The following is a 144,179-nucleotide window of genomic DNA, read 5'->3' on the forward strand; positions in this document are numbered from 1 at the left end:
GGTGCCCCCGTGAGTTTTCTTTTAATTCTGAGATTGCGCCACGACATTCGTTTCGAACGGACGAACGCCATCGTGATTCATGCGACTTCCATCCTCGTTTTAAGAAGAGGATACGGATAAGCTCCCTCCATGGACGGTTCGTATAACGCGGGGAATCTCGCAACAGCGGGAGCAAAAGAACGCGATAACTCTCTTTCTCTGTTGTTTCGTTGTTTGAACGCTTAAAAAGCGAGCGTTTAACCGTTTTTACGTCTCGCGACGTTACGCGAAGCGGCCAGCGATAGTTTGCAAGGGCAACGAAAAATCCGCGACACGAGAGCTCGCTCCCCAAGGTAACTCTTTTGTTGCGCGAGCGAAACTCTTTCGTTACTCTCGCGTAACAGCTGCCCAGCCGCTAGTTTAATATTTAATCCGCTATCCAGTTCCAAGGCGCTTCTTCGGAACTCGTTACATCGCGTCAGTAACCGCGCCCCTCTACGATTACGTTTAATTAAACTTCTTCAACGCTCCCCCCCTGCTGCTCTGTTCCGATTTCATTTCCGTGTCGCGCTCGCGCGACGTGCTTCCAACCGCGAGAATAAAATAGCCGCGTGCCAATACCCGTGGAACGAACAGAGGAAGTCGTAATGACCAGGTCTATTTTTCCATTACAGAGTTCCTCGAGGGATTCCTCTGACACGCGTCTGAAGGTGATACACAGACGCCTCGTTCCTCGCGTGCACGGAAGACCAAGAGGCACCACGTCGCGCGTGGAACGCCCTCAAGGGTGAACGCGAACGCCAAAAGAAGAATGCCAGACGAAGGAAAAGAACTGCGACCAACGCGTCTCCAGATCTCGTGATTCGCGAACGGTGCACAGGGAACCAGTTGGCAATGGGGACGAAGACGAGCGACGAGTCGTTGGTCAGGTCCATCGTGAGGAACCTGACGTTGGACCACACGCGACAACCGCTCGAGCTGTTCGCCAGCGACGCGACCAAGGACACCGTGGCCGTCGACGAGGAGGCGATCCTGAACGACGCTTTCTCGAACAGCAAGGACGCGTCGACCAGTGGCATCGAGCTGGGTTGGTTCAACGACTCGACGACGATCGGATCGACATCCTCCGGTTCTCCGTTCACCGACCCCTCCCCGTCCTTCTCGTCATCGACCAGCCACGACAATTACACTGGCATATCGGACCTGTTCGTATTCGAGGATCTGAACGATTACATCAATCGACTGAACTACAGCGCTTTCGTTAATCTGACGGCCTACTACGACGACGGGGTTAACTTGAATTTGAACGGAAGCGTGAATTGTACGTCTTCGATAGTCGCAGGCACTGTGTCTGGTGTCGTCAGACCCGGAGAGTGCGGGACGACAAACGTCGACGAGAAAACGAACAGCTGGTGGGCTCTGATCCTGGTGATCGTGCCTTGTTTAACGCTGTTTGGAAATGTGCTGGTTATCCTAGCCGTGGTTCGAGAGAGGGCGCTGCAGACAGTCACGAACTACTTCATCGTGAGCTTGGCTGTCGCCGATCTGTTGGTCGCTGTGCTCGTCATGCCGTTTGCTGTTTACGTTTTGGTGAGTCTGCTTCCTGTCTTTTGTTCCTCGACAGAGTCGTCGTTAAACCAGTGAAACGATTCGATCGATTGTTAAAGGGTTTATTAACTCGACGATCGATTCTTTCTGTAGCGTGACAACGTGTCGCGCTTTTTAACATGGCTATCTTCCTTCGTCTTGGTCCTTTTTCGCTCTTCCGATCGTCAGAGGTCTCGCAATGTGAAAGCATACTTCATTTACCATTTAACTGTAGTATCGCGGACCACGCTCGTGCAGTACGTTCCTGTATTAATTACGCACCCTTTGTCGGGAGAAAAAGTACATTCCAGTGCCGACTAATTATCCAGACATGCTTAATGAAAACTAGTTTGAAATACGAATTTCATTCAGCTATTCGGAACTGTACTTCTGTCAGTGATTAAATGTTAGGCGGCGTTTTTAGACTCGCAGTTGGCCAGCTATACTTTCATCGCGATCTGTTACAGGGTATTTCGTAAAGTATGGATGTATTTCTGGTATCGTGGACGTATATGACTCGCGTCAACTTTTTCATGGGACGTTCGTTGCTTGAAAAATTCATTCGCACTTATGGCGGGACGAGACAGACGTACAAAGTAATTTGCCTGGAAATTGGCCACCGTCTCGATCCTCTTATCGAGAGGCTGGCAAATTGTTCGCGGCTCTCCAGGTGTCGAACGAACGATGATTTTGTTCAGGTCGCGACGTTTCATGCGCGAACACCAAGGATTAGTTAATTAAAGCAAGTTCGAGTTATTCTTCGAGTGATGGCTTCCCAATCCTCTGATAGCGGATGACCTACTTCCGCTTGAAACGCTACCGCGCTGGGTGTTATAGCGCGGATGTCGAATGGGCTCTACCAGCGCTGGCATTCTTTTACGCGTCCAGTATTTATTTAATAGCGCATTTTATTTACGCCTGGGAATATAAATTTCAATCGTACGCGCTGGAATTTATATCCGACGGATTTATCTCGCTTCATTGTAGAACAATGCCAATGCTTAACGCGCGTAACTGCTACGATCCCGCATTTGTACTTATCAATACACTCTCCGCTATAATGTCGGTTGGTAACAGGATCATTGAATCGCTTGCAAATTTACGGCTCCGTTAAGTAATTATCAAGGGGTTTCGTATATTTTTCTGCCTCTTCCAACGGCCACAATGCCAGCGAATTTGCGTTGCTTGTGTTATTCCGTCTCGATCAAACTACCGCGCGACGAAATTAATAATAGCCGGTAACAACAACAATGGCGCGGAATAATTACGCGGGCACAATTTTATGCGACTCTCCGTTTAGAACTTTCTAATTAGTTGCGACGATTAAAGAGCGCGCGCGCTGAAACATCGAGGGTGGGCGATTCGTCGAGATGAACGCGTATCGAGAACTTTTTTTCACGACGGAAGATAATAATTCTGCGAGCGTCGAGGTGGGGATAAGTTTTAGGGGAACGGGAAGAGGAAATTTCGAGTCGAGGGATCGTAAAAATGTAGCGAAGGTCGAATTTTCGGGCTACGGAGTTTATTCGTATTCCGCACGCCTCACCTACTTTCCCCGAAACTTTTATCCGAGCCATCCGAAAGCGATGGCTGGGTGAAAATTTTTGGTAACGTTTCGATTTATTCGCGCAACCACGGTCCTTCCTGGAATAGTCTCTGGATATTGCAATCTAGCCGTCGACAACTTCCTTTTCTTTCGTTAACGACTTTTAAATTAATCGTATAAATAGCATAAATGCGTTGGTACTCGATTTTTCTCACTCTGTTCGTCCCTTTCTTTGGACGATCCGTGAAATGGCACCTTTCAATTATCATGAGCCATCCGAAAGCGATGGCTGCGTGAAAATTTTTGGTATCGTTTCGATATATTTGCAATCTAGTCGTCGACAACTTCCTTTTTTTCATTGAGGATATTTCAATTAATCGTGTAAGTCGCATAAATGCGTTGGTACCCCATCTCTCTCTCTCTCTGTTGGTCCCTTTTTTTTGGACGATCTGTGAAATGACACCTCTTAATCATCAGGAGTCATTCGAAAGCGATGGCTGGGTGAAAATTTTTGGTAACGTTTCGATATATTTGCAATCTAGTCGTCAATATTTTCCTTTTTTTTCATTGACGACGTTTCAATTAATCGTGTAAGTCGCATAAATGCGTTGGTACCCGATCTCTCTTTCTCTCTCTCTCTCATTTTGTCCCTTTCTTTGGACGATCGGTGAAATGACACCCCCCAATTATCACGCGACGGCGATATAGTTTCGCGTGCGAGAAGGTCGCGCCGCGTGCGCATTATTCGAATCGTTTTGTAAGCGAAATGCATATGCAGATTGAAGTAGTAATTATACACGTACGGTTTCCCTTCGTTTATACTAATTAACCTTTCGTTAGAGCAATGGCGGCGTGTAGTTTATAGGGGGGGGGGGGGGGGGGGGGGAGCGAGCATAATTTATTCCACGCGACCGACATGAAACCTAATGGCCGTTAAAGATGTACCCCCTGAAATATGCATGAGTGCCTCTCTCGAATTGAACTGAAACGAAAGCAAGAGTCACGAGCTAATTGGCAACAAAATCGTTCCTGTTACAAGATTTTCATACACTCGAGTACACGATGAAAGCTTGTCAATCGGTAAAACGTAACTTTTCTTCTTACTCTGAGCACTAAAAACAATTCTGGATCAACGATTTCGAGTCTTCGTGGAAAACAAACGATTATGTCTCACATAATTTCGTCTCTACCTTATTCTTGTCGTTAAGTTCGCGGTTTCTTTTCGACGACGAGGCAACTGATATCGCGTAAGGGCACGGCACTTTCCATCCCCTATCGAGATGATAAAACCGAGACGTCCCGCGCTGGATATTAACACGACGCAGCATACTAAAATCCCTCGTCGACCGCTTAAACGATCGTTCGCGAGTTTCACATTAAACGGTTTAGCGACGCGTGTGTGCGCGCGCGCGAGCGCACGCTCTCGCCTGTAATGCGTCGCAACGATAATGTCGCGACGTGAGTGTCGTGCCACGATCGAAGCACTTTAGTCGGGCGTCACCGTGAACCCGCGTTCCGCAGTTCACCCCTTCGCCAAATATGGGAAACTGTTCACTGTTACGACGCGTCGTAACGCACAGCGTTCTCAAATTATCCAGTCGCCTAATTAGCGATATTCGTTCTGCTTCCATTTTCGTTCAAAGAGAAACTTCGAGGGTGGTGTAACTCGCGAGTAATCCGCGTCTAGCGGGCTTCCAACAGAATTGAGCACAGCGATTTCTTCAAACGATATTGTCGCCAGCAAGAATTCACATCTTCCTGAAAACGAATTAATTAATTAGTAACCAGATAAAACGTAGCATAAATAAGAAATGGAAATTTTTCTCAGACAATTTAGTTCGTTGTTGGTCATTTTCTATGCTGTCATCGTTTGCTTCGTCACTTCCTCCAACGATACTTTATATCCTCGCAATTTCTCGTTCAATTTCCTCGATCGTTAACGTTTATTTTTCATCGTTACGAACGTAACGTAGCAAGTGTAATTAATAAGCAGAATATCTTGTCAGCGGGACATTATGCAAGCATTCTCTTTTATTATTTCCACTCTGTGAACACGCTGGGGTGCAGTTTGATCGTTACAGTTTAGTGCGCCCTTATGTCACCGTGTAGGCGATAAACTTAGCCGCGTTCCACGGTTACGTTGACTCGCCACGCGAGATTTCCGGTCCGCGTCATCCTGTTATTATTGCATTTTTTCAAGATACGAAAGGAGCAGCTGCGCGGTACGATTCAACAGCCTGTATCTTCGCTGGCCACGCTCAGTAGCCGAGCCACCCTGCCGTAAATCTAGCCACGAATTTATGTAGGTCGACATTCGTTCGCTCTTAGCGATATATTTACAACCTGTGTCTCGTTTTTTGCCCAGTCACGACGCAGAGATACGCTCGACGCGCTGGACGTCGATTTTAATTGAAATCTAAATTAACCAATTTGGTTTACGACGCCCCCTCGCGCGTCCACTCTTATTCCAGCCGTGTTACGCGACGTTATCGATATTCCATTCGATTTTCAAGACGGAGACCATCTCCATTTGCCAGTAAAAAAGCGTAGAAAAAAGACCAGAGGACTTGGAGAACGAGGGAGACGATAAAACGACGCGTTGAAGAAAAATCGATCGGGCGTACGCTACGTTTGCAACCCCTTTCTCGTTGCGTCTGGTAGTCTCCCTCCCTCCTTCGAGGACTTCGCAGTCCTCGTTCGTCCTTCGTCAGCGCGATCGACGCGCCCGTGATCTACGAGAACGTTTCAGGTGCTCGATCAGCGACGATCGAGCGAGGAATCCGCGGCAAGTTATTACAGCGTGGAAGACCGCGTCGAATAGCGGCAAGAAAATTGTGAGGGATGACGACGGGGGCTGGCGAAGAGCAGGGGTGAGCAGAGATGAAATAGCCAGAGGTGGGTCTCCACCTTTAGAAGGGGGATGCTGGCGTGACCGCGAGCAATTTCAGCCCGTTTTCCACCGCGTGCCACCCTAATCCTTTCGAATCGAAGGTAACCTCACCACTCACCCGTTTTACGGAGTGGAATAACACGGTAGATCGCCAGTTAGGACAAGGTCTATGCTAATAACATAGATCGCTTCATCGCATGCATGCTTATTACTTAGCCAACTCGATCTGGCTCTGATTCGAGCCTGTGTCTACCGTTGCAAGGGTTAAACCTACTCGCGGTGCCTTCGATATGAATATTAATGCTCGTGCCGAAGGAACCAGCCACTTTTCTTCTTAGAATAGAACGCGAATATGCCGGGGTTACGTTCGTGAAATCGCTTTGGCCTTGTCGACTCTTCCAAACAGGAATTATCTCTTTCTCACGGTCGTTTTCTTCCGTCACATCCGCCTCTAAATTCTCCAACAGTCTATTCTCGTTGTCTCTCGAAGCTGACCAAGTCCTGGCTACAGACGCGAGCGATAAATGTTCGACAAAGCGAAGGCGACCGATGCGGACACGCGGACGCAAGAAACAAAAGAGAAAGAGCAAACAGTCGCCACGGACAAGCAGTCGTTTCGTTTATTCAATCGAACACCCTCCACGTGAAACACTGAACGTTAGGGAATGGCTCGATTCGAACGCGATCGTTTCGCGTTACCGCGTTCATAGCGATCTCGAGATCGACCGTGGGCGACGCGTACGCGCGATAAAACCGTGCACGGTGTTAGAGAATTCTACACAAGCGAGTACGAATCACCATCGAAACGCGAACAAGCGCCAGGGTGCATGGCGAATGGAATGAAATCGCCAAGGCAGTACGAATTTAGTTAGTTCGACGCGTAAAAAAATTTTGGCCACCAGAGTTTACGACGCGCACTTACTCGCGACTACAATTATTCACGAACGTAGTCTCATCAAGCCACGCAGTTACTACGCTGGTTAAAGGAATCTCAACCGAGGATCGTATCCTTGGGACATTAAAAAATTTCATAAAAACGCTCGCACTCATCGTAGCGAGTCTGTGACGTTCGAGGGAATTTAAAATTCCACAGTGCACGATAACGCGTCCGCGATAAATCACTGCGGCTCGTATATAAACCGTGTTCCGTAGGGCTAAACCCTCGACGTCGCGCGCAGTGTGTGCGCGTCGAGGCATTCACGGCCGCGAACTCGACGAGGCTCGCCACTCCTTTCAACGGTATTTTCAAGCCGCGCGAAATACGTCGACATCTTGCGCGACGTTCCACGTAACCGCCATAATTTTCGAGCACTCGCGGCCCATTCATAATTCCCTTTGCAGGCTTTATTTCGCGCTTTCGTCCGCGGGAGCGTGGCCGCCCGCTGAGAGGGCACGCGAAATGGGGGTGCACAGGCGACGACGACGCTTGTCGCGCGACGCGCACCCTAACGCGGCGTGTCCCGTCTTCCGTATGATAGTTCGCTCGAGCGTGAAACGCTTGATCCCCTGGCTGGAGTGAAACAACGGGGTTAAATACGGCTGCGAAACCGAGGAGGAGCCTTCGAAGCCCGTTTTCCGCTGAATTTCCCTTTCCTTCATTGTACGTTGTAACTTCAAATTAGCCGAAAATGAAGTTTCTCTATTGAGAATCGTTTGTAATTTGAGGAGACTCGTGAGAGAGAGAAATACGAATAAACGTTTAAAGAATATGTGTTTTGAAACGTTGCGCGAAACCGAGGAGGAGGCTTCGAAGCTCGTTTTTCGCTGAATTTCCCTTTCCTTCATTGTACGTTGTAACTTTAAATTAGCCGAAAATGAAGTTTCTCAATTGAGAATCGTTGATCGTATGTAATTGTTTGTAATTTAACACTTTGACGTAAATAACGTTGTTTTTTTTTCGCTTCGAAACATTTGAATATCTAGAGACAAATGATTGCTATAACAGTCGTACCAAAAGTTTGGTCCATTTCAGTTCACGCAGTCGAAAGATGATTCTGTGAAGACTAACCATTTATTCTGTAGTTTTTCATGAATTAAGTGAATACAATGAATTAGTAAAGCAAATGCCATATAGTCGTCACGACGGTTATAGCCGTCATTTGCTTCGAGAACAGAAAAAATGACATGCTGAGCAAATGACGGTTATAGTCGTCGAAAGTTTTTTGTGGGAAAAACTGTGGCAAAATGTGATAATTTTCGCTTCCAAACAATAATCGAAAAAAAAAATGTGTTTCTGAGAGCGATCGTATGGTCAGAAATGTGCGTCAAAGTGTTAAGGAATATGTGTTCTGAAACGTTGCTGAGGTATTGTCTGAAAATGTCATCATTGAAATAGTTGGCTGCTCTTGGATAAAGTGTACGCGTATAAATGTCCAATTGGCCCCGTGACATTTGCATTCTTATGGACCTCTTCGAATTCCAATGTGTCTATGTATCTGTCTCGTTGAATCGAGACATTGGTACTCGTTGTAAATTGTCCATCGAACGGAATGTGTCGCAACGATCGGTTGGTTTCAAACGAATGATTATGTCGAGTGGAGGATCGTTGGTGAAAATCGGATAAGTGATTAGAGGAAAAAACTTTGGCAGCGGGCGGATCGTAAATTTAGCATGTCGAAACTTCACTTTCCATACGCGACACCGCTGAAAGCCAATGGCAATATATAAAGCGAATGGATCGACGTTAGCTTGTTGGAGTGTTCATTTTTCATCTGCGTTTAGATGCGAACCGATAGATTCCCAATCGTTCCAGAGAACGTACGAAGGAAGGAAGAAACGTCGGGACACGGAGGAAGCTCTGGTCTTCCAGTGTCACCGGGCATATTCGTCAGGCTTTCGAGGTCAGCACTGAGAGACCAAGCTGAATAATGTCTTTCGTAATGCAATTATTTCACGTAGCCTTGACGTATCCTACGTTCGTTTTTACGATCGAGCTTTGCTGACGCGACAGTATATCTTCCTTGACTTTAATCAGCAATTTTTGTGTTCTCCATTCGTCGTCTCATTTGTCTCTCATTTTGGCTTATAAACTGAAGTCTGAAATAATCTTCCAGGGAAATTTAACCCATTATGGACCAAATTTTTGTTTCAAATCCAAGAAAATTGTAGGAACAAACAATCAGAAATTACAAACCTATATATGTAAATGAAAACAAATATTTTTAAACAATTTTATTGCCATATATTCACTTTGTGACTTTAAAATTACACAGGCCTATAAAGTTTCAATTATTTCGTAAAAATGTGGATAAATTAAAATGTGACCTGAAAGTTACATGGACCCATAAAGGGTTAAATTTCACGATGGGTCAGAAATGAAGAAACCCCTTAAAGAAATGGCCCCTGGTGTAAATAAATGTTCCCAAGGAAAAGCGATTACGACGAGGGCAGTCTACTCGACCAGAATTCTATCGATCATTCGCAAAAAAACCTACCCTTTTCCTGGACCATGTTTTTGGAACCGTGCGTAATGGAGGTACTTCTTTTTTTCACATGTTAAGTGGATAACGCTGTGCGCGCGCGCTGGTATTATTTTTCTTGGACGAAAGAGGAGTGCAAATAATCCGTCCTGATTGTGGCACGAAAATCGTATTCGCTCTAACGTGACCCAGAAAAGTGCTAATCGAGTGAAAAGTTCTATAAATCGTCGGGTATAGTGGGTACGCGACTTTTTAAATTAATACCCCCAGTTCGTTCCGATAAGTGATCGATTAATGCAATAAAGTAATCCCTCGTCTCGCCGCAGAATACCTCGGTCAGTGCGATCGAAGCGGCGTTTAATATCGAGTCTGGAATTCGAAAGTCCTCTGAATGGTGTCTAAAATTGCGGACGGAATATAAACTCGAACTGAATTTAATATCGAACGCGAACAATTGATTATCGAGGGTCGCGTTCAGTTTCGAAACAAGATTCTGATCAGATCCATGGGTTCGGATTCACGCGCGTACGTCCCTGTCGACGAAAAATGTTCGTATTTTAAGTGATTCGTGGTAGGCGGGTAAATAGCGTACTTCTTGGTGATTGGGTTGGAAGGCGGGGCTTAGAAAATTTGGTACCGCTGGAGGCGGATCAGGAAGGATTGGAAAATAATGAGAGATAGAAGGGGTGAAAAGGGTAACGAATGTCAGCTACTTACAGATTCGCGGGACTCCAATTCTTACTCTCGTGGAATCGACACAACGTTAAATCAAACTGTGGTTCATCCTCTAATCACGAGAAGCGTGAAATAATTTATCTAACGTTTAATTGGTTCGAAGATGACAGTATAGCAATTACAATGCATAGAAATATTTTATATGGAACGTTAGATGCACGAAAAGTGCGTAGAGACAATCTGAAAGGTGCCACGCGATTAACGTCTGATCAATGAGAAACGTTGCTACTGGCGAACCACTGTGACTCAGTGGCAGTAGTCGAAGTCAATGTATGGCGAAACGTTGCAACGCTGAACAATGTGACAGCGATCGCGTTTCCAACGATTCGCGACCAGGAAACTCCTGGTGATTTTTTTCACTTTGCCAAGTGTCATATACAACGGTTCAGTCCGTAAACTTTTTCGACGAAATAAATCAAGGCTTCGCACCCTGAGCGTTAACTGGAGAAATTTCAGTGCGACGGAATCGATGAAGGAAATAGTTGAATCTTTTTTTTATCAAATCGAGCGGATTTAATGGTAGTTAGTTAACTTTTATTTCACTATGAACGCGAATCTTGACGAGTTAATTAATAGAAAACTGCATTATTTTCTATAATCGCAGACATTGACTGTAATTAATTAAAAATTCGTATACCACGTGCGAGTAAACGCAATCAGTGGTAAATCATTGGCAGAATAAGGGCATCGAAGGCGCGTAGCGTGGGTTATTCGATGTCCAGAAGACCATCGGGTAATTAACGCAACAGGGAACGGACAAAGGACAGCGCGTAAAACGTTGAAATTGACAATCGCGCGCGGTGCACACGCGAAATGTAACGTCCACGATAAAGCGTTCATCGACGATAAAATATTTGCGTAGAACCGATACTCTCTGCAAAGAATGACGTTATCAAGGCTTTGTGTCGTTGGCGAGAGAGTCTGCTCGTGTCACTGTGCTTCGCTGCCCCGAGGCGTATCTGCGATCTGACATACGACTGTCGCGATCTGGTCTCGACGCGAAAATAATAAAGACTCGATTGAAAAACATTAGAATCGTCGTGCAAAGGAAGGTAACCGTTCGCAAGTTGGCGATCAAAGTTGGTCTCGTTTAAAGTTTCGTGTAGCGAGCAGCTCTTGGGAGGAAATAGAAGGAGCAGATGGTTGAACGGGGTCTGAACCTTTTCTACCCGAAGTATTTCTGCCCTCGCAATTACAGCACGTCCATTTGTCAATCTCCCCATGAACGATCTCACCGTCAATTGACGAGGCGTCTGCGGAGCGAGTAATTTCCCAGAAAATTTCCTCGTCACATTTAGAATCGCATTTACCTCCCTCGTCGAACGAAAGAGGTGTGTCTTATGCAAAAACTCCGCTCCGCCCCGGGAACGATCGCAGTGCTGTTAACGGTGCAATTTTGTTTCCGCGACTGGCACGATCAGAGGGCCCGGAAGCACGCTACAAATTGTAATCTTTCCCGTTCTGCGGATTAATTTCTATCCGTTTAGCCGCAGCAGCGTTTAAACGGCGGGTGCTCGTTGATTGGCGGCGACGAAGAAAGCTTACGCGAGAAGCTCGTCCCTAATCCGCGCCACGACGAACGTCCACTTTCTTCGTAACAATTTTCTGATTGGCATCGAGCTTTAAAGTGAAAAATATGATGAAATCGAAACGAGCAACACCGTGGAGACTCGATTAAGAAACGGTCGACGATAATGTTCAACGAAGTCGTTGGTGGCGATTTAAAACCCTCGACTTTCAACCACACTTGTAGCAACAGACTGCTTTACTAGTATTACAGTGCAGGCTTAATCGATTTTAGTCGGTTTCTCGATTTCTACGGTGTTATCGAGCGGAACTTTCGATCGAGGGGGATCGTTGGTAATGATCGAGCAACTAAACGTTCCCGTTATAAAATTGGCCAAGCAGAAACAATTTGCTGGTATTTGGTGCCAGCTGAATCCCTCGATCGATCGTAAATTATTTGAATCGATGCGTTGGGTGAGAGATTGCCAATCCCCATGACACGTTTCCTCCGAAATCGACTTCCATTGTCTATCCTTCTACCCTATAGCGGAGGCAAATGTTCCTTGGCCTCGAGCACCATTCAGATAGCAGTTTCTTAGTTGATAACTGGAAATTGTGTCCTCGCAGAGCACTGAATATCGTATCTACGAGCATTGCTAACACGAATTGCTGAAAAAATACAAGAATGCAATATTGTTATCCAGTAGTGACTAGTGACAGTCGATGGCAACAATAATTGAATATCGTATTTACAAGCATTAGTAATATAAACAGCTGAAAAAAATGTAAGAATACGATATTGTTATCGAGTCGATGCAACAATATTTTTAGATATAAAATGTGAGTCGATTGTACACCGATTTTTCGACGAGAACAGTCGAGATAGCGATTCAAGGCGAGAGAATGCGAGAGTTGAATGGCCATAGGAAGAGAGGTTTAGCATGAAGCGACCGAGGGCGTAATAAGGTAGCGGCAGTAATCAAAGCTGCTGGCGGGAATCTATTACCGGCGTTATAGGTCTCTCAGCGATCAATGATTACGAGCACATCTGCTAGCTGTTGTAATATCGATATTGTACCTGTGAATCATACAGGGTTAAGTAATTTAAGCGATACAGGTATATACGATCGTGCCATTTACAAGTTCGATTAAATTTGTTTCAGCCAAATTGATATTGTCGCGCTGCGAAATTTCGATCGCTAAAATCGCACGAATATTCGATCGATCCAGAGACGAGAGGATTCTTTCGCAATCGCATCATCCGCTATTCGAACAGCGACTATTCTTTCGTTTCAACAGCCAGGAAAACTTTCCGCGACGGGCCACGCGTTTTTACAGACGACGGTTATGGAAACAGATTTTTTTCTCTTCTCGAAACTTTACTATTTATGAACGACACTTGGATTTGCACTGTCTCGCACGCGTGATTTTCCACAGCTATTTATCCTTGTGCCAGCAGACTATTTTCCTCTTTTTCTCCCTCTTTCTCTCTGTTTTTCCACCCCTTCTGTCGAGGCATTCTTGGAAAAGTGCCTTTGGCACGCACTAGTAATCAGTGCACTCTTTTATCGCCCTGGTTCAAGTTTACACGTTTATCGCTCCAGCTTGAACACTCTTGGACTTTCCATACTTCTCTCACCGCGAGAGAACGTTTAATTCCGTCGTTGTTTATCCTTATCGTTACCCTTCTGTCCTTTTCATCCATAAAATGCATGTATATCTGTTATTAATCGTAAAAAACACCAAATATCTATATATTATATACGAATCGTCTGCCAAATGATCTAGTTTTACTCTCAGTCACAGAATCAAACTCGTTTCTTTCGGTTCAACTTGCATCAGACGTGACTTCTTGACCCTTTCAACTCGAAATCTCATACCACGTGAATTCTGGTTGACGCGTCGGTTTTTAGATGTTTTACTCTTAGCCTGGTTCTCTGACAACCTGTTCCGGGTACTTTGATGTTTATTCTGCGGCAGAAAGAATGTGGAAAGACTGTGGGCATTTCGCGTCGTCTGTTCGAGACTTCAATTTGCGGGGCGCGGCCAGTTTCACCACCGCTCGCGCAAACTTGCTCTTTGTCGCCGGTCGAGAAGCTCGATTTCTTCGAGCTCGACAAGTTTCCTCGATGGAGCGCCCCGTGCAACGTGTCTTCGAAACTTTGGGGTAAACACGCGTCAGGAACACGCGTCAGAAAATATTTCCTTTTGAAACTATGATTCTCGAGCCCTCGTGGCGCACCTCGAAACAACCCCTGCGCGGTCTTTCGATCGTTTCTTGGCTTATTAGGAAAATCAGCCGGATCGTCGATGCCTGGCGAAATATCGAGGCGCGTTTTGGCCGCTGCTCAAGTCAAACGAAACGATAACGATGTCCCCTGTGCTAGGTTGGATCGTGGGCAGCCGCGAAACTGGGTCAGAGCGGAGACTGAAATATCATCGTCGAGCCAGCTCTTTTTTCCCTGCTCGCTGGTGCTTATTAAGATAACTTTCGATTACGATTGTGTCGCACCGTCGATAGCCGTGAATGTAATCACGATCACGGCTGGAATATCCCCGTTCGCGTTAATCTATCCGCTCGCCCCGTTGTAATGCTCAGGTTACGCACTAGAAACGCGCGATCGAGGGGATTTAGCGTATTCAGCGATCCTGGCGCCATCGATCTCGACGTACGGAACCGTGTAATGGAAAGAGAAACGCGATTACCCGATACCATTGCCATTTCCTACCTCCCGCTGTCTGTTTCGGATATAAAGTACAACGATATTGGAAACGAAAATACTTGCGAACATTTTTTCACGCCGACCAGACACTGAAGAGCGCATGAAATTGGAAACGTTTATCGCCTGGGGTGTTATTTAGAGTTTTTGACAGCGAACCAGTTTCGAGGGAACCGGACATTTAGACGTCTCGTTCGAGCGCGTTTATTAAATTTATGTATCTGCTTTACTATTTATGTCCCTTCGTATTTTATTCATCCTTGCGACCCCGTGGCTGTCAGGACTCGCGAGGCAGTAAACCATCACTTATTCACGTTCGACGTTCCTTCGAAGAGTAAGTAAGTTAGCTTTTCTGCTTATTGTTAGTCGACGACACGTGGTGAAACGTGGTTTGGTAGTAAAACGAAGGGACCGCGCGCAGCTTAATCCGTGCCCGCTAAAAGGGATGCAAATGGCTCGGACACGGGATTTCCACTTTCCTTCGTATTGTTTGCGCCAAAACACATCCCCATTTCGCGTAACCCGATCAAGGACTGGTTCGAAGCAGAAAACAATGTCTTGACAAAAACAGGTGGCCTACTTCTAAACTGTTACTACTGGCTATTTCGTTATTGTCCCTCTCTCTCTCTGTCTCTGTCCACGTCATCCCCTTCTGGGTAGTTCGTTCTCGAGCACGTTAAAAATACGGCTGATTAGACGTGCTCACGATTTGCAAGGCTCACGATGATTTAATTATCGACCTCGTAGACGCAGAGGGAAAGTTGAATTTCGTACCTGAGGCAACTAATATTTTTCCACCCCCGAAAGTCGATAAACCGTCGCGCCGTCACGCTGAAAAATAGAAAATGAACGGTTATGCCTCGATATCGGGTGTGCGCGGGCACTGCCTCGTATTTAATGCTCGTATTTGTGTAAGCGACGCCAGATTTATACGGAATTCCGTTGCCCACTATCGTATCTATGACAATATCGTATTTTTTATTAACGTATCCGGAGGGAGGGGAAGCTCGCTTCGGTATTTTAATATGAATAATCTCAGGAATCTAGCCGGTTAACGAATTTTCATTCGTTTATTTTTTCAGCCTCGATAAAAATTTGCAATACGATCGCGATGCCTTCGTTTTTATCGAATTCACGTGGCCGTCTATCGATTTTGGTTAGAACGATGATGTAAGGCGAGGTTATGCACCCGACGTTCGCCACGATAATTGCGATAAATGGTAGCTGGCTAATGTGAATGTACATTAGTCTTTTCGACCGCGACCTGCCGCGGTATTGGATGGGCGGGACCGTGAAACCCGCAACTAAATGGCTTGACGATGAGGTCGGGGCAAACTTCGAAATGTGACAGATGGAAAACCGCAGGACACGGATTCTCTCGTTTACTTGGATGTACGGTGGATAAACGAACTCGATTATGTGGCACTCTAGACGATTCGATAGTTCATTTTCTATAAGAGACACATTATCGAAATTTTTCTGCACCAGAGTTGTCGTTGATTCACCCCAGCGTCGAAATGATGGGGTGGTTCTGAGGCTATGGCGTCTGTTAAAACCAGTGGTGATGCGTGTCGAAGACAGATGACAATTTTGTTTGAAAGGAAATGTCTTATTTTCATTCTAATTTAGCGTAGGTGTTTTATTTTTTTCGCAAGTTGGAACATCATCTTTCTCTGCACCTTTATTACAATTTTCTTTTATTCTCCAGTGTGAAATTTAATTCTCTCAGCTTCCCCCAATGGCGGTTATTAAATTTTCGGAAGAATGGAATTATCTTCCACCCCGATATACATACACAACGCGCTAATTGGACCCATAGATTTTCAATAGTATTTGTATCCGTGTATCCTGCTGGCTAAATGAAATAAAACTTTGGTGTCGTTCTAACGAAAATAATTTTCCACGATTCTCGCGTTATGCACGGTTGCATTGTCCCGTTGTAACATAAATTTCCGTCCACTTAACCATCTTGCACGCGTTCCTATTTCCTCGTTCGCGAGTTTCGTATAAATTGTACCTTAATTCTTCCATTTATGAACGCAGTGCGGTTTTTAAATAAAATTAATTTTATTTAAGGAAATTAATGTTCGTCCTTCAGAAGAGATGCGTTCTCCAGCGAACGTCGACCAGTTGTTAACCGTCAATCTGTTGCGAATTAAATTTAACAAGAGAGTACAGCCGTGTCTATTGAAAATGTGAACAATTATCGCGATGCAGATAATATCGAGCTTTCATCGTGGAGAAATATTTACATCTCTGGATGAAAATATTATTCAAAACGTGTAGAAGCAATTAACTTGTTATCTTCATCGAGGTGGAAAACAATTCTATTTTTTCGAAGAATTAAATTAAATATCGCGATAATACGACTGTATATAACACCTTTGTATTGTACGTACAATTGGCTGTGAGAAATATTAAAAATCCGACGATGCCCTATCATTTTATCGCGCAGCACAAGCAAACAATGAAACGTCGTTCGCTGGAAACGATAATGAGAAGAGAAGATCGCGAATCCATTGGAAATTTGTTCAAATCTAGTTACCTTCCCGTGGATGACGTATTTCGTAGAATTACTGGGAATCGATATCGAACGTTTCTGATCCTGGCGAGAACAAGAGAGCTGGCAGCATAAAAGAATGAAATATGAAAGATAACTACATGTATCACGGACGACACGATGTCCTTCGAGCTGCGACGCTCCGCATAAATCAACGCGTTTCGTAACCATCCCCTGTAGCTGTTTACTACGAGATCCGCGATCAAGTTTATCGACGATAAAGAGGATAAATATTTTTAACGCCAAGCGAAATACGCCGCGATGTTGGATAAAAAATTGCAGATATTAAGAGCGCCTTGATTAAAAATTTAAACGACATATACGAACGTGTTTTTATTAAAAAACGTATAAACGTTAAAGAAAAGAAGATTGAACTAATGACAGTTTAAAGAATGCATATAAAAATTAATTCTTCAATAACTAGAAATGAACTTCTGTGCAGGATCATAATACTCGATCAGAGAGATAATCGAATTCAGTAGATCGTGGAAGGCTGTTTTCATGCCTGGTGCGAGAAAATATTTGCTATAAAAATATCGCGCGACCCCGTCAGCTTCGAAGCGTCGAACGGGGTTAAAATGTGTATTTACCTCGCTGTAAACACTTCTCCTCTGTTACGTTTCGTATGTACCTCGGAAAAACTGATATCTCGCGTGGAATATCTTGGCGTAATCTTTGGCGAGCGATAACAGCCTGTAACTCGCTACGTTTCGAGAAATCATCCCCCTCGCGAGGAGTTGCTGGACGATCGAAGGAATAATCGTAGCTGGTGCTTATTTCGCAGAGTTTTCGGATCGCGTGGTTGGAGGCCAGGACGATTAGGGACCCCGTTCACCGTGAAATTGGCCAATCATTCGAAAGGCATTAGCGCGATTAGCGAAAGAAAGATCGAAGTGGCCGCGAGTGTCAGATGCGTGCGAGGGCAATCGAATGACGTGGGTGGTTTCAAGGCTGTCCCAGGGACACGTACGCCACTCACGTTTCGAAACGTTTTAGAGGAGAACCGCTTGTGTTTCATAAATCCCGGTTTGCCAGCCGCCGCTCGCGGGCTTAACCGAGGGTTCTTTGCCCAGGATAGTTGAAGATCTCGAGAGATCGTGAAATTCGAGTGACTTTCATACGGTGGTTCGTTACGTGCCGTGAAAGGCCAGCCTCTGCAACATTTTTTACGCGCCAGAAAAATTCTACCAGCCGAGGATCACGGAAATATGAACCGTGAAAATTGACGGCAGCGAGGAATTAATAACGCCCAATGGAATCGCGCGGGAATTGTTTGGAAACCGTGGAGCACTCGAATCGACGACTTCCATTGAACAATAATTTCACGAGCTGCAGCGTATAGCAATAAGCAACTAAACAATTTTTAACAGCTACATCGTTCTCCGCTTCTTTTTCCTCTTCTCTTTCCAATGAGTTCGTAAGCATACCCGTCTGGAGTAAAATGAATCGTTCGAGTCCTGATTGCATAGCTGGAACAGCAAGAGGTTCTAATTAATGCACGACCTTCTGGATTTTTAAACGATACTTAGATAGAGCTTACAGAGTTTGTAACGTAGGTGTACGGATCTAATTGAGAATAGTAACCACGATTGAAAGGTAGAAATTAAAACTGTTAGAGAGCATGTTAGAAATGCGTGCACTCTCTCAGACGCATCAAAAATAACAGCAACTATCGCGCAACTCTTTTCGCTTAAAAGGCTAGACAGCCTTTCTGTTACCAGGTTTATTCCATTCCCGTGAATTTGCCTATTCAACGAACGCGAATATATGTATCGCGTGGGTATCTGTTCGTCGACCAGAGCTCGTTCACCTGTTGATGGACGGTTCCGCCTACGGGATCAAAAGGATTTCGCGAGGGCTGCCTGGGAGGGATGTTCAGGCTTTCGTCAGGTATCTGTCGGAAGCGAGTAGCCGGCCTTCCCAAAGAGTGCCTTTCTTATTCAGGAATTTCAGAAACCCTGGGAATTTCGTTAGACCTCGAGAGTGCTGCTGCATTTCGCGAACGAGATCGAGAGAAAGAGGGTCGCGAGGGGGCGAGAAGACGCCGTGGAAACGGTCAGAGGTGCTTCCGTTCGAGGAAACACACGCGCTGGAAAACCCGTTAGCCTTTGGAAGACGCGTACATCAAACCACGTCCTCGTGTTTCGTTTCGACTCGAGCATTTGTCACCCTCGTTTTCCACCCCTATTAAATTAACCTCGTCTCCTCCCTGCGCCACTGCCACTGCACGATAATCTTCCGTTTAATCTCTGCGTTCGATTGTCGTTCATCGAATGTGAGAAATCTCGTCGCAGCGAGAAAAATCCTGACCGTTGCGAGGTCGATAAGAAAATCATGAGCCAAGGTGTACTTCGTTCTCTGTTCTCGAGACTCAGCGGGCAAGATTGTCCGAATAACCGAGTGTACGCGCACGTGCCAGCGATCTCGATGAGAACGCGAGGAACGAGAAAAATTAGAAGAGCAGAAACCGAAATCAGGCCATTTGTATTCCGTTGTTTCGATGCCCTTCGCGCGATATCGCGGTCGTCGAGGGAGGGAGGCCGTGATAGTGGAAATAGGCGAGGTAAAGAGAGATACCAACCCGAAAAAGCTTTTATTCGCTCGGCAGCTGGCTAAGAGGAACAATGGGAAGTTAATCAACTGCGATTCCACGGCTAAAGCTGGCCAGTGCCGGAGAGGTCGACGACGCTTTCGTTTTAAAGCGAGAGACGGCTCCGCGAACTTTTCGATGGGACCAGCCAGTTCCTCGAGTTCGCGTCAAGAGGTTCGCGATCGCAGCCTCACGATCCGCTCTCATTAAAAGCCTTCTTCGCGAGTAACTTCCCCGTTCGGTTCTCCGCGGCGAAAGTTAGCAACGCGCGGACGCCTCGCCTCGCTGCTGTAAGCAACGGTTAATTAATACCACCGTGAGCAAAATCCGTTTGCCACGCGCTGGCGAGTATCGATTGCATCCGTTGCATCGGGTGTCACGCACAACGTGCACGCGTTTCGTATCGGAAATTAGCTGAACGGCTGATAGACGCGGCCCAACGAAACCTGATGTCCGACGTCAGACTCGATGTATCAATTGACAGCGTTCTCGCGTCGATTCGATGGATTTTCCTGCACCCCTCGCTAATTTCAACGTGATTGCCTTGTCAGGAAATTAAATTCCACTCGAGTCGCTCTCGATGGAACGCTCTGTGTGCCACGGTTTAAGATGTTGGACGAGAGACGCATCCGTCTTGACGACGAATTGGAATTCTACGCAGCTAACGCATTCCAAATCATGCCAGGGGAACTTCTCGACCGTCCAGAGAGCTCGAATATCCTGTAATCCATCAGGCGAGACTAAGCGAGGCGGATTTCTACGGCAACATTCTGCGCTTTCAATTTTCGGCGTACCGTTGAATCTCGCGTTGGCCAGTGGACAACGATTTCGGCTATACGCAGGTATTAAACGAGCGATGAAAACACCGGTTCATGGGAACTGGGTCGATAGATTTTTCCGTTCTCTGCTCTGCTTTATTTTTACGTTCATATTCACATTCTTTCAGAGTTATACGCAGAGCGCTCGCGAACCTTTCGACGAAGCTACACCCGCTGAAATGCTAGCCAACGGCGTGTTCGAATTTCGCGAATTTCCGCGATAAATAGCCGTAATAACATCAGGCTGGATAGAGCGGAAACGCGATAGAACGTAGCTACGAGGCGAAGATAACATCGAACGTGCTAAAGCTGGCCATTGCCGCGGAAGAAAGTTGGGCTATTTCCGGTGGAATTGGATTGACGCGTGCCCAGTGAAATTTAACGCCGCCCTTCGATGCTCGCGTTCGATACCCGCTTCCGTGGCGATCGTTCCGCGAGTTCCAGATTCAGGGCGCGCCAGCAAAAATTTGTTTACCACCGGACGAGTCGACGATAGACGCGTTGTCGATCGAGTGTTCGATCGACGGTTCATCGTCCTTGGCTGGAATCGCGAAATGTCCACGAAATGTCCACGATCGCGCGCGATATCGTCGACGACGCAACGATAAAGGTCGCGAGGCGATAATTCGAACGCTTTGAAGTAGACGCGAGGAAATTCCCCTCGTCGCCGGCTGTTTTAACTCGCCCCTTTGCCTCGCGTCGCGGCGACGCCGAGAGCGAGTCGCGAGCTCTTGTAAAAGTCGCAATTGCCCCGCCCTCGTTTCCTCGCCCTTCGATAAGAGCCACTTTTATCAGGTGGCTTCTCGTAAAAGGTTTCACGGTGAAAAAAGGAGCCAGTCAATCGAGATGCGATAACGAAAGAAATGGAACGTATTGTTCCAGCTCCGTTGCCTCCTCCGCCTCGCCCTTCGTCGGTATTTCGATTGCCAGTCGGCTGCGGGGTAGTTGAAAATTTATTTGCGTCAAAGGACCGTCCTTTAAGGACGAGACGCGAGTAGAGAAAGGCAGAGAGGCGACGTAGTAAAGCGCTGTCTTCCAAGGATGGTTTACAATGTACACAGACATTTGCCAAGCGTGTGTATGCGCGCGTCAAAACGTGGGACGAGCGAGTTGTCAGGCCCCTTCCGGTTCTTCGCTCGACGCGTCGCCAAGTGTAGTTCGTTGGACGCGTATCGCTTGGATTTTCGAAATTACTATCGATATCCCTCGCCTCTCGCATTTTAGTTGAGAGTCGAACGCGATTACGTGCCTTTTCTCGCGAACACAGCATTTTCTTTCTTTCTATTTCTCTCTCAGCGTTTCTGTTCGTCCGTTCGATCGTGTTCGCGCGTAATCGCGAGAGTGAATTAACCACTTAAATTTATGATCGCCAGTTAGAGGTATTTCCGAGGGAATATCTGCTCCTCTGAAATCAGGCTGTTAGTCTGAGAGCGCAACGTATCGATGTACAGCGTCTTAAGCACTCCGTGAGAGTAACGACTCGATAAAACCGGCTACCAGAACCGATCGAGGAATTTTTAACGTCGAACGTGCCCCCGCCGCGCGACGCGACCCGCAAGGGATGGAATTCTAGAATTCGCTCGGAGGATTTCTATCTCATCGTAACATTAATTGCCTCTCCGAATGAAACCATAACGGCAGGTAATTATCGGACGATGGGCGTATTATTCAAACGGATCGTATTTAACAGGAATTTCAATATTACCGTGACAAGCAAACGTTCAGCGTTAATGGAAATGTGGCAGGCGGGACGTGCGCCAAGGTAATCGCGAAATGAAAGTGTAGAAATTGCGTGACTGTCGATGATCATCGACAACCAACCTACCAGATCAGTTTTCTTCAACGCACTCAATTAATTTCGCCTTCGAGACGTCACTCGCGTACCGCGAGAAGAAATAAGAAATCGAACGCAGCGTCGTGTTCCTCCTCTTTCTTTTTTTTCAGTCGAAGCGAAAACCACTTTTCATGCGGTTTCTGCTAAGTTCACTCGTTCCACCAGCCCTCCCGTTAATGCAATCATATCGATTACTCGTAATGGTATGCCTTCTGGTGCCTCTTGAGGCGTGACATCGGGAACACCCCTTGATGAGCTTATTTAATGTCTCTTCAGGGTTCTTAGCGAACTTCCCGTGGCAGCCTGTGTGTGAAACAAGATAGAGAGATAGAAAGAGAAAGAGAGAGAGAGAGTAAAGTTCAAACAGGCATTAGATTTGCTTGTTATTTTTCAGCGCGCGTACGCAGGATCGGCTCGTTAGCTCAAATGTGGTCTACGTCGCGAGCGTTTTAATTAACTTCCTTTTTATTCAAAGCCACGTGCGCATCGTTTGTGAAGCCCTTCGAAATGTGGCCAGGGAGCAAAGAGGCGCATGACGCCGGTAGCTTCGGAATTGTTTGCTTAAGCGGATCAAGAATCATGTTTATTTTTGCCTGCAGATTATCCCTGTTACGTGACAACGGGTATCAACGAAACCACGGACGCTTCGGTTTAATTGAAACTTTTCGCCAGAACCCATACACGGGAATTAATTAAGCTCTTTGCGAACGGGCACGAGCGGCGAATATCAAGCAGAGTGGATCTCATTTTTTTCAACGTTTGTCTTTGAGTTTTCTCTCCTCGAAACGCGCACGATCGCGCGAAGTTCGCTTCGAGCTTCGATCCCGCCACAATTTATAAAATTTCCTGGCGTTTGCAAAAGTTGGGCGCTTTTGTTAATAAGAAATTCCTCGAAGAAGTTTCCAAGAAAGAAAGCTCACGAATCGAGTAACGCAGAACGAGATACCGTCTCGAGATCGAAATGGAAACGGAGAAATCGGTTAGCTCACGCGTCGCGCGTTAGGCCGTCGTTACAATTTCGCTCAGAGCGTCCCCCATTCCCGTGTTGTCGCCTGTAGCTTCGAGAAGATTTACCCTCGAGCAGATAAAGCGATTGGTTCGGCAAGAATGAATATATATCAGCAGGATTAGGGGCAGGATTTACGGTGGTGTTTTCAGGAGTTTGGGTTCCTCCACCGCGGAACAAAGGGTCCAGTAATTACGGTCATGTTTTTAACCGTGCTGCTCGAAGGCGGAATACCTTGACCATCTTTCTACTCTCCAACCTCCTTCGCTGCTCTTCCCTTTCTCGATCTAATGTCGCTCTGTATATTCTGCGCTCGTTTAATCTGCAATTTCCTGCCCTTGTACATTCACTTCGCGAAGCGAACTCTCACGTTCTTAATCGTTTCAATCGTACGAGAAGAAAAGCTGTCGACAAATTCCGTTTCGAATAACCAGGAAACAAGATTTCCATGTAACAGCAGGAGTAAATCCAGTTCAGTTCGGTTACCCTTCAATGGAGCAAGCCAACAACAGCGGTTACATTCTTCGTGGAAAAATCAATTTATTTCGCGAGTACAAAAAATTGAATTTCCCTGAAATTGCATTTTTCTATAGCTCGATTGTTTGAAAAATAGACTCGGTCCAGTACAGCCTCGAGAAGCGTTCTGTGTTCTAGAGGCTAACGCGTTCGATAGAATTTCCATTCCGTTTCGAAGGGTAACTACGCGAAAGAATGGATGCACACGCGCGTATCTGCGCGCAGGAGATATACATCGTCGCATAATTATGCTTAGCGCGCGATATCGTTGCGCCAGGGTCGTAACGAGGGACCGTTTGACCGAGAAATAGGCAGCACTTGGCCATAATTCGAGGGGCTCGATGCTCGATCGAGTGTATCGTTTATCGATCGCCTCGAGCGCGAGCGATTGGACGCAGTTTTCCAAACAAGCCGATCGAGAGACGGAATCGAGCGCTGGGCTCCTTGTTTCATCGTCTGTGAACGTACTCGCGAGCTCTTTTATACGCAGAAATGCCTCGAAAAATAACGCTTTCGAGGGCTGAAGGAGATTGGAAAACGGGGAAAAATGTTGCAGAGGAAACTCGAAGGCTGTCCGCCCTTCCACCCCGCCCTTCTGCCTCTAAGAAATGGAAAACGCCGCGTTTCTAGCGTTGACGGTATCGAATAAACCGTGGCAAGGTGGAAGTTTCGATTGCGTTTGGAAATGGAGAAACCACACCGATGTAATGTATCTTAAGGCAGCCGTAACCGTTCGCGTGCAGCAGCTGGATGCACGTTCGAGTACAGTCGATCATTCAAAGTAGTGGTATCGAGTTATCGCGCGATGGAAACCGGGATGGTTGTGCGTTCGACGCGCGTTTTTCAAACCCTTTGCGATCGTCGATCGATAAGTTTACGTAGCCCATTTTCTGCTAAAAGCACGCGACAAAGCTGAGGTAAGAAACGGACGTGTCTGAGGTGCATTCTCGCGGACGGAGGTGCATTCAAAGGTGCGCAGAGGGAACACAGAGAGATGCTGTCTCGCGTTGCAATCTAAACGCAACGCGCAACTCTTCGCGCGGCATGTGAATAAATAATAACAATTTTCCGCGGATCGAGTACCGCAGTGACGCAGATCATCGCACTTACGCGTAACCGAGCCGAGAATCTCGTGGAGCCGTGTTTCGAGTCGCATTTATTTCGTTTATCGCTGCCATAAAGCTCGCCAAAGCGGTCGCGTTCGCTGGAGTTAGAATTACAAAGTCAGAGTACGAGCCGACCTGGTTCAAGGCTTGATCCATTCCTTGTGACGACACGTGTGGAACGGTTCTTCTGAGTTCGCGAAAAATTTGTTGCTTTGCTCCTCTGCTGATCTTGTTTCATTCGTAGAAATAAATAACGTGGATAATTAATTATCTAAAAATATCAAGCCTTCTCTATGATATTAAAATGAAGTTTGCAGTTGTACGAAAGCTAAATGGCAGATCGTCAGACCCGTGGACAAGAATTATAAGGTCAGAGTACGAGAGCGACTTTGTTCAAGGCTTGATCCATTCCTCGCGACAACACGTGTGGAATAGTTCTTCTGAGTTCGCGAAGAATTTGTTGCTTTCCTTCTCAGCTGATCTCGTCTCATTCGTAGAAATAAATAACACCTTGTGGATAATTAATTATCCAAAGGTATCGAGTCTTCTCTGTAATATTAAAATTAAGGCTGCAATTGTACAAAAATTAAATGGCGGATCGTTAGACTCGTGGTCGACTATTATCGCTGGTTACTCGTTCAGCGAATATTTGATGTTGATTGGCTCCTCAGTGATCGGGTGTTTATCAAACCTGGATGTTTTTGCCGCGATTAATGACACCTGGTCAGCTGGTCGTCCGATACGGCAAATTACTAGCTAATAATAATTAACACGATACACAGTGAACTACTGGTCGCCCAGGTAGCGTCGAAACTTTATAGTCAACGAACGAGCGTTCCTAATTTACGATCTATTTTATACGACTGATAGAAGCAGGCTAATTATCACGCATCACGGGCGAAATGAATCGCTAATGATAATTATTTTCGCAGCTTCTGTTATCGGGGCGTAACGATGAATTTGTTACGCAACATTTGTAATTACATCTGGAACACGCTGTGACGTATAGCCTGCATACATAATTCCAACTGCCACGGATCGAAATCAGGTCACCTGAGTATTAAAACTGAACTCGAGAAGAGAACGGTGGCGGCGCGAACGTCCCTAGAAATGGTACGTAGAAATATCCTGGCGTATCCGAGCGATATCAAAAGCCTGCACTTTTGCTACCACCTCGTCTTGGAAGGTACGAACCGGAATTGGTGCAAATTGGTGTAATATCTTCCTTAACAAGACGGTCCGACTTGATTACCACCTTCGTTACTTTTGCTCCAATACAGTCTTCCGTAAATTCTGCCGCAGGTACGTGTCGGATGGGGGTTGGGTCGGGTCAAGGAATTCCGCGTATTTGTCAAAGGGGCGAAAGTTTATCGTTTCGATTCTCAGGCCCTCCTTTCCCATTTTCGCGCGGCCAGGAAATTGAATTATCCGAGCGCGGTAAATTTGCCGCGAGTAATATCCTGCATAAATTACCGCGGAATTGGGAAATTTGTCCTGCCGCAATTTTCCTTGCACGCTTGGCCGCTGGATTTTCGCAGAGCTCGCATAAAAACTGACCCGCAGCCAAACTTTCGATTGGCCATTAAAGCGGACCGCGGTCGCCGCGGGACACGCGCAGCGATATTTAAAAAAGTACCTTTTAAATGTATCGCTGAGGGACGCCGTCGTTCGTGCAATCGTCGCGATGATAGCTGCGCGTTTTACTTTCGAGCTTGAAAATCATTTATCCTTTGTAGAAGTCGAGAACGAGTTACGTTCCATCTGTCGAACGATGTCATACGCGTTGATTGCGCGTTCTGAAAATTACATTCTGACGTTTTCTCTTCTGCTTCGATATTTATTTGATGTTCGACGGAAAGCTGAAATTCAATTAGATCTGAGAAGAGTTACGTGTAAACCTTCGCCATGCGAAACTATAGTAGTTGCACTTGTTGCGTTTACGTTCTACCCGAATTATCTGGTGCTCTCCACGTCGTTAATTAGTCGATAAATACTACGTTTCATCAGCGGTAATTACTATGCCCCTTCAATTTGCGAATATTAACGCGATGAGGATTGTAATTTGTTCGGTTAGGGAACGAGATCCTCCGTAAATATTCGATATTATTTCGAGGGTGGTATTTCTGTAACGTGAAACGTTGAACAGGTTTTACGCGCGACGAGCGTGCACCAAAATGGCGGACTAACTTGTTGAACAGCTTCGATTACACGTAACGCGCGACACGCTCCCGGCAAAGTGGTGTTAAGCTGCGGCTGAAGGGTCGCGGCGTTGTAAATGGCGGAACAGTGTACAGGTATTTCGGCTGAGAAAGGCGGAGATGAGGGCAGGAAATGTGGAAAAATTTTCAGCTGAACCGGGGGAGCAAGGTTTTTAAAGTACAGGAAGGGATTTACATTTCGCATCCGGTTGAATCCAATCCGTTCACGAGCGAAAAGGTTTTTCCAGCTGCCGCGCCGTTGCGTTTCAACGTTTTCACCGTGGCCAGGCTGTCTTTTTGACTCGAATAGCTGCGAGCAAAAAACCTGAAAAATTAATGTCCGTAGTCTCGCAGTTGGCGAATCTCCCTCTCGCGTAGTTCCCCCAAAAAAAGGAACAGAAAGCTATTTGGATTATTTTTTGAACGTGAACGTCAGGACAACTGTGATCGCAATAGCCAAAATACACTTCGTGCTTCGTCGAACGTTCATCGAAAGTGTATCTTACTTTTCTCTCAAGTTCTCACGAGCCAATGGCTAATTTACGATCATAGTGAATAACATAAATGATACGAGAACGAACGATCTCAAAGAGAAAACGAAAACGCGACAAATCACACAATCCTGCAGGCATGAACAATGCAAGCGGCAATTATCGCTATTTGGCGGCAATCGCGACTAGTTAGAGGGCTCGCGCCTACGAATCGAGCTTGATTTACATAACATACGGTTACATAGCACAGCTAATACGCCTTCGTTATCCGTGCTTGACCTAATCCGTATCCGATGTTTCATCCATCAAATTTGGCAGCTCCGTTTGCGCGTACGCGCAGGAACTCCACTTCGTTCCTATATTCCCGATGTCTAAATATTTGAGAGCTCGTATATTTTCCTAGGCGTCTTGTCAGCCGTGCCTCGTACAGGGGAAATCGACAGAGACTCGGATATCGCTGGAGTTTCGTTTCGACTATATACACCCACCATCTGCGCCCGTGTCTCACCAGTGGATCCACCCTTATAACCGACTGGGGTGGTTTCAATCTTCGATCGGCTCGTGAACTCGCGTTTTCTTCTTTTTTTTTTTCTTCTCTCCTCCACCTCCTCTACTTTTTTCCGTTTTCTCTCTGTGCGCCCCGTCGAGAAGTATCTCGAAGTAATTTACCTCGAAGTGGCTCGTGCCACTGGGACGGCAGACAGTTTATGGGGAACCGCTTTAGTTTCCGATCAACCCCCTCCGCGGCGTTCCCAAAGATTATCTATTTCTTCGAGGGTACTTTGTGCGTTTCGTTGGCTTGAAATTTATCCAACGAAATTCCATTCGCCGTTTAAAAGTCGCGGAACAACGGTTAAGGTTGCCGTCGTTGGGAAAACGAGCGCGTAAAGGGGCAACGTTGTTCCCGCATAAATGTCTACTCGGCTACGTTTCCTCGCGCGCATTCATTCGGTATTACCGTTTCATCGCTGTGGCCGAGTTTCAGTTTTTTTATTATCACTAACGTACCCACCTTTCTTCTCCTCTCTCTTATCCTTCTCGCGTGGCGATAACCTCGCGAGCGTTTCAGCTCCGTTTGGCGTCGCGTTCTCCGAACCACCCTCGCTGCGTCGACGAATGATACGCGCAATAATTTTGTCGCGGATACGGACGTTTCGACTTCGACGTGAGAAATACTTGGGGAATTCGAGGCGAACGAAGAGGGAGCGTTTCAATTTTTCAGTACCGCGGGACAAAGTGAAATCGATACAGAGTCGTTTTGCAGCAAAGGCTCGACCACGGAGAGGCGGATAAACTTGACAAGATACAAATCCTACGTCTGTAACTGAAATATACTGGCGCGCGGGTGGGGGCGATGGTGATTGTCGTACGGTGCACAGCAACCGAATGAAATATAGCACCATCGAGCAGAACAGCCGAATGGAAACGTGCTGCCTTGGTGATTTGTTACGTTACGAGTGACTAACAGTGTTGCGGTATTAATAAATCGGTCGCCTTTCATCGGAGGCATTTAAAATGGGAAAAGCTCGGCTGCCGCGAGTTGTGTCACGGACGACACTCGCGAGGACTCTAACAGCAGTCGTTGCTATCGAGCATCAACGCGAATCGATACATCTGGTGGTCCAAACTCTTTAACGAAGTTGTTTAAAAAGGAAATCACCCTTCTTCCGTTTCAAGCTCGACGATCGCGCAGCTGAGAGGGAAAACTGGGTACGCCGCAAGAGTCAAATCGCGAGTGGTACGCGATAGTTGGAAAAATCAATATAGCAGAGCGATTTGTCGCCTGTCAAAATAGTTTCGTTCAAGTGTCGCGTCGGTTGAACCAACTGGACCTATCGCATATTTCACGATCGTTCATATTTTCAGAACAGATCGTCTATAGCTGCCAATACGGGGAGATAAAAATACGCGGAGAATTTTCAGTCTTAATCGAAGCTTTTTGGAAATTTCTCTCACGTGTAACGTCGCGAGAGATGCAAATTATCAAACGTGTACCATATTTATTTGCAACGATGGAACAGAAAAATATGCGACTAACTAAAAATGACAGAAAGAGGGAAAAATGAAAACAGAAGGACGCGGTGCAGCGCTCGAAATGGAACCGATTTGCTTTTGCATACACGACCACTGGACACATCGTGGTCCTACGTTTACACAAGGATCGTCTAGTGGCGGATTGGACGAGCCAGCGAAAATAAAAGACGACGGGGGACAATCGTTTCGTGAAGCTGGCAAACACACTCAAACGACTGCATAATTCTCCACTGCGGGTTTCGCCTACACTCGTCCATTTTACATTAAAATTTCCTGGCTTGGATCGATGAAAATTGCCAGTCGAATCCTACGGCTGGGCAAAAGTTTCTCTCCAACGTGCCATTCTGACTATCGCCTAGAAATGGCTGGATTTTACAAAGAAATCTCGAGTGGAAGTTCTTTCATTGAAGCCAAGCGGATTTTTTAAAAAACCAGGCTCGTTCGAATTGTAATAATAATTGTATCTTAGCGATTAATAGTCGAACGTGTAATAATAAAGCAGTGGTACAAACAAGGACGATAAACGCGTGGATCAATTTATTAGAAATCCAGAATTTTCTCCTTCCTTCGTCGATATTCCAATCGAGATAATTAGTTGGAGGCGAAAGCTTTTGACGTCGACAAAGTGTATTAAAGTCACCGGCGTGTCGGCTGAAAGTGAGAAGGCGAGATCGATCGTCCGCGCTTTGGTTACGCGAAGTTGAACGGCGAATAATTTCCACAATTAGGATACTGTAAACCAATGCATTATTAACGATGCGCAATTGTTTGTCCCGCGTACATAATTTGCTACTTCGTTTCACGTATCCCCAAACGGGGTGGGTCCGTGTTTGTACAACCGTTGATTCGGTTTTCAATTTCTGCCAGCGAAAGATTATGGAAATTATTTAATTAGAGTGATCGTGAATTTCATTGCGATCGAAACGGACGAAAGTACGCATGGCTAATTGACATAGAAATAACGTTTTCAAGCTGCAAAAAAAAACAAAAAACAAATGACAAAGATAAACGACCGAAAAGATAAGCTTTCAACAGCTTGAAATCTCTCCATTCCAAACTTGACAAACAACGTTGAAGCGAATGCCATCGCGTTCTCCTCTTTTTTCTTCTCTCTCTCTCTTTTTTTTGCTTTTATGCTCGTGACGCGCAACTTTTCAGCATACAGCAGCAGGCGAGGCGAAAAAGTGACGGGATCCGTCCGTGGAACGACAAGTTTCGAGCGATATCCAAACACAGAGAAAGGAATCGGTCCCACTTGGCATTTAAACAGGCAAAAGCCACGTTCTCGCGCGCTCTTCGTGTTTGCTTTGCCATCGGGAACAGTTAGGAACCGTATCTAGCGCGGCGTTTCGCGCACTGCCTCGATCGATCTTCCCCTGATTCCTCGGACGTTGTCTTAAACTCTGACTGATGTTAACCCGGCACGGGACGAAACGCTGGCTGACCCGCGCGATTAATGCTCGCTGAAGATCATCAGCCGCGATATACTCTTTGATATTTACGTGGCAAACAGAAAAAAAACACCCTCCACGTAGACGACTTGTGTCGTGCGTGCGCTGGTTACGCGCTATCGTTCAACCCTTTCAGCCGTTGCGTTGGCGAACGCCATTTAGAAGCGTGAGATCCTCGACTCTGATTCGAGGCGTTGCCCAGAGCTACCTCGATGCGTTTTTATTCTCCTTGCACCAGCAGCGTTAATAGAATAGTCTACCACTCGGTGTTAGAAGAAGAAAAAAGAAAAAAATAAAACTCTCGTTCCGTTTGCCAAACAGTCGCGAAGCAAACGGTTCGCGAGTGCAGGCAGTTTCACTTAGGTTCGCCAGTGAAAATTAGAAGAGATAAGGATCGACACTGGAGGCTCTGGCGCGTCCTGGAGGGTGTTTCCAGGCGCAAAAGTTTCACGCGTTCAGAGGTGAAAGGTTCTCGCCAGTATCGTTGAGAAATGAATTGCGACTGCAGCGCGATAAACGGAATTACCTGTACAATTTTCCGAGGACGCGTCGACGAGAGTAAGCTGCTCGGTTGTAAATCCACTGGGTGGCACTTAAACGCACCAGAGGCTTCTAAATAGAAAATTACAGTCCTATCCGCGCAGTTCGAGTAAATTAACCCCAACGACGCTTCGTTTCGATCCGCGATTTATTCGTTGGAGAACGAACGTCGACGTTGGCGAACCACGCGTGGATCCCTCTCGCGCCTTCGCGTAAATCCTTTCGTCCCAGCGTCCACTGCAACACCGTGCGCTGGATTTAATCTCGCCAGAGAGCTCGCGATCAGTTTGTCATCGGCTGAGGGGAAAAGTTTTTCATCGCGCGGAACAGGCGAGCGCGCCAGTGGTCCCGCGTTGCTCATGATTGCGCATTATGTCCAAACGGAACGCAGGCTCGTCTGCTCGTTTATTTCGAGGCGCTGTTAAATGTTCGAAACTTGTAAATTGCGCTCGCTGAGAAAGTAACGGGCTGGATTTACGTTGCTGCCTGAGGGTTCCAGTATCCGGTCTTCATTTATAATACGATCTCTCGGGGTATGTGCGCATCCCTTCGACTCGACCCTCGACAGAGCATCGAATATTTATGCGTTATTGTGTGGAACGTACTGGAGAACGATGCTGCCTCGAATCTAATTAAACGTTGCTAACGCAATGGTCCATTAAATACGCAACGCGATCTGTTAAGCAACGGATGTGGGTTTAACGTATATTCTTCGAAGCGATTGCAGAAAAACGAACGAATGGTGCAGATAGAAATGGTCCTCGAACGATCCTCCGCTTGTCGAGGATACAAGTGAGCGATGGACGTTCGTGGAAGCTCGCTTTGCGCAAGCTCGCTAAGCAGAGAAAGAAATCAAACGGACTTTACTCGAAATGCTCGAAATTCGATTAGATCGAGCTGGTTGATCCCTTTGGCTGTCCTGGGCTGCTTCCGTATTCCAGCTGGCTACGCTGCTGGGCTTCATTCTCCTAAGGAAGTCGCATTCGGGGATAAACCATTCGCATGAAATCGATAGCGCGCTTGTGGTAGTCGCTCGAGTCTCGGTCGTGGACGTAACGCGTTACATCGAGAGGATATCTCTGCAAATGTGGAATTTTCGAGAACGAATAATTGTCGCGAGTTCCTTCCGCGGGCACGACAAGTTTTAGCTTTCAATTTTAAGTTAACAATAAGTTTCCGCGAAATAACGCTGGCTCCGCTTTAAGTCACGCTCGTTGCTGTTTCAAGCGAGTCACAATTGTACGCGCTTTATGTATGCAAACCAGTTGCACAGTCGCGTGAAGATATACAACCCGTTATATATGCCGCTCCCTAGATGAGTATTAAAAGAGATTCGTTCGTAACAATTTGCGAGACCGTAACTTCGTTCCATCTCGACTGTACACGCGAAACACGTACTCGTCGATCATTTATTTATCGTGCAAATTATTCTCAGAACCACAGCCTGCGAATAACTGTTGTAGAAAATTTAATTATTAACCATCGAATGTCACAGCGTTTTCAACACGGATTTCCACCGCCAACATCCTTTTACGCTCGCATCGACTCTTACTTGCATCACAGCGAGACGCATGAAAAATTTACACCACCACCTACACCCGCAGCGAACTTTTCAATCTCTTATTCCTGCGAACCGTGGAATTGCGAAGCTGGCCAATGCATACTAACGACGCTGGACAGAAATTGTTTCACCGTCGAACGAGAAACGTACGTTCCTCCGCTTATCGTCGACGATTCGTATTACACGACTGGGGCCTCGAATCATTTCCCTGCAGGATTATCGTTATCGTTATCGAGTAGAAACGGCTGGTAATTTAAAGAATTCGCTTAACGATACGCGTTCGTATCGGTTATTTTCCATAGAACAGAGTCAGGATTGCTGAGAAGCTGGATAAAGGTTCTTAATTGGCTTCTAATCACTGCCTCTGGGAAACGGGGGGGTGGTCATTAATCTTAAAGGGGTTGCTGGTTCAACTTCGCGGTCTTCTCTCTCTCTTTCTACCTCTTCCTCACACTTTCTCTCTCTTTCTCTTCCCCTTTGCGTCGAATCTGACAAGATGGACCACGTCTGCGAATCGTAAAGTCAATTCTCACCAACGAAGAGGGTGGCGACGAAGTAGGGGTTGCGTACAAGACTATTCAATTTTCTCAAAGTAATTACTGGCACATGGCGGTCGCGTTGTTACCAGTGCACAATTGTTTCAATGCCAGCGTGGCTTTTCACAGATCCAAATCGTTCACGTATCGAGGACGACACGTCAAAGTGAAAAGCCACGCGTTGCGCGAAGTCTGCTGATGGATTCACTGAAAAACAGGTCCACTGACGCTCGATTCTGAAACGGAAATTAATTACCACCCTCGAACCTCGTCCCCTTTGTGTCTTCACTCGCTGGTATTTTAAACTGTCACTCGTGCAGAAAAATTCTGATCGATTTTAGTCAGTCAATTCGCGCAACGACGTAAGCTGGAGTCGGATGTCTGAGAGCAATGAGAGTTAAGGGTGTGGCCAGCGAAACGGGAAAACTCGGTGGCGTTCGCTTCCGTTGACAATTACATTTCGTATTACCCTCGAAATTGGGCGGGGTAATTGCTCCCTGGAGATGTAATTAAATCGATAGCCGTTTTCGCGGCCCACCAGAAGAGCCACGTTAATTTCGCTTCAGCGTTCTTGGCTGGCGAGTGAACTTCGAGCCCAACCCCTCGTCGAGTCTGCGTTAAAGCTCGCGATTGTCCATCGTCGTTGACGATCGCCTTTCAACGGAAATGTTCCTCGCGATCGCGAAACTGACGCGCGTCAAATTTTGAGGGGTTGCTGGCGCACTCAGCGGGGGTCTTAAGAATTCACTCGAGCGTTTTTTTCAGCAGATAAGGAGCGGAATGTTTCCCTGGGGGGACGTAGTATGCAACGACCGTGAATGAGAAGCGTCGCGTAGGCAGAAAAAGCAACAGTTGACAAACAGGCGGAATTTATTTCCACGGATAAACGGAGATAGGTGAGACAGCAGCGACGTACAGCAGCGTTTACCAGCGACGTACCCGAAAAATTCCGCCCTTTGTCTATCTCCTTCCGTACGTTTACGTTGGACGTGGTTAATATTTTTCTTCGCAGCCGGGCGGAAGGCACTTTTTCGCGGACAGCCAGACGCGAGCAATGTAAATAGACGGACAGCAGCAAGTCCCGCGTAGAAAGTGTGCGCAAACGGCGGTCGTATCGTGTCTTTTTCAACGGTTTGCTCATTGAAATTCCGCCGGTTTTTATCGCGCTGCTGAAACGCGCAGCCGGTTCTTTGCGCGTCGTTTTTCGACGAATCGTTTGAGATGCGAGATACGTAGAAAAAAAAAAGAAAAGAAAAAAATGCTTGCGATCGATCGACGTGGCGATGTCGGTTTTCCAGAATCCGTACGTGGATACTCTGCGACGCCTCGCCAGTCTACGCGCGACGAGGGTGAACGCGAGAGGTAAAAGTGGCGACGAATCGACGCTGGCTAAGAGGATAGCGGAGTAACGTTCTGGGTGAGAGGAACTATAAGATGACACGCGAAGATCAAAGACCGTGGTGAAATATGGGGGAACCAGCGCCCGTAGACTTGGAGAACGAACGACGAAGAATTTGCAATTGAGAAAAAGTGAAACGTTCTCTGGCTGGTCGATGGGAAAGTAGGTCGAAAAATGGCATCGAGGAGAACGCCAGGGTGGAAAGTCAGCACGTAAGAGCACGAGCGATTGAAATATAATGGGCTGCTGGCGTGAACCGCTCGATGCTATTCTGTTCGATGCTAATGTTGCGGTTAAAAATTCACGAGAATTATATCATGTCGTGAGAAAAAACGAATTTATACCGCTGCGTGACTACTAAACTCGCGCAACGTGGCTAAAATCTTGCCCTGGCAGAGGAGAAGGAAAGATGAAACCGGGGAACACAGAAATCTACTCACTGCTGCGGAATAACAGGCTGAAATTGGCCGATGTTATGCCAGTTATGCTTCTCTGCGCATTGTTCAGCATCCTGCCCGACCCTTATCCCGTGATTATAGCATCACCCACGTTCGTCTTCGGTGCATAGTTACCGATCGCATACATCCTCCTTGCCTGGGGACACGTATACGCGCGCACACGCGACCTCGTCGATGTAGATACAGCATGGAGGGTGCAGAAAATCGAGATCGTTCTAATGAAATTGTTTGGTACGAGTATCAGTGAGAGCTGGCAGGAAATGGCAAGAATAAACACCCTCCGTGTACGTACACGTAAATCGAATATCTATAGATAGCTGAGCCCCCTCGTCCCGCAGTGGTTACGTTTACGTGCAGCCAATCGAACTATTGGCAATACGCTCGATTGGAGCGACCTGATCATCGCTGGCACAATGCACACGAGTCATTAAGTAATTCCCAGGCAAAGCTGTTCGTGTACTATAAAAAAGAAAAAAATAGAGGCGCGCGACGACAACGCAACAGGGCGCGATTAAACTGTTGTGTCTCTTCGTGTGCGTCCTGCGATGCGATCTTTAAATGAAAACGTGACGCAAACGGTATGTGACACTGGTTATTAATTAATCGCGTTTCTACCACCGCGTGGTCGATGGTGAACGGATAAAGCGCAGTGTCCGCTGTTTCATTTTCCGCTGGCTAGAATTAATCGTGAAATTATGTTCTCGTCGAGCGTCTGATTTTGCACTGTGTCGTTCGCGACGCTTGCAGATGGCACACGCGAAATTCTCGTTCTTCCACTGTATTAAGGGGCAATCGCAAAGTGCGAAAGGGGCATCAAAAGCCAGTATTAATGGAGAGGGACGAAGGATGTAAAGGCATCGGAACGTACGATACCCAAAAGTGAGAGGTTCCGAGCTTTGAAGCGGGGGCGGTCGAAAGCCATCGCGCTAACTCAATGGCGCCGTATGGATCAAAGGGGTTCAACGGGAATAGTCGTGTTTACGTGCATACACTCGCGAATGCGCACTCATCTAGCCCCGTGCTCGAGCGCAAACCGATTCAAATCGATACCTGTTTAATACGAGGGAAGCTTAATGCCATTCACGCGTCCCACCCCCTTCTCATCCCTTCACGATTTTATTTATCATCGCTCCACGCGTTACGCCGTTTCACCCCCATAAATTCCACGGAATCCTGGACCTCTGTCAGACGCGTCGTCTCCAGCGATTCGTTCGCGAAGAAAAAGTGAAGCGATCTTACGTACACTGGCGAAAGTGTACGAAAAATCCCTCGCGTCGATAAATTCCCATTGGAGACGCACGACGACGCCATTATGGAGAACTTTCGCTGGACGATCTCGATAGTTAGTTTCTCTCGCTTCACTCGTTTTGGTCACGTTTCTATCGCGATAAGTGTCGACTGTAAGAGATACAGCGAGCTTAAACAAACCGTGCGCACATGCAAAGCCACGATGCCAGGATGCCACGTATGTACCTATGGGAGCGCTGATTGCCAGTTTACAGTTTCACACTGCGCTCCATACGTTTCATAGTTAATCAGGTTTAATTAGAGTATTAGGGAGAGACAGGGTACTGAGTCATCCCTAGTTAGGCTCCTATTCACCGTAAACCATGGGCGAATTTCCCTGTTGATTTAAACCACGACTCGCGCCTCTGATCGTCTCTCTTTCGCCAATTTATTCGCGCGAAAGAACGGACGGCTCTCGAACGTACCGAAATCCGCGTCCAATAGATTTCGCTCGCGCGAACTCGTAGAAACGCGATCTCGCCTGTGTGTCTCTGGTATTTTTTATTCCCTCTGTTTTTTTTTTTTTTTTTGCTACCATTTATTCTATTTCTCGTCTGCGCGAGATGAACGTTCGCGTTACCGATCCCTGGGCTTTTTTTTTTTGTTCGTTCGTTGTTCTCGTTTTTTGCATATTGTTCGCGACTTTTTTTATTCTTCGACGAAATATCGTTCGATTGTTGCGCACGAGAGCGGGTAACAATTTTTAATAAAACAGAGAATGTTTATTGTTTCTGCGGCCGGGCTATGGGAAATAGTTGAATCGTATAACGAATCCTGATTGATTACTTTCCAACTTCATTCTGTTTTATTAGTCGGCTCGCGTGTTACAACTGCGCACGCGTGTTCGATTAAAACGGTGCAACGTTCGTTTCTCACGATTGTCTGCTGGCTTTTTTCGTCCGCCCTTTCGCGTGCAACCGCAGCGCCGAACTTAAACGCGTGCTCGAGCAGTCACAGCATCGCGCGAGCCGATTTCCTTCTGCGCTGTTTCCATTTCGCGCGTATATTCGAGTATCCCTGACACTCAATTCCCATTAGAAACATATATCTTCTTTTTCACCCCGTTCGAAACCGTGCTACATCACCGTATATCTATTTCACTTAACATATGTCTGACAACAATACGGATACATTCGCGAGTTTAATACACGACACAAAAGGCGTGCAATGCTGCACAAGTGCGAAGAGCACGAAATTTATATCGTTACGATTTATACGTTACATAACTATGATTTAAACAGTTTGTAAACTCGATACATTTCTACGTACGCGTTAGTTACAAACCGCAACAGTAAATTTGCCAGTCTGACAGACAAATTTCGAATCACACGCGATGGAAAAATCTTGAAAGCCTGTACTTCGTATGATAGAAATATGCACACTGTTTCAGAACTCTCTGTACGGATCCACGCGGGAAACTACTTCGAAAGCAACAATGGTTCTCGATGTGCACGCTTTTTTTCTACGGAACGTTCGATACAAACATAAATCACTTTTTGAGGGAAAGTCGTAATTTGGACGCGGCAACCAGAGGAAAGGCGTAATAACTCTTTGTTGTCTCGAGCATTTCTCCGAGAAATATTAGCGGCCAAAGAAAAGCATTCGGGGAATGAAAAAGATACCGCGAGGCGGGAATATCGTTTTTACGATCGGCATTTGTATTGTCACGGAGGGCTGGGGAAAGGGAGACTGGCGAACTTTTCCAGGATGTCACCGCCGTACGTTAGAAGTCATAAATAATGTGACCTTACGAGTATCTCAGGAACGTTTCCACCCTTTTATTTTCCCTCCCTTATCGAATTCTTCGCGAGTCCCTATTCGTCTATTCGCAGAGGGAATCGTCTATGACGTACACGAGGGTATCGTGTCCGTTTAGTTCCACCTTGTCCACGCTAATTCATAAAAATCCTCTTAGCAATCTTGCCAGACTTCCTCCACTTCCTCTCGCATTTCTTATTCCACTTTCGAATAAAATTCTCTTGTCCTCTTGGCCCTTCATCCACCTCGAGCGCAGTGAACAGAAAATGAAGCGTATCCTCGCGATCGTGAGTGTCATCTTCAATTTTAAACGCTCGAACTTTTAATGCTTCTTAATAAAAATCGTGATAGATCCTCAGGCGTTTCTGCAGCTACATTCAGACACATTTCACCCCAACGTAGAATACTCACGGCTCGAAACACTCTGTAAGAGAGTCTCGAGCGAATCCATTCGTAAAATCTTTCTCCGACTACTTGGAACGCGCTTCAGCAACTATAAATTGTTTCGCTGGCGAGATACTCGCTACACGCGAGAGAGATTGCTCTGTCTCGTCGTGTACGATAAGGCGAGATACAATCGATAAAACTTGCGTCTACCAGCGAAAGAAGGTCTGAGGGAGCTGTTGGGCGACCAGATAGCGCTCGTCTCAGTGGGTAAATGTCACATCGGCTCGGGGCAGAGCGCGAGGAAATTGCTCGATAGCTCGATAACGCGTCGCGGTTACGAGCAGATAATTCTATGTAAATCGGATACCAGTCGAGCGTTTGGTCTTGCGCCTTCGTTCTCGCCTCGATTCGTACGTGCCTTCGCATAAATCAAGAATCAATCCGATAACTGGGATAAAGGCTCGACCAGTGCTTTAGATTCACGACCTTGCTCTCCTCTCCCCCCCTTCAGCCACCCTTCGCTTGCCACCCGTTAAAATTGCAAATAACATGTAATTACGCTTAATTGCTAAATTGGCTCGTTAAGCGAACTGCCGTTGGCTGTTGCGGTAATTGCGAGATTTTTCACGTTTGACCTTTTCATCGGCACCAACTTAATCTATACGATATTACGGGCACGGCACGCGTTCTGATAACGAGCGCGCGACTGTTTACGAGATCGGGTTAACGCGCCCCGTTTCTGTTCGCGGCCACCTTTCCATGGTACCGCCTCGTCGCAAATGGCAAGGACGCTTCGCGTGCACGCTCGCGACTTTCCGCGCTGCTGTTGCCATTTCTCCGTGCGCTCTCGCACGCAAACGTTCCAAACGAAACTGCGAATTATCGCCAGCTCGCGAGAACGACGCGGGGTCCCAAATCGAGGGCACGAAACAATTTTCAATTTCCCTGGCAACCTTGAATCCAGGCGCAGGTAACGCATACATCAACCGCCATTCCACGCGTCTCCGCGTTAAATACGAGCAACGAGGAGGGAACGGGTCTCAGCGTTCGCGGGAGCAGGATCATCTCGAAAGTCGTAACGATCCATCACGATGATGCATCGTCGTCTTCCTGTTTCGAGAAAAGTAGAAACATGCAACAGGATTCTAACGTATTGCCTCAGAACTCTCAACACTCTTACGCGATATAATGAAAACCACTGTAAATGATGGACCAGGATTTCACGTTCTCGCATTAGTTATAAGTAATTTTGGTCCTGGTCTGTTCGAGCGAAACGCTATGGATTTTGATCTGCCAGAATTAATGGGGACCATAAATCCAGCAGCGAATCGTCTCGAATTGGGTTAAGTAGATCTCATCGCGCGGGTATGGACAAGCGTGGCGGGCCGTTTAGGTGTACGTTAGAACTAATTCGACGAGCCCAGCTGTAAACGTCCCGCGGAAACGATTAACGTAATATCAATTCGCGTTACACGGGACATTTGCCCTGGTCGTCGGCGATAGCAATAAAAAGTGACCCGGACGAACGTCGTTTAAGTTCGCCTCGCGAATTCGACTCGAGACGATACATCCGATGTGTACCCTTCGAGCATAGTTACAGGCGTTTTGGAAACCTGCCAAATGATACTCCAGAGAATGCAATTCTCTCGCTTGGTGCTGCTCTTGCTTGCACTCTTCTGCAATTTTGCAATTTTCCTCTGCACTCCTGCAGGCGTGGGAGCTGCAGTAATTTCGCACGCGTTCCCCTTGAGACGTCTCCTTACTGAACATCTGCTGCTGTTACCAGAGTCACTGCGCGAGGTGACGAAAAATGGAATAATTCGTTGATGGCACCTCGCGACGTTGCAATCATCGAATAGCGATATTTCGGTTCGCGATAATTAATATGGCGACGTTGGAATCATCGAACAATGGCACGCATTTTAGTTTGCGATGGTTAATATGATATAAAAACGCAGTATCGCGGGGATGGAAATAGAGGGTTGAGATTACAGGGTTTGGCTACCTGTGGAACGGGCAGGTGTTCAAGTATTCGCTTCTGGTGGGCAGAGGAAGTTGATTTAAAACCGCGGACGCCGTTTGGAATTCGAAATGGAGACGAACGATGTCCTGGGGAGGAAAAACCGGGAGCCGTCCGTGCCGGAAGGGGGCGAAATTGAGAGGAATCGTAACGAAGAGACGGGCGAGCGTCGAAGCGGTGGCAAAAACCGATTTGGCCGAAATCCAGATGCTGTAAAAAGAGAAATTACCCGAATGGGAAGACGAACGCTGCTGGGTCTGTTATATGGAATTCGGTAGTTCTCGGATGATGAGACGGTTGATTAGGCCGCGATTAAGTGGTCGAGATAAGATAACCAACGCGATCGTGCTGCCCGTGCAATTATCAACGACTGCCTGGGCGAGAAGCGAAATGAAATTCCGTGATGCAGATGGAGGGAGGGGGCGAAAAGCGGTTCAGTGTAAATTGGAAGAGAAAAGGGGTTTCAATGTAACGTAAGAGAGAAGTTTCTCAGTGACTTGGCTGTCCCTCGAGGATCACCAGCCTGGCTACATGACGTAGATCAGCGGTAAATTCAATTTTCACAGGAACGCGAAGTCAGCAGCCGCTGGCTGAGAATAGAAAAAAGCAAAAGAAGATCATATATCCGTTTATTTATTAGCATCGAACCTTAACAAATGGTTAGTTCCAATTTATAATAACGCTATCTTGTTTCTGACTCGTGAGAGTCACGCGAAAAGAATAAAATTCGAAAGACGCTATCATGGGCGCGAAAATGATGGACGATCACAGATCGTGGTGAACGCCAATAGCACGCGTTCGTACGCGAACAACTGCGAGCAGGAGAAAAGGGGTCCCAGGGAAAAAGCGTGGAAAACAACGCACGCAATTATATTCTGGAGTTTCTGGACCCGCGGACAGAGTCCAGCTAATCGATCGACGCGTCCATTTCGCGTCTCTTTCCGGTGCGACCTCTCCATTTTCATTTTTATTCACGCAGCTGCTCCGCCACGTATTCGTCTGTCGCGCAATCGTCTCTCTCGTCGACTGATATTCCTCGCGAGGAGGCAGGCGAGCTGAAACTCTCCGCACAAGTTGCCACACTTTGCGGTCCAGGCTCGTAGTTAACACGTAAGGCGCATTACGTTGATTACGATTTACGAGTGAGCGTCGACGACCCTGTTGCGCAGCATTAAAGCGCGTCGCAGAGAAATTTATCGCCCCTGGAAAACTAGCCAGCGAGTTTTGGGCGACGCTTCGTTTCACGCCGTCGCGTTGATCAGCCTCTGCCAACGAGAATCTCACTGGCAACGAGATTCTCTATTCTCTCGCTCGCAAACACCGCGCGCCAGACTGACGGACACGTTATCTGCTTGACGCAAAAAATGTTTCGCGCATTTTTTACATCGCAGAGAGGGTTAACTGCGCGCAAGAATTTAAACGACGCTTCTTCGTACGCTGCTTACTCGCTGCGAGTTTATTTTGGTGCTGAAAAACGCCTCGTAATGGGATTCATCGCGCGATACTTACACCTTTGTTGCCGCCATCGCTTTCACGGCTGGCGGAGTTCGCGGCGAAATAATATCGAATTGAAAGTTCCGCTGGTGTATACAACGGCGTCCGCATTGTGGCTACGCAAAAACCGCTCCTAACGCCTCGCCCCGTTACAATTGAAATTTATATCTTTGCTCGTGATCATGATTTACGGCTTTACCAACGCCAGAGCCTGTTGCGCCGCATTAAAGCGCTTCAAGCTTGAGACCTCTTTAGTCTGCTGCGCTGGTAAGGCTGAAGTGGAAATCCTAGGCTCGAGCGTCAGCCAAATCTCGCGTAGCGCCCTCGCGAAGCGGACACCACCCCCTTAGAGAGTACGACGCGCTCGATCGAGCGCGATCTTCCAGCGAAACGTTTGACAAATCGCGTGAATGCACGCGTATCAATCAGAACGAAGTATCGAGGGGGTAGACGGTGGAGAGGTTCACTGTTATCGAATCGTTAACACCGCGTGAATTGGTACAATGTCGCGTGAAATGGGAAAACTAATGACGCAGGAGGACGCGTCGTGGCAGCCGCGCGTTTAAGTTCCGCGATTATTTACACGAAACGGACGGGACGGGACGTTTCGTGCCGCGCGGCTCTAATTGGGTTATCTGGCGGATATTCGTTTAACGTTTCACGGTTAAAACCGTAGGTAAGATCATCGATTAACGTGGCGTGACTTAGCGACAACGAGGCTGTAACGGGGGGTTCGCAAATCGTTGATAAACGCGGTCCGTTTCCTTCCTTCGAGCCGTTGCCGCCAGTGTTGCGAATAATCGAGAAGTTTTCGGTCACGCCGCTTCTCCAGGGAAATTAACGATAACCCGCGAAACTTTCCCGCGTCGCGGGCCAAGCTCTTGCGGTGTCGCAAGTACACCATTTGCCCTCCGCTTCTCGCCTCTTTAATTATTAGTTAACAGCGCCGGATAGTGGCCTGGAATAATTGATGTACGCGTAGTAACCCAGGGTATTTTTCAATTCTCGTTCGGGTCCCGTTTCCAACGGTATAAAATCGTCGCGCGGTGTTGTCGACGCGATTTCCAGGCTGCAATAAAGCTGCTACAATGTTTCTCGTTTAATCTGGCGGGGCGCGTTGACATCCGCGCGCAATAAACTACATTGATCTGGCCTTTGTTATCGCGTTAAGCGGTTCAAATATCGCAGGGAACTTTCACGCGTGTATCTTCTTGGTCGAAATTTTTTTTATTCCCGCTCCACATCAACAGCTAAACGCGCGAAGCGTAATTTGCATAGGGTTGATACCGCGAAAGTAGCCGCGCGAGTCGTAAAAAGGGAACGAGCGCCGAACTTGCGCGCTTCGCCTCGAGTTAAGCTCCCCAGAGCGACTCGTTATTAATCAACGATGCAAACAATGGCAAGCAACTGTACGAGGAGTTGTTAATCAAGCGAGCGGCACACAGGTAGAGTGCCAAGAGAGCGAGGAGGAAAGTGCTTTCGCGTCGCGCGTTCCAGGAGAAATGGCTAGCTTACTTAACCAGCGACGCGGCACTTACTTGCTCAGGCGATAACGAGGCTCTCGCTAAAAGCGAAGTGTGGAACCGTCGCATTTCTATCTACAAAACTCGAACACCGCTGATCGAATCGAACGAAACCCGTTGTCAGCTTAATCACCGTGAAAAATTCGAGCGACGCGACGCAGCGTCGTTGCAGAACCGCGGATCGCGTCGCAGTGACGACGCAAACACGCAGAGGAGTCCGTTCGACGACGCCCAGCGAGAATTGCGGTGGATTTAACCGGACGAAACGGAGTGAGCAGGTAGCAACGCGTCCAGGTGCGACCGCAGCCCAAACTCGGTAGAATTTCCGCGAACCACCGCTGCCGCTATATTCGCCAGTGTTCAACGGCTGATAAATGGCGATCGGATGTCCCTCGTAGGCATATCAGGACTATCGTTCTCGTGTAAATCCCATTAGGCGTAGTAGCGAGTCGATCCTCTCGCCTGATAGACCGTCGAACGCTGCGTCGCGTCGTTTCGATGACTGTCGACTTCCGGCGCGCGGAGTCGACGCCAGCACGAAGATGGACAAGACACCGGGTGCAGGCGCCGCGTTAATGGGCCAACACAGCCAGCGATTAATTAATGGCGCGGCTGGAATGTGTACGTACACACACGCGAACAGCGAGAGCTGGGCGAGATCGATAAGCGACGAGAGAGAGAGTTTAATGGAACTTATTAACTTCCCCACAGCGGTGGCGATCGATCTGTCCGCAGCGAACGGCGGAATTTTTAATCCAACGATACACACGGCTAGCTTTTCAGTTTCTGTCCGTCTCATCCGCGTTTCGGTTTCGCGATCCTGGTCGCGAGAAGTTAGCAGCGCTGAAATCTGTCCAACTCGACGGCTCGAAATTATACGGTCGAAGTTAATAATTACGTTCTAAACTGCTCGCGATTTGCGGGATCGCCGCGATGATTTATGTCAGCGTCGAGAACGGCGGAATTTTGGGCGCGGACGCGGAGAATTTGGGACGCGGATGGTCTGAAACGGGCGAGATTGTCCTTCGCGAGTACTCGCGATCGAGACGTTACCTTCGAGTCGATAGTCGAACGAGAAGATCGAGATATGATTGCGCGAGTTTCTTCGTGGAAAGATTTCCAGTTGGTCGATCGACGCAGCCTCTCGTTCGGATTTTCGACTATAATTCTATTATGTCCAATTCATGTAGGGCCGAGGCATTGACGCGTCGTACTGTAACGTGAAGTTGACACATTCTCGATCAATCAGGCGTCACACGCAGCTGCTTTTAGATCCCCGTGTGTACGCTGTTAATTCTGCGCCGCCACCGAACCGCCCCTCGTCTACCTCGACCCGGCCCTCTCTCCTACTTTCATCCCCCTGTGTAGGTGTTAAGTGGCGGCCGATCAAAAATAGCCCTGGTACATTGGCACGATGCTCGTCGCGCTCGACTTTCGATGAGCCTTGTAATTAAAAAGGGCCACGGGAAAAAGCGTTGCACCCGAGCGCGCGGCTAATAAAATATCATATCCGCGCAAAGGTCAGTCTCGTCGCAGCTACCCTCGCGGCCAGGCGAAACTTTTCGGTGTTTCGAAAAGTTTCGCCTCGCCGCGAGCCACCGTTTCGAGCGTTCCCGTGTAAATAAAATCCACGGAATTTATTAACGTGCGATTTTAAGCATCGACGCGCGTTTGAATGGCGAGTGATTCGCGTTCCCCTTAGACTGTTCGCATCAGCGCCGCTGTTTCTATGTTACGCTTTGGTGCTCTTCGCACGCGTTCGAAAATTCGAGCACCACCGCTGGGTTATTCCGTTGAAATATAGGCTTTGTAATTTCATCGCGATTTTAATTTCCTCTTTTCCAAGTGTACCGTTTCCGCCCTTTGAATGCCTCTTCGCGCTCGCTCCCAGAGTACGGGTTAATGGAAGGAAAGGACGAGGAAAACAAAGGCCAGAGAAGTTGGCCTGCAGACGCAGGGATTTCTTTTATGACATAAGTTCGCCTATGAATAAAATATCAAGCGACTCTCTCGCGGACTATCCTTTCGACCGACTTACATGCCGCTGAAAGAAGCGTGGCTGTGCAGCGGCCAGCTCAGTGGCCAACGCCATCGACTAGTCAGAGATCCTCCTCGAGATCGACGCGATCGATGCAGGGATCGGTTCTTTGATGCTCGACTCAGTCTTACGGTAAATAACCGAGTGTCGTCTGCTTTGAGACGTCGAGATAGTCGTCGATGATACGGGCGAATAAATAGTGTCCACCCAAGGCACAGATTGAAGGGTGCGCGTGTTCTAAAAGTGAAACATCCGTTTTAGAATTGATCTTCGAATCGCGTATAGCTCGAGTTTGACTCCTGTTGAATTGTGCGAGCGTTGGTAGGCTTTTTCAGTTGAGCGAAAGTAAACGAAGGTCGAGGTAAGTGGGGGGCGAAAAAAAAAAAAAATTGGCAGAACTAATTATGAAAGTTTGAATAGTTGAAATAGAGCACGTGGCTCGCGATCAATATGCGTCGAATAGAATTGCGCGGAGAACCGAGCGCGATCGTGGTGTTCGTTTTAATCGGTGTACTCGTCCCTGTTTTCAACGTCCACACACGCTCGCGGCGTTTACACTTTAAAGGTGAGCACACGCCCCGTACGCTTTACACTTGAGAAGTTCCAAGCGAGTTATGAAAGTTCCTCCTGTCCCTTCAAAAGAAAAAGGAGGACACTTCGCACGTGAACAGCTGTTCACTGGGTTACCGCTGGACGGTTTTTCCTTTCTTTTTTCCACCCCTCCGTCAGAAGATTTAACATCGTTCAAACGATTAGTTACAGGTTTGCCACCTTCGAGTGGCCTTCTCGTCTCGAGGGTGCCATCCAGTTAATTAAAACAGTCGATATTCTTAAAGGCTCGATTTCTCTTCGCGTCGCGGGACCAATGCGAGACGCCCTCGAGAAGGGGTTGTCTTTCGATTTTATACGCCTCGATGATACTACTCGGGACCATTACAAAGTGAATCAAGTGTAATCACCAGTAGGTTAGTGGCCAGGAGGTTTATTAGAATTTTGTATAGAAGAAACGAGCGATTAAAAAACATTTATACCTGTACGACCAGTGGCTAAGGTAAACTTAATATGCTCTAAAAGTTTAAAGCAGTACCGTGGCGCAGTAACGGAGGATAAAGTAATATAAATGCAATGAAATTATGAATACCAGCGGGAGCCTTTCGTATTCCGCAACGCTATAACATTTAAGTTTTACGCGAGAGTATTATAGAATTTCCTCTCGTTCCCCTTCAACTCTCTGAACGTACAAATCTTGGCTACAATACGCTTCGTACGAACAGGAGGGACGTTCATGAATGGCTCGAAAACAGTCTCCGTTACGATCCCTGAAATCACATTGGTACGCTTTTGTGCAGCAACGATCGACTGGCCATTAGCGAAATTAATAACGGTATCAGAGAGCCGTGGGAAGTTTAAAGCTACTCGGAGACGTAGCGGAAATGTGGACGAAATTCGAACGTCAACGTTGAAACGCAATCAGTGCACCTGACGGCGGACCCGACGAGCAAGCTTTACACGAGTGGATTTTCGATCGATTTAATTGCGCCCACGTGTTTTTCGCCTCGCATCAACGTCGCATTGTTTTCGCGAGAAGGCTCGTTCGATATGCGCCACGCTCTGGTAGCTGTCGACAGCGAATCTTCCTGCGAGATACATTTTCATAGATGAAACAACGATGAATAACTTACGATCGCGCTTAGACGGTGGGCTACGCCTCTGAAACGTTTACCAAACTCCTTGGTGCCAGCACGAACTTCTGCATAATGGAAAACGTGATGCTCCTGCTCACCAAATGGTTCATACATTCATCATTACACAGGCGACATATTCGGGAGAGGTTCGAGCGATATTAAACGTTCGCGAGGGCGCACGAAACACGCGACAGCTGCGCGAAAAATGCCTGGGATTTAATTGCGTTTCTAATTAGTATAATAACGTGGAACGATCCGCGACTGGGCCTGAAACAATGCTGCTGTAATTGAACAATACAACGTTTCTGGGACTGGCGAGGTGCGATTTAAAAATTTCGCGAGCGACAAAAGTTTGCTTTCACTTTGGCGCCGCGCGGCGTTAGTTTTCCTGGCACCGTCTTAAGTAAGTTAAATTCCTCGGAAAATGAATCGAGCCGGCGAGATGAAATAAAAATTAAATCTGCTCCGCAATTTAATTAACATTTCATCTGTTGGTGCGAAGAGAAAATGTAGGTAATTCGTAGCGAGAGTTTCTCAAACTTAATAAGGTGAAGTTGCAGTTCCGCTCCAGCTTCACTGAATTTTCCGCGAATGGAATATTACGAGTCGCTGAATGTTTTTAACCGACGCGACGCGACTTGTTTCGCGATTCGCGGCGTTCTACCGACAGTATGCGGTGCTTTTGCACGCGAGAAATATTTCGAAAGATATTATTCGTCTTACGAAAATAAAAATTACATTTACGAAATTGTTTAACGCTTTGACGCACATTTCTGGCCATGCGATCGCAAGAACACATTTTTTTCGATTCTTTATGACTGCCAGATGAAATCGAGTGTAAGTTGTATGTTTCGAAGTGAAAATTATCACATTTTGCCACAGTTTTTCCCAAAAAAACTTACGACGGCTATAATCGTCATTTGCTCAGCATGTCATTTCTCTATTCCTGAAGCAAATGACGGCTATAACCGTCGTGACGACTATTACTTAATTATATTTACTTAATTTATGAAAAAATACTTACAGAATAAATGGTTCGTCTTTACAAAATCATCTTTCGACTGCGTCAATTGAAATTGACTAAACTTTTGGTATGACTGTTATAGCACTCATTTGTCTCTGAGATACTCAAATGTTTCTAAGCGAAAAAAAACAACAAATATGCTGCGCTTTTTTTCTAGATGTGTTACTCAATAATTTAACAAGTGTATTTTTTTATTGATTAAAATATGCACGACGGCTATAACCGTCATTTGCGTACATATCGTCAAGGATCTTGACGGCTATAGACGTCATTTACGTCAAAGTGTTGACTATAACATCGTGATCGAAACAAACTGTATTCGTCTAAAATAACATACCACGTTCGAAACATAACATGGAAATCCTTGCGAGCAATCAGCTGTAGCGTCAGAAAGTCCGATGGCTGACTTATGACGAGTTGTACCACTGAAAATGGTAACCTCGATCTATTTATCAGCCAACAACGAATAACGCAAGCCCGTTCGAATTTATTCGTTCGCGATAACAATGAATACTACCGATTGCTTCGATCGACGCGAAAAAAACAATAAAGCAATCTGATTTTATTTAAAAAATGAAACATTTCCAGCTTTATTAGAGAACGCGATTAAATGTCGCCAGAGTTATCGATAACTGAAGCCAACATTACTCAAAGTTCTTTATCGATATATTCCACGATCATGAGTTCAATTTATGGTAAACGTAATTTGAAGCTAATATCACAACGAGCTCGCTGTTCTTACTCGCAATTACCAAGACGACGACCCAGAAACACTGAACGTCGACAACTAGCAGTCAGCAGGAAGCTGCTATCCCTCGACCATTAGCCAGCTGAAACTGATCCTGTAACTGGTCCAGGCAAACAAATTTGGGAGCAGAACAAATGGCTCGTAGAGGTGCTCGAGCCCAGATTATGGTAATGATATCATTAAAGGATAAATTCGATACCAGGAAGTTGGAGCAGTTTCTCCCCGCTGCGAATCGTAACCGAGATAACGTGCCACGACTTCGTAACAGCTTCTTAATTGTTTTTGTTTCCGATGAGCCGAGTGGCTGGCCAGTCATTTATCTCGGTTGTCAGAACTCGCGATCGGTTTCGCGCGAGAGAACATCGAGGGATCGCGAAGATGAAATTAATGAAGGGGAATATTGAAATCGAAGTGGAGCAGAACTGGTACCGCAGAAAGTAGTTTGGCAATGTAACGTTCTCGAACATCGCATCGATCTACGTTGTCGATGCTTTTCTAACGATACACGCGACGTATCGCGCGAGTGACTCACGATTCCGTGGAATCGTTAAACTCTCAGCAGGATCGAAGCGTTGGCTTCCATCCAACGCAGGCGAAAACGCGGATAGGATTCGATACACAGCGTCCAGTTTCATCTTACGTCAGGTATCTCGCGCACGAATCATCGCGAGAGGCAGTGGAGCCTCTAATTCAATCGATAGAGCTGATAAAGCAGAACGACACGATCCAAAGCGTCTCGAAAATCGACAAATATATATGCATATCGAACGATATTCGCGCGTGGAAGAAGAGATTCCTCTGTAGCCGCGGTTGGCTGCAGCGTGGATTCGATATTCGTGCTCGATGCCCGTGGGGCGCACGATTTCCGTCGCGAGAGACCAGTGGACCGGAAATTCGCGTGTACACACCGCAAGTGGAGACGCTCGCGATTTACTAGGCGCTGGGAAAAGAGCGAGGAATCGGTTGTTCGAGCTGAGAGGGTGGTGGACAATGATGTGTTCGTTTCCCTGCATCGTTGTGTCATCCCTTTGTTCCGTCGACGGCTTCGTACGTCTTCGATCCGCGTTTCTAAATCGTCGAAACCAGAAAGGAAATCCAATTTTGCGATCGTCTCGTGTGTGTGTCTGCGCTCGCGCTGCGTTCAAATCCAAAGGGAGCAATACGACGAGAACGGAGAAAGGGTCACAGTCGTAGGGGGTGGCGGGTAGAGGAGCACCCTTTAGAAAATACAGATTCAGCGCAGCACGCGCCGGAACTGATTGAGATCCAAACCGGTCGCCTTTCAGATTTCTATTCAGGCCAGTGTATGCATAATCGAACGTAGTCCCTTGTAAGCTGGATTCACCGCGGTCTTTCCTGCTCCGTTCAAAGCTCCAGACCGCCGTGTATTTTTCCAACATCTTTCTTCTCCGTTAATAAAAAAAAAGAAAGAAGAAAAAAGAGGCGGAGGAAAGGAAGAAGGAACCCTCTGAACGCTTACATCGCTGCTCTCGCGAGCTTTCGAACCGCCGCCACCCAACGGACCATCGATGATAAATGCTCGACGGTAAAAGGGCCGATTTCTCACGAGGATTAACGTGGGCCAATTAACAAGGATTATTAGCGAATATAAAAGTAGGCGATTAAGGGTGCACGGGGAATAGGGAAGGCGGAAAATGGTATAACGTAACAGCGGGTCGTTATTTCACTTTGATACAATAATTAGTTCGCTTCGTGCCTCGGCTAAGCCCTGAAAGGACGCGTCCCACTCTAATCCGCTCGAATAATCTCAATTACAAATCCACCTCGCTTAAACGGCCAATGATCACGTGGGTGTCGCTTTCCGTCGAGTGCTCGCGTCGACTAAAATAATCTCACCGACTAAAAATCGTGGAAATATCGACGAAACGTCTGTTCGCCTCGTTTGCGAAAAACGACGAGAGATCTCGCAAATTTTTATCGAACGCGACGAAAGAAACGGCGCTTAATTCGTTTCATCGCTTTTAATCACGACCAGCTATTGATCTACACGCGACACGTCCGGTCGACTGGCGCGAAACGAAGCGACCGCGTGAATGGAAGACACAATACGTCATAATTGCACGGTTTAGCCCATTGACTCGTATAATTCCACCGTGAACAGGGGAGCAATTTTCGCGGCGCGTTCAGCGAGTAAACGCGCGTAAACAGCGTCGTTTAAATAGATACAGCTCTATCGCGACGAGCTGGGACAAGGCTCACTTTCGTTTACCCTGACAGCGGTCCAAGGGATTAACGCCGTCGATGCTTCCTGGCCTTTTATCCCGTCCATTAACCCACGATACGAGGAACGAGAATGGCTGTTGATAAAAGTACCCCGCGGCCCTTGAAACATTACTGGGACGGCTGCAACTCGTAAAAAGTTCCGAAAGGCACTGGGCACGACGGTAAAACGCGGACGGACGACCTGTCGGTTAAGAACGTAGCGTCGAAAGTGGACGGCTCTTCTACGTTGACCGTAAAAATCTCGTTCAGCTTGTATCTCGTTGTCTTGGTAGCGGGACGATGCAAAGGCTCGTTGCGTTCAACGTTCAAGTCCCAAGGAAGATCTGAAGGGAACTTTTCTTCTCCTCTATCTTCTCTCTGTCTTTCTTCATTCGTCTCGCTCGCTTTCTTCCTCCTCGCCTCTAATCCCTTTTTCCCTCTGTCCGCCCGCTTTTGTCGTCGACCAAGCGTTTCCTCGTCTTGGACGTATGCCGACGGACGTCAAGGGGGAACCTTAGCAACAGCTGCTACGTGAAAAGGGTCCGCTAGTGGGACGAAAGAACACCGGAACAGAACTACAGTCCGGTCACGTAATATTTCGTTCTTCCGTTCGAGTACGATCGCAAGTTTCGAGGGCCCCCTGGTTACGGTTCGAAACCAGTATCGTAGCCTTCGAGAGAATTAAACGAACGTTCCCTCAAATTATGTTGTACCGCTGGTGTTTCGTAAAAAAAAGTTCTCGAGGCAGTCTCGAACGACGATAGAAATAAGTTGGATACAGAGATGGTGGTTGAGAAAGAGAGTCGCGAGGGTTGTGAAGAGTGGCTAGATTTCTTTTGACAATGCGTACCACGAAAACAGCTAGTTCTGGATCCTACGCGCGACATTAAACGACTCGTAGAGTTTTGATTGGCGAGGATTTAACCGTCGACCATATCGCGGGTCATTGAGAATTTTATTACGCCCTACATCCAGCGACTCTTTCTCTGCCCCCTGCGAGAGAGAGTTCTCTGTCGCGAGCGAACACGAAAATCGAATTAGAGCCGCAGCGACGATGGCCTTTCTCAAACACATTTTTATAATCGCGATCGTGACCGCGCAGAATGGGCTCTGCGAACGAACGCTCCTGTTTACGGTGGAAGGGAAGGTTCGACGATGATCGAGGGAAACGAGCTTTGTTTAATCCATGATTGCTGATTTAATATTTAATTTCAGATTTCCAGAAGTGAAAGCGTTTCTGTGTGTTTTAATACGAACGGATAGAGCGAACAGATTTGTTAAACGATGAGATATTAATGGTGAAAATCGTGACTATAATCACGAATGATTGAGAATTTGTTTTTGACTTGGCGAAACTCGATAATTTTTGGCATAAGCGGTGAAGTACGATTAGGAAGGCTGGCGAATCCGTGGACTAAAAGCGCAGCGCTTAGTAGAGGTGTCTGCAAGCGCGCTTGTGCCACAGGTTAAAGTGGTCGACTCGTTAACGAGAGTGCTTATTAAAAATAGCCGATTGCCTCTTCACTTTCCATGAAACGTAAATGCAAAATGAACGAGGCGAAAGTTCGCAGAGAAAGTTCGTTCGAACCTTGATTCTGACCAGAGTTCACGCGTGGTTCACATTCACTGAACGATACGTTTCGATTCGAGGATAGAAATGCTGTCGATATCGCAGTAGCATCCGCGAGCGCGTCTTCGCCAAGGTTTTCAATTTTAACAAACTGGAAGCGTTTATCGTTTACCAACTTAACAGCTGAGGAGAGTTGCGAACTTTGTAGAGATTTTTTTACTCGCAGGAAATTAAAGCTCGTGCTTGGCGAAAGTATTATACAATTTGGATCACGAGGCGCGCTCGAACCTTGATTCTGACCAGAGTTCACGCGTGGTTCACATTCACTGAACGATACGTTTCGATTCGAGGATAGAAACGCTATCGATATCGCAAGAGCATCCGCGAGCGCGTCTTCGCCAAGGTTTTCAATTTTAACAGACTCGAAGCGTTTATCGTTTACCAACTTAACAGCTGAGGAGAGTTGCGAACTTTGTAGAGATTTTTTTACTCGCAGGAAATTAAAGCTCGCGCTTGGCGAAAGTATTATACAGTTTGGATCGCGAGGCGCGCTCGAATTCGTTTGAGGCATTAGTGCCTCGAACCGGGGATGTTTATAAGGTGCTGGACCCGGTGCTCCCGCCTCGCAGCTTCGAAAACACTCGGAGCTTTTTAAAGTTTGCAGACCCCGCTTTATGAGCCAGAAGTAAGTATTGTTTGTACAGGGGAGTGCAGCGCGTAAAAGGCTGCGAAACAAGTGCTGGGGCGCTGTCGTTTGCGTCGGCCAGTGCTGGTGAACAGGCGAGAATTAGGAAGTGCTGCATAAGCTTGCTAAGAGGCTCTTGTAGATAGCCGGGGATCTGCCAAAGTGCAGCTCTCGCGAACTCAGTTGGATCATTTAAGAAACGTTCCGCCGAATTTAACGCTCGTACTACTTGAATGCTAACAGGCTTTCCTCCGCTGCTTCCAAACTTGCCAATTTCACGATAAACAATGGCTCATCCAATTGCTACCTACAATTAAATCTTTTTCTCCAACCTTCGTAATTGGTAAATCGAACAAAAGTTGTTATTAAACTTGTTATTTCAAGGTACAAGAATTTTTGATGGATCGTATTTCTTCAGATTTATCTACTTTCGTCGTACAGCTTGTTACGCGAAATCCAGTACAGCAGTGGAAATCTCTATCTCAGAGAAATATGTACGATTAGATTTTATCCGACGGATAAATAAGAAATTAGGTTAAGCCGTCGTTTCATTGATTTTTTTTTTTTTTTTTTTTTTGCTCCGATTCCATTTGGTCGGTATTTCCACGCACACGGTTTTCCGGCTGGGAAGCTCTCCCCTGCGAACCCTCTAGCCTTACAATAGATCGTGGAATCGCCCGCTGAGATAACGGCAATATCGCAACTTGGACAGGACTCGGCCAATAGTTTCCCCGTGGATGCTCATATTTATTGGGTATATACGACCGTAAATCTTGCTCATAAAGATTTTACAAGAACTAAACGCGGCTTGAACAGCGTTTTACAATGTCCCTTGGAAAATTAAAAAACCGTCTCACTGAATCTCACGGCGAATCGATCCCCCTCCGTGATTCACGTGCCGCGGTAATTTACAATGCTCGACGGGTTCGAGATTTTTATACGCCGTTATATAAATCAACTCGATGATGGTAACTGCTCGATATCTTTCTTGACGTAAACGTCACATTCTCGAACGACGTCGATTAAAAAAGGTACAAAGGAGGAAAGCAAATAGTCGCGCGATTTAAAAGTAATCGCAGGGGTGGTATTTATGCGCCAAGGTAGACTCTCTGGGCGAAATAGGGGACTTTAAAACTGCGAGAGCACTTGCAATTAGTTCGCAGCGAACATAGTGGCAACGTGCAGTGGCACTGTGCGTAAAATTGGTCACGAGCAGTTGGTTGATATTTATCTCGTGCCTGGAAAGGCTGCCATCGACAACGCTTAATCTCTGGGGAACACTTTCGATCCAGCAGTGCTCTCGTTGTATCTTTTTTTCTTTAAGATGAACGTCGCATTAATTTCACGCGTTATTTACACCGGTTCCGTCATTGACTACGTCGCGACGTGAGCAGTTTGAAAAATTCACGATGGCACTTTGGTAAACACAGCGCAGGGTTTAATTGGCACAAATTGGATAATGATCTGCGGTTAGTTGGCGCTGGAAGCGTTAAACGCGGGAATTAACTGGAATTGGTGACGCTCGGTGTAGAATCGTAAATTTCATTGGTGCACAATTTTTTTAAATCGCCGCGGATTTAAGCGGGACCGCGGTTTCGGTGGCGAGAACGAAATTGAAAATGGTGAACTATGAAACGCCAAGTCTTAAGCTTAATCCTTTCTATTCGCTTGCACCCTCTGAATCTCGCGTTCTGCGAACTTGCTCCACACGAATCGTCTTTTTGCAGAGATTTTCGCGAGTTGATTTCTCTGAAATTCGATGGCGATCAGTTGTTTCGACTTCTCGTCTCTGTCGTGACAATTAATTAGCCATAACCTGTCCACACGTGGGAACAACATCTATGTAGAAAGTACGAATAGATTAGAATTGCCATTCATTCGTAAATTAACAAGGAACCAGTAGAATAAACAGTCGTCAACTCGAAAGATACAGCTAAGATCTAAGCATTAATCGTCCTTTTTGCAGAGATTATCGCGAGTTAATTTCTCTGAAATTCGATGGCGATCAGTTGTTTCGACTTATCGTCTCAGTTGTAACAATTAATTAGCCATAACCTGTCCACACGTAGGTATAATATCGAAACAGAGAGTACGAATAGATCAGAATTTCCATTCGTTCGTAAATTAACAAGGAACCAGTAGAAAAAACAGTCGTTAACTCGAGAGACACAGCTAAGATCTAAGCACTAAACGGAAGCAGAGGATCCTCGTGGAAAGGGAAGCGATCCTTAAAGCACCGTGGCGACAGCGGAGGATTCGAACTGCGGACACGCTTATCGTTCTGATCCTCAAAAGAAGCAATTTTCTAGCTCGGATGGCCTTTGGACTATCATCGGATTAAAGATTACGGCTGACCGCTTGATGTTTCTCCTGTTACGGGTGAATCGCGCGATACACACAGCCCTCCCGAAGGCACTTCCGATTCTATCCCGCGATCTGCGACCTAATTGTTTACTTTGAAGGGATCCAGCCGCGGCCAGGCTTTACCCACCTGCAAAGGGTAACAGCTTCTGGCGTGCCTTTGAACCGTTTCAAAAATTAATTGGAGAAGTTCGCTAACAACAGTCGCGTTCACTTGCGAGCCGCGTAGAACTCTTTCCAGCGCTGCTGCCTCGATGCCGTGTAAACGTAAAGAAAATCGCGTCCCTCTCGCTCGCGTATAATCGTCGCTCGCAGCAATTAATGCCGTTTCGTTTTATACCGTCGAGGGGCAGTTCGCATCGTAAACACTCGTTTGTTGCGCCACCGCGAATAAACAATTTTGCAGCGCCGCTTTTTACACGGTCTTCCATCGTTCCCGCGTCCCCTCTCTTTTCTTACTTTCACCCCTATCGCGTGTCGTTATTTCGAACAACGGCGCACCATCGTTCTCAAAAGATATTCCTTTTTTACTTTTCTCTCTCTGCCATTTTCCACGTCGCATCGTAAATGCCAGTGTTATTCTAAAAAATGAATCGAGGGTACGTGTAATTCGCACGAAGGATTAACGAATTGTTTACATGGATATTAAACTGCATAATCAAAATTTCCAATTAATTTTAGGGCCGCGAGTACACGATTAGCCGTTGTATTTATTTAAACGTGGGAATTGTGCCCGGTGTCATTAGCAGGAGGGGACGCGAGTCGCAACGACCCAGAGAAACCAATTAAAATAATGTAATTCATTCGATCCGGCTATCCTGCCCCGCCGAAATTCGTTTCAGTGACGCGGGCGTTGTTGTCGCGGAATGGTAACGCGTTTCCGCCCCGCCGTAATCCCTTTTACGCTTATTCTCTCGTCGCGCTATCCAATTCTCCCTGCGCGGTATTTACGATTTTCGAACTATGCAGTCGCCAGGCTTCGTCTCTCAAAGTGCTTGGATTCTTCCATTCCACGATTGGTCCACGCGAACTGACGGATTTCATTTCACGAACGACTCAGAGCAATTTTGCAATCGAAAGGAATTTTTAATCACCGTTGCAAGTGACGACAAAATTCACTGGCACCGCTGTTCCTTCTTTCCACCTTCACTCCTCACCCTCCGTCGTCTTCAATTCCGTTTGCAGCGGATTTTACCTTCGAACCGTACAGTCTGTTCCCTGGAACACTGTTCCAGGCACTTCGTTGCCGCAAAGCGCTCCCTGCCGTGTGCTTCCTTTTATACGCGGCCATCTTAACGAGCCCAAGCAGTTGCTTAACGTTTCATTAAAATGTAAGTACCAGCGCTCAGAAATTGTTGGAATTCGCAAAGGTTTATTATTCGAGCCGCGGCAATCTCGACTGGGAACGTTCCGTCGAAGAAAACAGCCGATACTTAAACAGCTACGACTATAATAACGTTCGAACGTTGTCGCGTTCATTGCGACGCGCTGTATGCGTGTACACGGTTGTAATCGGGTCCGTTTCCGGCCCCGGAAATTACCGCCTGCGGCGTGCTCCGGAAATTCCCCAGCGAACCGCTTCTAATAGCAGCGAGCGTGACAGCTGCTTACTAATTTGGCTGACAGACCGCGTCCCTGAATCTTAGGCACGCGCGCCTTTCCGCGTTTCGTTCGAACGCGCGCGATCTCGACGTCGAAAACGAATTTCCGTCGTGCAATTAAACAACCCACTGATCAAACCGCTAATCCACTGCTGTTAATGTTGATAACGACCACGTGAACCGCGATACATCCAATTTCGAGATCGCGGTTCAGTCGATTACACGTATCTAACAGTCCTTCGTATTGTGCTCGATAGGTTTCGAAATTTTTCCATCGTGCTCGACAAGAATCGATCCCAAGTTCCTTCGAGTTTCAATTACGATCATTGATTATTCGTGAGAGCATAAATTCCTAAATTCTACGCGCGAATTCAGGCCACGATGATCTAACGACGCATGAATCTAAAGGATCGAGAGAATTGGTGGACACAGAGAAAATATTGCGCGATAATGTTCGTCTCAAATCGTTAAGGGGTTGTAGACGCCATCTTGGTCTTCCGTTTCGCGTCACGATTACAGCTACTGTACGTTCTTTAAATGGTAAGCGTGGTAAACGTTGATCCTTCGTATTATGCTCGATAGGTTTCGAAATTTTTCCATCATGCTCGACAAGAATCGATCTCAAGTTCCTTCGTGTTTCAACTACGATCATTGATTATTCGTGAGAGCATAAATTCCTAAATTCTACGCGCGAATTCAGGCCACGATGATCTAACGACGCATGAATCTAAAGGATCGAGAGAATTGGTGGACACAGAGAAAATATTGCGCGATAATGTTCGTCTCAAATCGTTAAGGGGTTGTAGACGCCATCTTGGTCTTCCGTTTCGCGTCACGATTACGAATACTCTACGTCGTTTCGTGGTAAACGTTGAACTTTTCCAGCAATTTAATAGGGAGACGCGCGATACGATCGTGGGAGACTGTAAATAACCAGATTTTCCGTATCGTTTCGAGCACTGTTTCCGCGGATAAATGAGACAAATATCAAGGGGCAGAGACGAGAGAGAATTATCGGGTTTTTATTTCTAGCCGAAGGGTTTTTTACGAGCAGAGACGAGCGCTGAGGAATTCGATGGGTAAGGTTCGCAGTGATCGATGGTAATCTCAGAACGCATAAATTCGAACGTGCTTCGCGGTGTTTAAAGTGGCAGTGAGAAATATTCCAAGAGCGTTCGACTCGAGACAGCGCGAAGATTTTTGCTGGCTATAATTGATGTCCACAGGATCGCGCATGGATGGGATTATCCGAGTAAGGAACTCGAGGAGCACTATCGAAGCGTCTGAAAGTAGAAAATGGGTCCGTTAAGAGGAGGCATTGTATCCGAGACAGAGTCATTTCCTCGTAGATTCGAAATGTCTTGAAAGAGTTTCGAAACAAGAAAGTTGCTCGATCCCAGAGCCAGCCATCAGCTTCCCGCGTGAGACCTCGCTCTCTTAGCGACGCTTTTATCCCGTAACACGATCACATCGTAAACTCGTTATCTCTGATCCGGAAATTTCGATTCACACCTCGCGTACGTACGCGGACACCTTTGTGCATGTCGAACCAACTGTTCGCGTGGAGTTGTGTTCAGCGCGTAAGCGGAAGGAGGGTGACTAGCGACTCTCAAATCGATGGCACAAACAAAAGAGATAATGACAGAGAGTGATCCAACGAAAGAGAGCAAAGTAAAGACTCGCGCTTGGTCGGATGATGTAATTACATTCGGCAAACCTCGTTAACGCCTCGAGCTCTTCCTTCGCGTCCCCTCGAGCCAGCTCGAAGTTAGGATAAAAACTGAATACCAACGCAGCATCGAAAGAAAACTTATCGCAATTTATTGTAACGTATTATTGTAACTTCTTTGGCGAGAGTTCTTAAGCAACGTGATTTAATTAAAAAGTTCGCGGAGGATAGAAATCCGGAAGTTGCTGCGTCTTCGCAGCGTCTCAACGCGGCAGTCAGTTCAGGTTAAATTTATTAAAATCAACTCTACCCTCGATCGTGGAAAACATTATTAATGAACGGCGATTCGTTTTAATCGAGGAATCCGGGGAGCGTCGACGGATCGTGGCATTTCAATTAAATCCAAGAGGTAGGTACATAACATCGCTCGAAACGAGCGCTGCGACCCGCTCGAACGTTCCCTGGTCGCTGAGAGGGATACACTTTTCAAGGAATTCCGGGAAATAAATTTGATCCGTTGCACCGTTTGCGTTAACAAATTGATTGCGTTCCCAAAATTGCTGGCGGTGACTGGTGAATTTCGATGCCACGGCTCGATGTCACCGTACCATATCTAATTTAGCCGGGGCTCTGCATATAATCAGTTTTACTGGTCTCTCTGTTTGGCTCTCGACGTGATACCAGCAGCGCGGCCTTAGATACGTACGTCAACGCTCGCTGGACCGTCAGTATTCCCCGAAATTCCGGGAACGCCCGCGTGTCCCGGTGATCCGTCACCAACGTTTGCTCAGAGTAACGCTGTATTAATGTATATTAATAGTTAATAACGACTATGCGCGTAGCTAGCAGCTAAGTTCGCCTGAATTCGAGGAACAGTGTAAAGAAACTCGAACCCCCTAGCGTTCACCAATATGGCGGAGCTGTCGAACAGCGACGCAGCGAGTGGCTGCGAAACGCAATCAGAAGTGAGTATATTTCTCAATAAAAAAGGTGGGATTTGAACGAGAAAAAGTTGTACGTATGTATATGAGAAAAAATAGTGATTCTATGATTATGTTTTGGAAGTATACAATGGACAAAATGCTACCTGCTGTTATGGCTCCTCGAACCCTCTACCGTTCACCAATATGGCGGAGCTGTCGAACTGCAACGCAGCGAGTGGCTGCGAAACGCAATCAGAAATGAGTGTATTTCTCAGTTGCGAAAGGTGGGATTTAAACGAGAGAACGAAGTGATTGAAAAAAAGTAGTGATTCTACGATTATGTTTTGGAAGTATACGATGGACAAGCTACCTGCTGTTATGGCTAACCTCGCGTAACGACGCGTCGAGCGCCGCGTGAAACGCATCAAGGATAACCTCTGCGGTGTGACGTTCGTGCGGTTTATCGCAACCGCAAGTCGCGAAGCGTCGCAAATAGACACCTGACCCCTATTCGAGCCGATTGCCAGAGTACAGGTCCTTTCAATTCGTCGTGCGATGCGTTCGAGGTCGAGGTGGGAAATGAATTTGCTGATGGAACGCGAGAACGAGTCGTTCTTTTTCGAGACGAAGCGATTTGGGAGGTTTTCGAGAGCAGCCAGCGTCTCTCTCGATTCAACCGCAGCATCCAGTCGCAGGATGTCACGTCCAACTGTCTCGAATAGTTTCGCCTCCATTCTCGTCCCCTGCCAGCGTCGTTCGACGCGTCTTCCGTACAAGCACGTACTCGTGTGGACGCAACGGCTGTAGACTGTTATCAAGATCTCACCGTGACGTGCATGTATGCACGCGTGCTTCAATCTGCCCCGTCATCCGAGGATCTGATGATGCATTGCTGCTGATTTTCGCGTCGTTGTCCAATGAAACCTCGACGTGTCCTGTCTGGGAGTTTGAGATATCCTCAGGGACTTGACTTACGATCGACTTTCTTCGAATTAATTCCCAATTTAGCCCCATTGAAATGCAATAGTACACAGATTCGACAAAATAGAACTCGGATAGCATTGTTCCTCTTTCAGTTGAAACGAATTTCGTCCATTCGGAATTACGAGGCAAGATAAATCCGTCGCCATCGTTCTCGAGGTATAAATCGTCACGAGCAGCAGCGTCTCGCTTTTATAACTGCAGCGCTGTTCCTGACATTCTTTGCTCCCCTTAATTATTTCGATACCTCGGACGCTTTAAACAGTCTAGCACTGTCCATCGCAAGATCTCGAATTGTCGCGAGAATTCGCGAAGATACCAGGAAGCCCACTCTTCCCGCAGCGCACGATAAATTTCTTGCAAGCTGCTCCCACGGACAATTTCCTGTCCAAGCTATTGTTCCCAGTTAGCGTATGTACACATTAATTATCCGGCATGTACACATGGTATTTAAACCCTTCGGTGGACGTGTTCGCCTCGTCCTCCTACAAGCGGTGCGATTCATGAACGCACCAGGTTCGTTATGTTTTACGGTCCGTAAAATGTAATCCGTGAGATCGCACGGGGATGTGGAAAATGTAGAAATATCGTCCCGTATAGCCAGCGGTTCGCGCGGGTATAAATACGGAATTTCGCGGTGAAAAATGACGGACCGCTTTGGTGAAAGTCCCTCGTCCCGTTTGGAGAACGTCGACGAGTTCCTCGCGTCGCTCGTTTAGCGTAATCTTGAAAATGATTTCGCCTATCTGATGAGGAAAAAGTGAATAATGAACGCGTTCGCAGTTGGTACTTGCCTCTCTTTTTCCTACACTGTATTATGTGACGACGCGAAGTGGAAATCGATTACTGGACTGAATCGTATCGAGGAAAAAAAAGAGCCTGATATTATTTCAGGCGTTGATTAATTAATTATTCATTTCACCGATGTACGCATAGCTGATTATTTTACGCGATATAAATTCATCAAGCATACATATTAAAATTCCTGGGCCATTGTCGCGAGAGTATGGAATAGCATTTCCCTCCACCGTGATTCGATAATTACCTTCATAATTAAATATATATCACCTGGCTGTTTTATCTTCCACGCAATGTTCGTGCGCTGTTGTACGTCGAAATTAATCCACGTATTTATATTCGAATCGATTCGTCGAATCGCGATACCTCGTGGTACACGAATTTTCTATTGTAAACGATCGTGTCTACTTATCTCGCACGCAACAACCGTTTGCTGGCAACAACCCTGGCCTTCGTCTTCGATGAGGAACGACGCGTCACTATATCATCGCGATCAATACCTCTCCCTTCTGATTTATTCGACGCGTTTTAAACACCAACTGCCATACGCGACGAGTACCAATCCCGCTATGCCCAAGAAGAGGAATATCTCTGCTATCCCCGTTTCTCTACCATCGCGTACCAAAAACTAACATTCGCAACGCGAACGACATTCATAACTGCAATGACAGAGATACGATACTATAATTTACCTTGCGTATATGCATTTTACTCGAGGAACAATTTATTTATTTTACATTTATTTTCTTTAATCAATCGCTAAATCAATCCGGGTATTCTATAATTTAACGAAACATCTCGAACGTACACGTCGCTCGGAATCGAATCTCCTATCGCTGTTCTCGACAAGCTGCCTTTAATTTCCTGCGATTCCCGGCTCTTCCAATCGAACGAGCTTCCAAGGAACAATGCCACGGTTCGCCCTCGCTTTTTTTCTTCGAAACGACTCGAGGAAAGGGGCGAGAATCGCGAACGACTGAAAGAAGTTCCCTGGATGGTGAGCCTGCGAGGCAGTCGATGTTTGCGCTGGCAACGTCCGCGCGACGCCCTCGCGCAGGACGAGACGAGGACGTCTCGAAACTCGCAGCGCAATCGAGAACGAGGAGGACAGTTTCGCGCCGCCTGCGAAATATTCTCTCGCCCCAGGTTGCAGCCTCGAAGTTGCACAACTTTCTGCGGCGAAGCTTCATCGTTCGCTTTACTAATATCGCCGTGTTGCCGACGAAGCTTGACACCCGCGTATCGACCTGTTAGCGACCACGTTCACGGGTTGTACATCTTAAACTTCCACGCAGGATTTTCCAGTTTAAACTGAGAGGACGTTCCGCGCGATTTGCGAGACGACGTTGCGAGGAACGAGTGAAGCAGGATGGTTTGATTAATCGTTCTGAAAGAGAGAGAGAGAGAGAGAGAGAGAGGGAAGGTATAATTGGAGAAAATTTTGACGGCAGTATTGTTGATGATGAGTTAATTATAGGTCGCGGAGTACTTAAAAGCGAGCAAAATTAGATCTGAATTCCGAGCGAAGTACCGCGAGGTTCTACTCGGGTCGTGAAATCTCAGGCTCGCCTGCAGGATAATTGATGAATGGTAATTACCGCTTAAGCGGAAAGCACGCTTGCTTAAAGCTTCCATCGAAACTGGGATCCGCGGTGCCAACGAGAAATCCCAGGACGGTTCAATTAATTAATCGTGGACGAAGAAATTTTGAAAGTAAACCGGTACGTCGCTTCCTGGCAGGTCTGATTCCGTGGGGAGGCTCGAACTGACCCCTCGCGACGAGAGCGAAGTAATTTCCATGCATTTTTGAAGGAGGTGAAAGGTTAAGGATAAAAAAGGTGAGAAAAAAAAAAAGAACGAGAGGAGGCGAGAAACGAAGGCAGCAGAGTCTCTTCTCGCAGCGGAACTTCAACTGACGAGCACAGCGTCAGGCCTTAATTAACTTTTGCTAATGAGTGAAACAGAAGTCCGTGCGTACCAATGGCGAGAGCGAGAGAGAGGGCAGAAAAATGGTAAACGGAATATCGACCAACTAACGACGCTGAAAGCGTCATTAATTAGAGTACATGGTCGTCGTTCCTCCCATTGGTACAGATAGATCTTCCGTTCCATTGTAAATCAGTGATGCCAAGCTGGTAGCAATTAATTAGCCCATCGCCTAGAGGAGCGCGCCTAGAAGACTAACGAAGTCAAATCGAGCATGGTCGTTGGGCTCGTCTGTCTGGAGGAGGCGTTAAAGTCCGTCGCGATTACTCGTGGCGCTGGCGCGACGCGATGAATCATTCGCGATGGGCGCAAACTCTATTTGCTCGGACAATAAATAAGCAAACTGGGCCGATATGTTGAGCGGGCGCGTCTCCAGCGGAGTAAGCTTTGCGTCGCTGCCACTGGCTCGAACGCGCGTTAATTAAACGCGCAGATAGCTCTCGTCGTTGCACTTACTTTCCCAGGGCCCGTGGCTTTCACAATAATGGTACAGACGCTTCTGCAGAGAACTTCCACCTACTAATCGAGTTTTGTCTAAAATATTCTGCGGCAATTTACCGTCCCTACCGGCAGTTCCTCTGGAGAACACCGGTTAACATTAAATTGAACCGTGCCACGGTTAGTTTTTAGCGATACTCGAGTTCGGCCAGACTCTCTGTCTTACTTGTTCGATCCACCACCCCTCCTCGCCATAAGTAGCTGAATCGCGTCGATTCAATCGCGTTTCCATCGTTTCGAGCATTATACGCGTAGCTGGATGTACCACGGCGCGTCGATACACGCGATTCAATCGAATATTTATGGTGAACGCGTATCGTAAGCGGATATCCACGTTACGGTGCACGTCACGAACAGTTTAGGGGGCCCAGAAAGCGTTGCTGCTCCTGAACTCTGCGGAGCCACCACCCCACGCAAACGCTCGTTTCACCAGCTACAATGAAATCGCACGCGTGGCTTCCTCGAAACGGAACATCGAAGTATAGTATCAGTTGCAATTACCAGCCGGGTGAATTTCTGAATTAAGCCAGTTATGCGCGGCGTTGAAACGCAAGACTCGATGTTATTAAATTCCGCGGCAACGCTCCTGGAAGTCTGTCGTGGTGTAACTCGCGCGTTTCACGCGCGTCCGTGCTCGAGAACGTGTTTTAATAAAATATCAACCACGCTGATACCGTTATTAATAAACGTCCCAGTCGATGTTGTTTAAGGGATTCCCTGGTCCGCTTCTTCCGATCGTTATCCTTCTATTTTAAACTTTTCCAACCAACTTACGCGCTCGCCATCGGATAATTAAGATGGTAATACACCTAACGCGCATAATTACGGACTTGGTAAGAAGAAAATTACGCTCTAATATGTGGATATATAGATATACGTGGTATAAAAGATTTTAAACAGATACCAGGGTAACCTCGCGGCGAGACTGCAAGTGGATTAAGTCAGTCGATAGTCAGACATCCGTTCTCTACGCTTTTAACGTCCATTATTGTCTTAAAATAGTAATTTATGCTTACTTCTTTTTTGCTTCTGCATTCTCTCTACTATTTTACATCCTCGCGCGGATCCTTCTTAGTTTCCCAACGAGGAAGCGCACGTTGAGATAAAGTTGTCTGAATTCTTTCGTGCCTCTAAAGAACCGAAAGGGATACGTTTCTTCCACCGCCCAGCTAGATCCAGTTTGTTCTCTGCGCGCAGAGAAATGCTTTTCGTTATTCCGCAAAGCGGGAAGTCGTTACGAGGGAGAGAAGGCGCGTGCATACCAGAGGACTTTTAATTAAAGACTTATGTGTCCCTCGCTCGCTCGCTCGCTCGGCGAGCTCGCCTCCTTCCAGGCTTCCCCTGCGCGCGCGTTGCGGAAAAAATTGCGTTTACATTCAGATTAAAACTTGACACGTGCATATTAAAGACGTAATTGCTCGTGGACGCAACGTTGTCGCTTTAATAATTCAAGTGTCGCAGCGAAAGCGACGCTTACAAACGAACCGTCCCTAAGAGCGCGCCCCCTGCTACGAGCCACGTAAACGGTATCGTTATTTTCCGCGCGACGCATCAGTTTTTCCGCTCACGGACGCCAGCTGGAAAATTCTTGCCGAGTTCCGCCGGATATTTCGAGAATTAAATAGAAAGTATCTCCACGAGGTACGTTCACACCGTTCCCCTGAACGCGTCTGAATTCTTTACGATTATAGTTGCAGAGGCGTGCCTCGAGCGTTGGCAGACGAGGCGTCTGCGTTTCAAAGAAAATTCCTGGATAAAGATTCGCGTCTCAAAAGACATTGCATCGAACGGCCCGATGGGAATACGTCGGACGATGTTTCATTTAGTAATTCGGCTCGACCATCGTCGAGCGACTTCGTAGCTCTTTGAAATTATGCGAAATTGTATTCAATTCCCGACTACGCTCGCAGCCAGACGTGGACGAAAAAGGCACCATGGAGGAAATAAAGTTTCGAGATCGAGTGACTCGAACGCGAGCGAATTTATGCCGCAACAGGGCGCCCCCTTTTCGTGCTATCGTCTTTCCGTTCGAGCGTTCCTCTATCTCTTCTTCTCGCGTGGCAGCGTCTCCTCGAGCAGAATACAGCTGAACGACTCCGGTCATCGGAAGCCAATTTCTCAAGTTTCGTCTTCTTGATCGCGCACGTTTCATAGTGACCGTATTTTCATTGCATCGTCCACCTCTCTGACGCTTCTCTTCTCCCTTTTAGAACTGCAACACTTGTTTTGCTCGCGTATCGATCGCAAAAAGAAATATCGCGCTCCTGACAATAATTGTTTTCAGTTTACAGTCGCGTCGCGAGATACGATCGGGCTTCGCTGAGCACAGAGGAGAAGTACGTGAGAAGACTCTCGCTATCGAAACTCATCGAGCAATTCGTAATGGTTTTACACTCTCTCGAGGAAGATCTCGCGTGGTCGATGCGACGAAAACCTTCGACGATCTCCAACCAACGATTTTCGTTGCTGAACGCGAGCTTTCTATCAGCGCGTGATTAGCCGGACAGGAACACGTCGAACGTCAGCTTACGCGGCGTTTTTGCTCGCGCGAGAGAGGTAAAACGGTGGTTGAAAAATTGGGGAGCTCTGGCGCGTTGATTGACGGGGTATCCTGCAAAGCGGCATAATCGATCCTGGTATTCCGGGCCAGTCGATCGAGGCTGGCTGATCGGATCGAAATCGCGCGAGAACGCGTGGAAGCGGAAAAGCCGCGTTAGGCGCAACAGCCTGGTTGCCACGTAAATGGAACGTAATTGCCAGCCACGGTCGAGTCACGTCTGAATAAAGAAGAGGGGAACAAAAAAATGTGTATCCTACCAGCGGTGAAAGGTCCGTCGGCTGTTCCATTCGAAGCCATTGTCTCACTTCCGTTCGCTACTTTGCCCGGTAAATATATGGTCGATGCATCTACCGCGAGCAGGTCCACCTTAAATTAGATTTAAATTGGGAAAATTGCACGGCCCAATCGCAGATCCCATCTCAATTTTTCTCCGCTCGACGCAGCGGTGCATTTGCGTTCTCGCGATAATAGACGGCGCTCGAGTGTAATTCCATCGGAGGAAACAACGGGGAATTGGTAGCCGAAACCGTGGTTACATTTCGCAGCGGTTTTTATCCGTTCGTTAAAACGAATCTCGCGAAGAAAAATTCCAGTATAACCTAGCTGGTGTCTATCCATCGTTTTAATCAGGACATTCGTGGAAAATGCTTTGAAGACGTTGACTGTCGCGGTATCCAAGCCTCGAGTGGGATTATAATCGACGCGAGTGACAGCAAAGACGAGACTGTTTTGAAAGACGACCAGGAAGCTTTGATTAAAACTTGGTCCAGTCTTCGGTGCGATGGCTGCGATACTTGTCTGTTTTAGTTTTTCCTCTCGCGCTTCGAAACTTTCGTTATACACAGAGACGAAGCAGAACCAGGAGCTTCCAAGAGGACCAGTCGCGATTGACAGATATTGTAATCCGTTCGTCGAAGGAATTTGTCTTGTCGAACGTTCGAGCCGCGTGCAAGTTCCTGCGGGTCATCCGGGAGAGGAATTATTCTTTCCATTTGAAAAGTTTGCGCGTATGCACCGAGACACGGCTCCTGCGGGACCCGCTGTGGTTGAAACGTCCGACCGTTTTCTATACTAATTCGACTGCAGTTCACATTGCGGATAGAAAGTTCCGCAGCAGTTGCGAAGTTTTCGCTGCAAGCATTTCCTGCGACTTGGTCGCCCCACGTTTTCTCCTTCGCCTCTCGTTGCTCCTGCGATTGATCCTGGGCTATTCACCCAACTCGTTGCATCGAATACGATTTATGCGAGCCACGTTTGGGGCTCGTACAGAACCAGAGTCTATAGATACGATCTATCTATTTCCGTTTATACTCCAGAAAATTCTGCAACATCCACGATGCTCCTCGGACTCGAGTACACCAGAAAACGTCCGAAATTACGTCTGGAATTAAGTTTCGAAGACGTGCATTCAGTGTTTCTAGGGTATAACTGTCCTCGTTAATTCTCTCGCACGACGGATACGTTGAGAGCACACACTCGAGCGTGGTAGTGCGTTCGCGAGGACGAGAACTTGGTCGTCGCAGTTCACGCATTGGCCAACTCTCCACTATCTCAGCAACAGATAGCGGCAGGCGACAATGAACGGGAAAGTTTCTCAAAGAGGCTAAGCTTCTGGTGAAGCATCGGTTCGTTGGTCGGTTTCGAGAGTTCCAGCAGCGTTTCGAGCAGCGGAAAGGAAAGTTTCGTTCGAACCTGTTATTAGCTCGAATATATAGAAAGTAGGCGAGAGACGCGCGCGATGTGTCTGCGGGGTGTTATTGCAGTCGCGATAAGGGAACGATGCTGGGCTAGCGAGCGATACCACGCGACCGCATTATCGTTTCCACGTGGAATTTACCAGGACGCATATTTAACAGAGATCTCGCGAGAGTACGCGATACGAAAGGAACCGGAAGAGGTCGCGAGCGAAAGTAACTCGCAGCGTCCGCGACGGGGGACGCCACGATCGATCGTCTTCGCGCGGTTCTCTTCTCGCGGTATCAATGAGATATTATAGAGATAAGTGTAATGAAGTATGTCATATTGACAAATGGCCTGTCGCGCGGTTTGGCCAGCGGCCAAAATAACGCACGACCGCGGAAGTGTCGCAATGCTATCTGTGCTCCATTCTGTATGCTGAAAGAAAGATTAATCGCTGTTTTCGAGCATTCCCGCGGTCGCACGGTTACACGAGAGATAACGGAAATGATGTCGCGTCCGATAGCAGTTGTAATTATCGCGATTTATTATTATCGCGCAAACTTTTCTCCGTTGTTCGCGCGTCACGAAACGATCGATGAATCGACGCGATACGCGAATTTAGGTGTTGGAATTAGCCAGAACGACACGCGTTGCCTCTCAATTATTCACGACACTTAGCCTGATCAAAGTGACTCGAACCCTCTCTCGCCCTTTGGAATACATTAACGAGCGTATCGCAAGAATTACGCGGTCTTCCGGTTTCTTATTTCCCTCGACCAGGTCCTGGTATCGAGGGGCTCGTAAATTTCACGAGCAACAACCTGTTTCCCAGTCGTTCGGTACGAGAAAACGCCCTTAGACACGGTTCATCGGCTTGCGCTCGAACGCGCGGACCGCACAGCACGCGGGGCGCGAAGCAACCGAGAGTAATTAGCCTAAATTATCGCTGGAAGCAGATTAGACGTCCCTTGATACGCTCCACTCAACACAACGATAGTTATCGCTTCGATTCCACGCTTGGTGCTGATTTCTACTTCCGTTAACGTCTAACCGAGCTACGTGCGATCGCGATAAGCAGCGACTCGGGACCAAGCGAGTAGCGATCCATTGTGAAAGAACAAAGGGATTAACCGGAAATGGCGAGGAGGAAAGAGACGCGTGGACAAGGGGAGGAGCTCGTAAACGAAACCCATTCGCTCGATGGAAACCCTGCTCGACCTTCGTCGATTCTTCCCGTCAAGTTCGTGGTGGTTCGCGAAATTATTGGGTCCCGGATAAATTTTTCATCGAGGGAACATCGCGAGGCGACCCACGTATTTCCCACAGGACCGCCTTTCATCGCAGGCCTACCGGATCATCACGCAACAATGTGGCTTCCGTACGATGTACTCGCGTTCAAGTCGTCGATAATAGAGTCTCCTCCGTATTGTCCCGTTCACCAGAGATTTAACATAATATTTGCCATTGAAGACCTACTCTGGTCATTCATTCTGAGCTCTGTTAGAGTCTATTCAGAGGAACTGTTGGTCCTCGCGTCTTCGCGTTCCTCGTCGCCCTCTGTCGGTTACCTATCACGATTTCTCAGCCAGAACCATCGCTGGAACCACCACGGCACGCTGTTCCACTTAAACGCCTTTTAAACCGATTAAGGGAGCGCTGGGAATCAGTTTCAATGCGCTCGTGCATCGCGCGACGTGCCAGGGTGCATTTGGGCGCGGCGGTTCCTACGATTGACTTTTCGAGCACGCGCGTCACGGTCCCGAGTCGAACAGCGGTTCGACATTACCCTTCTGGAGGGGTGAAATTAGCGGCGCACATAATAAGTAACTGAAACGGCGCCGCGTTATAAAATAGGGCGAAGTGTGCGGTTCAATTTAACTTTGCGAAACGACGGAGTTGGGGCTCGTTACAGTTTTGTAAATCGAACGCAACTTCGGATGAAGTAACAGAATAAATCCGTTTGAGGGATTATCGTAGAGAGTGCTTTAACCGTGACCGCATTGAAAGTGGTATTGCTATGAACGCAACGCGGGGAATAATGTCGCGGATGCGTTCGATCGTAATGATCTTCGTGCCTCGAGAACGTAAAAGGAAATTAAAGAGAATAAAGAACAGCGTCTCGCAGTAAAAGAGGGGAGAAAAAAGGTGAACGGGGGTGGCTCGTAACCGCATAATTTCCTGGGAAAGCTGTTTCCATGCCGGCACGTTTCAGTTACCTTTTTGCTCGTAGGTATCCGCTGGCTAACGAGTAAAAATGTACGAAGAAAAGGAGGAACGGTGGATAAAGGACGGCAATTATTGAAAGCAAGGTAACTCTTTAAATTTATCGGGCTTACGGGTTTAAGGGCATTAAGAGCTGATGGAGAAAGAATTTAGCTGGGAAACGAAAAAGATTCAAGGTATAGAGCGAACGTAAATTCTGCTGTACGTATATACGCGCGCTAATTAATGTTACGTATCGACGCTGTTCCCGTTTTCTTCCCGTTTTCGTTCGAGTGCACGCGCGCGTCGTTAGGTTAAGGTCGCCAAAACACGAGCCACGAGAAAGTGGCGGAGGAACGATGTCAGTTTGCCTTCCATCTTTTCGTGTTTCCGCTCTTTTTTTTTTCATATCCAAGATATTGGATAACTTTGTACCAATGTTCCTTCTTTCGGGATCTCCCCTTTTTGCGACTGCTGTTGCTGATATTTTCTGGCTGCTACCCTCGCGCCACGAAGAAATGGTAAGTCGGTTGCGGGATGTTCGAAGCGAAACTGGAAAGAGTGGAACGGCTGAAATTTCTCTGATGAAATATCGGGACGAGGGATTTAGTTACCACGTCCCTCGCGTTGTAAAGGATAACGAAAATAAAAATAAGTGAAACTGCACGCGAAACCTTACGAAATACGCAACAGCCATCGCGATGTTTGTTTTACGAGCGGAAAGCGAGAATTTATGACGCGCGTATCGATAAAATTGTTCAAGTTGTTCACTCTTAATCGATCGAACTTTTAACAGATTTTTTTTCATTTAATGAAAATCATTTAAAACACGGAAGAAATAACGTGCAAAAATCGCTGGCGTATCGTGCGGCAAATTGTTTTCAATTGAAACTCGAGGGTGTTTCATTGCAGCGAGCTAGTTGCGGGACAATTAAAATTACTGAGGCATCGTTATCCAGTTCGAAATTCAGTCGATCTAAGTAACTTGTAAGCATTAATACCGCACTCTTAGAGGTGCTCACCGTTCGCTCGAAAGAACAGAGTACCAGTACTTACGATTAATTAATGAAGACGAACACTTTGGAAGCCTCTCGACTCGACGAAATTCAATCGTTCGTTTAAATTATTCCACGACGTGGTCGTCTACAACGAGTAACGTCTTCTGACCGAGGCATTAAAATTTACATAAACCACTCTGTGGCTAAAAAGTTGGCGTCACGGTCCACGAGGAATTTCACTTTAATTATATCTCAGGTTACCATCGAGTAAACACACCCGTCGAATTTATTTGTCGAAGGATGCAACGAGGATGCCTTTTAAAATGTCTTCGATGCTCGACAGGCGTAACGGATGGAAGATTAATGGACGAGTCCGAGTAAAAATATAATATCACGTTCCATCTATCAAATGGACGACTCGACGAAGGATACGCACAAGCGTGGCCAACTTCGACGCTGCGAAACGCTGTCGAACCGAGAGTTCTCGAAAGTATTCCTGGTAAATTGCAGCCGTGTCGCGTGTTCTTTCCGTGGCCACGATCGAATCGAAGGAAGTAATTGCATCGGTTACGATTCACGAGAACGCAACAGTCTCGTTCGTGGAAACGAAGTGCATTTTCAGGAGGCGTAGCCGATGAAATGTGTGTGGCGCAGGGGAGCAGCGAGGCGCGAGGGAGCAGCGCGAGGTAACAAGTTGTTAAGACTACTATTAAAACTTTGCATTTCGAGGAGCAGCGCCGTTTCTGACCCGAGGAGCGTGCCAGCTCGCGCCGCGGAACAGTCAAGTTTCGTTGGATCAGCGAGCAAGGTGCTTCCTGGGTACTTTTATAACGTGCTCGCTCTGCTAGAAAATTCTACCTTCCGCGGTTCCTGCGCGAACTTCCATTGTAATTTGCATCGTCGATCTTAACGGATCCCTTTGCCACGTAATCGTCAAAGTTCCTTCAGTACGCGCGCGTACTCCTCGCGACGCGATCCAACGTCTCTAATTGTCATTGGATTCTCAGCTTGATAGTTTGTCATTGGATTAACCGTCGCGATCAAAGCTACAGGGGGTGATATTAAATTATGCCTGGTGGATTACTGTCTACGTTAGTAGCGACCGCAGTTCTTGGGCTCGGAGTAATGACGCATTCGAAGCTGAGTTGCTTATCTACCCGTGGATCCTTGCAGCCACTGTTGCTACGTGGTGTCGTTTCGGTTGAAGTTTCGCATGGTACAACCGCTAAACAAATTACTCGACTCGTTGATTGGCGTCACCAATGCAGCGCGCTGATTACCCGTTTCAGTTATTTCCACGCGATGCCAAACATGGCGGCCATGTTGCTTCGACGCATCTTCGCTGGTTCCGACAGAAGCGATATATCGAAGCTTAAGAGAAAGAGAAACAAGTCTACGCGTTGAACTGGTCGATGTTTCCCCAGGTGTTTCATCTATATCGATCTACTTCATCACAATCGAATCCATTCGCTGCTGAACAATGTTTTCCTATCCCAAGCGAAGAGTTACCACTGGATCCTTTATACCTGGGAATCCTGTATCAATTCGTCGAGTAACACGTCCCTCGAGCACCTGTACCTTTCACGATTAACCGCAGCTCATGCGTGAACCTCGAACGAGCAAACCGTTCGAGCGGTAGAAAATGAACCAGCTATAATATAATTCGATAATGAACTCGATGGCACGAGAAATCGCGTTTGTACGTAATCGTACGATACCAACGTGGTTAGTCGACTGATCGTAATAAGAGGGTTTAGAGTCGCATGCAACGCCCTCCCCCCGCGGCGAGATTTATAACTGGGAATTTTATAAAATTACATTATAATTTATGATGCCGTTTCTCGTCCAGCTGCGGCTCGCGAACACCGGTTACTCGGAGCGCACGCAGCGCCAGGATCCCCTCATCGCGCTAAAACACCGCGATATCAATTTTCCTCCGCAGCCACGCTTCCACCGCGTCATTACGCGCTCGACCAAGGATGTTTTTCGCTCGCGCGATCGAGATGATCGATCGCGAGCAACGTATCGTTCGACGCGCGGGAACGTAATATCGCCTCGCCTTTGGATTAATGCCTCGACTCGAACGAATCAATTATTGTACGTTTCGACTTCCTACGTTTTCCTCCGTTGATATTTTCCCGTCTCAATGGCTCGAACGAGCACCGTCGATCAATTAAACGCTCCTCGAGCGCTCCGCCGCAACGTATCCGTCTCGATGGAAATTGCGAAGCTTAAAAATGAGAATCGCACCGATTCGCGGATATTAATTGGGCACAGTTGCGCGTATTGCGCTGTGCGTCGATTGTGTTGGGACGAAAAATCGTCCGGCTTCGATCGTCGGCTGGTAATCATTTGTTACGCGATTTCCGGCCGGTGACGTTTTTGTGATTCAATGGCTCGGACGGAATAACTCGCGAGTCAGCGAAACGAATTCATGGAAACGTGACCCGGGTCGGGAACAGTGTTAATCGATCGTTTAAATCGATTTTGCGCGGAATAATCGGTGGCGCTGGCGCGCTGCGTCCCGCCGTCATTACTCGCCAATTCTGTCTTCCATTGGCGTCGTAAATTTCTGCAAAAATATTTCGAGCTCCACCTGTCATGCTGCACAATAGCTGCGCGACGCGCGATAATCAAACGAACCGTAATCAGTGTTAATTCGATTGGCAACGGGTGACGCCAGCGAAACACATTCTCAGTGTACCGGCCAATCAACTGTACACACACACTGCCAGCTCGTACACGCACGGGTACCCTAACTTCGTAAACTTACCGGATTATAACTCGAAGCGGCACAATTTAATGACACCTAAGCCAATTCCCCGTTCTTTCTTCGCGAACATTAATTAATGACCCTGTAACCATCGCGTGCGCGCTCCCTATGCGCTTCTGACGACGTGGAGCGACTAAAAGATGGAGAATCCGCATGAAAATGTACTACAATTTCCATTTCTGATAATACTGATTATTGAAATTTATAACAGTACTAATTAATACACTCGATTTTCTCGTTCATATATGAATCTCCTTATATTCATTTGTCACTTGGCGAATTACATTCATCGAACGTTCGAATTCAATTCTCTTCAAGAAAGAAGATATTATTCTACAGTGTACTTGTATTTTTCTATATAGCTTATTCAAAAGTTTAGAAACGAGGGGTGGCGTTCGAAAAAAGGACCCGTCGATTTAGCTAATCCTCCATGGCGAGAAGTCCTCGCGAAACCGATGGAGTCCCCCAACCAAGCGGAAGTAACAATTTCTCCTCTGATTCCGTGGGTTCACTGAGATGACTGCGCCCGATAGATTCTCGTTTCTTTCCGCGAGGTCTCCGCGGTAATGGTTATTAATGTTTATCGGTGGTCCGCACCTGGACGGGGCTGCTCGACCTCGAAGGAGAAGCGGAATCAATCAATTCAGCGCACGTACATCCCCAGAGAAGAGAAACCGATATCCGAGAGACGTAGATTGGGACTTTTCAGCGAATTGACCACTCGAGTTGTTCAGGGACTACGTGAGAACAGATCGAAGCGACTCCGTATCGCGCTGCCCGGCTACTTTTCGATAGAGTTACCTGGCCAGCTGTTCAGGACGACGATTTCACCGTGCCACTGCACTGATTGCATTTCTCTCGCGTAAAACACAAAAATCTACCGATCCTTGGAGAGACTCGCGAACGTTTCTTCGCGTACATCCTTCTGTTTCGTTCTGCCATCAGTTTTGTCGCGCGATTGAAATTAGAGACAACGAATTTGTAATTTGAACGATGTCACGTTCTTAATTTCGTGGGACGCATTTTTGACGTAGGAATTTTTAGCGTTGAAACCAGCAATTAGAGAAAGTTTGAGTGATGTTGTTTAAGAACGGTGCGAAACTCTCACTTGCCCCCTGAAAACTCGCGAACATTTCTTCGCGTACATCCTTCCGTTTCGTTCTGCCATCAGTTTTGTCGCGCGATTGAAATTAGAGACAATGAATCTGTAATTTGAACGATGTCACGTTCGTGATCTCGTGAGACGTATTTGATGTGGGAATTTTTAGCGTTGAAAGCAGCATTTAGAGGAACCTTGAACGATCTTGTTTAAGAACGGTGCGAAACTGTAAGTTCCCAAGAAACATCGAAGTAACTATATACCACGGTATATATCTTGCCCTCTGAAAACTCGTACGTTCCTTAATAGCCAAACCTCGAAAGAAACTCGATCACTCTTTACGCGAGAATCATGGGCGAGCTGGAAGCTACGCGAAATTAAGATACATCGAGAAAGTTATACTCGAGGCGTTGCATTGTTGCTGCCTCTGCATAACGAAGTCAGCGTAATTCGTTAATAAAAGTACAAACGAAAGGTTGCACGGTTCGTTCTGTTCGATTTCTCGCTGTTTATCCGCGAATACGGTTCAGGCTGGCTTCGATCGTCCTAATAGGCGTACGTTGCTTTGTTTCGCGTGCCGCTTTGCAAACGTTGTTTTCGCACAATGGAGATTCATACAGAACGGTCATAAAAATCCATAATCCCCAGTGAAAGGAGAAAAATTGCAGGGTCGCGCGATCATGCGTACAGCGTCCGTCTATCGCGCTATTATGAGTATTACAATACTTGCTCGATTCCTCTACGGGGTTCTCACCACTTCCGACAAGGAAGAACCGTGGCCGCTTTTCTTGCGCGAGCGACATCCCGCGGCGAATGAATTATCCAGGACGATCGAGCCGTGAACGCGATGAAGGAACGGTTTTTGCATCTCCCTTTAACCAGCTCGCTATGCCAGATAGCGGGGATGACAGCAAGAATTTCCAACGAACGAACGCTTTTTCCTATTCATCATCGCTTTTCCTCGCGGCTAATAACAGACTGAAATTCGTCGCTCAGTTTCGTACGCCGCGCGTTTCATTCGTCGCTGAAATTGTCTTTCCACGGAGATCGTCCAACGCGAATTTGGGCAGCAGTGTACCGCTCTTTCCCTGCGACGAAACGATCCTGCTTTATAACCTCGCGTGCAGCAGCTTCCTCTGTTTCTTTATTCGCTTTTTCAATAGCTGTTAATCAGTCGAGGAAACAACGGCTGAGCCGCGTCATGAATACAGAGCGCGGATAACGTTTACATTAGAAAGAACGAACGGAACCGCGTTCGCGTCCAACGGATGGCTTCGCGTCATCCAGTGACGCAACCGATTTAATGAAACAGCCACGACGTAATAGAAAGTAAACACTCGAAGGAAGTTCCGCGATTACGGTGCTTTAACAAAATTGCCAGGCCCGCGAGAGTGTCTTCTGAACGCGATTGGCAAAGTTCGAATCTCCATGATCGCGGGTCATTTGTCCTGGGCCCCGGGGCAAAAAGTCGTTCTGCAAACTTTTCTGATTCGCAGTATCGTTTCTGTCCCTTCCTCCTCGTTCGCGATACATCCTCGACGCGTTTCGAATAATGCTCGCCCCGCTTGAATAAACATATCGCCACTTTGTATTCAATTCGACGAGCCAGTAATACGGTGGCTGGAATAGGACGTGCGGAAGGTTAATGGAAATATGCGTTCAATTTATGGATACACGCCGCTCGAATGTTTAGTCGATTTATGCACGGAAACTGTTCGAGACTCCACCTTTGTAAGAGATCGCGCATAATACGCGTAATGCCCGTCGCGACAATCGGAGATTATGGGATCTGGGATCGTGTTCATTGCAGCGTTCCCCACATGATAAACACTGCCGGTGGTATGCGCAGCCATTGTCCTGCTAATCATTTCGTTGCCGCAGGAAACGTTCGTGTTTGTCGAAATGAAAAATCCAGGCTATTCCTCCTCTGTCTCTGCTGCAACTGAGACCAACGGTAATTTTGTACGCGTTCATAATTCACAGCGATTCGCATTTTTCCATCCACCTCAGGCGCTTCCGTTCCTCCGCGGGAATAAAGGACGAATCGATTAAACAAACGGGCGAGAGATCCGACTGCGCTTGAAACCTGATCCCTGGACACAATTCGATCCCTGCGAGGGGGGATCGAAGAAACAAAAGCGGGTCCGTTAAAGGCGACTTAAAGAAGAATTAATTAAAATCCCCGTGAAGCTTCGCGAGACGCAAAGGGATCAACCGACGCCCGTAAATTGAACCGATTGAAGGCAGCTCGACGTTAGACCAGCATCAAGATTCGAGTCGGGTCCCTCGATCGAGAGATCTCTCCGCGCCAAACTTTTATCCCGCGGTCGCCCGCGTTCTCGTCCGTCCCGTTGCCTTCCCGTCAACTTTTCTTTCTCCCAGTCGCCATTAACGACCCCGTTCCCTGAGACTCGTGGGACGCCCCACCCTTCGTATCGTCGAAACTTTTCGACGTACAGCTCGCTTGGCTCTCGTTTTGGGGAATCGTTAAGGGCTTCTCGCTCGGAACGTTGCGATCAGATCGTAACGAGGATGAAAATATAATCCTCGCGAAGCTCCTACCAGCATTGTTACATCGACTTGCGTTAATCGAGAAATCTCGTCGAACCTCTCGCGAACTCGAAGTTGCGTCTTCCTGTCACTCGACCTGGAACTCGCATTCATTAATCGCAACGAACTTCGATCCGATCTCCATAATCGAGGCTTCACTCGTGCCTTTAACCACCCACCCCACCAAATACCATGGAATACCGGGTAACGATCGATGCAGTTGCGTTTCCTATCGTATAATGACCGAGCGTCGAGGTTTAAGCGCGACGAGGGAGGCGATGGTGTCTAGTTTCACGAGGAGCCAGGAACTATTGCCGAACAATAGCAACATCGACGCGATTCGGACGCGTGGAAGTTCGGCAATTACCATTCACCAACGCGCGGCCACGTAGCTTTATGGCGCTCGCGCGCGTTTCACCCTCGTTTGCTTAACGCCCGTCTCGCTTTCTTGGTCCCCACGCCTCCTGTTTTCGAAAACCCTCGTGGAAATTCCCTGGAACACCGCGGTTAATCCAGGAACCGCTCGCGCATCGCCAGCAATGAATGCAGACAAGTTTTGTCCGTCTTAATTCGCAGCTTCGGGTGCAAAGCTGCTGGTGTACGCGAGCGGCCATGTTGGTACCCAGCTCTCGACGATGGATACCAGGCGAAACGAGTCCCACCGTCGAGCCCCCTTTGTTAACGAGTAACGTTGGAGTTTGGTAACAGGATCTGCGGACAATGTTCGCGAGATCCTGCCGCTCCTCTCGTTTCCTTGTCCTCGATGTTATCGCATCTTACGACCGTCCAAAGTTGCAGAACGCGACGCTATCGATAATCAATCGACAGAGGAACAGCCAGACGTCTCTTTCTGGGACCACATCTTCGATTCAAAGTGGTAACGATTTTCGAACGAGAGGAACGGATCGCCATATTGGAATCAGCGCTCGCGGCAGCCACTGAACGAGGCATTCGATCGGTCGTAGAGGCTCGAATGGCTCGACAGAGTTCGTTTGAATAATTAGCGTCGTAAGTGTCAAAGTTTAATGGGTTACGAACTTGCGTTGGTCGAAGTTGGTTACGGGCGTATTTAACTTTTTGCTCCCTTCGCGGGCACGACTTTCTGCTTACGCGGAACGCGAGACGGTCTCGATTTGATTGATGTCGCCTCTCAAAGGACCAGGTATAACGGACTTTGTTTCCTCAGCTACTTCGCTGCCAGTGGCGTCCTTTTAAAAGCTTGAAATTCGAACTGAGAGCCGGTAAGACGAGAGAATTGTTCGTTACGGTGTGCGATAAGATACTTTGCATCCAAAATTAGGAGTGGGGGGGGGGGGGCGATGCTGAAACGAGGTATCCGTCAGCTTGTCGGCTGAATTAACGAAGCTCTTTGTTAAAAACCCTGCAACCGGATGGTTTTGTCGTAAACTGAAGCAAAGACAGGAAATAATTTTCACATCGGTTGATGCACCTTTAATGCAGACTGGTATCGATGATTCGGATAATGCGAACGATCGAATGGAAAAATTTTCGTTTACGTTGCAACCACAAACGACGTAAACGCGACGTGCGATTTTGAGCAAGCGATTGAACGATAATTGAACCAATAAACGTCAATAATAGGCAAGAGTGAGCTGGCCTGAAAATTGAAACACGAGTACAACATCGTTTACGCGATATTGTACAACTATTTGTATCCGCGTTCCAATTAATATTCGATTACCACTGTTAATATGCAAATTATCCTTGGCGTTAGAGGAGGCCGTTTATAATTATTATCGGAAATCGGCGCCGGAATGAACGATACGATTTGTAATCGTCGCCGTTTCGCTTTCGGACTCGTTATTAAACGTATTAAATGCACATAAACCGTTTTCTCGTGTCCCGTTCACCGAATGGCGTAGAGCTTTACTCTAACAGCTGTACGTTATATAATTAATTAGTCGCCGTTTCGAGGAGCGAATTGATTTTAATGTTAATTTCTTGTTTCGCGGTACGTTTATTCAGCTTTGCGATCACCCCAAGTGTAATTTACTATGCGACAATAAATTATATTATACGATATTTATTAAACGCTTCGGATTTGTACCAAGATGGCGACACGAGAACAATCTTTCTCTCTCTCCCTCTTTCTCTTCAACTCAATTATTCAAATACATTTTAACAAAAAAAGGCGATTCACCATTTAACGTGCCATTTGTAATAATTTAATGAAATTCATAACAGTTTACCTTAAAAATAATATACAATCGAATCCTTTGAATTCACACGCGGATCCTGATCGCCCTCGCGACGACTATTTGACGAGCGACTCTATAGACTTGCGGTTTACTACTCACTTGATTACACGGGTGACGGGTACGACGCTGTCCCGGCAATTAAATCGTCACACCTCGTACATACGCGGCTAGGAGAGCGCACGTGGTAGTGGGAGGAATGTTTATCGATTATTAAACTCTGGTATCAGGATATTCCCAGTAGTCGCGGTAAATATGATCGGTATGCCCCGGCTAGCAATGCTAATTTTCGCCAGACGCAATAATACAGGTCGTTCCAGGGGAACCATTGGAACAGACGCGGTTTGCGACCATCTGAATTTATGGCAAGTTAACTCAGATGCTCCCTGCAAGTTCCTTTACGCAGTCCTCTGGGTTCTCTCTCCCTCCCTCTGTTCCCTCACGGACACCATGCTGTCACGTTGGATGGCTAGGTAAATTTAATCTGATCCCCGGCTAAGTCGTAACTACGTGTCCGAGACCTGGAACAGTTCTGAGCCGCCTCGACATCCGTAGAAGCCTCTGTCGAGTGAATTACCTCAATTACTCCGTCTTCCTTTGCGCGTGGCGACCGCGATTATCAAATGATTTCCCCTCGTTCCCTGTTTTAAAAGCTCCGCGAGAGCAACACGGTCCACGTCGCCCCAAGCAGCAAGTTAGACGGATCGAAAAAGTTACATTATCACGTTCGCGTTTCCTTTCGTGGGGCAACGAAGAAAAAGCAGGTCCAAAGACGAGGAAAGAAGCGTCCCGAGGAGAGGTTGTTCTTACAAATGGATAAGTTCCGAGGCGAGAGTGTCAGGTAGAAAAGAACCCGGAAACTTTTGACCTGGATTATAATCCGATGTTTCCCCCGCAACTTTACACACAGCTGAACACGCGTTCTATTTTCCTTTCCGTTTCGCTGGAAACTGACCGCACGCTGACTATCGATAACCGCCTAAACAAAGTTTCGAAAGCTGTGCGTCGTCGTGGGCGATGGCGATCGTTCGTTTTGTCTCGCGTCGAGACTGAGCAAAGGTTTGGTGCTCTCGTAGCGATTCGATTCTTCGAAGGATCGCGAGAAATAACAGAGTTCCGCAAGAAGATCCAGCAGGATAGAAGAAACGGTATCAAAGTCGAGTGATAATGCCCAGTATCTGGTCAGCCGTAACGGGGCGGAAGCAATATCGTCCTCGATCCCATCTTCAATAAAATCTGAGGGACAGATATTGCGAGCGACTGTGTCCTGTCCGTTTTGAAAATACTGCTTTCTCTCCAGTGGATAGAAGAAACGTTATTACCAGGATTCAATCGCTCACTTCGTCGGCTAGGAAATTAATACGAAATTGATTACTGGATGGCTCTTCCGATCGACAGAGTCTTTCTCGAGTTTTCCTTAGCTAATCGCGACGCGTTCCCCTTTCGTTGGTGGTTAAAAAATCGCGTTTACAGGAAATATTGCCATCGGTTACCGAATTATTCCGCTTTCGATATCCGCGCGATGCTCGCGTCAATTTTGCGCACACGGCCGTGTAATCGCCTCGAAATAGAATCGATATTTCCCTCCGGTCGAGGGGCAACTTCTCTTTTCCACTTGCTGTCGAGAATTTTCGACATCGAGACACCTGCTCCAAGCTCGCCTCGATTAAATTTACAACCAGACCGTTGTCTTCCGTGTTATTTAACCGTTACGAACTTGTTGAATCCTCGCGATCCTCGTTATCGATAATTGAACTCTTTTTTGCTCTCGCATATCACTCTAGATACGCGTTCTGTCGATTATTCTTCGAAGAAATACTCTTCTTAAGTCGTGTCCATAATTTTCACCAGCTATTGGAAGCCAGTTCTGATGGAAAAATAATGTAGAACTCGTATTATCGAAAGAAACGATAGATTTCGCAAACATACGATAGCCCTATCGTAGACTGAGACGATCTACTCTTTGGACTTGATACGAAGAAATATCAAATATTGGTCATCGTCTTATTTCCAGTCGAAGAAATACGGAACACACGGAGAGGGACGCGAGGCATGGCAACGAAACAATTTCGTTTCGAGGATACGAGACCAACCGACGGGATTGACTTTAATCCGATGAAATCATCTGACGCAGCTGGAACCTGAATTTCCTTCCGCGAGGGGTCGCCTCGGTCAAAAACTCGCTGGTCACGGGATCCTCCATTAGTTGGGTTAATGGCTTTTTAATGTCGCCTCGGAATTCCTGGGGACAGGGCCCAAAGGTGATCATCCGACGGTCGATCACTTTCATAATTCCTGACGAACGCTTCCCCTGAATTTTCATCCTTGCGACTCGGCGTCCACGGATCGTGAAACGTGTAGAAAGTAGAAACAGTCGTTTCCAATGCTCCTTTACAGGCGATTTCCATTGCAACGACCCTGTCTTTTATATTCAGAGGCTGGCCAACGCGGCTCAGCTTTTATTCGCGCACTGAACTTTATCCACGAGGCTCTGTTTATGTTTCTAAGGCTTTCGACGCCTGTCCACGGTTCCATTGATTCTCAGTTGCGCACTATTGTGCTTCCTTCGGTTGGTATTAATACTTCTGCTCTATAGAACGCTGGCTATCAATTTCGTTGCAAAGAGAGCAGCGAGGGAAACCGCGTAACAGCAGAATCTGTTTAACAGCTGAGCTCCTGGAAAGCAATGAACTGCAGAGCTAAGGGATGAGGCGTAGCAATTCGATCCGCTTTGATCGATCATCTCTTGCGGCACGAAAGTCTCGAGATTAGAGACGGGAGTAAGTATGCGAGGAATTCTGTGCTATAACATTCCCCTCGTTGTTTAGAGGGACTGTCGAACTTCCGTCAAGTCGCCTCGCAAGTTGCTCGCCAGAAATAATGATTTCCAATTTAGCTCCATCGAGTATGAATAGCTCTACATCATACAAATTGCTATACTTCGTAGAAAGAAAGAAGAAGAACCAAGAGAGCAAAGATTGTCTAATGTTTGTAACGTTCAACGTGGATCAATTGAGAAATTCACTAAGGATAAAGTGGATGTGCAAGAAAATTGCTACAAAGTAGACGACAATTATTAATGGACGTTCTCGAACGTGTATACTTTTTACAAACATATCACGTATGAATAGCGCTGAAACAGCTGTACATCATACAAATTGCTATACTTTATGGAAAGAAAGAACAAGAACCAAGAGAGCAAAGACTGTCTAATGTTTGTAACGTTCAACGTGACTCAATTGAGAAATTCGTTAAGGATAAAGTGGATGCGCAAGAAAATTGCTACAAAGTAGACGACAATTATTAATGGACGTTCTCGAACGCGTACACTTTTTCCAAACATATCACGTAAATGAGATCGTCGCATCTCGTATCGCGAATTGAATGGCATCGACGAGATTCCGTTTCGCAAGTAAATCCCAACCCACCCCCATCTCTGCTCGTAATACCAGGGTTTCCATACAGTTTCTCTCATTCGTTTCCACAATCTCAACCCACGATTGAGTCTTGAAGTGCTTTCTCAGATCCGCTTGCGAAAGCTTCTCGCACCTCCTCATCAACTTCACAGGCTAAATCATCCCCCATGCTCTGCCCTGTCTTTCAATCATTTCCACGCCCTGTTTCTCGCGGCAACCCGCTCCCTTTTGATTCCTCTAACGACACACACACACACACACACACACACTCGCGCACACGTGTGAATATACGTATAGACATTCGTCCAACTGTTTCGCTCCTTCTGTCGGTTTAACTTTGGTGATTATATCAATTCGAAATCAATTTAACAACGGCCCTCGTATCGGCCGCGCGCGTGCTCTCGTCTCCGCAACCCTCTGCCGCGTGTCATTGAATTACGATGGGTGAATCGCTTGGAGTACTGCAGCCGCTCGATACGAGAATTAATAGGAACGCCGTTACCCGTTTAAGCGGACGACATGATACCTAGCCGACGTAGCCGACGCGTCGGGTCGCGTCGATGGAAAATACAGTGGCCGCTGCCACCTCTCGCGTTCGCTCTTCCGTGGACAAATTTAACGTCGACGAGCTGAGCCGTCGCGAGCCGGAAAGAGAGAAGAGAGGCGAGAAAAAGAGCAGAGGAAAACGAGTATGACACCTGGCCCGCTTTGTTTATCAAACGTCCCCGATTAGACCAGGCCGACAGCGTCGCCTGAAAAATCGAACATTAAACACAGCTGAGGTAATTCCAATTTAATTATTCAGTCGCGCGCGCGATCGAGATGGATACGCGGATAGCTGCCTCGACGCGGGCGATATTTCCCGCGGAAAAATGCTGCGCGCAAAAACGCTCGCCCGGTTTAAATACCGGCGTCCGCGTGGAAAAAGGGGCAGGCAAACACGGTAGGCGACGCTGGTCGAATAAAAAGCGCGATACGCGGCTGGCGCAAATGAAACTGACAACGAGTTAATATTCACTAGTTTAATACGACAAACGAAAGGTTTGCATGCGTGATTGGATGAATCCATTCGTCGAGCGAGGCGCCACTGTAATCTGAAAAGTCGATCCATCGACAGCCTTCGAACAATTCTGAAATCTGTTTCTCGAGTGAGTCTTACGATTATTCTACCTCTGAGTGACACAGAAATAACTTTAACAAGGTTAGCTGCGTTTTCGTTTCTTCGAAATTTTATAACAAACTGTTTCGAGCGTATTAACTTCGAATTCGAGTGGAATTGGAAGGACGCGCGTTGCGAACAGGATTAATGCAAAGTGACTTAGCATTTGCGTGTATAGAATATTCTGCAAGTCTTGTGGGATGACTTTGCGAGGTATATTTGCTTTTAAATCTTATCGTCTAATTTGGCATTGTTACGCGGTTCTTTTGGCGCAGAGGAACGCCGAGGGAGGCTCATTACGAGGTATAACGTAAGGATTTAATAGAATTTTTTTCTCGCTAACGAGGGTATGAGCTGGGGCGGTCTCTAATCCGTTTCAGCGTCACGGTTGTCATTAAATTCCCGCGGAAACGTTCACTGTTTTTCCCCGAAAATTTTCACGCCTTCATTTCCCAAACGACCGTCAACCGGCGACGCTCGCAGCTGCACTCAGCGCGACAATCTACAACGATCGTGGATGAATATACATATGAACATAGAGTGGTTCGTTAAAATTCGAGAATTCCAGGCTGACACTTGGAATTAATGTACGAGCGGAGTACGAGGCGGCAGTGCCCGTTATTTCCGTGAAGCAGAGCTGGAAGGAGGAGCAAAGCCTACCAAGCGTTCGCGAGCTCGAAGAAATAATTTTGTCCAATTACAAACGGCAGAAATTCGCGGATAACCCAGCCAGGTTCATATCGTGTTTGCACAGTCGGACGAGACGATTGGGTTTTAACAGAGAATTAACAACGGTGTTGCCACTTGAACTGTCGAGATCGATGCTCGACGATGTCGAATGTGTAACCGTGTCCTTGATATCCTACCGCGACCAGCCGAGAGCAGTGCACATATGTCCGACGGGACTGCATTATATACGACGATTGATCACATTATACGAAGTGCATCGTAGCGAATTTATTACAGGCTACAACCTCCAATTGGGGGCAATTTACTTCTATCAAGCTTAAAGACTGCACGACGGATAATCCCTCGGCTACTGAGCGCGTGGATCCCAGCGATATCGATCGACCCGTCGAAATATGCAAGACGATTACTAATTAAACGCTCGACGTTCACTCGTTTCGCTGGAACAACCTCGCGTATGCTGGAAACTCGCGTACCAAAAGCGGTTTGTCGTTCGGCACGCGAATGGTAACGCGATCTACTTATTCCTCAGCAGAGACGGAATCAACGTTCCCTTTTCTGAACTTCCTTTAATCGGAAACGAAGTCTCAATTGGCAATTAGCAGCGTATAATGTTCGACAGACGCTCGAACTTCAGAGCAGGAGGGGGGAGGACGTGGAAGTTATTACCATTCCGGGTAATCCTTCCAACGGGGAATTTTACGCGAGTGATTATTTGGGATTGCGATAAAGTGATTCATCGAAAAATGTATCCCTCGCGAACTTGAGAGCGTCTCGCGGGACTGGCGCACGAGCATAATCCATAATTCGATACAAAGGCAATCGAAGGGCGGAAATAGTATTACCAGAGAAGGAAGACAGAGTACGACTGATAGCGGATAATTGCTTCTTGACTGCTTTTCCACAGCGGCTCCCGTTTAAGGTCGTTGGGATAATACAAGGCTGACTGGCTCCCATCCCCCTTGGTCTTTAATTAGAACCCTCTACGATGCAGCTATAAATGCGGCGATTATGTACGTATCGCGGTGAGACTTACATCGACCGGAAGTGCCGCTCCACCTTGACCTTTCCCGCGTCCCTCGAGGGTATCGCCATCCTGAGGGGACTCCGTTTAATTCCAACAAAAGGATCAACCTCTGATACTGGCAATCAAGAGGCAACGCTTCTCATAACGCTTCCGCGAGCGTGTCTTCCACCTGTGCCCTCTCGTTTAACACTTTTAAATCGGTAATTGCGATTCCCTCTTACGCGAGCGCCATATCGATCATCAGACGCCAAAGGGTTCAACGAGAAGTAGGTCGTGTAATTAATTTTTATATCACTGAATAGCCAAGCTATTGACTCTTGGATGGGTGGCGATACTTGAATCGTTTAGCTGTTATTTAGCTACTCGAGGAACGACGCCTCTAACGATTTACGAGTAGAATTTACACGGGCTAAGTGGCCAGCCAACGAGTGATTATTTATTCGTTGCGCACGCGATTAATTACCAGGCGTAGTCGGCGGAAAGTAGCTCCTCGACGAGCAAGTTCACGCATCTATTTAGAAAGCGCGTCGACGTGGATCCCCTCTCGACAAGGGTAGGGACGCGTTACCGGAGCAACACGCAACAGAGTTATGGCTCATTTAACCCTGCTGGGGAGCCGGATGAAGAGCCTCGAATGCAAAGGTACGGTTAAAATAAGGCACCCGGCGGAAGGTGTAACGCGTGCTTACTTCGCGCTTAGAAACCAGGATGCGCGCCTATTTTTCGTCGTTCCTGCTCGTCGTACTTTCTTCCCTCCCCCTGGAATTATTAATACCAGCTATAACCGTAACGCACGGGCTAACCAGGGATGGCGCGGTGGAATTTTTAAATTTCGCGTACACATTCTTTTTTCTGCGAACGCCATTCCCTGGTTAACAACATTCCCGCGAGTCGCACACGCTCGCAGCAGCGGTCCTGGACAATTTCTCCATCGCGCAGAATTTTCTAATTATTGCGATTTCATCAGCGAGCCGCGACTGGTCGAGGGCAACGCACGTTTATCCGTTAAAAGGAAAAACGCGATGATAATCTACGCTGAACAGCTTAAGGGAGAGGCTTTATTTCAACGGGTAATAGGTGTGCGGTGGAATTTTGCATATTTCGCGTTTCTATGTAATATAAGGATAACGCGAGTGGCTGAGAAGGGGTGCAACGAGGGGTGGTTCAGAGCAGACAGAGGACTGTGACTGTGACTGGCGCTAAACGCGCGCACGTCGCTCTTAAATTACTTCGCCCTAAATACTTCATTGGCATTTTGGCCGCGGCTCAACTTAAGACAAAGACGCATTACAACGGTGCTTACCCGTATTCAGACCGTACAGGGATTTACCCGTATTTAGACTGTACCCATCTTGTAATTAACGGCGTGTCATCGTAAATCTGCGCGATCAACTTGTTCCGCTTAATCTCTGTTCTGATATTCCAGATGTCCCGTGCAGCTCTCGAACTCTTCTATCCAACGCGATCGAGAATTTCCGGGGGAACATATTTTGTTTCTCGCGATAGAAGCAACGGATGAAACTAATTTCACGCGCTCGTGAAAATTCAACGGTGTTCGCCGCTCTTTTTCGCCAACTGCCAGTAATGGAATGCGCGTCGGAAACGACGTTCCGTTTGCCTTCCACGAAATGTTTACCGCGTGTTCGTGCGCGTTCCCTTCGACCAGGAACTCTGTCGAGTAATTTCCATTCTTCCTGGCGGTTGCGTAACTTTTAAATTGGCGCCGCACGATCCTCAAGTTAATCAAAGGAACGACAGTTCCGTTATTCCTTTGGACACTGCTGTCTCGATGTATTTTTCGAGTACTTTGCTCTCTGCGACGACGCTGACCTGCGATACTCGAGATTCCTTTGGGGACCCAACGTGACAGCGTTCTCGATGGTTAATAACATTCGAAATGGAAGCGACTATCGAACGCAACCACTACAAATCGGGAACATTTTTCACGTTTCTATGAAATCGAGCATCCCTTGCTGAGAAATACATGTTTCTGTGAAGTGTCGCAGCTCGATTCCACGCATTACCCATTCTAATTGGACGAAAACCTACTCGCGTCCCCTTGAAACTCGTCGAGGACGCGCCATGATACTTTAATGTCGCAATTAGCAGGCAAATTGCTATGTACCACGGATCACGTCGACGATTGTTTAAGTTTCACGAGATGCACGCGACTTATTCCGCGGCGAGGTTCAACGAATTGTGACAATTTTACGTGCGGCCATTTTTCCGCGCTCATCATAGATGCAGCTCGTGTCCAGACGAGACACGCTCCCCGGCTGTTTCACCAGCTTCCTGCGTATTTGTATTTTTCGTTCCGCCGCGAACGCTGCAATGAAATCTGTCTGCTGGCGATAACTGAAAGAAATTGGTGCATCGCGCGAAATGGCCACGCTTAAAGCGTCCCCCTCGCTCGTATCTCTGCAGTTTAATCGCGACGATGAACGAATTTAGGTCGCGTTTGAAGGATATCGCGAGCGTTCGCGCGACATTCTGAAGGAGCAACGGAACAACGGGTCTTTTTCATCGCGGATGATAAATTAAAGGGGCGTTAAGAGGCGAGATGGTACACCAGCCTGTACGTTATTCTATTCCTGACGCGGCGTCGTCATAAAGTATCGATAGGCTGGTCGTGTCGCGCTCTGGTTATACGTGTGCAAAATATATAGCGACCTGGATCGATACGACGTTGAACTATGAGCCACGCAACTTAATAGTCGCTAATGCGCTTTGCGAGTGATCATGGCTCGAGCTGCGAAATGTGATCGATAACGGGGATATTGGACAGTCCGCGATTTATACGCGAGGTTTCCTTACGCGCCATTGTGCAAATGAAACCTTCGTCCGTCGCGATTCGATTATGAAGAGCTATTTCAGCAAGCTATAGACATTTAAACGTACCCTCACGTTCCTACGATGCATTCGATTACTTTATGCGCACTCCCGTTATTTTCGACGAGATATCTCGTGATTTAGCAGCGGAAGTTTAATAGCACCGACTGTTCGATCAAGAAAAGTAATAATCGCAGCTTTGGCTAATTTTCTAGAATTAATTATATCTGTTTCTTTGTGTAATGCAACTCGAGACTCTCGAGACTTTCTATGGTGTCATTTCGTTACCACGCGTCCTGCTACCACCGTCAGATCATCACGCGTTCATTATCTCGACGATGCTACCACATTCTGATTAGTTTCTGACCGTGTCCTGCGCGTTGACAGGTTTCCATTACGTCCTGACGACATCTTACACGAGAAGCCAGCACTACCAAGCGAGACGTTCCGTGTGCACGCGTCGACGTGCAGCGGATTCGTGAAAAATTGTTTTACCATCGACGTCTACCGCGAGGACCAGAGCCAGCCAGAGGACTACACGCTGATGCATTGCTTGATCCGTGTCATTGGTTAACAGCCGCGAGCATCGAATAATTCGAGCGAGCGACAAGAGACACGGCTCTGGTCCATACGCGCGACACAGAGCGGGCGGTAATACAAAGAGGAAATTGTCAGCGGTTCAAAATCCGCCGGTTCAAACAGAAAATCGGGGCGAGCGCGTCGCGCGAGGTCCGCTCCCGTATCCCAGGCACGGTTGTTCCGAATAAATAAATCACGAAACGCGAGTTGGCTCGTCCTGGACGATTGCAGGCAGCCGACATAGCCGCGCTTTCAAGGATAAAAAGGACGACGGGGGATGGGGACACGGAATCTCAAAGAGGAAGAGGCAGAAGCGCCGCGCATGGAATGCAAAAGAGGAAAGATAAAGCTCATCGCTTGATTCGACCTTTGATTTCTACGAGCACCTCTTAGCGAATACCTTTTCTCGCTCGACAACAATTCCCGCGAGAGTCCCATTCTTCGATGGTGGAATGCCAGACGAAAACGACGATCACGTTCGCGTGGCTCTGCATTAGCATCGTCGAACGTCTCGTTAGTTACTGTAAACGGGCGCTCGAATATCGCTGGCTCTGGTTCGCGTTTTTGTTAACCCGAGCGGAACGGCTCGATGAACGTTAATTTGCATCGAGATCATAGCGAGCTCGATGGTAAAACGGACGAGGGGTTAATTCCACTGGCGTGGTACCGCGGTTTCGCCCTCGATCTTCACAGTTTGTTCGTTCGTTTTTCCAGGTAAACGGATCCTGGAGCCTGCCTGGTTTTGTCTGCGACTTTTACATCGCGATGGACGTCACGTGCAGCACCAGTTCCATCTTCAACCTCGTAGCAATCTCGATAGACAGGTGAGCGTGTTCCTTTTCGCAATGGGGGACGGGATAATTCGGCTGCGATTGTTTCGCCCTCGCGGAATTCGCGATTGGCCTTCCTCCACCGTTTCCGCAGGCTGCACGCCATCCGACCTACCCTCGTCGCGCACGAGCGTTCGGCTAATTCGCGAGATGTTGCGCGTTGCCCCAGAAAAAGGAACGAGATGACGGCAGAGGCGGTGGATAATGATCGTAATTCGGAAGCAAACCTGTTCGAAAGTAAAACGCTGCTTGGCTCCCGTTGCTTTCCCCTTTTTATTCCGTTGCACGGAAGGATTGCGTAACAGCGATTGGCACAAAAAATGCTGGGAAAATTCGTGGAAACGGGAGTAGCTGATTTAACCGGTTTACGTGACGCGAATAACAGGCCTGAGGGCAGAGAAAAACGGGTCTCTGGTCTGTGACACACCGAAACGAGTTCGAATTAAAAGGGATGATTCCTTTGAATGAAAGTTTCGTCGAAACCTTCGAACAGCTATCGTTAAATCGAGAAAGAAGCCAATTAATTCTGATCTCGTGATCCTTCTCAAGGTTGCAAACAATTTCCATGGAATTCAATCGTACGCTTGCGTTATTACGCGAACGACATCCTGCGAAAACAGGATGGAATCGCGTTCGTCCGCGGATGCCACGGCCCAGCGTCCAATACCAAGGATTCCCGCATCTGCATGTTAAAATATGCATGCCGCGATGCAGAAAAATGGCTGCACTCTATTAAGGATCTCCCCTTGGCGAGCGTACCCGGTAGCCGCGAGATTTGAATCCGTCCAACGCGTCGTCGCTCATCCAGAAATCCTCAGCGGCGAACCGGTTTAATTTACCGATTTAATTAAATCAACCGTTGTCCCCGTTCGACTTTTCAATTAAACGGTGGCGTGGCGTCGTTTCTTATCGGTGGAGGACTGCTCAGAAACCTGTAGTCGCTCGCAGAGGTAAAGCTGGCCCTGTAACGATACATCAGGAGCTAAAAAGAAAGAAAGAAAGAGAGGAAGGCAGAGAAAAAAGAAACGAAACAAATTGAACACGGCTAGGATACCCAGGTTGATTTGCGGTAACGTAATGCCCCCGTGAACCAGGGGGTACACTGTACGATACGTGAAACGAATTTGAATTGCAGATACATCGCGGTGACCCGGCCGATAAAGTACGCCAAGCACAAGAACAATAGAAGAGTGTGGCTGACGATACTGTTGGTCTGGGCGATATCGGCCGCGATCGGCAGCCCAATTGTTCTGGGGCTGAATAACACCCCCGATCGAATACCGGACCAATGCCTCTTCTACAATTCGGACTTTATCATCTACTCAAGCCTATCCAGCTTCTACATACCCTGCATCATCATGGTGTTCCTCTACTACAACATATTCAAGGTAAAAGGTTGACGAACGATCGTACGGCTGTTTAAAAGAAAATTGATCGACAAGTGAGGGACGAGTCTATCAACCTCGACGGCTCGATTGATACGATTTATCGTGATCAATGCGAAATGATCAGAGAGGGAAAATTATTCTCGATTAAGAAAGAGGTAAAGTTCATTCGTTGGGTTCGTCGTTCGTAACTTATCGTGATCAACGTGAAAAGATTAAAGAGTAAAAATTAGTCTGGATTAAGAAAGAGGTAAAGTTCATTGATTGGGTTCTTCGTTTGTAACGCTGTCGTTGGATGAAGTAAAATTAAATTGCATAATATATAATTCGAACGCCATATGGAACAAAGTATCCCAGGGATTGGTTAGCTTTTACGATCGTACGGCTGTTTAAAATAAAATTGATCGACAAGTGAGTAACGATGGCTCGATTGATACGATTTATCGTGACCAGTGCGAAAAGATCAGAGAGTGAAAATTATTCTCGATTAAGAAAGAGGTAAAGTTCATTGGTTGAGCTCTTCGTTTGTAACGCGGTCGTTGGATTAAGTAAAATTGGTTGAATTGTACAATTATATAATTTAAACGCCATATGGAGCAAAGTATCCCACGGATTGGTTAGCTTTTACGATCGCGCGGCGGTTAATCATAAATACAACCCTCTCCAACATTTTACGCCGCTGTGTACGCAGACAGTTCTGTTTGCTCGGGTTCTGTTTTATCCGTCTCGATATTAATTCCCGATCGGCGTGAAATTATGTTTAATGGTCGAGTGAAATAAACCCCCGCGCGCGGAACGGATAGTAATTATTGCTCGGGCAAATGTAGCGTGGTAATTATCGGTTGCCAGCGTGCTGGAGTATCCCGAATGTGCCCAGTTCAAAGGAGAAACGCTGGCTGCGTGCGATAAAGAAGAGAATCGCTCGATCGTTACGAGCTGTCGCCCGTACCTTTGACCATTCTCTGCGATGCTGCGCGATCGGTACCGTAAAAGCGCGAAGACGATTTCCTTTCGACGAACATCGCTGTAAACCGTGCTGACATCCTCCTTTTACATTCAGTCGTAACAGCTGATCGCGTCAAAGGTTGCATTTCTCGATAACGCATCGTCCAGCCGTCGACGGATACGTCCTCGTCGTTCTCGATCCTCGAAAATACTTGCCTCGCGCGGTCTGGCGTGATAAATCCCGTCGCTTTTGATATGCGTACTCGATAATAGGCGTCATTAGTTATCCACTGCGCCATGGAATAGGAAGATTTATCCGTCCCGTTGGCTCGTTGATTTATCTGGGGACAACGATTTCAATTTACCATTTCCAGGCGCTGCGGAACAGGGCGAAGAAGGCGAGGGCCAACCGGAAGCCCAACCTGGGCGACATTAAACCGGGCAGCATAATCGAGAACATCGCGCATACTCGAAGGTAAGGCCGTGCAACTTCGTGGCACGAAAGGTTTCTCGCGTTCCTTAAAAATTTACCAGGAATGTTCCAGGAGTACCACTTTGAATCCGACGCTGATTAAGGGAGGAAAAAGAGCATGAATCGTTTCGTTGTTTTTCTCGACTCGACTTGCGATGCGAGACTCGAGAGAAAAATAGAGAGAGAGAGAGCTTGAATAGATAATGTCGCTTCGTGTCGCTGTAATTCGAGTTTACACTCGAGAGAGGGAAAGGGACCGATAAGAATCTAAGCGGATACTTCGTTGATAATCGAGAGAATTACTGTCGCATGCGCTCCGCTTGCATGCACCGTCGCATGTTATACGCTGCACGAGGATAAGCGCGCTGTTGCGATTCAATAATTCATACCCGTGCTCGCGACAAGATCCTCGTATAATGTCTGCCGCCTCGCTTTGCGCGATCGCGCAGTCCCGATCAAAGAAATCCTGCACGTAAATAAGAGATCGCTTCGTGACCAGGGGGTGGGCGCGATTACGCGGCGAAGAACGCGTTCGTATCGGAACAGCTGACGCTTTGCCACGACGCTTACGGAGAACGAAATATCCATCAGCTGCGTGCTCAGACATTCTCAATGAGATACCTCGACGTGGGGATCGGATTCCAGCCGATTCTCGCGGTTTCGCGCGCTCTGCGAAGATCAAAGAGCGCGCTGTTTAAACAGAATCTATGTATGCGCATCCTCGAAGGGGTAGCGCGAGGAGTTGGGTTCGCTTCGAACGTAGATCGCGTGCTCCTCGAGCGAGCCGTTCCCCGTCTCCTCTTCTCCATTCGTTCTATCAATTTTCCCGCGTGTAACTCTAGCATTTCAACGAGGCGATATCTCACGGAGATTGGCGAGGGAGAGCGTCTTCGATGGAAGAAAAGCAGCACCGCGGGGAGGGCAGGAGCTAAGGCGAAGTTAAGCCAGGAGCATCCCCCGAATAATACGCCTTTCTCGCGCGCAGGCTTCATTTCCGTTGTCCCGGGGTCGCCGTACTCGCCTTGAATAGCCAACTACCTCGCTTCGATTTAATTGCCAGCTTTTGTGCTCGCCTGTTCCCAAGTGTCGCACGCGTTCGTCCATCGATGACAGTGCTGTGTACGAAAAGGATCCGCGTCTTCCATCGTTCACGGACCGATAGATGATCCTGCTTGCTGGTGTAGACGATTTTAATATCCACTTTTATTATTCCCTATCCGTGGAAAGGAGATGCTCGGACGTAGAGTTGAATACACCGTGTTCTGGATTCAATTTTAATATTCCTACCTTTCTATAGATTTAGACTTTTAGGTGCAGATAACGAGATTTGTTGATGTATTATGCGAAAGGTTTCTTGATTAACCAAGTCCCACTTTTATTATTCCCTCTTCCTGGAAAGAAAACGCTCAGACATACAGCTGAATATTGTACCCTGGCTTTATTTTTTATATTTCTCTCTTTATAGATTTGTACTTTTTGCTGGAGATAATGAGATTTGTTCATATATTATGCGAAAGGTTTCTTGATTAACAAAGTTGCATTTTTGTTATTCCTTCTTCGTAGAAAGAAAACGCTCAGACGTACAGCTGAATACCATACCCTGGCTTTATTTTTAATATTTCTCTCTTTATGGATTTATACTTTTAGATATAGATAACGAAATTTGTTGATATATTGTGCTAATGGTTTTCTTAATGAACCAAGTCCCACGAATCCCAATGCTGATGGCGTACTAGTTAGATAATAGTTATTTACAGGTCCCTCATAGATATCAACTTATACACTGTGTATTAGAGTTGTACGAGCATCGTCGATGAGTTAGAGTTAGGCGATTATTAGTAATGGTCACACTTTGACTGCACGACCGTGTCTTTTCCCTCGAGTCCTACTTGTTCAACGTGTAATCTCAGATCCGTGTCGTTTCCTCGGAATCTCCATTTTCTCCGTGTCCTCTCGTATCCCCGCAGAGTTTGTATCTGCAAACCAGCATCAATGTGCAAACATCGCATTTGCTCGCGTATGCTGCCACTTGGCGCGCTCGCGTCGATTCTAACGTGCCCAGAAATTTGTCGCCACCAAAGAACCGTTCGCATTTTTTATTTTTGTAAATTCCCTGAAGTTACACCGCCCTTTGCACTTCCGTGTCGCAACGGATTATCGTAAATAGAGGGTGGTTGCGTTGCGTTCACAGCGCACTCGCATCGATTCTAACGTGCTCAAAAATTTGTCGCCACCAAAGCAACGATCACATTTTTTATTTTTGTAAATTCCACAAAATTACACCGCCCTTTGCACTTCCGTGTCGCAACGGATTATCGTAAATAGAGGGCAGTTCCGTTGCGTTCACAGCGCACTCGTATCGATTCTAACGTGCTCAAAAATTTGTCGCCACCAAAGCAACGATCACATTTTTTATTTTTGTAAATTCCACAAAATTACACCGCCCTTTGCACTTCCTTGTCTCAACGGATTATCGTAAATCGAGGGTTGTTGCGTTACGTTCACGGTAGACAAGATAATAGATTCTCAGATATTAGCCCCGTTGCATCGAGAGCAGCCCCCAGAATATTCGAAGGCGTCGAAACTTCTCAATTTGTTTCGTCGTCGCTCGACGAAACTTGGCGAAACAGAATTATTAATTGTTTTCGCGTGGTTCCATCGAGCGGATCGGATGCCATTGCTGGCGAACTTCACCCTGGCGAACGTCGCCAAGACGGGGACAGGGTTATCGTTTAAATTGAACTGCGAATACGGGGGCTGTTTGCCTAACCAATCCGTAAGGTCGTTGGGCACCAGTAATCCGATTACCAGGGCACGCGTCCTGCTACGAATGTCCATATTATCCGGATGATACGAAAATCGAATCTCCCATACACGCGCACGTGCACGTTAACCACGCACAAAATTACTCGACGACGTTAACCGTGCGATACGCTTAACGACAGTGGCTCGAAGGTATCCGCGACGCGTCTCGAATCGCACGCGGTTAACGTCGTAGGGTGAACATTTCACAAACGTCTCGCGATCCTATCGATCGATCGAAAGAACGAAAAGAGACAGAGTCGCGAAGCGTCTCTGATCTTTATTCACCGTCGAGAAACAATTTCTCTCGCCTACTTTTATCCCCACTTGAAACGCAGCTCGAGATACCCTCCGAGTCGCGAACATTCAACGAAGTAAAAGCCAGGGTTCTTTGTTCGCGGGGTGAAAGTTCGTAGCGAAGTCGCGAGGTGGTAGCCGCTCTTTGTGCATGATAGATTAACTTTTCACCCCTTTGTCGGATTAACGCGACGCGTCGTCGAGGAATAACTAAAAGCATGCTAAGTGTAGAAGCTTTTTTTTAGAGGCTTTTGACTAAGATCACGTAGTGGGTATTCTGTGGCAAGGTTTGCGGAGACCGCGCTGGGCGCAGCGGCTCTCGTGGCACCAGGCATGGAGGAGCCGACGAACACCGCTTCCGGTAGCAACGAGGACGAGGACGAGACGCCCCTTGATCCCGTGGTGGTCATCTCGAACGACAAGAGCACCGAGTTCTTTTTAGCCACCGTCGTCGAGGAGGCAGCGTAAGAGTCCAATAAAACCTCCCTTTTTTTCTCTCCACCGGCGATCGCCCTTTACTGGGGCGTGCAAACGTTTCCATTCGACTTTGCCCTGAACTCAGTAACTCAGAAAACTTCTAATTAGCGGATTTCACAGCCGGAGCCGCGGCTTATCTGACCGTGGTAGAAAACGTCGAAACGACGCGGCGAAAGTTTCCGCTGGAAATTAATGGGTCTAGAACAATAGTGGCTGAACAAAGGTGGGGCCGGTTGAAATCAATTAGCATTCAAAACCAATGGTATACAACGGACAAAGGGAAGAATGCTAGTCTGATGTTTATTCGCGAGGGGGTTGGAAACGAATTTTCGGTTACTCTGAGAAACGAGCGTCGATCTGAAGTTCCATCTTAATTGGTAGTCGAATTAAGACCCCGTTGCTTCTGGTCCACCTTTGTCTCGCCGCCTGTTCGCTATCTGCGATTCGAAATTCCCGCTGGCCATCGACTAATTGCACCGTATCTTCCGTTTAAACGAGATACGCGCGAGAGCGTCCTCGCAGGGGTTGCGCGGCGAACAAAAGAAGGGGAATCGTGTTTCTCGCGTTGGACGGCTCGACGAATCTTTTCTGCTACCCCGCGAGCCGATAATTCATTGGGGCAGAGAATTACCTGGCGACACGCTCGACAAAAATGGGGACGAAACAGCGTTAAACTCGGTCCGCTGTGAAATCGATTCATTTGTTTGTGGAGCTGGTCCAGCGGGTTGGCAGAGGCAGAGTCGCGTTGAATGAACGCGAAAGACGCGGTCCTGTTCGATCCTTTCGTTTCGCGGTAACGAAACGCGAGTGAAAACGAGGAGAAAGACGCGGACTCGACGCGTCAATGTAGCAGGTAACGAACCGGGAAGAACGTCGATGGACGTCGACTCCTTTGTTTAAGATACGTGCGTTGCATGGTACGCGTTTCTGAATTTGCCAAACTGTGCTGAAACTCGTCGCGCTACAACAGTTTCAGAATACTGACCGAACTGATCGTAAGATCGACGAGTAGATTTCGCGAGGGTGGAAACCGCGTTCACGCGCGAACGTCTTTGAAACTTATCGCTGCGAGGGTGGTTTTGTTAATAGTAAAACGAATTTAATCGCATTGACAGCGTTATTGTTAAATTTCTACGCAAATTGCTGGACTATCCGAATATTTCGTGCACAGCAACACCTGCGAGGGTGGTTTTGTTAATAGTAAAACGAATTTAATCGCATTGACGGCGTTATTGTCAAATCTCTGCTCGCGTAGCTCGACTATCCAAATATTTCGTGCACAGCAACATCGCGAACAGTAAACGCGAACTCAGTTTCCCTGAGCAAGTCGTGGTAAAAGAAACGCTTCCGCTGGCAGGTCTAGCGTGACGCGAACCGTGACTGGAGATGTTAAGCCTGCCAGCAGGAGTGTGCTTCTGATACTCGAATTGCAGTTGTCGTTTCAGCGCAGTGGCTCAAGCTCAGCTGGGTGGAACGCAGAACGCTAGGAAGGATTCTGGGTATGACGGGGCGGCGAGCAGCACGGTTGTTCACGAGCCCCTGGAAACGAACTCGAGCCCCAGTCCAAACCCGCGTATCACCTCGGCCCCGTCGTCCTCCACTTCCTCCTCGCCGCCTCCGAAGGGCGCGGCCACCAGTCAGAGCTTGCAGCCGAAAAAGAACGGCGGCGAGGCGAACAAGCAGGAATTAAAGAGGTTTAAGAGCACTGGTTCGCTGTTGCCCCTTCAACTTGGCCGCACACCCAGCGTTCTGTCCAGCTCGTCCACCTGTAAGAAGGACAAGAAGAACGCCGCGACTGGCTCCAGGTTCACGATATACAAGGCGAACAAGGCGAGCAAGAAGAAACGCGAGAAGAGCTCCGCGAAAAAGGAACGCAAAGCCACGAAAACGTTGGCCATCGTTTTAGGTAGGTCGCACTCGACTGGTGGGTTCTAACCGTGCCACTCCCCCACTCGCATCGCCCCTCTCGACGAAGAGAAAGTCTATTTTCAATTCCAGGCGTTTTCCTCATCTGCTGGCTGCCGTTCTTCACGTGCAACATCATGGACGCGATCTGCTCGAAGCTGGAAGCGGACTGTCAACCTGGTCTCACGGCCTTCATCGTTACCTCCTGGCTGGGCTACATGAACAGCTTCGTAAATCCTGTTATTTACACTGTGTTCAATCCGGAATTTCGCAAAGCCTTCCATAAGCTGGTCAGCTTCTAGACGAGCTGCACTTTAACTCAGAGGGTCGCATGTATCACGTAAAACGGAGAAACAACGAGGCATTGGACAATCGAACAGCTCAACATTTGTTCCGGCTAAAGGTATTTATTATTGTCGCGCGACGTCGTTCTCGAGGAGAGAAGCATTCGTGGCGCGTTACTCTCGCGGCTGATCGCGTCGAATCGGCTGAAAGAGTCGCGCGGTGGCGAAATAACGCCGCGTACTTATCGTTTGTCCTTTGTCAGAAATCCAGACCACGTTTTTACTCTCAGCGCGATCGCATTCCATCGGTCAGGCGTGATCGCTCGACTCCACGGCGATATCAGACCCGGAAGCCAACGTGCATCGATGTTAGAGCTGCGTTACCGATCAAACCACTTAGATTAAGTAGTCGAATAAATGGTGCGCGAACCTAAATAAAATACGAGCGTGCCGGCAGGACGTGGTCAATGCGTCGAACGCGTCGAACGTAACCGAGCCATCGTTCAAAACGTCTGGCTCCATGAATAACGAATGCGAGCGGCAGCAGAAGAAGGGAACCACGACAGACACGCTCGAGTCGATGTAGATCAGGCTGAAACGTGAGATCGATGGTGCGCGTGTTCGTCGAGCGGGAGCACGTTACACGTACATATTTCGTTGGATATTAAAATATACCGTGGCAGTATTACCGTAGCTCGTAAGTAATAGCAATATTTTTTGGCTCAAAGCAGAAAGAGAGAGAGAGAGAGAGAGAGAGAGTGGTGGGACATTCTCGCGTTGCACGCGACTCCAACACCGCGTCCTTTATACTACGCGCGACTATTCGAACGAAACCTCCGCCTCCTTCGTATCATTTCGATCCTCCACCGTCGTTCCATTCTCATTCCAGCGGTGAACGATACGTGCGATGAAATCGAAGAACCGCGCTCCCGATATTCCCGCGCGGCTGGAACCGCGAGTCTCCCGTGAATTTTATAAAATCCCAACGAAAAATTCCGCTGCTCGCGCCGATCTTGACGCGTGTTCTTCGAGCTCGCGAGATCTATTCAAGCGGAGGCGGAAGTGGAACCAAGCGTCAGCCCGTCGAACGTGTCTGACGCATGTGCCGCCCTCTCTACCCACTTCGAAATCATCGTCGATCTAACTTCTCATCGCGCAGAGGTTGCGTCGATCGTTTTAACTGGTTCGAACTGCAAAAAGTTCCGCCAACATTCCTGTCAGTCGAGCAATCCAACGATTCATCCATCGACGCGCTGTCCTTTCCTCCGATTTCCTCGAGGATTCCATCGAACCGGATTCTTCCGACACGTCGAAATTGTTTGCCCGTTTACCCCCTATCGATCACTCCCACATTACTCTGGCATCCGTTGCCTCCAGCTCTAATCAAATTTTCTGTATTGTCTTTGGCCAGCGTTGACTGCGCGGAATTGGAATAGTTCTCGTCTGAGCTCGCGGAGAAAAGGAAAATCGATAGGAGAAGGACGACTAGTTTTTGCTTCTCTCTCGCTGGCTGCAACGGTGCGGATGAATTCCTCGTGGAAGATAAACACTGTACGACTGTCCACGACTCGTTCGACGTGGCAGAGGGTCGAAACACGCTCGCGATGCGTTCGCAACACCTGTACATCGACTTTGGCTGCCGTTCCATATCCGCCCTCCGGCTGATTTCGAACTTTCCCTGCGTACCGAATTTTCAAACATATCAAATGCAAACTACGAGGCACGATAGCTGACCGTACATTCGCCGCATCCGTGAAACAAGCTTAACCGAGGCACGCGTCGTGCGCGCGTGTTCGACGGGGCCACGCGAAACCAGAGGAGAGAAAACGCTAGGAAATGGCCCCGCGCGTGACGTAAAACGTCCACGGATCGCCGTTTCGCGTGGCCCCGCGCTCTTGCAATAATGTCTACAATCAACAGCTTTTTACTCTGTCGATTCAAAGACGGGCTACCGCAGTCTATCGCGTAACCTTTAAGCTTCCAAGTGTATATTTGTACATAAACTGTATCGATAGAATTCGGGTCGACGAATCACAGGGACCGTTCTGTCGATCGCGAAGCCGATCCGCAGGCTGAGGCCCAAGGCACGTCGCAATTACTAGACGCTAGCGGTATAAACGATACACGGTCTGTAGCGTCTGTCGTAAACAATAAGTAATAGGCGAAACTTTAAGGTAAACTTTTCTCGATGAATTGTGATAAAGCTAGGTTTTGTTACGGTACCCACTTTTACTTCCGCCCCTCAACTGTTTCGGGATTAAAAATTCCTCTCGCAATGATTTGTCGACGGGTTCGACGCGTCGAACGTCGACGGTGTTTCACCTTCCAAGTTTTTTCATTACACGGTGAACTGGTCGCGACTGACCGTGAGAAATCAAATCTACGTTAGATTGGTGGACAGAGCGCAGGATCAGAAAAATAAAACGTTCGTTTTTCCACGATTCTCTTAATTCGTTCGACCCTTTTAATCCTCGTGTTCCTCTGTCTGGGTCATTTGGCACTCGACTCGATCGAAGAGTGACCATCGTCCCGTGACGGCAACGAGGAATGAAATGTCCTTAAGGTATTCAATTTTAAGGAGACTTTAAATTACGCGATCTATCTACATCAGAATTATCCTATGCAAATGCTGATCGCGAACGAGCGAATCGTTTCTTATTCGCGTAACGTTCGATCGGTACGTTCTTCGCATGACCCAGTCATCGGACCAGAGGGTGGATCCGAGCTATTAAAGTCACGACGGCCACGTAAATTCGTTTCGTTATAGGAAATCCTCAACCAGGAACTTTATGCGCCTTTATAACGTCGTAAGGAACTTCCCGTCCCGTAATCCCAGCGAGGGGGACGTTTTAAACGCACCTCTGATTCGCGATAGATTCAGTCACGCGCCGTTTCGCTGTGGCTGGTCGCGAGATAAAAGAAAAACCTACGAAACGAGTCCTCCGCGGATTGTTAATCGGCGAAGTTCCTGCGTTTCGTTTCCTTGCTCGTTAACGACAAGTTAACAGCGGCACTGCGCGCGTTATTCTTTCCGCGAGCGTCAACGAAATCTGTTTTCTTCTCTTATTTCCAACCCCTTTTTTTTTTTTACTCCCTCGACCACTTCGCAATCCAAACGAACGAGCGAAAATCAACAAGCCTAGCGATTTCGTTTCAACGCGCATACAACGCCAGTCGGGAGTGCATTACGATGATCCTGCGTGATCCAGATCGCTGTATTTTTCTAACCTAACCGCGTTCCCTCCTCTGTATATAAATGTGCGTGTGCACGCGCGCGTGACAAACGCGTCGCATCTGGCGCGAGCGTGGCGCGTGCACATCCGTGTAAATACTGATATATCTAGTCGACGACGAAACGGGAGCGTATACGAATGTCTGTGAGTGAATCGAGCGAAATTTACCAGGGACTCTAATCGAGCCTGGTTTGCGACAGAAATTCGGTGACAAAGCGTGAGAGGGATTTCTCTGTTTCTACCTCCGCGCGAGACGCGAGACAAGCGGACGACGCTCGCGTTACAAGTCCAAACATCGAGCTGAACTATGGAAGTGTCCATCGACGAGAAGGCGTGCGTCGCTTCGGCTGCGAGAGGGCAACCTTTTTTTCCTATGAATTTCTTAAATCACCACTAACGAATGGTCTATACAGGGCATAGATGTAAGGCGTGAATCTTTTAGTTTGCTGACGACGAGCAGTACGGAAGCGCGAACGGAGGGCAGAACTTAGGTATCTAAAACGCTGTATGTACCGATGGCAATATCTATACATATTCACGAGACGAGAGAGAGGACACACGGACACGATCATTCAGATACACACCAGCCAACAGATCGAACACACACGGACACTTGTTAAATGATTAATAAAATGACTAGCGATAAACGAGCGTCGCGGTTTCATTTCGCGTTGCACCAGCCACCCCTTTCGAGGCGTCGAGGAAGGCAGCGAAGGTAAGTGCGAGAGGATCGTTCGCGTATCTGTCTGAAATGGGTGAAACGGACGTTGGTCGATTTTTTTTGGGGGAACAATAAAACTCGATAGGCCGGATGCTCGCGGTAGTTGTCCGGAGTCAATGCAATTCGCAGTGACAATGGTCATGGACGAGCCGGGTAAGAGCGCCTGCGGAATCCAATCTGCAACGAAATCGATTTCCCTCGACTTTTACGAATGCCCCTGAAATAAAGCTTGGCTCGGATCTCCGTAAGAGACCGGACCCTGGTTCCCATAAACGTTTCGAATGATCGTCCCCATTCATTGTTAACAAGCCAGCGATAAAAGGACGGAAAAATGTCACGAAACCGGGGCAAGTATACGTTTGCCTAGAGACGCGAGCAGTGGGCTCGTTGGCGGTATTTTTTCGTAATAAAAGAAAACAGGGGACGTTGATACTTTGGTTGAAAAAGTACGATATGGCAGAGATAACGTCGATAACGAAACGGTGCAGAAAGTATCGATTGTACTGCGTTAGAAGTCAGTATTGGATGTTGATAAAAGGGACAGAATATGGTAATGGTCAAGAATTTATTGCCACCATATCGATACACTAAATTGTACGTGTATACGTTAACTTAAGCGTTATTTATGAAACGACGCTACATGTAACGTGTTTCAATGTTATTAATCTAGAGTTTCCTGAAGTTCAGTAGTTTGTTAGAATAATTTGCGGTACTATGATTGCGCAAGTAGCTTTTCAAAGTGGCTATGATTATCTCCAGCGCCTACAGGAAGTGGCGAGCCGATCCAGCGTGCAATAAAAACGTTGCGACGGAAAAATTGTTTTAGTTTCAGTCGTAAATAACTGGATGGCCGTTTTTATAGATGACGCTCGCGACTATAATAAACGGTCACAGGGCGCGAGGCACTTCCTTTTGTATTTACACCAGCAATTGTCCGCGTGGAAAACGTAACGATATCGCGAGATTTTTACATTGTTCCACTGCGCATCCGGTGGACAAAAATTCGTGGACGGGCCAGCTAGATCCACTATCCCAGTAACATCGCGAAATACGGTTCGAATGTTCATTCGCAAATTCTTTTCAAATATTTCTGACTACGTCAACAAGAAAATATCCCCGTGGAACTCTTTCTGGTGCGCGAATAAAGCAACTTTCCCGATGTACACACGATATTCCAACAGATAGTGCGCGCCAGCTTCAGCGACGTGGCGTTTATCAACTTCGCCAGTTTCGCGACGCGCAGAGCGCGCGAACCAAGCGCGAAAGTCGCGTGGAACGAAGGAAAATTTCTGACACCCGTGAAACCCAGTAGAAGTTTTATTCGAGCGCGGGGAAATCATAAATTTGACGAGATAGCGAAACGTTAGAGAGGAAGCATCCCCTTCCCTCGCGCCATCCATCAGTAACGTTAACCCCGCGCAATTACTCGCGGAAAATTTACCTTGGAGAGCGTAGGAAGCTGGTGTCGCGGTAATTCCGGCGAACTTAAGCCCACTTTTGCGAGCCGGAGGTCCGTGGCTCGTTGGGATGGGATTAACCCGCGCGCTTCGGTGTAATCCATCCCCCAACCCGTTCAGCTGCAGCTGCAATCCTGCCTGGAGAGAAATCGCGGGGCGTATCGCGATTCGCGCGATCGAATGACGAGAGCGGAAGGATAATTGGCCAGCGATCGATATACCTGTGGAGCAAGGCTCGCGCTCCTTGCTGGTTCAAGTTGTCGCAGCTGGCCTGGATGTTGGAAATTCTGGCCAAAGTTCAAAGTTGGTATGCTGGCAGGAACGTCTGGTGACATGTTGCCAGGTATGCCAGCAGATATGCCGCTGCTTATCCCGCCAGGTGAGCTGTTGAACACGCTCGCGGCTCGACTACCCTCGAAGACAGTCTGAAAGACGATAAACTCTGGTACCTGCGAGCGGAAGAAAATGCCGTGGATCATGGAGAATCAACTTGCCTAGATGTTAGAGGGTATCTCAGGGAATCTTCTCGCGCGAGCTCGTCGCATATTGCGTTCTGTGTCGCGGTCGTAAAAAAAAATAGAAAGACCACCGCGAATTTAACACCCCCTCGTCGACTTCCTTGGCGAATATTAACTTGGCGAGCACGGTTCGTTGGTCTTAAAACCCCGCGAACGGAAAGCGTGGATGGCAGGAAGCTCGCGAGGGAACGACGGTCGCGTCCCGCATACGAACGATCCCTTCCGGTTGATAGAAATAAATCCATCGAGCTCGAACGCTGTGAGAGCCGGCGAGCTGGTGAAATTTCGCGAATTATAACCGGAGGATCGAGCGGAAAGTGGGCCAGCTAATAAAGTTGATCGGTGCTAGCCGGTTTCGCGCCGCCAGCTGCCAATAAAAGGGGGCGAAAGATTAAGTTTCTCTAAACGACAAACTCCCGGGAGACGCGAGAGCTACCCTCTCTCGACGATCGAAGAACGATTTCGCGCGAGGTTTATCGATCGCAGCTAAGGGGAGGGCAGGGTCTCGAGTCGCAAACGCGGGGCGCTCGTGACAACGTCGTTCGAACGTGGTTTATGGCCTGCGACGGCCGAGAAACCGCTGACAGGGTTGCAATCGGCGCGCTTGGTAGCGCGATCTTTGGTCCCACCGCTGCTAGTTGAACGCCGGTTCATGGTTTCCAATATAGCGAGCTATAGAAATGATCAGGCACGTTTCGACTCCTGCTGCAGCAAATTGTTTAACGAGGAGCTTTGCAACTTTTCCTTTAAATGACTCTTTCAATTTTACTGCTCGCGCTGTTGCTCAACGCATTCGATAGATAGATTTTTTCTATTGGAAAAATTAGTAAGACGCGGGTAAAACTACAGCTGCCAACGGGATTCCAGTTCATGGTTTCCAATATAGCGAGCTATAGAAATGATCAGGCACGTTTCGACTCCTGCTGCAGCAAATTGTTTAACGAGGAGCTTTGCAACTTTTCCTTTAAATGACTCTTTCAACTTTACTGCTCGCGTTGTTGCTCAACGCATTTGATAGATAGATTTTTTCTGTTGGAAAAATTAGTAAGACGCGGGTAAAACTACAGCTGCTAACGGAATTCCAGTTCATGGTTTTCAATATAGCGAGCTATAGAAAAGATCGGTCACGTTTCGAGTCCTGCAGCAGAAAATTATTTAACGAGGAGCTTTGCAACTTTTCCTTTAAATGACTCTTTCAACTTTACTGCTCGCGTTGTTGGTCAACGCATTTGATAGTGACTGGTTCAGCTATAAAATTATCCTGTTGGAAAAATTAGTAAGACACGGGTAAAATTGCAACTGCTAACGGGATTCCAGTTCATGATTTTCAATACAGCGAGCTATAGAAAAAATCAGTCACGTTTCGACTCCTGATGTAGCAAATTATTTAACGAGGAGCTTTGCAGCTTTTCCTTTAACCCTTCGCGCTCGAATGGCGATTCTCACTCGCCACAATGTTACGCGTGGCAACTCGAGCGGCTGTATTTACGTTGAATTTCGTTATCTTCAATTGATAGATGCGAAGTATTGGTTCGAGAATGTGGTCCCTTAGGCTGTTTATGTCTTCGGTTGGAAAGTGACATTGTGACGTAAAATTCTACGACTGTAGTCCTGAATACGAGGTGTCTAGCGTTAGTACAGCTTCGACGGTCGTAGGAAGCACACGTATCGCGAAATTCTCCACCACTCGTTTTTAATTTCGAGCAAGTGTAAACGGTAATGACGTATCGGGTGTGAGAAATAGAAAAATTAGTGTAACAGACAGTGAATCCGGAAGTAGCAGCGATGACCCACTAGATCCTGGCACTTCAGAATACCTTGGTAAGTCTTTTGTAAAATATTACAATTACACAGAACTTGAACTTCGATAATTATCTTTTTCAAGAATGTAAACACAGATAATATATCAATATATAACACTTTCGTATGTTAATTCTTCTGTAAATTCATTTACGCGCGAAATTGTCTCGAGTTGCAACGCTGTCCAACCAAAAAACTCGTCGAGCGCAAAGGGTTAAATTACTCTGTCACCCTTACTGCTCGCGTTGTTATTCAACACACCTGATAGTGACTGGTTCAACTGAAAAATTATCCCGTTAGAAAGATAATATGACGAATGTTGACACTTAAAAATCATCCGAATCGATAGATCTACGAGAAAAAAAAGAAGATAATAAAATAAAGATCCAAACATGCACGATTTAAAAAGAACTAAAAGTTCAATATAACTTTCTTTGGTTCCATGCCATATAGAAGATGTCGTTTCAGGAAGCCAGAAGTAACAGGCGTTCTAATGCGATAAGATTCAGAGATACGTGCGCTGGAAGCGAGAGGACGCTAGGCTAAGAGAAAAGGTGCCAACCGTCGAAGCAAATAATGAACAGTGACAGTGCCATTACATACTGTCGGGCAACGGATGTGATCGGAGATTCCGTGTCTGCGACAGATAAGCTGGCCTCGGTGGTCAATGCTGCGGACGAATCAGCCGAGTTCGAAGATTGCATCGCAGCCCCAGAGTCCGCTGTGCGGAAACTGTTCGAGTGGACACGGCGGTTGTGCCCAGCGTCGACCAGCTGAAAGCGATTACCAAACTTTTATTGGACCTTTTAAAGATTCGCGATCGTTTCTCGAACGGTCCCAGCCAAGAGAATCGACGAGAGAAAGTCGTAAGTTACGCGTATCTATAGCCGGTGCGAGGGGTGGAAAAGTGTTGCGCAAGGATGCAACGTCGCTGGAATTGAATGGGACGGTCGTGATATGCGCAGAGTAATATTTCGCACGCCGTATCAGATTTCGCGGTTGGCATTGTCGCCATAAGCGAAGCTTTCGTGGAAGCCATTTTCAGCTCGGAAGTTGCAGACGTATGAACTTGGGCGATAGCCGTGGAGGAGACGGCAGGCTGCTGCGACGGTTTGTCGGCGGTTGCCGGTGTCATCGAGAGTGCTATCGTCCTGGGTTGCTCCCTCGTTCGATGGCTGAACGTTCCAGTACCGACGAAACCGTTGGCACACCCTCGTAACCGGGACAGTGATTTCCTGAATATCCAGGGAAACCTTCTTTTTTTTCTTTTCTAGGACCCTAACATTTCAATCCTCTCGTTTCGATGCGTACTTCGTACACAGCAATCCGTTACAAACGACGCAAAGAGGATTATTGATAAACGATATCACGTTATCTCTTTTCCTCTCTACTGAGAGTGCTTATTATACTTCAAATAATTTTGGTACCTTGTCAAATGAACTCAACTATTGTTGCTGCGATTGTTTCTCGTAAGGACCAAGTGAACTATCGTATAAGTCGATGAATCTGCAATTTCGAAGGCATTGCGATTTTTCTATGTTTTCTGAATAGCGTTTCATCAAGAACGAGGATTTCTCCTTGAAAAGAGGCGAGTCCTTGAACGACGCGCTGTCGAAGACGAAACAGGCGGCTTTTCAGTGACGAGTAATCTTTGAGGAACTGGTAAGCAGGACGAAAATGGATGTTTCGTCGATAGCGTTGATGTCGATAAGACTGTTGCGTTCTAAACGGTTGCTCCCGGAATGAGCGATGCTGCTCGTGAATAGGTTGATACCGGCGAGATCCTTGATAAGGCGGAAAATCGCCTAAAGCCGACGAGGCATGGTATCCTCTTCCGTTCGCGCACGCTGTGACAGCCATCGTCATCACGGCGATTACAACCTGAGGGAATAAATTATTTGTCGTGGATCAGATCACTGTCATCATCGATTAAGCCATCAATGATTAGAGCATAAATTCTGGAGCGAACGACTCGTCAGTTCTTTCGCGTGTTTCTGTTGTGATTTTTAAATGGCGTGGAGATCCTCAGAAGATTATCAAAGATAATAAAATCATCACGCGAAGAAAGTCTGCTTGTGTCGTATCAGTTCTATTTTTCGTGGTTTTATGCGCCATCCAGTACAGAAGGATCAAACGTGGATCTACAAGTAAATCCTGTGTATCGACGCCTCTCTTCTTCCGTGACAGATTCATTGCCAGATACGCAATCACTCTGATTTATTCCCGCATTTTTAAGGACAGACTTGGAACTTTACGATCGAAACGTATCGTTTTTTGCGCGTACTCTTTTCGCGTTTTGTCTAGCTCGACTTCGTCGCGCGTAATTCGCCTTTCGGACGCCATAAATCTGAACGAGTTGGTTACTTCATTAACGAGGAATGGAAGTAGCGATGCAATCTTTCGCGTTGTTGCGAAAATGTCTAATATACGATTTTAACTGCAGACGAGACGCAGAATTTATGGAACTCGATTCAGTCGCTAGAAAAGGTAACAAAAATTGTGCACGATCGACATCACGTTTCCTATTAAATGTTAACAATTTATAGCGCGATGCCAAACTAAGTCTGTCTAATTGAAACAATTAACGAAAATTATATGAGATTCAATACACATGATAAATAATTTGATGTCCGCTCGTACAAATAATTAATATCAGTTGCATTCAATTTGCATACATTGTTTTAATTATTTAACGAAATTAATTTAACTGCATATTTAAATATCGGACAGTCGATGCTGAGAACTTATGAGGCATTCGCAGAAACTCGCGTGTCTCCTCGCGGTAATAAAATTCGTTTCTATCGTATAACGTGCCGGACGGCAGTTCCTATGTTAATTTTGCACGACGCTTCTAAAGTTAATTATCCTTTTAAATCTTTATTACTACGTAGCGGCGCAGTTTCGGACATAAACTGACCGCGAAGCTGCTAACAGGAAGTTGTAAACGTGTCGGTGAAAATTACGTAAATAGCGAGTAATTTACGGAAATTCATTTCGCAAAATTCAACAGCACGCCATTATCCTGTAGGCCATTGCTTGCGGGCCAAATATTTGTCGCAAGAATCTCACGGCACTCAGGGAGAATTCATTAAGGGATTATTGCAAACCGTGATGAACGGGCAAAGTATCAGGGCCATATTAAGAGGCATCGTTTATGCAAAAAGTGTAATTTATGCCGCGCCCAGCGATTTACCAAAGCTTAATTACTTACTTGTTTACCATATTAGCGGGGAGACGCCGTAGGAGAACCTTGCGTTTCGTTAATGCCAAACTTGCCACCCGTAAATTTGTCAAATCTTCTTATCTTCGACAGCCACGCTTCCGTTGTAATTAACGAATATTGCCTCGGATGGCGCGATCGCTCTTCTTCCCTATTTTAAATCGTCGGACCATTTTTCTCCGTCGTCGCGACAGATATCCGTATTTGGACTGTACGTAACCGGAAATCGATAAATATCTATTATCGACGCGTTCAATTCGCACTGCTCACCGTGTTTTGCATCGAGCACGAAATTGATTATTTCCAAATAGGCTGGGCCAGGGAGGCGAATTATTTGATTGGATGTATTGGCCCGTGGACAAAATTGGTCAGTGTCCCCCCTGTTGTTGTCCGCGAGAAAGGGCTTTTATCGTCGCAAACATGTATCGTGTCTGTCAATTAATTACGCAAACTGGTATAATGTACGAGTAAATCTAATCAATCGCAGTCGAACTTTTACGTTTGAAAAATCAATAGCTACATACCGGTTACCGATCTTGCGCGAAGTATGAACAAACGTAACGAGAGCGCCACTTTAATGGCTCATCGCGCTGTTTATTTCAATTTCTCGTTAAGTAGCCAATATTCAGGAATATTAAAGGCAACGTTCAGCTATCATTTCGATCAGCCGTTATCGTATTTTTAGCTACCGTTCTGCTCTTTTGTCGCCATCATTGGTCCCGATAGAACTTCGTTCGAACACTTGACTTCGTCCAGGTCCACGATATCGTTCCACCATTTCCATGCTCCTCCCTACGATCGAGCCAGGTGACAATTGTTAATTTAACTGCTAATTCTCTTTTATTGCCAGTCATTCCAGAATCCCAATGTTCGAACCTCGACATTTAAAGTAACATTGCCACGTATTAAGCTATCGTATATATCGCTGCTATGGCTCGTTATCTTTTAGAACTTTTCATCGTGCGAACAAATCTCGGGATCCGATCAGGTACAGAAGCATTGAATTTTTTACCATTTCCTGCCAGTATCTACAGCTGTTACGAAATTATTGAATTAGAAAGGCAAATTCTCTGTTCTCATTTCCGTCGTGGCTTTTTTGTATCGATGCATATCGTTCGTGACTTGACATTTCAATATACAATTGCACGTTTCATTCATCAACGCATATAAAAGTAATTTACGAAAGAAAACGAGTCTTGCACTTGTCAGTTCTCTCGATCTTCGAGGCGTCAACAGGCCATAAGTTCCACACGCCATTAAAAGCTAAGAGGAAGCAAGTACATTCTACAAATATATTTTCTTCTATTTCAAGTGCACAAACTTGTAACAACGTGCGTGTCAGAACAAAAGCAAGGAATTGATTCGCTCGCATTGAACAAGATCTTTGTTGCGAGATCCTTCGATCAACGACGCCCATGGCACTCGTACGAAGCAAACTCGAGGATCGTTCAAGCTCGCTCGCCTCGACCAAACCGGTTCTACTCTCGCAGAATTAATCGCGGCCACTTGGAATCGTTGTTTCTGGCGATTATTGAAAAAGCAATAATGGCTATTGTCGCCTGGAACTTTTTCTTCGTCGATATTGCGCCGATCGCGGTCGATTAGTTAATTACTCGATAAAAGAGTATCGCGCGCGGGGTGCGCGATGTCGCGTTCTCTTTGAAATTACCTATTACGCTGCTTTCACTCGACGCAATAACCGATTTGCTCGGATCGATCTCGTGGATCGTAGAAATTTTATACGCGGTTGCACATCGCCCAAAATATTCAGAGCTCGTTAAATTATCAGCTGTTCGAGTTACCATCGGCTATCCGTGAAATTCGCTGGCTAGAAATCGCATTGCTTATGAAATTTCCCAGCAATTTTAGTAAAATGCTCACGTTACCACGTTTCATGAGCAAAAACGCTCTAAATTGCTGTGTATCCTTTACAATTGCACTCATTGCAGGGACACGCATAAAGTCATCCATACCGATCATCGACTCTTCGTTCGAAACAATCGTTTTCATTAGATTTTTTACACCACGTTTAATGGATCGATTCATCTTCGTTCATCTTCGTACTGACAAGCTTCACTCAAACGTACGTTTCTCTGAAGAAATAGAAAAAGGAAGCGCGCGAACGTCGATCAGAAATTTAAGCTCATTCGCTCGTCCTCGAATCGATTAAGCGAGCGGACGAGGATCGATCGTGGAACTCGAAGAAAACGCGTCGAAACGAGAGACGCGAGGACGAGTCGCAATTGAAATGAGATAGAAAGTAGCATGGAATAGGAACGCTGGCTAGAAGAGAAACGAAGGACTCCAGGCAAGAAGCTGCACGCTGTGTCCCTTTGCATTATTGCCGCGCTGCGCGAAAGTTCAAGCGGCACGAATAAAAGAGACGAGGGAAGAAGTTCTCGTAGCAAAAAGTTTTCCCATTTATACGTCCTGATCTCTCAGTCGCGGACACGATGTTTCTAAAACCTCGCCAGCCAGCAAACCGCGTGTCGGATTAAACGCGAGCTTAACCCAGGATCCTAACGCCTATCAGTCGTTCTCGTGCAGCCGTAAAAAATCATTACCTCGAACGTGTTTCTGGCCAGGTTTATCGTTCCACGCGATTCGCAGCGGAATCTTTCTCGATGAATGCATATCGAGGGATTATCGACACGGCGCATTCAGCCTGGACGCATTTCGATCATCCATTAGCTCGAAAGGTGGCTCGAAGTTTCCGACGATACGCAAACACCAGTGGCGTATTTCTTGCTGAATATCCAGCTGAACGTTGAAAAGGCAAATAACCTGGCCAGCGCTGGTCAATTCTTACCACCTTCGTCGTGCACGGCACGTCGAATCGATAATTGATTGGACCACAGCGAAACGAAGAGCCGGACGACGTTTAAACGATACTCTTTGGTAAATTCGTGTTCTCGCGTGTTTGCCATCGGTTCGATCGTCGTGGACACGGGGCTACGCATGATCCATTCGACAAGAGAATTTCCTGCGGGACCGTGTTGCTACTTCGCTGTTAAACTTCGCCCGCGGGGGTGGAATTTCTGCTGCGTCGTGCCACGTATACGTCCAATTTGAACAGCCACCGGTTACACATTTGCGCGGCTGCTGCTCCACGTCGCAGCCAGCACGACGACAGCCATCGCGCAATATCTAACGCGTGTTTAACAACGAATCGAATCCCTGCGAACAAATTCCATCGTCGTGGCTCTGAAGAAACATTGCGGAACGATTCGAATTCTCGAGGATCGCCGCGATACGCGAAACGCTCGATCTAATCGGTCGTGGCCATTTGCGACGAGCACAGAGACAGAGAGAGAAATCGAGGGAATAGTTCAATCTGCGGAATGATCATGGTAATGTATTCGACAGATTTGTTCTGGCAACGGGGCTACGCGTAATGTAATATTCGGCACAATGGAATCGAACGGCCGTGGACTTTGATTCGTTCGTTCGTATTCGGTGTCGAACAATGCGCCTTTATCAAAGATCAAATTTGCGACTAACCGTATGCATATAACGCGGTGGAGCTAGTGGCGCGAGAGATCGACGCGATCGTCCAATTTCCACCACGGAATATCGATTCGACGTGTGGTTGAAAAAAAGAGAAAAGAATTGGCGAACGCCGCCTAATTGCCGCGCGTCGGTCCAGCGGAACGCTCGAATTCGCTGGGCACCGTTTCCGTGTCGTTTCGTCGCGTTTTCTGCGAGTTCGTGACGGATTGCGGTAGCGCGGAGGAACGAAGAATGGACGCAATTAGGAGGCGAGTTCGTTAATGCGGCGAATCGGCCGATTATACGCACGCGATCGTTCGCGTTGGCTCGAACGGAAATCGACGGGAGAGGCGGGAGTAATAATAATTCTCAGAGGCTCGTTTCGAGGCTCGCGAACGATCGCGGGGCTCTGAGAAGTACCTTGACGCGTTCAATCTTCTCCATTTTAAATCGTCGAGTTCGAGACAAGTGGAGCGTGCGGGAATCCGATTTCGCCGCGTTTTACTTTATTTTCCATCCGCCTGCGCCTCTGTCGGACGGTAATTCCGAGTCGAATAGTTGGTCGTTAGCGGGCGAGATCGATGGGATCGTCAGCCGTTTCCGACAAAGTATTCACGGGAATAATCGAGTCGAAAGTTCGCAAGGTTGGGCAGAAGTCGCGTAGCAGGCGTAAATCACCGGCTCCGTGGATCGCGTGGGACGAGCCGGTTGGCTCGCGGAGGGAAACCAATTACGAAATGGTCTCTCGTCCCTTTAAACTGAGCACGTGCCGCGACGAGATGCACGCGCGAGCGTCGACGCGTCGCGTACGACGAGTCGTGTCGCGCGACACATGTTCGCGAGGTGACGCGCGTCCGACAAATCGCGCGCGACTTGAATGAACGCGTCGCACGAAACTGCACGCGTGCAGTTTCTTGAATGAACGATCGATCCGACTGAGTCGCGTCTCGACGAGTGACGCGTACGTTGGTATCGATAACGACGTTACGCGAATGTTGTTCCTCATCGAGGTCCAAATACGAGCGTGACGAGCTCTTTTTCCAATCCCTCGATTCCCCCAAATATCAATCCTTTCTTCTCCACCCTTTTCTCGTCCCTGAATCTCCTCGAACGCCGCCATGGAAGCTCCAACACTGTGAAAGTATGGCAGACATAAATCATCGAACACTCCGCACGTATTCCTCGCTCCAATTCAATCCGCAGCGCTCATGCCTGTTAATAAACACGGTTGGAAGGCGATTGTACGACTGTGCCCCTCGAGGATGGGAAAATTCGTTTACACGCGAACACAATTAGCGAATCGACCAGGAACAGGTGAAGAAACTGGTAAAGCGCGTAACACACGACTCGCTGCAGCTGTGCCACGAACGCTGACGATGGTCACTGACACTTCGAGCAAGATCAAAGGAAACTCGGAATGCGAGTTAATTTCGTAGCAAAGGGTGGCCAGAGCGAGGCTGGCGAGAAGCGGAGAAGGAAGGCGAGGGGATGGACACGGGTGAAACGAACGAGAGAAAGAAAGGAGGAGCGAGTGAAAACGACGGGGACAGCGAGAAGGAAAGAGAAAGCGTTGCAGAGACTCGACGACACCGAAAAAGGGAACTGTCATACATATTCAGAGCGAAGGTTTGCACTCCTGTGGTCTGCCTAGATAGTCGGCTGGAATTCCACGGAAAAAATGAACGAAAAAGAAGAAGCAACGTTGTCACTCCCGTGACTTGTTACCCACCGAATTCTTTCTTTCGGATCGCGATTCTCTCGCGATGGCACTTTTCCACGACGCGCGTCGCGTCCCTTTTCAGCGCGTCAGCTGGCGCGAAATTTGTCAGAGGCGCACCCAGCGCCAGAATCGCGGCTAGGCGAGATCTTATTAGGATACTAATCGGACCGTGTACGCCGCGCGGAACACATACGAACTTAAGAGTTCCCAGAGCGTGTAGATTCGATCGTATATTCGGTCGCGTGAGTACGTGGCTGCTATTGTTCGGGAAGGGAAATTTCCTCCGGTTCTGGAAGCCCATTTAGATTTATCTGCAGGCATTTCCGTGCCACCGTAAATTTCTCGACTAAATCGTCCGCTTATTTTAAGATTAACCAAGTACAGCTGATATACGATCTATATGCGCACTGTGGACGGGTGTGTGCACACCGTGATACGGTTAATGTACAAAACGCCGACAAGTCGACCGCTTGGTTGCAGTATAAAAACATCATTTAGAGCTGTTCCGTCGTTTACTCCCCCGGGGGGGAAGAAAAAAGCTTCCGGCTGGCGGTGGTTTATTTTTCAGCAGCACAACAGCCTCTCGTATCCGCGATACCCTCCGCCACATGGGATTCCTACGTGACTGAACGGTTTATCACTGGCAAATCGTGTCTCGAACAGATTGGACCGTTTAATTGACAGTTGCAGTGCAGTTTCGAGATGATAAACAGGATAGATCGGATTAGCCACTGTCGATGAACAATTGTAGGGCGTCTACGCGTATATTTTATGGAATAATTCGCCATTGCTTGTCTCTGTGGACTGCATCTATACGAATGAAATTGGACAGCTACGTGCACGGGGAATGGTCCATTAAAAGAAACTGCTGTTGCTTGCGAGGATCGCGAAAGCGGAAACGGACAAGTAGAATTTTCTATTCATCGACGAAAGTGATCGATCGATCTGAATGCGATCTTCGTTCAACAGGACGAATTCCACGCGCAGTCAGCATCGTGCCCCTTCGTATTTCGATCGAAGTTGAATTCTCGGGTATTTCTATCGTCACTGATAACGTATCCCGTTTCTACAGCCAGTGTGGATTCGTTCTTATCGACCATGGCCATTTCAAACCGTGTACCGACGCTTGCTCGAGCGTCGTTCAACAGAGAGCGCGACGATGCTGTTCAACTTCAGCAATCGCAGGTTGAACATCTTCCCGGCGAACACTCGAGCGGTAAGCGCCGCCATTCCTGCGCAGGTACATCCACCGACAAGTGGATAGACCATTCGTCTTATGGGACTTCGCGTACCATGTTCTGAATTACTGATCGTGCGAGAAAAACCACAGCTCGGTACTCTTCAGAGCAGAGAGATTAGAAATTACGTGCGTCGAAGATAAAAAAGCGAAAAACTGTGAACAGATCCTTTGGAGGATACTTTTGTAATTATACAGAGACTTTGCGAAGCAAAAATGCAAATTACTTTTGACCAGGGATACAAGAAATTTAAAAGAATATAATATTGATGGAGGAGAGTGTAAGCAGGAGGAGTGTAGCATCCAAAAGATTTATATAATTCGAGGAGGAATTAATAAACCATAAATAATAAAAGGTAAGAATTGCTGGGATAGTAGACATTGCACAATCTCTTCATCAAGAATTCAGAAGAACTGCAAGAATTAGTTTATCGCTTACGAATTTATAATAAGTTTTAGTTGTATCAGATGTATTCTTTATTCGATATTTTATATATCGAATTGGTAACATTGCGATCAATACTAAGAACGCAATGAAAGTAATAAGAAAACGCATCGCGCGGATGATTCATCGAGCGGGTTCCGATGCTGGCAACTGCGAGGAAGTTCGCGGCGACGTTAACTTTGACCCGCTGCGAGCTGACGAGGATTAAGGGCACCGTCATGTGCGAAAGTTAACAAGTTTCAGTAACAAAGTTTCCCGCTCCATTAAGGTGCGCGAAGGGACGACTGAATTTTGCCGTACGTCAAAAAATTAAGGACCGCTAAGGAAGCGTCATCTGCTTTGCGCAACGCAATTTCGCAGTAACGAGATTCCCGTTTATAACATTGAACAACGATATTCAACTGACGCGATCGCGGCGCAGAGTATTTCGAGCTATGCAAATTTTAGACATAATATCGCGGCTAAATGAACTTTGATTTATTAGATTATTAAGTTACAGTTGGACGTGTAACGTAGTAATGTAGTAACGGAGCACACGTGCGTGCAACTGTTTCACAATACGTAGCTGGCGATAATTGCGCAAGTTTCTGTACTTTGCCACGTAAACGATGCGTCTTCAGAGGCGAGTCGTAACTGTGAAAGTGAGAGCTCGTCTTTACGATCCTCCTGCCGATGTATTGCCACGCGCTGGCCGCGTTATCCTAAAAAAAGAGATAGCGAACGGGTCTAACAAATAGGTATTTGATTTTCCGCCTTGTCCGTCCGGCCGCGCTCCGTATTTTATTTTCGTTACAGTGACCGTAGATCAGAGTGGCATGTTTATTTACATATGATCTGTCTGAAAGTGTAGATAGTCTGTCTCTGTTTTATTCAACAGGAAAGATATTTATATCATCTGACTCAAACTTTTATTTTCCACTGGAACACATTTGCGGCCCGGAACGAATGCTTTTCCGATACGCTTTGAACGTGTACGATATCTTCAACAAAAAAGAAGAACATTTTAACAACATTTAGAACCGCAATTACAGTCTGCAGTTCCTCTCCATTCAAGCGCTGAATTCAAACACGAGCATCCCTTGAATTGAATAAAAATCCTGTTTCACCTAAAATACTAATTACCCAAAAAGAGAACCAGCAAATATTAACACCCTTTCTTCTCCAAGTATAAAATCGCAGACCTTTATCCTTTCGTTGTACACCAAATTTAGTCTACCCAGCCTCTCAGTAGAATCATACCATGCGCGATCAGACAACAGCCAGACGCGTTCAGTGAATCACCAGGACGAGAGCGAAATCGAACGCCTCCTTCGACTCGCAACGCGTCATCGTACGACTAACGTGCTGTCTCATCTCGCGCTCTTATCGCTTACACAGCAATTAGCATCGATATTAAGGTGTGCGTTGCATTAGCCGATTAGCAGAGAAACGGAGCGAGCAGCAGGTACCGTTCTTACTGACCGAGCGGCAGTAGAAACAGAGCGGCAAGCCGCGATGTGACGGCGGCACATGCGCGCAGGAGAAAAGGACGGTATCGAGCCAGGCTGGTGGCTTGCCCGTCAACAGACGGTGTCGCACCGTCAGTTTCTTCCGCCGCGCCTGAAAGGCGTTCAGTGTCGCACCGTGGAAAACGCGCGCTTTCCGTACAAACCACCGCTCGCTGAACGCTTCTCCTCTGTTCGACGATTTCTTTTCGCTCCCGCGAAGGAGACACAGGCCTCGAGTGTGCAGAGCAGCGCGCGAGCCGGTGCGAGCGGATCCTTACAGCAGGAAGAATGTGATCGAACCGCCACGGGAACCGTAGCCGTCACATTCAGCCGGTAATTTCGTACACGGTAAGGCAAGACACCTTGCAGACAAATTTCGTGCTGAGAGGATGTGTGCGTGAGCGCGTGTGTTGAGGCGTGTGTGTCCGCGCGCGCGCCCCCCCTCAAAGTCGTGCACGACCGTCCATGGTGACTGCACGTCACAAGACACGTTGCGTTTCATCCGGAACCTTGGATGCTCCGTAACCGTATAAATTATCGGTGGCGACGATTCGTTTCTCTCTTTCGTTTCGCGAATGCAGCACGCAGCACGGACCGTCTGAGCGGCGACGACGACGCGATCGAGCGTTGCGCGTGAACGCGAGCGAGCCAGACCGCGAGGATCGACGAGTCGCCTTCCATTTCGGAGCCTCCACAGCGGAGACGCGTTTCATTCGTACAGAGGCTAGACACGATTCGATAAACTCTTCTCGTTTGTCTCGTGGACGCACGCTTGGAACGTAATTGGAACGTTGCCGCAATAAACCGAGTTTCTTCCAGCGAGATGGCCATTAAATCATCGAGGATCGTGTGCACGCTCGCGTTCGCCAGCCGCCAGTTGTCTTCGCCTACTCCTTTCCCGTCTTTCCTCTCGTTTCCTAGTCCCTCTACCCCTTTCTCTTTCACTTCCTACTTCTGTCTCTTTTCGACCAATTTATTCTCTTTCTCTTTCTGTCTCCTACTGGTTCTCTCTTTCTACACAGTTCTCTGTTCATCTCTTCCATCTCTAACTTCGTCCATCTTTCTGTTTGTCTGCCCCGTGCGTTTCCGCCCCCGCTCATGCGTGCTGACACACGAGCATTGTGTTCCGTGCGTTCTCGCACACGCACAAGTCCAAAAGTCGTGTTCGCTGGTCGAACCGCGAGCGTAACAGAGCCGACGATTTGCTAATTAACGGTCGAGCCGTGGTGATAAACGCTGCGAACGCGATGCGAGGACGTAGCAGCAGAGAAAAGCGACATGGATCCGTGGACGCGACCCTGAATGCAGACCTACTCCCTTGGGATTTTCGAGGTCAAGGGAATCAGAAGCGTGGCGAGCCATCACAGCCTTCGCTCGAACAGATCCGACGCTCAGCGTCGCCTCTATTCCCAGATATTGCCTCTCGCTCGATCCCTTCGGTCACCTTACCATCCGCGATATTAAACTTGTCATCGACCATCAACCACTTTATCCACGCCTCTCCACGCCTCCTGCTCCTCTCGTCCTGACTTCTGACCTTATTCTCGATGGGGGTCTCGGTTTCGCGCGTGCAGAGAAAAAAACCCGGCTACTGACGCGTACAACCCGGTGCTCGCAGATGGTTGAGAGACGTGACTGACGATCGATACTCCATCCACAGGTGATCACCGTCAAAGATTCATCGTAACCTTCCACCTCTTATCCTCTCGATTTCTCTCGCTCGCGGACATCCGCGTGTGCCATCGATCGTATCTATTAATATTGCCGATGAGACTCAGGGAGACGCGATGCATCATTGACGTAGGCGGTAAACAGTCTGACAAGTTGGAAAACAACTCGCGCTACGCGAGTTGCCGCAAGAATTCGCGTAAGTCGCAAACTATGCACGCGTATATGTACGTATGTATGTATATATACGCGTGGCTTATGAAATTGTTGCGAAAAGCAGAATAATCGCTAGACTTCTCGTCGCTTGGACGCACAATGCAGGTCGTGACCCTCGTTTAGATCCGTTCTTCTTAAACGAACCGACAATGGTATCAAACGATCGAACGGTCAATGTCGCGTCAACTTTGAAATCGAACCGTGCACCGGAAGTTCAACGATCATCGATCCAGAGACGCGAAGCGGAGGAGAGATCGAACCGCGACCACTTGTCGATCAGTCGAAAATCTCTCGACAGCCTTTCCGTTTCGTCCCGTTCCCCGCGATGGCCACGTCACGCCTCTTCGAGACTAAGTAACGCCGGGTATTCATCGGCCTGTACAAATATTTCCCCACGGCGTTCCACTTATGTGTATCAAAGTGTAAATGTTTGCTCTGTATTTACGAGCGTGTGCACGCAAAGCGTGACGGCTACCTCGTAGATAACGGCGAACGCAAAAAAGGAGCGCGTCGATCGTGGAAACACAGTGGGAACCGTGTACAGGGGGGGAGAGGAAAATGCCCCCCGCTCGTAGTAGCCGCACGTGTCGAGACGTATTTAGCGAGTAGCTTCCAGTTTCCATTCATTTTCAGGGGCCTTTTACCGTGCAATAGTTCCATTCATTTCTCGCGCGATACCCAAGATCAACGCGTTACGTAACATTGCATAACCGCGTAATGTACACAAGTCGGATCTTTCATAATCAAACCAGATTGCCCGTTCGTGCGGCTCGTAAACTTAATGCCTGTGAATTATAACACCAGGACGGTATTTATACACCTCCAGCGGCGATCCCATGCACCCTCGAAGGTCGAGGTATTCATCTACCCTCTATGCAACTTCGATCGCGCACCTGCTCTCGTATTAAAACCCACGCAATTCTTCCGATCAATTTGCAATAACAGAACTCGTAAATCCTGATCCACGTATATGCGAGGTCCTTTGAGGGTAACACGAAAATCAATACCAGTTATCGTCCTTGCGGGCGAGTTATTGGTATCCGCGTGTCAATGATGGCGCTTCCGTTCGATCGTAAGGTACCAAATTCCTAAATACGCGACTAGCTGATGATCAACCGCGATGAAAATGTCTCGTGAAACGGTTGCGTTTAACGTTTCACGGTGACTGTCGACGGAGCCACGCGATGTTACGACATCCCCGCGTTCTTCCGCTTTTACGACCGAAATACTTGTACCACACTTACCATTAAGTGGACCTCGAAGCGGCGCTCGCTTATGATACGCCGTTTAACACGGCAGCTTCCTCAGAATTCGTTTACCGCCAGGCGCCAGAAACGTTTTCATCGTGCCAAGGAAGAAGAAGAAGAGGAGACGGCACACGAGTCGCGTATCCACATTATTTTCGTAACGCACCTCTGTTTTCGCATTCGTCTCTGTGTATACACGCGTGCACACGTGCACGGTGTCTACACACGTTAACCACGGCACGTTTGCATAAGTTATACGACGCGTAGCCGCGCGTCTGGTTCGTAGGTAAGAAAGCGGTACCAGCACGCTTCGATTTCTTCGTAACCACCTATGATTAATTACAGTGGACGCGCGTAAACAGTACCTGGTAATTAGATGCAAAGGTAAACACGTCCACGACTAGTAACAAAATTAACGACGCGTTTAAAGATTCAAGGATTCATTTCTTTGTCCACGCTATGAGTCGGCAAGAATAGACGGAATTATTAATTTCCGTTGAATATTCATCGACGGAACTGTACATATTTCGTTTCGACCAGAGTCGTTCCACGTTTCTGCGATTTCAATTACGCTCGAGTACATGGCATTTTTTTTTTTTTTTTTTGTCGCCCATTCGTTTACGCGTGTACAATTAATTTACGCGACGAAAAAAGTAGCTCTTTAACTCGTCCAATTATAAGGCTGTCTTCTGGAATTTATTTCTGTGGCAGAGAAGGGTTAAAGGGCGTCGTGGAAAATCGGAAACCCAGGCGTTCCGAAAATACCAACCAGTCCACGAGCTCTTTCTCTCTTAAGTCCTCCACAGCTCTTATTTCCCCGCTTTCTTTACTTTTGTTTCCCTTTGTGTTTCACGGATGCTTTGTTGCATTCGCGCGCAATTCCTGTGTATTTTCACGGCCATTGTTACTTGGCCTTTGAGACGATCTTTAAACGCGAACATCCTGCCGTCCGTTCCTCGAACGAAAAGAATCGCGAGGCCGTTTTGGCGCGCATCACGCTCGATTCGAATTACCACGCTCTCGCGAAACTTCCTCGTGCGTCAATTTCGAGATAAGTCCCGATAAAACGTAGCGGGATATCCGCGAACGATAAGTAGCCGTATTGATAGGTGGCTCAACCTTTCTAGGCTGTTAAGAGTCGCGTTAGTTGAACAACGATCGCGTTTACCTAAGCAGATATGCGGTTCGTTTTAATTACACCAGGCTAGGTTCGCATCGTTACGATTCGCGGCATTCGCGGTTGAATTTCACGCGCCAGACCTTAACTGCAAAGCGTTTCGTCGCGAGAGGAGCAAGTGTCCGAATAAATTATCAAGCGCACGCGTGCACACATCGATCCAAGCATAATCGCGTCGACACTGAGATCAGACGTAACGGGGACTGTTGACGCGACTCTTTTTCCTTCGGAAAAGTTTCTCACGCACGTGCGCGTGATCGCGAGAATTCGGTAGATCAAAGATCGAATCGAACGCACGACACACAGCGCTGACAAGAAACTGAATAACAGTCGCAGGAAGACGATGTTTGACAGCCGCGTGAAATATCCGCCAAAGATTGATCATAAAATTCAGTGAATTGAATTTGTATACACCACGATCGCTATACATAGACTACGGAGGCCTTGACTCTCGCAGAGATGTAAGAAATTGCATTATAAACTTTGCTCGATCTTTCTTCCCCCAGGTGCAGCGAGGAACTAAGATGTGCAAGCCAGCCAGGAAAAAACGCTCTTAACGTCGTAAGTGGTCCACACGTTTCTGCCTTGTTATTTGTCCCGCGTGCAGCTGCTGGTCGTTTGCAAAAGAATCGAGCTTTATTATCGCGTTCGTCTTTGGAGCGTTCACGAGTTATGCGTTCAACCACGGGTCTCGCGATGTTAAATCAGCCGAAATCGTTGCATCGACTCGTAAAATACGAATTCGTGATCGTGATTCGCGCGATCAGAATTCCTGGTTCCGTTCTTCGACGAAGGGGCCGCGATATATTCGAGCATCGTTCTATTTTCACCTGCCCATTTCCGTCTATGACCATCGGCTCTACTTTGTAGCCAGGGAATAAAGGTCAATCGGTGCAACGATGCTAGCAAATCCTTTGCCTTGCGCCTCGACGCGACATCGATCGCTCGAAAATGACGAGAGAAACGAGAAACCGTGCTACGATGCGCTCCAAAATCACATTCTAACTCGTGTGCTCATCGTAACACCTCTTTCATGCCTAGAAATTTCAATTCTTCTGCTGTTATCGTTCAATCGAAGGACAGTCGAAAGTCGCGAGGAGAACCAAGAAAGAACCTTGCCCCAATAACGAACACTGATACCATTAACGCACGAAATGCAATTACCTGAATTACCAGCGAGAAAATGGTAGAAAAAAAAATGCGATTACCTCGTGGTCCCAGGAGAGAGTAGTCGATCGAGGTTGAGAAAATAGCGTGGAAGCTCTCGCGAACCACCGTCCCCGACGCCAACAATAACAGAATTGACGTTCGCCCAGATTCCCCGACTGACGCGTCGCGTTTGCCTGTAAAGACGTAGCGTTCGACTTTTACCGTCCATTCGCATGCAAACGAGATTCGGGGTTACTCGAAAAGCGCTCTGGCAGAGCGTTCGCGTCTGGCGAACGATCCTCGCACGCGAGCCTCTCTCCGTTTAACGAGATTTAACGCTTTAATTGGATCCCCGATGCAGGTGAAAGAGGGGCGAGGCTCCAGCTCATTCTCCCGTGGGTTAATACTCAATTGAGGCTGGAGCGAATACCGTTAAGGGCCAGACTATGCCCTGGTTTAATCGATTACACGGGGGGATGCGCCGTCGCGGGTCTCGTTCTAAATAAATGAACGTCGTCAACGGGTAAAACCAGACGCGGCTCGTTTCGTATTCCGCGCCGCTGGGAACTTTCATAATCGGCGGGGAACGACGCTGGAATCGGTAATCGCACGGTGCAATAGAAACGACCTCGCGTTCTGCCTCGCGGCTACTCCGTCGCGATTAATAATTCCGACGAATTTCCCGGAACCAGTTTACTCTACGTGGAATCGCGCGTCGTTACCATTATCAGAGTGCCAGCCAAAATTCATAAATCCCACCCACTCGCGTGCCCCGATTTATTTATCGAAACGCGCGCATCGTGCGCCAGCGAAAGCGTAAACGACCCGTCCTTTAATCTGTTCGCCGCGATGACTCTCGTAAACGAGCGCGAGGAATCGCGCCTTTTTCATCCCGTACACGTAGCCGTCGCTCACGGCGACCGCCAGTTCGCGGAACCGTGCCACGAACGCGGTGTTTAGGAACTTCGCGACGTTCAGTTCGCGATTGACGGATGAAAACTTGGCGACAGGAGTCGGACGAAACCGGTGGCGCGCACTGATCGAGAGGAGCACTGAGAGAGTCCGCTCAGGGGAAAGATGACGAAGAGGTTCGAGTTCAATTGGCAGATCGAGGTACCGTTACCGCTTCGTCAGGGATGCCTGTTCGATCGCTGGGCAGAAGAGAAGGACAACACGGAGCTCGAGTTGAATTGCATGTTCAGGGTCGACGAATATGGTTTCTTTATCTACTGGCAGAGCGAGGGGAAGGTAAGCGCACCTGGCTTTTGTCTTTGCTCTTCTCTTGTGCTTCTCGAGTGAGATGATATCTCGCGGTAGTTTAACTACTTTTTATCGAAGAGAATGATCGAAGGTATGTCACTCGATCATTTGTTTTTGTTATTCTTTGTTTTATTCCATAGGATGGGGACGTGATAGAGCTGTGTCAAGTGAGCGACATACGCGCTGGTGGATTGCCAAAGGTAAGACAATTTTGTCCCTTCGAGAGGGAGCGTAACAAGGCTTTCGACTTGAAATATTCAAGGAACTTTGAAACTCTGCTCTGACTAGCAGGGTCAGCTTTAATGTTCCAATGAGCTGAACTTACTCGTGAACTTAAATTAATTTTTTCGTAAGGAATTGTACCATTCGAATAGATACACTCTGTATAACAACGAACGGCTCGTTGTTCCGATACTTCGATACGTTTTGTTCGCTTCTACGAACTTCTAAATGCTTCGTTTTTAATCTAAGAATAGTATCGACAGAAGTCAATCGATACACGTGCACACACGTACATCTTACTCCTGCGCTGTTGGGTTTTAATTAATCAACCAGCGGAGCGAGGCTCGTTCGAAAATCGTTGTTTAATTTTATTCAGGACCTGAAGCTGTACGACAAGCTCCTAACGAAGCACGGGGAGCAATTAGACGAGAAAAGTTTAACCATCTGCTCCGGCGTAGATTATACCAATATTAATTACCAGCATGTCGTCTGTCCGGATCCAGCGACGGCCAAGGTAAATTTGCTCGTTATATAATTCAGCTCCGTTTGATCGTTCTTCTGAAAAAAATTGTTAATTGAAACGCGAGTCGCGCGCCCTGGAAATAATCGACGACACGACGTCGCCTGTGGGTGTACGACGTACGCGCGCGTATTAATACAGCCTGGCATTCGTCTAATTAGAGTGAAAGACCCGTTAAATATCGATCGCGGAGAAACTTTCCAGCTCGTCGGTTAAGCAATTATCAGGACAATCAATAAACCCACGTGTTTGCTGTGTCCCATGGCAGATATGGCTGGATGGCATACGATCGATTACGCACAACGTGAAAGCCAACAACGTTTGCCCGCTTACGTGTCTGAAGAAACAGTGAGTTTACCGATGCAATTACACGTACACACGCCTACGTCTGCGATCGTAAACACGACCAGCCGTGAAATAATTAACCGGAAACGCTCTACGCCCCGGTACACGTTTCATTCAAAGCGTCAACGACGTCCGCTTCGCCCCCTCGCGGTGGTAGCGTTCCACGTGGCGTCTGAGAACACCCCTCGTTGCCTCTAACTTTCGAACTGCGCGTCAGAGAAGTAGTCGCGAGCGGAGCAGTTTTTAAGTCTCGTGAGAAATGAAAAATCGTGGCGTAGGTCGCGGCGTGGTTTCGCTCGAGGACGCTCGGCGTGAAAGTAACGCGATTTTCACCGTCGTTGAAAAATAAAGCGCTCGTTCCTCCGTGTTCCAGTTGGATGCGGCTCAGGATGCTGGTCGATCCGAACGGAAAAGTCCCGGTGAAAGTGGTCGCGAGAACTTTCGCATCCGGGAAAACGGAAAAGCTTGTCTACCAGTGTCTCGCTGATTTGGGCCTATCGAGCGGAAAGGTGGGGTTGCGCGTCCCTGTGTAGAGCACCCTGACGAGGTCAGCTCGTAAATCTTCACCCGTCGAATCGAATTTCATTTCAGAACGACGTGATCGAGCCGGAGGACTTCACTTTCGACGCGTTCTACGCGCTCTACCACAAGATCTGCCCGCGGAACGATATAGAGGAGCTGTTCCAGTCGATGTGAGTTGTTCAGGAAGCATAATTCTCGCGAGTAATGTCTCGCGTGACGCGCGAGGTTAACTCGCTGATAAACGCAGAAACGCGGGTTTATTTTCACCGTACGATCCCGTGCAGCACCCAGGGCAAAGCGGACACGATCAATCTGGATCAGCTGGTGATGTTTCTCAACGAGAAGCAACGCGATCCGACGTTGAACGAGATCCTGTACCCGCTCTACGACGAGAAGAGGGCGTCTGAGATCATTAACGACTACGAGCAGAATGAAATCGCGCGGAATCAAAGTAAGATCCATCGCGAACTACTCTCAAGCTTCCTCTCTCGATTTCGATCCTCCGTCCGCTTCTATCGTCTCGATGTTCGAGTTAGTTTGTACCTGCGAGATGGCGTCCTTTCAGAAACGATCACGTCCTTTCAGAAACGATGACGAAGGATGGTTTTATAAGGTACCTGATGTCTGACGAGAACGCGCCAGTTTTCTTGGACAGGCTCGACGTTTACATGGACATGGACCAACCGTTGGCTCATTACTACATCAACTCGAGCCACAACACGTATCTGAGCGGCAGACAGTTTGGTGGTAGAAGCAGTGTCGAGATGTACAGACAGGTGTTGCTCGCTGGTTGTAGGTAAGTTCGACGAAGTTGAAAGTCTGAACTTGTCGTGGAGGTACTACAGCGTGTTGATTTGCGAAAAGGTGCGTCGAATTGGACTGTTGGGACGGAAAAGGCGAGGACGAGGAGCCGATAATCACGCACGGCAAAGCTATGTGCACGGACATCCTCTTCAAGGACGTGATCTACGCCGTGAGGGACACAGCGTTCGTCACGTCTGAGTACCCTGTCATACTCAGCTTCGAGAACCACTGCAGCAAAAGTCAGCAGTACAAGCTGGCGAAGTACTGCGACGAGATTTTAGGGGACCTGTTGCTGAAGGATCCTCTCAAGGAGTACCCCGTAAGTTTCGCTGCTCGATCTCGAGAGATCGTTCGAGTGCTCGCGTTTTCAAACCAGCCTGCTGATAACGAGTCGAATGCGTCAGTCGAAATCTGGATATCTGTCGATAAACAAGCCAAAGGTACTCCTGGCCACCGTTTATCGAGACTTATCTCTGATGAACGCTCGATAGCGTACGCTCGAGTGTTCGCGATAGAATTTTCACGTGCGCGTTCCGTATACTCGAACCTTGAGTCCGAGATCAGATATTAAACGGAAATACCGATCCTCTGGCGATCGAATGATACAGCTGGAGCCAGGGGTGCCCCTTCCGCCGCCCAGCATGCTGAAACGCAAGATCCTTATAAAGAATAAACGATTGAAGCCCGAAGTGGAGAAGCACGAATTGGAGTTGTTCAGGCAAGGTCAGTTCGTAATCGAGGACGAGGTGAAAGAGGACGCGAGCGCGCCACCAGCCGTGGCAGTGGTCGTTGAACAGCAATCGGTAAAGGTAACTCTCGATACAAGACGCCAAGCATGGAACACCTCGTCGTTTCTCTTTCGCGATCGCGATCGAACGAAATGGCTTGTCGAAGGGATAAAATCGCTCTCCTTTCAGGAAGAGGTCTCCATAGCCGAATCCGTGACCTCGTCGACCACGGGGAACCAACCACAGTCAGGACCCAGCGCCGCACTTGGCGACAATCTGGAATTGGCAGCCGCGCAGCCGTACACGGGGAGCACGACAAACGTCCATCCGTGGTTGTCGTCTATGGTTAACTATGCTCAACCCATTAAGTTCCCGGGCTTCGATGTTGCCGAACGTAAGGCGATGCTTTCCCTCGGTTATGCGTTTAAAAGAGAGAAAAGACTGATGATCGTGACCTCTTGTACAGAAAAGAATATTCATCACAATATGTCTTCCTTCGCGGAAACCGCTGGCCTGAATTATCTAAAGACCCAAGCGATCGAGTTCGTCAATTATAACAAGCGTCAAATGAGCCGGATTTATCCGAAAGGCACGCGGGCGGACTCGTCGAATTACATGCCGCAGGTAAACCGATCGCTACCGAGCTAACGATCTCAGAGCCTCGCGTTTTACGCCGCCCGTTTAAACTGGTGTTGGGGAACAGGTTTTCTGGAACGCTGGCTGCCAAATGGTGTCGTTGAACTTCCAAACCGCGGACCTGCCGATGCAGCTGAACCAAGGGAAGTTCGAGTACAACGGCTCGTCTGGCTACCTCCTGAAGCCGGACTTCATGAGGCGAGCCGATCGTAGTTTCGATCCTTTCGCGGAGAGTCCTGTGGATGGTGTGATCGCCACTCAATGCAGCGTTCAGGTATTTCACTGACAACCCACCAACTCCACCCTCTGCAACTTTCTCATTGTGACTCCCGTTCGCAGGTGATCGCTGGTCAATTTCTGTCTGACAAAAAAGTGGGCACGTACGTCGAGGTGGAGATGTACGGTCTGCCAACGGACACGATTCGCAAGGAGTTTCGAACGAGAGTAGTTCCAGCGAACGGCCTGAATCCTGTTTACAACGAGGAGCCCTTCCTCTTTCGAAAAGTGGTCCTGCCCGATTTGGCAGCCCTGCGATTCGCCGTTTACGACGAGTCGAACGGCAAGCTGCTTGGTCAGAGAATCGTCCCTTTAGACGGTCTACAATCGGGTTACAGGCATATATCTCTGCGAACGGAGGCGAATTTCCCGATGTCCTTGCCTATGCTCTTCTGTAACATTGAAATCAAGATCTACGTGCCGGATGGCTACGAAGGTGAGCTTGAAACTCGCTCGAGAGGTACATCTGGTCACGATATGCGGTTGGTTAACGCGAATTTGGATTCGCAGGATTCATGGACGCGCTGACGGCGCCACGGGCCTACAAGAAGCCTGAGAACATGTCGCAGAACAAAATGCGCGGTCTTGGGATCGAGGAGAGCGATAGCAAGAGGCACTCAGACTCCGCGCCTGCTCATCGCGAAGCTCCTAAACCGCGTGGTAAACATTTCGAGATTTATTTATTTGAATAATGATTCTAAAATACTGAAGCTCGCGTTCTCTTCCAGAGGAGATGAAGTTCAGCCCGATAACAGTGGAGTCGCTGCGGCAGGAGAAGGGTTACCAGAAGGTGCTCAGGAAACAGCAGAAGGAACTGGAGAACCTGAAGAAGAGACACCAGAAGGAGAAACTAACCGTCCACAAGCAGCATTGCACCGCGATAGAGAAGATCATCAAAGGGAACAAGTAAGCGCGTGGCGGAGCGTGTCAACGCGTAGACGTCGCTCCCGTTTACTTTTAGTTTCCTCTGTTTCTCGTTTAGAAATAGCACGGCGGAATTGTCGAGGGATCCCACGGTTCGTCGCGAGGTCTCCGAGCAGACCATCCAGTGCTCCCGTTTGACGCACAGACAACGACGCGAGGAACGCGACCTGGTGCGTTGCCATTTGGAGGAGCGACGAAATACCCTGAGGAAGCTGTGCGTGACCGCGCAGCTCGCGCAGCAGAAGCAGCTCGCGGCGCGACACGAGCGCGAGATCAAGGATATGAACGCGAGACAGGCGAGACTGTCTGTAGAAAGCATGAGGGAGGTGATGAACGACAAAACGCTGAAGACTCGCGGGATCAAGGAGGGCAGGCTCAGGGAGAAGCAGCAGAACAACACGAAGAAGTTCATGGAGGAGAGGAAAATCGCGCAGATGATTCAGAACAGGGAGAAGGAGAAGCTGAAGGTGATACACGAGAAGCAACTGGAGGAATTGCAGAAAGACATGAACGCGGTAAGGACAAGATGAATATCTGTATAATCGCGTCGTGTTTAAGTCTGTTCTGTCTATCGACGTGCTTAGTTGTCGTTGTTTCGTGGCAAAGATCGGATGTTGCGTCTTTCAGATCATGGACATGTACAACAACGAGGAAATGGAGTACGAGCTGGGCCCTAAAACCGAATGCTACGTGTGATAGACGTGAACGTAGCCGCGTGAAGGTATTCGAAGTACCAAAGGTGCTGCGTTCAGAGTATCCGCTCCTATCGTTAATTACAACTGGAATTGGGATCAAGCCTCGTTAGCTGTCGCTCTCAGCGAAATCTGAGGGCCGGAAGCAACAGACAAACCGCGTTTAATCGTACCCTAATTCATTCTCCAGGATATTTTTTTATAAAAGAAGCATCTTGTATCTCCATACTCTACGTCGTCGCACGAGCAAGTACCTAGATTAAATAAGGGAGTCAATAAAAAACTAAAGTGATCTAGTCAAGTTCTTACATTGATAAGTATATATGAATATATATATATATATTATATATTTATTATACGTATATATATATAAAATATAAATGAGAGAAGAGTCTCGCGGGTCGAGCGTGCCGCGTGACTCGACGATTTCAATATTTTTCGATTGTTAACGCTATTACCGAATTCTATTGTGTGTGCCTGAGTGGGAGACTGCGTGATCGCGCGTGTGTCTGTGTCTTACGCCTAATGCCTAGAGGAATTTACCGCAACCGACGACGATTTCTTCGCTGTACTCTACCACGAGCAACGCTTTCCACGGTCGGACACAGTCGATAGATGGTGAGCCTCTGGCAGTGTCGTCGAGCCGCGATTAGAGTAATTACCGCTCTAACTGTCGATGGTGTAGGTATCTCGTTAGGGGAATATATGCGTTCTTTCTCTCTTTTCTTTTCCATCGTCTCGCGAAAGAGTACTCTCGCACGAATGGTCCAAAAAGTCGCAGCGTCGCGAGCCAACACACACACACACACACACAACGTTGTACATAGTAAAAGAGATGAAAGCCGAACAAAATGGAGAGCCTATCGTAATATAATGATTATTATCACGTCGTTGTTTTCATTCTAATAATGTTATTTACACAAATTATTATAATAACCTATATATATATATATACATACATATATATATATATATATATATATATATATATATATATATATATATATATATATATATTGGATACAAAGGAGTAAGGAGAAATAAAGAGATTGCTAGCTCGATTTGTTCACAGCATTCCTTGAGTTCGTTCTAAATTCGTTTAATTAACATCTGACAAGACTTTTGTTACTGATAATCGTAATTAAATGCATGGTTGAAACGTTCGTAGCCTTGCAGACCAGTGTCTTCGCCCCTTCTGAATGGTACTAAAAGACAATAGATTTGATGATTAGTTTAGACGCGATTCAGGACTATTTTTTCCATTACCTCCTGGCAAATGATTGACAAAATCTTCCTGGCCAACTGGAGAAATCTGACGCCCATAGTACTGTCTTTCCAATCCTATATTCCCTTCCTGTGGTCTGTAGTCCCTCAAAAACGGTACACCATCGCGATTATGGTAATCGTGATCCTGATAAACGGTTTGAAAATTCGGAAAGTGCAATCGTTCAGTCACTCTGGGCACTCTCGTCGCTTGGCAAACGATCAGAATCGCGAGACAGAACTGTAACACAGAAACGGCACTCGTTGCGAACGAAAGTGTATCTGAATTACAAAAGGATTGATTTGAATAGAGAAATGGTAACGATGCGCTTGCGTCACTTACGTAAACCCTCATAGCGTGGACGCAAGGCTGAGCCTAGATCTTCGAGTTGACTTTTTTTACTGAACGATCCCCTTCTTTGGCAATTCGCTTTATATCGCGACGAATACGCGAAGTTTGAGAAATCCATGCGAAATTATATCCCCGTGCATCGTTGATCGACAAAATGACGAAACGACTCGTTTCATTGCCGCGACTTACGCAATAAGAGATACTCCCTGCGGCCAGCGTTCGACGAAATAGAAATTAGTCGAAGAACGCATGGGCGATCGACCCGTAATTAATTCCCTCCGCAGACCCACCAGGCCACGATCTGACGTAACCGTGTCTGCTGTTAAAGGGCGCAAATATGTCGGAACTGGCGACGTGCAATCGTTGCACAAGTCTCTGGCTTTCTCACGTGCTGCATCCCAAAAAGGAAATCCACGTTCTCGGATAAGGGGAGCGTAGAGAATCGTCGCAACGGGCCACGATAATTCTTATTAAAAGCGTCTCTGTCCGCGAGAGTTGATCTTAAACGCTGGCGATTAAATTAACGCGGAACGACGGGATAGATCCGCGTGTAACGAGTAAGAAAAGTTTTCCAGCAAAGGAGTCTGGTGAGTCGAAAGGGAACAGGAAAAGTCTTGGGGGTGGGCCACTAACATTGACCAAGCGAGTTATACGCGAGCTTAGGAGTGACGATAACGCGATTCAGTTCTCGAGAACAATCGGTGAAACTTTCATGAGGAAATGAGTTTCCACGAGTCGACGGATTAAGACCACGGGAAAAGCAATCTCGGGACGGGAGATCACCACGCGGACCTCGTAATCCCGTGTTGCAGAGAGGACGCTGGTCTGTTATGAAATCCCCGGTCCAGGATTGTTTCTGCCAGATGAAAAAGGTCCGCGAAGTTTCGCGAAAATTAGCCGGCTGTCGAAAACTTTGCGTTTTCAAACGGTTCCGCTGGTGGTTTAAGCTTTCAACGAGTTTCAATCCGGTGGTTGTCGCGCGGAGGGCTCTCTCGCCCTCGCGATATTGAAGGAGCGCCTCGCGTTTCAAATTACGAAATTCTCGTCGTTGGCGAGACGGAGGGGAAGTTGGAGAGTCAACAAACGGGGTTCTTGAACAGATAGAACATACAAAACTGATACTTCCTTCGTTTTTTTTTTTTATTGTACAAACTGCGAAACGGAGACTTCGTTGAGTAACCCTCGACTACGATCGTTATGGCAGGCTAAGGCAGTCGCGACGTGGTCGTTTCGATGGACGCGAGAAGCTTCGCGGGGACGTCTCGATGTTTGCCTGTGTCCCCAGAAGGTTCTCGAAAGAGGAGCGAAGAAAAAAATAGAAGCAAAGCGAAACGATCGATCGTCCAACACGATCGCACGGTGACATCTCTCTCATTCCTTCGTCTTCTTTTTTAGGGGCAGAACGGTTTTATGGACGATTGGTACACTGGCGGGGTGTGGATGATCGGCTGCGCCAGCTTCAGGAAGTTGATCTGCGGCGGCTGCACTTGCAACACCTTCGATTGGTAATGAACAGGGTACGAGATCTGGGATTTTTGAATCACAGGGGCAATAGCTGGCAGCTCGAACTTCTTGAAGTAGAACTTGGGCGGTTGGTAAGCCAGTTTTTGGAAGCTCTGCTCGTAGTAGAGGGGCTTCTGGTAAACAGGCGCGTACGACAGCATTGGTTTCTGATTGTAGAACGAGAAGTCCACTTTGGGCGGTGCGATCGGCTTCACGATCAATGGAGAAGGCTTCACGACCAGAGGCGGTGGCGACGGTTTCACGTAAGTGATCATCGGCTTGGGGATGTTGTACTGCAGTGGCGCTGGCTGGACGAACGATTTCGCGAACAGCTGCGGTGGTGGCGAGTACGAAATCGAATGCGAGAAGTCCGGTGGGCAAGGGTTAAAGTACGACTCCCTTTTTATAGCCGTTTTCTCCTCCATCATGCCGTCTGGCATGTGCATGCTCGACGTGCTCTCGCAGCGGACGCCCAACAGCCATATCAGACACGGTATCTGAAGATCACACAAGTACTTTTCAATCAAACCTGGCCATCGAAGATACTTTCAATGAAGTATGCACGAGATACGTCGAAAGTCACTTTTTCTCTTGCAGATGAAGCAATGATCAAACGTACAAACGCTGCTCTTTCGAGATTCACAGACTTCGTAGAAGGATCTCGAGAGAAGCATTGCGCACCCCATTTTTAGCCACAACTTTCATCCTCAATAGTTTCCTCTCAAAGAGATAGAATCGTGTTAAAAAAAACGAGTGGCGAATGCTTCTCGTTGGTCTTCTACGGGTCTGTGAAATATTCGAAACAACCAGCCCCGTTTCTCTTGTAATTAGAGTGAGTTTAAAGTTTGAGCGGAACGCCTGAACGATCCTTTGGTCTGTTCGCTTACCAGCAACCTGAACATGGTTTTAGGATTGAACAGCCTCCCAGATGAACGTCAGATCTAATGTCCCGAGCGAAACTAAAAGCGCGTCGTGCGTGTGCCGCGGTTTTATAAACTTTAGCCTGATTCGAGCGGGGCGGCTCTCCTGCGGGTCGAAGCCGAATATGATTCCTCTGGGCGGCGTAAAAAGCGGTCGTCGGTCAAGCCGATGGTGCAAGCGGTCGCGGCACGGTATTTCCTGAATAAATTCTGCACCTGGGGCGAACAGTCGCGGTTACGTCGTGGTCGTTAGACGGACGTTTGTCATTCGCCACGCCGTTACCAGCGATCGCCCCGTTTCTGGATCGACAAAACCGGAGGGCACGCCACGTAACAGCGTTGGATCGCTCCGGGTGTTGCCTACAGAAATTCGCGAAAGGGTAGAACGGTTTTACTTCCACGCTCGAGATATCTACCAGCCACCTGTCTGATTTATGTCTGCTCGCGGCTCCTGCAATATCGACGCTGTGTCCGTTCTAAACTAATAAATTACTGGCGTGATTGATACGCGTGATCGCGGCTCGCGTTGGATCATCGCGAGCAAATAATCGTTCCGATGTTTGAAAGCGTTTGCGGTATCGTGCGTTTTATTAGAATTGCATAACGATTGGATTGGGCACAGCTGGAGGGTAATTATTCCATTATGTCCTGCTGGTAACAATCGATTGGAAAAAATGTCTTCCACTGCTGCTTACGTACATATATGGTTCTCGATGTGACGTTGGCTACGTCATACCTGGCTTACTAGACGCAATTAAGATAGCCGGTGACACAAAGAAAAAGTGTCTTACAGAGCCACTTCTTTGGCTGCGGTTAATACGACCAACGCGGTTTCGAAACCATTTAATTGTCTTGTCACAAGAAGAATTTGATAACTTGAAAATTCCGATTATTTCGCAATTGTAGAATTTTCTTGATACTTATCGATCCTCTGAAATGTTTCTAATTATTTTCAGACATCGCGTCGGGAGGCAAACGATATCTCCTCAGGTACAAATTGAACACGACATATCAAAGATTAGTGTATGGAATTAATGATGCATGAAACGCTGATAGTAAAAGTTGGACACGAATGTGGATTGTAGAACAAGAAATACGTTAACGAATAACGATGCGCGATTAACTATCCATAGCATAACAAATAGAATAAAATGTATAGTATAAATAAATAAATGGAAGATGAAAAATAACAGACGAGACGCATGAAACGTACATACTTGTTAAGGAAAGAGTTAACCTTGGAAACACACGAATTACGTGCTCGAAATTACGTTACGTCAAGAATACCAAACAAAATGGTATTATCGTACGAATAAATAGATCACGCGTGCACATCATCGCGGTATTATTGCGTATAAAAGACAATAAAACCATGGTGCGTACATCGAAATGTAATCAGGACGTGTAGCAGGGTTAATAATTCGATTAATATATTTTTTCAATATATATATAGACAAATCAAACACGCAAGTATTATAATAACAAAAAGGTAACAAATTTATTTAAACAGTACAATATGACATAAAGTATACGTATAACAATAGTGGACTATGTACAAGTGTCATAATGCCAAGAAACCGTGCAAGTTTCTTTCTGTTATATTTGGTTCTAAGGTTGGGAAGCGCAGCTCCTGCGGATCAGTGCTTCCACCCGTGTCCTTTGCTTTGGTGATGGAACACATGTTTGTAGACAGGTACGTGGACCGGATACGGTTTCGGGATGGGCACTGGGAAGTGCTTTTCCACTGTCACTGGGTATGGCTTCTCGACGACGTATGGTATCTGCGCGACGATAACATTTTAGTGCACGCGAACGATAACTTAAATTTCCATGAAAAACAAAAATTTCCTATCCCTCGACAAGCATATATCGTGCTTTCTTTTCTTCCCTCGTACCTTTTTCTCTACTATGTAAGGTTCAGGCTTCTCGACTGGAATTTCAACATGCTTGACGACTTCTACGGGCACGGGATGTGGAACTGGTACCTCGACTTGATATGGTTGCGGTATAGGCACCTTAATTTGCTGTGGGATCGGCACTGGGACCGGGTGCGGTATGGGTATGGCGTATTTCTTGTAAATCGGAATTTCCACGGGCTTCGATGTCTCGTGATAGGTGGAGCTGCCGTGATCCTCCTCGTACGAGGCGTACGCTAACGTGACCAAAGCTGCGAATACCTAAAATCCAAAATTGTATCGTTCATCTTACATATACGAATTTCTGGAGCACATTTCGATCGTTGGAAACTCGAAGAAGCGGAGAGAAGAATAAAATATAGAACTGGTGAAAGAGAAAAAAAATGATTGCACGATCTCTCGTTTATGGAGAACAGTGAATCGTAGATCGTTAAAAAACTTACTAAAGTCCTCATGGTCTCTGCTGCTGTAGATCGCACTAGAACGAATCACGAACGCGCAACCAGCTCTCTTAATTCGCCACGAGCACTTTGATGCTTTCAAAGTCACGGCCATGTGCTTATATACCAACGTCACTTTCTCCCTTCTCTTCATTAAGTTGACTCTTTCTGCCCGTCGTATTAAACCGTGCGCGTATACACGATCGCTCTACGTTTGTCTGCGTAGATATAATATCACATCTGCGAATGGCTGAGTCTGCATTTGTTCCTGCCATTCACAATCCGCAAAACTTCGCCACCTTCATCTTCTTTCTTCTTTTTCCTTCGTCTCTGGGCGTATCGATTGTTCCATTTAATCGTCGCGACGAGAACGTTTGCCATCCGCATTGTGAATCGAGCGTCGATGCCACGTGCTAATTGCTCGCGTGAGATCGTCAAAATTTCGTCGTTACGGGGACCAACAATTACGCGAGCGAACGGAAGGCACGTGAGAAATTTGCAACCGCTGTTCCCACGGATACCAAACAGAGCAGTCACTTTCGATTTTCACCATATAGAAAGAACGAGGCATTGTTCTCGAACGGACAAGCACGGTTGCAGGAAGTCTTGGTCTCTCGACGAATTGCGCCATATCGGGATGAATTAAATCTCTCGTTAGCTCGGCTCGTTTGTCGCTAAATTGACTTAAACGGCGAACAGAGAGAAGTTTCGAACAATCGAGCGCGACTAATCGCGACGATTTGTACTTGGGGACAATTAAAAATGAACGCGGTCAACCAGGCTACATAAATACCCAACCCAGTCGCGGTCTGATTCTCGTATTTAACGATTCGCAAATCGCCATCTATAAACTACGCATATGCTGCACCGTGCGATCGTTACAATTCGCGATGCATTTGCGACTCTCATGGGAAAAATGTGTGACGATACACGGCTACAGGATGCGTGGATCGTTGAAGCAGTTACAGATGTTCAGGTTCCACAGCGATCAATTGAACCAGAATCATACAGGGTTTCACTGCGCTATCCCAAAGTATTGAATTTTAGACGGACGCATGTATGTAACCCAATCATCTGCGTATCCTCCAGATACTCGATCTCGAAATCGTAATCGCACGATGCGTCGGATTTCCATGGATCATCCGCAGCAATGCTGCATCTGCTGCGTATCGTACTTTCGAATATGGACCTTCACTTCCTCAGCCGAGCACAGCTGAAACGCGTCGACCGTGAATTCCTCGGGGTGCGATCCGTTAATCGAGCCGAGGCATTTTATTATTATTAGCCGAGACACGCGAGAGGAAGCGGCACGGGGTGTGGTCATGGGAGAGAAGCAGCTCGGAAGATTCGAATCGCGCACAGATAGCCCTCCGTATCAGCGAGCGGAACAGTGAAAGTGCAGTGTGTCCCGAGTAAAAGTGGTTTCGCGCGGCTATGGAGGTGCGCGAGTCTACTGTCGGCCGCGTTATGGCGATGCGAGATCCGTGGAGAATTCCTGTTAGCGACTGGCTCGTTTCGAGCCGAATCGCAACAGTGAATGACGGGTGAACGTAGCTGCGGTTACGCGTTTCCTCCTTGATCCTTCGAGAAACTGCGAACGGGAAGGAACGGACGCGGCAGCAGTTCCCGTCGACAGCGAACCGACACCCATCTCGTCGCGTTCAGCGAACCGGTTCGATAGCCTCCCCTCGAGCTGCGAGCGAGACGTGTAGCGTTTTCTACCGCGCATCGTCACGATTGGTCAAAGGGAGAATCGTCGTGGTAATTTGTATTAACGTTTATTCAACAAACGCAGACATCTTTTGGTAGAGAATGGGTAAACTTAACAAGTGTATAAAAAAATTGGTAACAAAAGTATAAACAACAGAGGCGTGAACAGCCTCGAGACGTATCTACGCGGTCTCTGGCTGTTGAACGGCTGCCTCGTGAAAGCCGCGAGGCGACCGGGGCGATGAACGAAATATTCGTTGAATTAAATAAGTTCAGACTCCAGGTGAGAAGAAGCTTTCTCGTAAAACGATCAGTCCGATATAGAGAACAATTCCACGAGAGCGTTGATAGGTTAGTGCCATCCTTTGCCCTTCGAGGTGTAATGGAATACGTGCTTGTACACTGGCACATGAACTGGATACGGCTTGGCGACCGGAATCGGGAATTTCTTCTCCACGTACACCGGATACGGCTTCTCCACCACAAAAGGTACCTGGATAGACACGATTATGTGTTACGCAGCCGAGTTAATTGTTACTCGATACTATTTCAGTAGTAATTTTGGCTATTGTTCGATCATTTGCATGTTCACTTACGTGCTTCTCCACTACGACTGGTTCTGGCTTCTCTATGGGGATTTCCACGTGCTTGACGACCTCCACTGGGTAAGGGTGTGGAATTTCGACTGGAACTGGGTGGGGTTGGGGCACAGGGATCTCTATCTTTTGAGGGATCTCCACTGGAACCGGATGAGGGATCGGAATTGCTGCAATTACATAATAAGTATTAATTATCAAGGGTCTAGAAATGACGAACGTTCGATTACACGTGTATTCACCGTATTTTTTGTAAATTGGTATTTCCACGGGCTTCGATTTCTCCTCGTAGGTGGAGCTGCCATGATCTTCGTCGTAGTGGCCCGCGGAGGCAATTCCAACGATTGCCGCGAGACCAAGCACAGTGATCTGCAAAGATTCGATTAATTACCTTCGACTCGACAAATCGATTGGTTAATTGGCAACTCGTCACTCCGCCACTGATCATCGAATCGATCGACGCGTCAGGCAGTTACTGTTACGTCTCGATTATACTTTACTAGCGCAATCGTGTTGCGTTCTCGATCGATTCGAGGAGATTACTAGTCTACACCACACGCGTTCATCGTCATATATTTGAATTTAGCACACGGTCGACGCATGATAATCTTACAATTTGATTCATGGCTGCTGGTTCCCGAATAGGGGCTGTTTATTGTCTAAGCACAAGAGCGGTGAGTGCTCATGCCCGTAGAACACCGAGCTTATATACTAACATCGATTCCACCACCTTTCACTGATTCCTTGCACTACAGTCCCGACCCTTTCCAGGATATATCGAGCCGCGTCTTACCACCTAACAACCTTCAGGCGAACTCTACGCGTTGCCCGTGAATATGAAAGGTTCTCGTTTCATTTTTCACACGGTTCATCGAACCATTCTTCGTCTACCGCCACCAGGAAGTCTGGATTACGTCTGCTCGCGGATGCGGGAAGTGTGCTACCCGTGGATGTGTCTTGCCATTAATATAATCGCCCTTTTTACGTTACGAAGCGATTCTTTTTCGAGCGGATCACGTTCGTGGAACTGATCACGACCACGCTTTTTCTACCTGGGGAACAATATTTTCACGACGAACGAGCTAATGGATTCAGATCGAACCGCCTGAAAATGGAGCAAAGGGAACCGCGTAATATATATTTATCGACTGTCGTCGATTTAAATAGAATCGAAGCGGTAGAAACTTGTGACGATCGGTCACGTACTCAAGTAAATCACACTCGAGAACGTGCTGCAAAAGTGTGCGAGAGAGGATGGAAGAGGAAAGACAACTGCGATATCCAACCGCAAGTATTTACGATCGCTCCGTTTAACGGAAGCGAGCGCTTCCTGCGGAATTTCGAAAAACGATTCGAGCGTGCGTGGCGAATCGAGGTGAACGATCGACCGTGTTTGGCGGTCGTGCGCTTAAAAAGGCTAATCCGAACGAAAGTTATCGAGTATGGGCAGAAATTAGCATTTGATCTTCTCCGAAAAAACCGGATCTACGCGGCGCGGGGCCAGTGGAAAGGTTCCCGAAACGGCGGACCGTGAAAGGGCGGTCCCCCGGCTGATGCGATTTCTTTTTTCTCGTCGCGATTCGTAACAGGCTGCGGTGGTTCGTACCTGCGCGCAAATCTCGTGTTTACCGGAAGTGAACGTGAGGTACCGATCCCCGCGCGCGCGGACGCGTACAAAGCGGATCAAAGTTTTCGGGCCGGACGGAATGAAAGTCGAAACGCGTTCACCGTGTGAAAGGACTCGTTGCAAAAAAAAAGATCGATCGGACACGCCGATCTTTGTTCCTGTAAAAGTGAATTTCTTCTTTTTGTCGCGATTTGATGCTAATCGGACCGTTGAAACAGGCGAAAAAATAGCTGTCCGTTGACTCTCGATCATCCGTTCGCGTTGTGAAAATTTCTAGACAATCCAGTGTTTTTAATTCCCTTTACGTTACGTACTAAACTTTAATCTTTAATGGAGAAAACGTTGCTATGTAATTCGGTTGCATGCTACTGCTGTGTACCTATTTTAATTTCAGATGTCCAAAGGCGAGAGATTACAAGTTAAGTGTAATTACGGTACGAATTTCATGCGACAATGAATGCGAATAATTTGTAATATTAATGATTAATTTATTAATCAACACGATACGGTGTTAGAATGATATATTAATGGTAATGGAAATTACCATGTCAGAAGCTATTATAGCTACTGCCATTTCAAGATGGAAAGTTTGTTATCGATTTCAGTACAGGTTCCCAAGGCACATCGTTTCCTCTATGCAAATTTCCATCGTCACCTCCGCCGTGCCGTAGATACAACATAATTACATCCAAAATTATGGACGACCGGTTTCGATTCGCGTCCAACTTCCAGCTACGCCATAACTTCGCTCGTCCTGCAGCAGGAAACTCGAACAGCGGACAAATAAATGTTCGTTTACAGATTTTATTGAATTTGTCACGAACAAATGAATCGCGTTTACTGAATCCTTTTGATTCGACCGATTGAATCAGAGTCTTAACGGCCTCCTTTATTCGCCTATTCATCACGAGCACGGGTGCCATTTTAAGCAGCTCGTTATTGGCACGCGATGCTTGTCACGTCGAACGAGCCCTGCGCTCTCGATGCTCAGATAAAATCCGTAGAAGGTCTAGCGAGTGTTCAAAGTTCAATCGCGATTCTGAAACACCCACGACCCCTTTTGTTCTCCGTTTAACATCGCAAAAAAACTCGATCGAAAACGCGCGACCCGTGACCTCTCACTGGAGGCGAAAGTAACTCCATCGCATTCTCGTCTCATTCTTCTCCTCCTGCTGTTCCCTGTCCATTAAAGTTATATAAGGGAAGCTTCAGAAATGTCGTGGCACATTAAAAATGCAAATCAATAAATCGTGTTCCGTGTTCTGGACAGATTCATCTCGCGCTGAGGCCCTTATTTTTATCTTTTCCATGCTTATGGAAAGCTCGCGCAAGCCGACGCGTATCGCAGCGAGGAACGCTCGGTTATTTCCCAGAGGCGATCTCCTGCCAGAGCTACGCTGTTAGCGTTTTTCGTTGAATTTTTGTGACGTTGATTCAGACCATCTCCTCGCATCGCTTCAGCGAGTCCTGTTTCTTGTTGCGCGGTGCGGAGAGGTGCTCAGTTTGATTTCTCTGGAAGCGTAGCAAAAAAAGGCAGCGCGCAGAAAAGAATCGCTACAAAGTAAGCGGTGTCCGTTCCTAGTCTACGGCCTCTTATTTCCACGCGGAGTGTTTTAATCGAGCAAAAACTGCCACCGTTACAATTCTCGATCTTGTCTTCCTACTTTTACAAGGTGGAGATTGTCAAGATCAACGGGGCGACGTATCATCCGTGTGTTTGACTTTCGCCTACTGTGTTTTCCGCATCGCGTACTTCGTTCTTCGTCCTTCCACGAAATCGTCTGACTCTTCTTTTCCTCGCGTCGCTGACGCGGCCTTTCGAGACAGAGGAACGACGCCACCCATTCGTTGCGAATCCACGAATCGAGCCTCTAACAATTACCTAATCACTAATTCGTGACGCTCCTTTCAACGCTGTGCTCTTTCCAGAAAATGAAGATCGGAAAAACGGAAAGTGAAAGTCGACTTTGAACTTGATTTTCATTTTTCTACGTCTTTCTCCTTCGGCCCATCCTCTCTCCTCCGCGAAAAGAAACGATCGTTCTTTCGGCTCGAGCCACACGGCAATTAGTTTCATCACAGCTCGCAATGAATGCGGCTAAGAATTCGTCGAAGAATTCCTGCTGCTCTCGAATTACATTCACTTTTCTCTCCCGTGAACGTGCATACTCCCAACGGCATCCATCTCGCGCGTTCCTAGTCGAATTCGCGAAGGTCAATGACAGAGG

At 47.4% G+C, this 144,179-nt stretch overlaps 5 protein-coding genes across 10 annotated transcripts in view; 2 read left to right on the forward strand and 3 right to left on the reverse strand.

Moving 5' to 3' along the window:
* The first annotated feature begins 806 nt into the window (after positions 1-806).
* On the forward strand, positions 807-100,309 carry Dop2r (dopamine D2-like receptor). 3 transcript variants are annotated; one of them, XM_076906904.1, is made up of 8 exons: positions 807-1,569; positions 91,229-91,338; positions 92,480-92,732; positions 94,049-94,149; positions 97,515-97,709; positions 99,156-99,628; positions 99,721-100,030; positions 100,175-100,309. In XM_076906904.1, the coding sequence occupies exons 1-7, from the start codon at positions 874-876 to the stop codon at positions 99,927-99,929; spliced, it is 2,037 nt and encodes a 678-aa protein (XP_076763019.1). In that variant the 5' UTR covers positions 807-873; the 3' UTR covers positions 99,930-100,030; positions 100,175-100,309. The 3 variants fall into 3 exon arrangements, with proteins under 3 accessions (XP_076763019.1, XP_076763020.1, XP_076763022.1); XM_076906905.1 differs by having other exon boundaries at positions 99,168-99,628; XM_076906907.1 differs by having other exon boundaries at positions 97,533-97,709.
* Positions 100,310-104,883: 4,574 nt separating this feature from the next.
* Positions 104,884-109,500, reverse strand: LOC143430648 (uncharacterized). Its single transcript, XM_076907022.1, is given in 8 exon segments — positions 104,884-104,892; positions 105,307-105,430; positions 105,432-105,460; positions 105,544-105,771; positions 106,389-106,474; positions 108,589-108,815; positions 109,087-109,262; positions 109,264-109,500. Coding segments are annotated over 8 exon segments (1,116 nt in total).
* Positions 109,501-125,746: 16,246 nt separating this feature from the next.
* LOC143430561 (1-phosphatidylinositol 4,5-bisphosphate phosphodiesterase) lies at positions 125,747-131,925 on the forward strand. Of its 4 annotated transcripts, none has more exons than XM_076906899.1 (18): positions 125,747-125,943; positions 126,096-126,155; positions 126,554-126,691; positions 126,966-127,045; positions 127,416-127,551; positions 127,634-127,734; positions 127,849-128,015; positions 128,150-128,360; positions 128,429-128,687; positions 128,977-129,171; positions 129,286-129,490; positions 129,563-129,720; positions 129,800-130,006; positions 130,072-130,444; positions 130,519-130,668; positions 130,737-130,914; positions 130,970-131,447; positions 131,560-131,925. In XM_076906899.1, exons 1-18 carry the CDS (start codon positions 125,773-125,775, stop codon positions 131,626-131,628), a joined length of 3,336 nt encoding a protein of 1,111 aa, XP_076763014.1. In that variant the 5' UTR covers positions 125,747-125,772; the 3' UTR covers positions 131,629-131,925. The 4 variants fall into 4 exon arrangements, with proteins under 4 accessions (XP_076763014.1, XP_076763011.1, XP_076763013.1 ...); XM_076906898.1 differs by having other exon boundaries at positions 125,748-125,943; positions 128,977-129,177; XM_076906896.1 differs by having other exon boundaries at positions 128,977-129,177; positions 129,286-129,720.
* Positions 131,926-134,630: 2,705 nt separating this feature from the next.
* On the reverse strand, positions 134,631-135,644 carry LOC143430818 (uncharacterized). The gene is made up of 2 exons (XM_076907247.1): positions 135,630-135,644; positions 134,631-135,239 (listed from the first exon to the last, which is right to left on the reverse strand). Exons 1-2 carry the CDS (start codon positions 135,642-135,644, stop codon positions 134,631-134,633), a joined length of 624 nt encoding a protein of 207 aa, XP_076763362.1.
* Positions 135,645-137,299: 1,655 nt separating this feature from the next.
* LOC143430649 (uncharacterized) overlaps positions 137,300-144,179 on the reverse strand; it is a 7,836-nt gene continuing 956 nt past the window's right edge. Inside the window, exons 3-8 of the mRNA XM_076907023.1 lie at positions 140,567-140,693; positions 140,325-140,494; positions 140,088-140,221; positions 139,072-139,180; positions 137,558-137,839; positions 137,300-137,443 (exon numbers count right to left, since the gene is read on the reverse strand). Coding sequence (XP_076763138.1) covers positions 137,300-137,443; positions 137,558-137,839; positions 139,072-139,180; positions 140,088-140,221; positions 140,325-140,494; positions 140,567-140,693 — 966 coding nt within the window. The remainder of the gene's footprint in view (positions 137,444-137,557; positions 137,840-139,071; positions 139,181-140,087; positions 140,222-140,324; positions 140,495-140,566; positions 140,694-144,179) is intronic.

Source organism: Xylocopa sonorina, chromosome 15, assembly GCF_050948175.1.
Source record: "Xylocopa sonorina isolate GNS202 chromosome 15, iyXylSono1_principal, whole genome shotgun sequence".
Lineage (NCBI taxonomy): Eukaryota > Metazoa > Arthropoda > Insecta > Hymenoptera > Apidae > Xylocopa > Xylocopa sonorina.

What these genes read in the sequence shown, in the direction of transcription:
- Dop2r (XM_076906904.1), top strand. Translation starts at nt 874, where the DNA reads ATGGGGACGAAGACGAGCGACGAGTCGTTGGTCAGGTCCATCGTGAGG. An exon ending in AACATCGCGCATACTCGAAG is followed by an intron (nt 94,150 to 97,514) that starts GTAAGGCCGTGC and finishes AAGATCACGTAG; the next exon opens with TGGGTATTCTGTGGCAAGGT. An exon ending in ACCGTCGTCGAGGAGGCAGC is followed by an intron (nt 97,710 to 99,155) that starts GTAAGAGTCCAA and finishes CTCGAATTGCAG; the next exon opens with TTGTCGTTTCAGCGCAGTGG.
- LOC143430561 (XM_076906896.1), top strand. Translation starts at nt 125,773, where the DNA reads ATGACGAAGAGGTTCGAGTTCAATTGGCAGATCGAGGTACCGTTACCG. An exon ending in GTGTTGCTCGCTGGTTGTAG is followed by an intron (nt 128,361 to 128,428) that starts GTAAGTTCGACG and finishes ATTTGCGAAAAG; the next exon opens with GTGCGTCGAATTGGACTGTT. An exon ending in CGTCGAATTACATGCCGCAG is followed by an intron (nt 129,721 to 129,799) that starts GTAAACCGATCG and finishes GTTGGGGAACAG; the next exon opens with GTTTTCTGGAACGCTGGCTG.